At 43.1% G+C, this 115,446-nt stretch overlaps 1 protein-coding gene across 2 annotated transcripts; it reads right to left on the bottom strand.

Moving 5' to 3' along the window:
- Positions 1–29,082: 29,082 nt before the first annotated feature.
- Positions 29,083–77,853, bottom strand: LOC147437304 (3-dehydrosphinganine reductase TSC10A-like). 2 transcript variants are annotated; one of them, XR_015184842.1, is made up of 5 exons: positions 77,243–77,853; positions 30,845–30,992; positions 30,228–30,519; positions 29,761–29,858; positions 29,083–29,253 (listed from the first exon to the last, which is right to left on the bottom strand). XR_015184842.1 is itself a non-coding variant. In XM_086486862.1 (4 exons), exons 1-4 carry the CDS (start codon positions 77,786–77,788, stop codon positions 29,849–29,851), a joined length of 996 nt encoding a protein of 331 aa, XP_086342988.1. In that variant the 5' UTR covers positions 77,789–77,853; the 3' UTR covers positions 29,501–29,848. The 2 variants fall into 2 exon arrangements, 1 of the variants encoding a protein (XP_086342988.1); XM_086486862.1 differs by lacking the exon at positions 29,083–29,253 and having other exon boundaries at positions 29,501–29,858.
- Between the last annotated feature and the right edge of the window lie 37,593 nt (positions 77,854–115,446).

The following is a 115,446-nucleotide window of genomic DNA, read 5'->3' as shown; positions in this document are numbered from 1 at the left end:
TGAGATTCTCCTTAACCTTCTTCAAAAGCTTCTTGCACTTTTGCAGTCCATGAATACTTAACGTTCTTTTTTTTAAAGTCATGTAATGGGCTTGCTATTAGCGAGAATCTTTTTAATGAAGCATCTATAGTATACACATGTACCTATGAAGCTTCGTGCCTCCGGTAGATTCCTTGGATTAGGCCATCCTTTTATTATCTCTAACTTTGTTGGATCCATACGTGTGCCGTCTTTAGAGATAATGTGACATAAATATTGAATCTCTTGTACGAAAAATTCACTTTTCTTTTGATTAATGAAAAGCTTACTCTCTCTCACAACTTGAAAGATTACCTAGAGGTGTCGCTTGTACTCTTCAAGAGAATTTGAATGGCTTGAAGATTTTTGTCCATCATGAGTTTGAATGCGTTTGGTGCATTTAGGCCAAAACTTGTAAAGTATCAAATAGATCTTCTACCCAGGGCATGGGAAATCTATTTTTGATAGTGATCTTATTTAGTGCTCTATAGTCGACACACATGTGATATGTGTCGTCTTTCTTTTGCACTAAAAGAAATGGTGAACAAAATGGAGAGGAGCTAGACCTCACCATCCCTTTTTCCACCAATTCATGCACTTGCCTCATGATCTCCTCTTGTTGATCTTGTGAAACTCGATAAGGAGGCTTGTTAGGCAGTGAGCTTTCTGGTAGGATCTCAATTTCATGGTCATCATCCCTCATTTTAGAGGTAGCTCACTAGGGATGTCATCAATGAAAACATCTTGGGATCCATTTACGAAATTAGACATGAAGCCTTAATTTTCCAATTAAGGAAGTAACTAAGATGTCTTGTCCATTGATAGATCCATCGGCATCTCCCATCTCGTGGGCTTGTATGCCTAGCTTGGCGATCAACTCCGTGGATATAAAGTTGTGAGTTGAACCAGGGTCAAACAAAATAAAGGCATCATGCTCTTGCATCTTTCCCCAAGCATAGGAAATGAAAAATCCTTGGCAATGAGCATCCTCTTTTGGAGCTTCAAACATAGAGGCTCTAGGAGTCTCATTGCGGGCAATTCTCTTGGGGCAAGGATGATAACCATGGCCTTGCTCCCCACACTTAAAACATTTGTGGTCCTTACAAAAAGCTTCTAGCTCTTTACCAGACAGTTTATATTTACCTTTGTAAAGTCCCTTCTCCTTGGACCGATTGTTGTTGTTGTTGAAATAGCCTTGGTAAGAATTTTGGGCATTGGTTTTCCTCTTGGCATCACTTTTGTATTTATTTTCCATGGGCTTGACATTCCGTCTAGCCCCTAGTTGGAAATTGATGCGAGAAGCAACCATGGTGTGGTGGATTACTTCGGTGATAGAACCAGGCCATTGAGAGTGGACATACTCGGCCATCTCTTTGGGTAATCCCACACAAAATTGTTTCTTTTGCACGGCAAAGTCTATCTTTTGAAAGATAGTAGCCTTGAGATGTAAATTCCCAAACGTGTCCACATATTTGTGGATAGACTCATGAGATAGAAGCCTCAAACTCCGCCATTTGGTGAGCACTTTGTCCTTTGCATGGCTTGCAAGGAATTGCTTCATGATGGAAACTCGTAGAGTTTTCCATGTCGTTGGGGCTTTGCCGTTGCCACCAAGGCTAACCCACCATTGACAAGCCAATTTTTGGAAGTGCATAGCTACACGGTGTAGCTTGCAGGACTCCGTAAAGCCCTCGTCTCCAAAGGCCACATTAAATTGTTGGATGAAGGCCAATACTTTGTTGGTAGCACAAAAGGTGCCATCATAAGTGAGAAAAGAGATACTCTTTCCTCCCTCTTTGAACTTCTTTAGCTTTTGTGACCTTCGCCATGCAGGATAAGATTTGCATTGTCCTCCCCTCTTGTATTATCTAGGAGAATAGCCATAGCTTTCATCGGTAGAGAAGGAAGGTGAAGAAGAAGGAGAAGAGGGTGACCTCTTTCTTGCCCTTTTCTTCCTTGGTTTCCTCTCTTCCCTTTTGGAGTGACGAGGAGAAGGACTATGGGTTAACCGTTTCCTCTTGTGACGAGTTGGCGATTGTTTAGTCTGCCTTCTTCGTGGAGCCACACCTTTGGAGGAATTTAGGGATTCATTACTTTCTTGATCTTTGGATTCCTCCTCTCGTATGGGAGAGAGTCTTCTTTTGGGGGTCTCATCAAGAGGCCTCTTAATCTCTCTCTCCTCTTGGAGAGGAAAAGAAATCTCATAAGCACGAAGTTGTTGAGTAACTTCAGCTTGCAAAGAGGGGTTGCCCATAGCTTGTTGTAACCTAGTAACAAGATAATTAAAAAAATGGGGGCATCATCATTAGCACCTTCATGTGCAAAATCAAAGTTATCAATGTTCATTTTATTATTTTGGTTATTTTTAGCCATGTTAATTAAACTTACGTGTTTACTTAGTGTATGCTTTGGCAATTCAAAACCTTAGTTGCTACTCCTCTTAGCCTTTGAAAATAGGAACTGAAGTATCTACACCCATGGCTCGAATTGGTTAATTATAGAGAGTAGTGGAGTGGGTCTAACATAGCAAAGTTGCTGAGGGATAGCTCCTTTCAGACTTCTTATGGCTCAATAATGGTAAAGCCGTAGGCAAGTCTAAATAGACTCCATTATTAAGACCAAAGCTCCCGAGGTGTGCACCATATCCCACATAGTAGGCTCAACAAAACCTATAATAGATCCCAGTCCCACTTACCCTACTATAATTAACAAAATCAACCATTAATAGGCTACTTAAGGACCTCTTTTCTTAAGCAAGAAAAGAGAAACCAAATGCTCTGATACCAATGTAGTGGAAATGGCCTATGAACTTTGAGAGTAGCAGAATTAGGAAATTAGATTAAGCACTTTTGTGAGATTACTTTGTGAGCATAGCGGGTGAACTCAATTGATGGTAGCAACATAAACATGGTACTTAGTTAACTTGGCATGAACAATACTTTTGCAAGAGAGAGAGTTTAGAGAACATGACAACATTTGAGGACCGGATTCATACGGAGCCGGTCCCCCCTCCAATAGGCATTTGTATTATAGTTTCTTCCATCAAGAGAGACTTGGTACAATACAATCTTTGTGTTCCTTGTGACCTTGGTGATGCAATGAAGATGGAAAGCTTCATGCATCACAAGCAGAACATAAACTTTGTAGAAAGCATTAACTATCCCAAGCCTTAGTGCCAAGGCCTCAAACACCTTCGAAGGTGGAGAGAGCTAGTGGGGAATGAGGGTAGGGAAGAGGAAGAAGAAACATTCTATAGGAGAAAGAAGTAGTTCCTCACTTATCATCACTCTTCTTGCTAGCATACATAATAGCATAGTAATGAAGATGGAGAAGATGACAAGCTTAAGCATTGAATCATGGCCCTTGGTTGGATTTGCATTCCATAGCCAAGAGTGTTGGTGTAGGCTCTTACTTGTCACAAGGTTGGAGAAGGATGTGGAGTTCCTCAACTTCCACCAAGTGAGAATGAATCCACAAAATGCGCGCGCGCGTGTGTGTGTGTGTGGTGTATATCCCCCCAGCACCCCCCTTGCTTGCTTAAGGTGAATTGTAGCTTTTACACATGTTTCAAGCTCATTGGACCCCTCTTCCCCCTAGCCAATTACATGCAGCATGCATTCAAGTACATGGGTAGTCTTTGGACAAGTGTCCTCCTTACCCCTTAGAGAGAGAGAGCTTGAAAATATCTAGATATTTGTTGGATGGAACTAGAAGCTCATTGGACCCCTCTTTAGCCCAACCAATAGCATTCAAGCACTCCATGTGGTTAAGCGTAGGGAGATTCTGACATGTGTCCCATGTACCCTTTGGGTGAGTGGAAGGTTAAGTCAAAGATTCCCCTAACTTTGGGACTTTTATGCATAGGAAGCTTCTCAAGCACCTTCCTCATTAAGTATGACAAGCACCTCAAGTACCTTAGTCATCAAGCACGACAAGTACCTCAAGCACCTTATTCATCAAGCACGCACCTTAGTCATCAAGCACGATAAGCACCTCATGCACCTTAGTCATCAAGCACGAACCTTAGTCATCAAGCACGACAAGCACCTCAAGCTTATGTTGGGTTCCCACCTCAAGCTCATCCCTAGCCTGCCTAAGGTCAAAAGACATTTAACACTAACTATTGGAGGTCTTTAATGAAGCTAACCCTAAGGTCTTTTAAGATCCATTAGATGCACGTTGCTCTTTGATAGGCTATCTCCTTTTCGACCCGTATTGAGATGTAACCATTGCTACAAACGGGAGCGCAGAGAGCCTGCAAATACCAAGAATAGTGCACTACAAACCATAAAATGATAAATACACATACCTTGTACATCCATGAGCACGAAATAGAAGTTGTACGCAAACATAGAGAGATGGAGGACGAGAGAGAGTAAGCGAGAGCGTGCAGGCGCACCTCCTAGAGTGGAGTGCTACGTTGGCACGACTAGAGAGAAGGGAGAAGAGGAGAGAAGAAATACACAAACACTGGGTGCAATCTCCCCCCGTGCAAGAGGGACCCTTTCCCTCTTGCACGTATTATATTTATAGATTTCTTGAATGGTCAAATTGAGTACAAACTGGCTGGCCAGTCATAAATGGCCAAAGCTCACCTGTCAGCTGCAATAAATAGTAAAATATCAATTCCATAACGTACCTCTCCATTAGAAAGCAACTGGCCATTCCCTCTTGCAGGTATTTCATTTATAGATTTCTTGAATGGTCAAATTGAGTACAAACTGGTCGGCTGGTCATAAATGGCCAAATCTCATAAAAGAGCACTTGAATAATAAAATGTACATAATATACATATCCATTCGCGTAGGCCTAGGTCGGTCAAGCCTTTTCCACCTATCAGCTGCAATAAATAGTAAAATATCAATTCCATAACAACCATCTCTCCTCTTGGTCCCCTGTTGAGATAAGTCTAGAAGCACTTATTGCACATTGCTCTTTGGTAGACCGTCTCCTTTTGAACCCCTATTGAGATGCAACCCTCTCCTTTTGGTCCCCTGTTGAGATAGTTCTAGAAGCACATATCTCTATTCTAACTCTTGTTCCCGTTTATCCTTCCACATTAAATGATCATTTTAATATTAGAAAATCATTTGGGTAAGCTAGATATTTAATTTTATGACATTTTTCATCGATGATATCCCTATGGACTTATCTCCAAAACGAGGGGATGATGACCATCGAATTGAGATCTTACCAGAAAGCTCACCGCCTAATAAACCTCATTATCGAGTTTCCCAAGCTCAACAAGAGGAGATCATGAGGCAAGTACAATAATTGGTAGACAAAGGGATGGTGAGGCCTAGCTCCTCTCCCCTTTGTTCTTCAGCCCTTTTAGTGCAAAAGAAAGATGGTACATACCGCATGTGTGTGGACTATCGAGCACTAAACCGTATCACTATCGAAAAAAAAATTCATGTGCCTTGGGTAGAAGATCTATTTGATAAGTTACAAGGCTCTAATTACTTCAATAGGATTGACCTTAAAAGTGGCTATCATAAAATAAGGATAATGGATAAAGATATCCTAAAGACCGCGTTTCGTACAATGTTTGGCCTTTATAAATACCTAGTCATGCCTTTTGGCTTTACTAATGCATCAGAGCCACGTTCAATCGTCTAATGGAGAAAATCTTTAGATCCTACTGTAAATTCACTGGAGTGTTCTTTGAAAATATCATCATCTACTCCAAGTCATTGGAGGAACACAAGCAACATCTCCAGGTGATTCTTCAAGCATTAAGGGAGAACAAGCTTTTTATCAATCAAAAGAAAAGCGATTTTTTCCTTCAAGAGATTCAATACTTAGGTCATATTGTCTCTCAAGATGGTATCCGTATGGATCCATCAAAGTTGGAGGTAATAAAAGCATGGCCTAATCCAAGGAATCTTCATGAGCTAAGAAGCTTTATTGGTATGTGTGTGTACTATAGATGCTTCATAGGAAAATTCTCTCAAAAAGCAGGACCATTACATGACTTAACAAAGAAGAACGTTAAGTACTCATGGAATGCTAAGGATCAAAATGTTTTTGACAAGCTCAAAGAGAAGCTAACCTCCCAACCAGTCCTTATGCTTCCGGATCTCTCAAAGCCATTTGAGGTCCAATGTGATGCTTGTGGTGATTGCCTTGGAGCAGTCTTGCTTCAAGAAGGGCATGACATAGCATATGAGAGCCGAAGGCTCAATACATATGAATGGGTCTTGAGAATTTATGAGAAAGAGCTTTTAGCTGTTCTATATGTCCTAGACACATGGATGCACTATCTACGGGGGACTCCATTTATTTTACGAACAAACCAGCAAAGTCTCAAGTACTTCATGACGCAAACCAAGCTTTTCAACAAACAAATGAGGTGGGTAAATTTTCTTTCGCAATTTTATTTTCATATTGCTCACATTACTGGTAAGCACAATCAAGTGGCCGATGCACTTTTATGATGACCAAAAGTTAATGCGGTGTTTATAGCTACTCACAATGTTCTATCTTCTATGATAGATGAGTATGCCACTGACCCTGGCTTTAAAGACGTAATGTCAGCCATTGCTTTGTGGAAGAAAGAGGAACCATTCACCTTGCAGGATGGTTATCTTCTCCATGCAAATAAGCCATGTGTTACCCACTCCCTTCGTGAGAAAGTTATGTATGAATTCCATGCTCCTCCATATACGGGGCATACAGGCATTCAACCTACTCTTCGAGGAGTAGAGACGTACTTTTATTGTCCTACCATGAAAGTAGACATACAAGAGTATGTTTCAAAATGTGTGGTATGCCAAAAGACCAAGTATGATAGAGGGAAGCAATTTCGATTACTCCAGACATTGCCTATCCCAAGTTCACCATGGGAGAGTATATCCATGGATTTTATCTTTGGATTACCCAAGTCTATCCATGGGAATATGAAAATATGGACAATAGTCGACAGTTTTAGCAAGCAAGAACACTTTATTCCTGTCAAAAATATTATTAAGGCATACCAAATGGCTCTCTTCATATCACAGATTTTCAAACACCATGGATTGCCAACATCCATCGTGTCAGCTAGAGATCCTAGAATAACCAGTAATTTTTGGAAAGGTCTCTTTGAAAATTTAGGTACAAGATTGAATTTCTCTTCAGCCTATCACCCACAAACAAATGGCCAAAGTGAGATAGCCAATCTTACGATACTCGATCTACTAAAGACTTATATTACAGAAGAAGATCAACGCTCACAATGGAAAAAGTACTTACCTCTTGTAGAGTATGCATACAATAATATTGTACATACTTCGATGAGAAAAGCATCTTTGGAAATCATTGAGGGAAGACGTAAAAGTCCCTTGCCACTTAAAGTACATGGGAAGATCTTCATTGCCAATGAGTATAGCTGTGACCTACAAGGACCTTTTCAAAAGATTAAGGAGGCTATATCCATCTCTCAACAAAGGCAAAAAGCCGTTGCTGACAAGCACAGAAGAACCTTAACGTTCAAAGAAAATGATTGGGTCTTCCTTAAGTTTCCCAAGGCTCGATTGAGGCAAACGACGGGAAAAAATCCTACGAGCCATCAAAAGTATTATGCTAACCTAGCAAAAAGATACTATGGTCCTTTTCAAATCTTGAAGCCAATCAATGAGATGGCTTATCAACTCAAGTGGCCCAACCATTGGCTCATATACAATGCTTTTCATGTGAGCCTACTTAAAACCTACAAAGGAGAGCCACCAAGTGAACCAATTATTGAAGACCCTCCCAAAATCGAAGACCAAGAAGAGGTGCTACAACCCGAAGCTATTCTTTGGCATGAAGACAAGGTACTATGACATGGTAAGATTATCTGATGGTATCTTATTAAGTTCAAAAATTATCCTTTTGAAGATGCTAGATGGATGTAAGGAATACAGCTTAAGGATAGTATGAACCTTGTCAATGCTTACCATGCTACATTAGAGTAACCAAATGTACATGTTTCTTTTAAATGATCAATGTTTTTGTTTTATATGACTAATTCTCTTATTATTGTGCACAAATTAAGTAGTATGCATGCTTAGGATCATGTTTGTGGTGAAGACATCTCCCAAACACCAAGAAGAACTTGTCACTCTACTTTGAAAGTCTGATATGGACTAAGGAGCAGACATGCTTGCGGCAGACGGTGTCTCTCAAGCACCAAATGGACTACTCATTCATTCTAGAATGAAGTCGTAGGGTGAAAGGGGATACTCTACCCGCTCGGAAATCATGGACTAATGACTATGCTTTACCTCCCTTAGCTCATACTCGAGGACGACTATGATTTCAAGAGAGAGGTAATGTCATAAAATCTAATATCTAACTTTACCAAATGATTTTCTCATGTTAAACTGGTCATCTAATATGGGGAGATAAAAGGGGAACAAGAGCTAGAATATAGATGTGTGCTTTTAGACCTATCTCAACTAAGGACCTAATGGGAGATGATGGCCTCTCTATTATGGGGCCAAAAGGGAGATAGTCTATCAAAGAGCTAGGTACAGTAAGTGCTTTAGGCTTATCTCATCATGGGACCAAAGGGAGAGATGAGTACATCTCATTGAAGGGTCCATAAAGGAGATAGATTATTAAAGAGCAAGGTGCACTTGATGAAGCATTAAGACCTTAGGGTTAACTTCATTAAAACCTCCAAGGGTTAGTGTTATAAGCCTTAAGGTCTAGGACATTAAGTTCAAATTGTCATTATTTAAGGTGGGAACCTATGCCTTTGACTAAGGTGCTTGAGGTGCTTCAAGTCAACAAGGGATGCTACAAAGGAGGGGGTGAGCCCAAGAAGTAGGGAAAGAGAGAGAAGGTCCACACCTCTCACAAAGACTTCTCCCCTAAAGGCACTATGAGGACACATGTCAGGCACCTAGCCTAGTTGCCTCCTAAATGTGCTTAAATCCTATTGGCTAGCCACCTTAAAGGTCTAATAAGCATTTAGATAATTAAATTGAGCATATCTTTTATTAGGAAAGGCATTTTAAATTCCAGTTAATTCCTAGGAACTCCTAAATTACTATTGGACAGTCCAATGAGAATTAAGTAGCCCATGGGCTATCTTAATTCCTATTGGCCAATTGACCAAGAGGCACAATGAAAATTTAGCTCTTTTATTTGAATGTTTGTGTCATAATAACTAAAATCTAATTCTCCAAAATGATTTTCTCATGTTAAATCTATTAGATGGCCATAGAGGTGGACCAATGAGAATTAGGCTAGAGTACATTTAGCTTAATTTTAAAAACACTTGATAAAAGAACCAATAGAGATTAAGCTCTCTAGGAGACTCTTGGACAATCTCCCAAGGGGTCCAATGAGCATTCAGCAACCCAATCGCTTGCCTAATTCCTATTGGCCACAAGACTAAGAGGTCCAATGAGAGATTAGTTGAATTATTTAAATACCTAAAGCTCTCACAAAAGGGGAAAGGGGGACACATGTCACAAGGCTAGCAATTATGCTTCCAATTTCCTATTGGCTAAGCCAAGCATGAGCCAATGAGGGGCCAGCAAGAGGAATTAGCAAGAGGGGTCGACCAAGAGAGAGAGAGAGAGAGAGGGGACTGATTTTTGCAAGGCATTATCACACACACTCTCACACAAGCTCATGTGTGAAGTAAAGAAGAGTATCTCCTTTTCAAGCTTTAATGGAAAGCTCATCATCTACTCCAAGCTTGTGAGAAGGGAGGCGTACACCAACAACTCTTGGCTTTGTGATGCAAATCCAACCAAGAGCCAAGCTCCAATGCATGCTCATCTCCTCTACCATGCAAATTACTAAGCTATGCTAAGATATTAAGAGTGATTATGTGAGGAGAAATACTTCTTTCTCGTAAGAATACTCCTTCTTCCTCTCGATCTACTCTCATACCACCCCGCTAGCTCTCACCATCTTCGAAGGTGTGTGAGGTCTTGGGTCTGAGACCGTGAGGGAATTGATGTTGTGTTTTCAAGTGTAAGCTTGGTGCTTGAAGCTTCCATCTTCATTGCACCAGCAAGTTATTGAAGGAACACAAAGTATTGTATTGTAAAATGTCTCCCTTGATGGGAGAAACCTATAATACAAAGCCTTTTGGAGGGGGGACTGGCTCCATGTAAATCCGGTCCTCAACTGTTGTCAATAACCCGTGTTATTTGTTCAAAAGAAAGATGGCACATATCATATGTGTGTCGACTATAGAGCACTAAATAGGATCACTATCAAAAATAAGTTTCCCATTCCACAGGTAGAAGACCTATTTGATAAGCTACAAGGGTCGACCTACTTCAGTAGGATTGACCTAAAAAGTGGCTACCATTAAATAAGGATAGTTGATCAAGACATTGTAAAGATCGTATTTCGCACTACATTTGGTCTTTATGAATACATTGTCATGCCATTTGGTTTGACCAATGCACCAGCCACATTTAACCGCTTGATGGAGAAGCTATCCAGGCCTCATCGAACCTTTACTGAAGTGTTCTTTGATCATCCATTCTAATTCACTAGACGAACACAACATCTCCTGGTAATATTTCAAGTCTTACGAGAGAATAAACTTTATATTAATCAAAGGAAAAGTGAGTTTTTCTTACAAGAGATTTAGTATTTAGGTCACATTATCTCTCAAGACAGTATCCAAATGGATCCATCAAAGCTAGACGTACTAAAAGGATGGTCTAATCCAAGGAATCTACATGAACTAAGAAGCATTATAGGTATGTGTGCATACTATAGACGCTTCATAGAAAAATTCTTACAAATCGTGGGACCATTACATGACCTAACAAAGAAAAACGTTAGGTATACATGGTCTGCCAAGGAGAACAATGCTTTTGAAAAGCTTAAAGGAAAGCTTATCTCTCAACCTGTGCTTACACTGTCGGATCTCTCAAAGCCATTTGAGGTCCAATGTGACGCTTGTGGTGATTGCCTTGGAGCTGTTTTGCTCAAAGAAGGGCATGCCGTAGCGTATGAAAGTCGAAGGCTCGACCCTGGTGAGCAAGCTATAGGCATATATGAAAAGGTACTCCTCGCAGTTCTACATGCCTTGGACTCATGGAAGCACTATTTATTGGGGACTCCTTTCATTCTGCGGACGGATCACCAAAGCCTTAAGTACTTCATGACGCAGACCAAACTCTCCGATAAACAAATGAGGTGGGCAAATTTCCTTTCACAATTTCATTTTCATATTGCTCCATTGCTGGCAAGCATAATCGAGTAGCCGATGCACTCTCAAGACGAGCGAGAGTAAATGCAGTTTCCATAGCAACTCACAATGGTCTATCTTCTATGATAGATGAGTATGCTATTGATCCCGATTTTAGAGATGTGATTTTAGCCCTTGCACTAGAAAAGAAAGAAGAACCATTTACCGAAGAGAATGGTTATCTTCTCTATGGCAACAGACTATGCGTTACTAACTCACTACGTGAGAAAGTAATGTATGAATCTCATGCTCCTCCTTATGCAGCGCATAGAGGGATTAAGTCTACCCTAAAAGGGATAGAAACATATTTCTATTGGCCTGCCATGAAAGCAAACATACATGAGTATGTTTCTAAATGTGTGGTATGCCAAAAGACGAAGTTTGATAGAGGGAAGCAACCTGGATTGCTTCAACCTTTGCCAATCCCTAATTCACCATGGGAGAGCATATCCATGGATTGCCCAAGTCTATCCATGGGAATACGGGAATATGGACGATAGTAGATAGGTTTAGCAAACAAGCTCATTTTATACCTATTAAAAAGACTATCAAAGCCCATCAAATGGCAACCCTCTTCATATCACAAATCTTCAAGTACCATGGCTTGCCAATGTCCATAGTGTTAGATAGAGATCCTAGAATGACCAGTAATTTCTGGAAGGGTCTCTTTGAGAATTTAGGCACAAGGCTAAACTTCTCTTCGGCCTATCATCCGCAAACGGATGGCCAAAGTGAAATAGCTAATCTAACGATCCTTGATTTACTAAAAGCCTATGTAACGGAAGTAGATCAAAGGTCCCAATGGGAGAAGTACTTATCTATCAGGACAAGGGTCCTACGGGGCTAGGCCCAACCTAGGGGGTCAGTGACCTAGGCCAAGGGCCTGGACTGGACCAATGTGAACTGGGGATCCGCTTAGGGCAAGAGCTAGGAGCTAGGCCTATATAAAGGGCGGTAGGGAGGAGGATCCTATGTCTCAGTTCCCTAGGTCTCCATGACTAATCAAAACCTTCTATGCAGTCTTTGATACATGTTTCGGAGTTAGCATGAGCCAAGGTACTCTAACTCTCAATTAGAAATTGGGCAAGACGCCCTCTAAATTAGTTTTCATCATTTCGTTGATGCAACACGAAGTGCCATAAGGGCTACGTGCCATACATACTAGCTAACAGTATGACCCAACGGTTGGCATTCCTTGGGGAATTGTTCTTAAGAACGAACAAATCTACCCACTGGACTACACAACGACGTCAATGGACAAGCAAGAGTCTTGTCATTCCGGATGTGTACTGTGTCATTTTCCACTACATGTGTTCAGGACAACGCTCAAGTTGAGTTTTTTGATACTCTTACACTTACATCAGCTGATCTATACCATGAAGTCTACACGCAGCAAACAATTGAGACAGCGTGGCTGTTGACACGAGCTAGGCATCTTACTTGTGTGGATTTCTTGCTCTCTCTATAGCACTACGAGTGTCTATGGGATCCCTGTTTTGGGTTAAGACCCAACGGTTGATGGCTACATCTCCCCATAGGCATTAAGGATCACAGTTTGATCTGCATTGAGATCACAGTTGATCTCTCCCAGCTATACTTTCAAGGAAATAATTCCGCAATCTACCACACTCGGTAGCGGACAGAGACACTTTTCAAGTTGATTCCAATCATTCTGTACACGGTTGACTATGTTGGTTACCGTTATCTGCTAGTTGAGCAGTTTCTACAAAGAGTCTTACCAATGGGTTTGACTACGTAGATTCTAATCCAAGGGCTTGGATTTCAAAGGCAACACCCAGGGTTTCCAGTGCAATGTTGTTTGTTTTTTTAGGTAGGGGACGTGCTCCTCTCCATTTGAATACAGGTAAGTGTACATTACGTTCAAATCTCCAGGTACGCATCTATTGATTTGGTGTTATTCCATTTTTAGTATGCTTTGCTTGTTTTTTCAAGACGTCTAAGTATGCTTGAATGTTACATAGCCATGCCAAGGGCATGTCGGCACAAAGTATTTTGGGCCAAGTGTCCAATCTATCTTTCTGTCTTATGCTGTTACGAACCTACTTGTAGGGTTCAATTTGGCACATGTTGTCACATGGGATACAACATGGTCTAGGAACTCAAAGAGTTCGGTTTAGCTAGTGTGGAGCAAGGTAATGAGGGTCCCTCTCACTCTTGTCGCGGAGTGTTTTGCAGTTCCTCCACACACAAGTACATCTTGTACTTGATAGATGTCGCTATTCTTAATGATGTGTCGCGACGAAGTCCCTACGTGCTGGTCGCATCCTTTTATTAGACCATTTGGAGCACACCGTATCAGGAACAATTTCAGTGGCCAGAAATTATCGGGTACTCAGTACAAATTTGTTACGATGACAAGTGCTGTGAAACCACCTTAACGGAGGGTCATTTCTACATATAGCCAAGTATGCTAAGTTAGTGAGAATGTCTCATGGTTGGTTCCTAGGTGTGACTGATCTTTCACATTCTGTTATGGTCCAACTCTTGTTGAAAGGCTTTCACTTACGTACCGTGGAAAGTCTCGTCATGGAATTGCGGTTTGGGTAAATTTGTGTTAAATGCATGCACACTAGGTGTTATGGGCCCTAGTCTTTAACACTGATTTATTTGGAGCGGCATGCCAATTCATGGACTTTTCTTCTCTATGCACCTTTTTGCACTGCATGTGCAATCTCTCCTGCAGATTTATTATGAGTTTACACCCTGCCATACAAGGCACTGGCTCAGGATGGGTTTCTATGGTTGGATGGTCTAAACTCTAGGAGCTTACTCCAGTCCACCCGCTTTCAACCTAGTTGGTTGTCTTCACTCCATATAAAATATATGGCTGGATACTCAATGATTGAGTCCTAGTTTATCGACAGTCAGGGAAGACTGTCTGTAAGTGGTTGGGGAACAACACCTCACACTTATTTCCGCTATTCATCTCGTGTTGGATGGGCAACTTACAAATATTTCTTTTGCTAAAGGATCTGCTAAGAGCATACATTAGCACAACGCATTTCTAAATAGATGATTTTCTCCCTGTTCTAGAATTTGCTTAAGTACGGTTTTCAACTTTGAACACCTGTTGTGGTGGGGTTGGAGATTGTTTCAATAGTTTCATACGTCAAGGACTTACCACGTGTGCTCACAAAGTATGTTGGCAAGTAACCTTCATTAGGGATGAACATGTAGTTCTTTGTGTTCCAAACTATTCAGAATTCTGACAAGAGGACACTCCCTATCTATGAACTTTTCAAGATACTCACGCGAGTAGGAATTCTAGCTCACAACTGCATGGAAAGTTACACCAAGGTTTCCTTGAATTATTCAAGTACCTTCAGAAGATTTGAAAATTGGTTATGCCTTTGGACAACTCTTAGTTGTGGTTACTCCTTTACAGTACTCAAGTGAGTTATAAATGGAGTTACCATTTACACCCAAGTGGTTGCAAAGGGACAACAATGTTGAAAATCAAGATATTTCTCTTGGTTTCATTGAACCTCCTCACTGCACCAATTATCGGTCATACAGACAACTGGCTCACGTATGGGACGTCAATAAAGAAAACATCAGTATCCTTAAGAAGATATTACTACTTCTGTTTTCGAGGACGAAAACTCTTCATTAAGGGGGGAGTAATGTCAGGACAAGGGTCCTACAGGGCAAGGCCCAACCTAGGGGGTCAGGGACTTAGGCCAAGGGCCTGGACTGGACCAGTGTGGACTGGGGATCCGCTTAGGGCATGAGCTAAGAGCTAGGCCTATATAAAGGGTGGTAGGGAGGAGGATCCTATGTCTCAGTTCCCTAGGTCTTACATTACCCTCAGTGGAGTATGCTTACAGTAATAATGTACATACACACGAAAAGCACCTTTTGAGGTGATAGAGGGAAGATCCAAAAGTCCCCTACTACTTAAGGTACACGAGAAGATCTTCACTACAGATGAGTATAGCCGAGACCTACAAGAATCTTTCCAAAAGATTAAGGGTGCTATCTCTATCTCACAACAAAGACAAAAGGCTGCTGCTAATAAACACAAAACAGGATACGGACTAATGTGAAGACATGCTTGCAGCAACTAATGCTCTCAAGCACCAGATGGACTAGTCATCCATTCTGGGACGATGTTGTAGAGTGAAATAGGGATCCTCTACCCGCTAGCAAACGCACTAATGACTAGGCTTTATCGTCCCTACCTCATAATCGAGGACGACTATGATTTCAAGAGAGAGGTAATGTCATAATAACTAATATCTAATTCTCCTAAATGATTTTCTCATGTTAAACTGATCATGTAATATGGGGAAGTACCAGGGGAGAAAAAGCTAGAATATTGGTTAAGCTGGCAGACCGGTCACAGTAGGGATCCAAAGGAGGAAAAATAGGGATCCAAAGGGGGGCCATCTGCAAAAGAGCAATGTGCATGAATGGTGCTTCAAAGACCTTAGGGTTTAGCCCATTAAGACTTCCAAAATGCTAAGGTTCCAAAAATAAATGAAATCTCCAATGGTCAAACCTTAGGGAAAATTGGATGCTTGTGGGAAGACTCAAAATTCTTTGCACATCCCTATCAAGGAGGAGGCGAGCCATTTTTGTAGGGGATGAGAGAGAAACACACCCAAATCAAATTTTCCCTCTCTCTCACTTGAATCCCACGTGCCATTTCCAGTCTCATTGTGTCTTGGGAAGCACACAAGTCTTCTCTCTCTCAAGCATTGTGAAGAGAAGAGCCTATAACTACAACTCTTGGCTATGGATGCAAATCCAACCAAGAGCCAAGCTCAAAAGCATGCTAGCATCTTCTCCATCTCTATTATGTAAGCTAAGCTATGCTACTATGAGTGATGATGCGGCAAGGGGATTAATGCTTTCTTGTAGAAATACTTCTCCTTCTCTACTCTTCCTCGATCCCTGTCAGCTCTCCTCACCTTCGAAGGTGTTTGAGGTCTTGGGATAATAGCTTGGGATATTTCAAGTTCATTTCAAGTTTGCTAATTGTTATTAGCGCAAAATCTTCATGTGTGAAGCTTCCATCTTCATAGCACCAAATAAGGTCTCAAGGAACACAATATTTGTATTGTACCAAGTCTCTTGATGGGAGAATCTATAATACAAAATCCTTTTGGAGGGGGGATCGGCTCCAAGTAAATCGAGTCCTCAAATGTTGTCAATGTCTCTAATTCTCTCTCTTTTTCAAGTTATTGCTCATACCATGTTAGCTAGGAAATGTGTTTAATGTTTCTCTCTCCAATCAAGCACTCTCTCTACCTACAAGAAGGAATTTCCTTATTAAAATGCTCACTATGTTATTCTCTCTCCGCTACGATCTAAGTTAATAGGCCAATTCCATTACATCCCGCAACTAGCTTTAGCAAGGGAGAGGCTTGTGAGTGGTAGAGAGGGAAAAAGAAGATCCTTATAAATGATTTGGAGCCATGTGTTGGAGTTCAAGTTATCGGTGCTTGAACATATGGATTAGAGTTCAAGGCACATGCATCTAGCAAGGAACCAACGTGATCTATACAGAACACTATGGATGTGCTACAAACAATCCATCGTTGTTGGCCAGATTAAGAGCATGATTTGTTTTAAGTTCATTGTCTAAGAATGTTTGAATGTGATGTGTTCATAGTTTACGAATGGGGATTCTTGGATGTAGTGTGGTGGTAGCTTCTTCATCGATTGGGTCTTCCAACATATGCCTAGTTGCAAAGAGGGTGTTACCATCATAACATCTCAACTGAATAGCCCAATGTGATTCCGATTTTTATTTCTGCTTTTAGGTATTTATTTTACTTATTTTTCAAAGTCTTGGGTAGGCCAATTTACTAAGGGTATACTTCAAACCCCCCTTGCCCCCATTGTATAATCCCTATTTCATTACCTAGTTGGTTGGTTCAACAATCTCTCTCTCTCTCTCTCTCTCTCTCTCTCTCTCTCTCTCTCTCTCTCTCTCTCTCTCTCTCTCTCTCGTGCGTGTATTTTCCGCCAGCACTCTATGCTTTTGCATCATTGACTTTCACGGCTATGCGTATCAAAGGCAATGATAGTGTTTTAAACATGTGCGATGACAAGATACCTTGGGAAAACCAGGAAAGTTTTCCAAAGATCACTATTGATTCAAAAGATATAGAATCCAAATTTAATAGAATGCATGAATATTTGGTGCAAGCCTATGTCCAAGATGTTTTGGTCGATGATGCTTTTGCCAATTTTCTCATTGTTGAGGGCCCTTATTTCTTTGAAAGGAGTTGGTATGTGTTGAGGGTCTACATGGACATTTGATCCAAGTGGATGGACACTTATGATTTATGGGTGTATTGATTTTCACAATGAATGCTCTGACATGTAAGAGGAATGCTTACAAGCCCTTCTTATGCAAAAAAGATAAACAATATTGGCATGTGTTAAAGGATTCAGAGGGTCAAAGGGGATGGATTTCATATTGTGGTATCTACATAATGTAAAAGGGAAAATTTCACCTCACTTTTTATGCTTTTTGATATGTGGGAGCAAATGCTACAATGTACATAGTACCACATGTGTGAAAGCGCAGATAACGCGGTTGTTGTCTAGTACATACCTCATTGGGGATTCATGGCCATGGACATGGCATTGATAGGTCTTTTATCACTTTAGACCATGATTATTTTGATGGCACACTCGACTCGCCTAGAAAATTGGATGCAGGCAATCGTTGCCCAAAAATAGCAATTAGCATGCGCAACCATTAATGATGTGTTTAGAGGTCATGAAAAGTATTTAAACGATGTTCAATGTGAAAATTAAGATCAAGTGAAATTTTTCACAATTTTAGAGAATTTTTCCACTTGATTGGGCTTTTTATGCTACATAAGGGTCATTTTTGGGCTAAAAATAGCCATAAAAGGCAATTAAGTGGCTAAAACTCATTTTGGCTAAACAATAGCTCAAAAATACCATGGATGTCACTGTTCCATGACAGCCAAGATGAGGGGGTGCTTGTTGAGTTCAACAAATTAGTACTTTCTCTCTTTTGAGAGGGAATACATAGGGTTCTTCAATACTAGAGTCCCGCTCTGTGCTCTTCAAATAAGTGTGTGGGATGTCTATGGAAGTGCCCAAGATTCCATGAAATTTTCTCAACCAAGAATTGAGAGAGCCAGATAAAGTTTACCATAAGGGAGACTTGTGTTGTATTTGTGCAATTGGGCTACACAATATCATCGGGTTTGATTTTCTTGCGAGCTTCCTTTGGCGAGCTTTTTCGAGAAATAAACCTTTTTTGCGAGCTTCTCCACAATTGAGATTTTTTATATAAGTAGCATACCACTATAAAGACTTCTATAAATCATGAAGGCAAAACTATAAGTGATGGTTTACACAAACCCATCAAAATTATGTTCTAATTTTTTCCTTGTATCCTTGTATGTGCTAGCTCCTCTGAGCTTAAAAGAACCTACACACAAAGAGATTCCTACTACAAAAGCATTCAACACACTATTTTCAAACAAAAATTTGATTGAAAGAAATGCTCACCCTTGACATCAAGATTCCCCAATGTGCAATCCGTGCTTCCCACCAACACATCCATGTATCCAACAATGATATGTTTCCCTCTTCTATATGTCCCTTGGGCCACCATTCATGGATTTCTTAACTTTTTAATGACGTTTCCTCTTTATTTGTTGCTAATCGCCATTTTTCACATAATTTAATATGATGTTGTTGTTTTTCTTTCTTCACACATTGTTTAGTATGTTTAAATAAACTCTGTTTCCAATGAAATAGGCATGTGCACTCCCTATCCTCCATGATGTTTGTTGAGCACCCCATCTGGCATACATATCGATCAAAGCACGACATCTTTTTTGAAGAGTCCCTAGGGCCATAAGCTTTTGAGGTGCAAGCATAGGTTGGAGAAAGGCCTCCTCTTTGCACACATCATAATATCTTAGAGCTTCCTTGCAATAGCCACAATGGGCATATTTAATAATCATCACATCCAAGTGATGACATTTTAGAGAAACAACCCATGAAGAAATTTTTATCCTTTCATGACCACACCAAATTTGGCATACATATCAACCAAAGCACTTTCAAACACATCTTTCTCCAATAGTCCATGATGAGCAATGCTATCTTGAATTTTCTCAACCATGTCAATATGTTGCGTAAGATCACAAGCCTTCAAGATGCAGATTGGCCTTCGACTTTGCAAGTTGCAGTCATGTTCATTGAGCCTGAGCCTCGTCCTCACCCTCACTATGCAACCAATTTTCTAATGGATGCAGACATTTGTAACTCCAGTTCCCTTTGTAGCAGCACATGTCATGCTTTACCTCCTACTCATTTGATCGATGGGCACCCTGGTTTTTTAATTGGTGAGAAAAGGAAGCATTTGTAGCCCACCTAGCTATTCAAAACCGCAATCTCCTTGCTCTAGATGGCAAGCCGTGCCTTCTCAGCTAACCCTGATTTTGTGCACGTTTTTTCATAGATCACCTTTGCCTGATACACACCAATAACTACGTGATTGTCCAGTCCGCACATAACAGTCAACACACTCCAAGAGACCACTTTCTATGCAAGAAGCTAATCCAAAGTCCCGACGTCTTTGGTTGTGGTTGAGAGAACACGACCACCATGCACCTAACTCACCAACCTGACAACGGTGCCCACAACTCTTTGTAGCTGGCCCAACCACCTCAATCTCCACCTCCACTGCATGGCAGCCGTGTTCTCTCAACCAGTGCAATCCAAAGATGTTGAGACTTTGCACCCACCTTTATTTTATTTTTTTGCCAGTATTATGCAATAACTTATTTGCAGCATGCACCGCAAAAATCACCCACACTTGAATTTCTATAGCCGTCGACTCTCTCTATACATAGTAGCTATCCAAAGCTCTCTCTCTCTCTCTCTCTCTCTCTCTCTCTCTCTCTCTCTCTCTCTCTCTCTCTCTCTCTCTCTCTCTCTCTCTCTCTCTCTCTCTAAGGTCTCTTGGGATAGTTTCCTATGCCCCTGCCGCCATGCAGTAGCCTCAAACCTCAATAGCCCCCTGACAGTGCCCACATAGGAGTATGAAGCGTAAGGAGCTTCATGCAATAATATTTGGTCTTACCCTCAATTTCAGCAAGACAGTTTACTGCAGCCTATTATCTCTCCTTCATTGTTATGCGAGAAAGTGGTCCAGTGTTCTTGACTGTGGAACACTATAGAGAATCTCAACCTAGCTACCTTGGAAAGGTTGAATGCTTTAGGGAATGCTCAGAAGACACTCTTTTGTAAGAAAAATTCATAGTTGAATGACATTTCTGCCACCAAGAAGCTCTTTGAGATGGTGCTTATAAAGATGCATGTTATAGTGCTAGCACTCTTACCATTTGTATATGCAGCTATAATGTCAAAGGCAATCCTTTTTTTTTAAATGCAGCACCAGTGATTGTTCAATTTGAGGCGACACCTATTGTTTCATCGGAGGCCATGTTGGGTATCTCGAGTGGCTACTGGCATCAAGAAGTAGATCCTTGCCAGGTTTGGGCTAGCATTACTTGTAAAAATGATCACGTGTATGCCATAACCTTATCCAGACTAAGAAAGACATCATCAGGAACCTTCCTTTGCATTGGATCCTTTTCAGAATTTGTCCAGACTATCTATTTTCAATTCTTCAGGATTTGCTTTACCTGGAATGATTCCAGGCTAGTTTTCTCTCTCTCCTCCCTATAGTAGTCGTATTTCTTCTCCTCTTCAATAAAGTCCTCTCTTCCCACGTGAGTGCTAGATTTGGTATACATACAAACCAAAGCACCTCCAAGCACAAGATGTTTCACCAAGAGCCCTTGATTAGCAACCTCATTATGAATAGACTTTCCCAAGGTGATGTCTTGCACTGCATAGGTGATTGTATTTGGAGAAGTGCCCTTCGATTCACATATGACAAAAATAGATACAAAATGCCACATGCCTATAAGGTGTATGCATAGGTGATTCCATTTGCATAGGGGCCCTTTTCGCTTTGCATTTGGTGAAAAAAGTCAAGAGCTTCCTTGCCACAAACATGTTGGGCATATCCTACAATCAACATACCCCAACAAACAACAACCCGGGTAGGGAGCTCATCTAAAACTTTTGAGCTTTTGTGAGGGCACCACACTTAGCATACATATTGACAAAAGCATTTCCAAGCATAATATGTTTCTCCACTAGCCTTTGACTGGCAACCTTATCATGAATACTATCGCCCACGACAATGTCTTGTATAATGCCATAGGCATTCAAGGTTCATGCATAAGTATTGCATCAAGAGGGACCCTTATCGTCTCACATCTTGTGTGAAAACAATCTAGAACTTCTTTGTCACGGGCATGTTGGACATATAATGCAATCAATGCACTGCAAGAAGATGAACCAAAACTATTCATGGGGGTGCCATATTTGGCATGCATATCAACCAAAGCACCTCAGAGTACAACATGTTTCTCCAATAGCCCATGTTGCACAATGACTCTAACAATATATACGCTCTCTCGACAAAGAGTGCTTCATGAAGTACACCACGTTTGGCATACATGTCAACCAAGGCAGTGCCAAGTACATCGTTTTTTTTTTCAACAACTCCTGGCTAGCAATATCATCATGAATTATTTTGCTCGTATCGGCATCTTGCATAATGCCACCTGCCTTCAAGATACAAGCATACATGATTGCATTTGGAGAGCTGCCCTCTCTTTGCATGTGCTGAAAATAGCTCATAGCTTCCTGGCCCTGCCTCTGTTGGGTATATCTTGCGATCAGCATCTTGCATAATGCCACATGCCGTCAAGATACAAGCGTATGTGGCTGCATTTGGAGAGTTTCCTTCACTTTGCATGTGCTGAAAACAGCCTAGAGCTTCCTCGCCCTGCCTCTATTGGTATTGTGCTTTATAAAGTACACCACGTTTGGTATACATGTCGACCAAGGCAGTGCCAACGATGTTCTTTCAACCACCCTTGACTAACAATATCATCGCGAACTCTTTTTCCCATACCGATATTTGCATGATGCCAGATGCCTTCTAGATGCACGCGTAGGTGATTGAATTTTGAGAGATGCCCTCTCTTTGCATCTGCCAAAAGCAGCCCATAGCTTCCTGCGCTGCACCAGTTGGGCATATCCCGCAATCAATGCACTTCAAGGGACAACATTCCAAACAGGAAGCTCTCCCACTACCAGCTCCATCAATGCCACTGCTAAATTGGGGTGCTGTAATTGTTTGTTGCCTTGCCGTAGCTGATGCCAATCTCTCTCACCGTCCCATGGTCCTTTTCCATAGTGTAAGGAGGTGTGGGGATCATAGGTGCAAGGGTCTTGAGCTGGTTGGCACTGTACGCGTGGTGAAGAAGCCATGTTGCACCTTCGTTGCTGTCAGTGGGCCAGCTTGTTTTAGTGATTAATTTTCCAAAAGCGAAGCTTGGCAATTATCGCAGCCCAGACATAGTTTAGCTGCAAATGTAGCACCCTAGGTTGTGTTGGGTGGGGGGCAAGGGGTCATCCGCGTTAACTTAGAGGACCCCCCCCCTTGCCAGCTGATTGCCTTGGAGTGTTGAACGCTACATTTAATAAGCCGGGCCAAGTTTGGGGTAGGGGTCATCCGCGTTAACGAAGAGGACCCCCCTTTGTCAACTTAGAGCCTTAGAGAGTGCACAACGCAATGTAATTTCATTGAACCCGGGGCGAGATTATTGAGCCAAAGGGTCATCCGTGTTAACGCAGAGCACCCCCTTGTCAGCTTAGTGCTTTAGAGTGCAAAATGCTACCAAAAATGTGTATAATTTCATTAAACCTGGCTAAGAGCGGGTGAGATTATTTGGGTAAGGGGTCATCCGCGTTAACGCAGAGGACCTCCCATTGCCAGCTTAGTGCCTTAGCGCGTACACAATGCTGCAAAAAATTGGTGTAATTTCATTATGCTCGGCCGGGATTGGGTGAGATAATTTGGGCAAGCGGTCCTCTACGTTAACGTGGAGGACCCCCTATTGTGAGCTAGATATTCCTTTGGCGGCCTTTAAAATTGAACTTCCCCTTTGCTAGCCAACCGTTGTTATACTTAACGTGCTGCCTTGCCCCAATCACTTGAACAAAGCTCATTGAGAAGGGAACTTCATTAGCTCATATTTCTCCACTTGAGCGTTCGACAAAATTGTTTTGATCTATGGATTATTGTATAAAATAATATTCCCTCTCTTTCCTCTATCACTCAGTGGTTGTGCTGATGCTATTGCCTTCCAATCAGGTAAAAAATCACTAGATCCTATTGTTTTACTTGAATCATCAAAATACATTCCATGAATTCTATTCTCGTGAGTTGAAACTTGAAAATCAAAATTTTCTAACTTTGTGCCTTGATTTTCTCTTTCTATTGCGCTCGCAATTGAGCCAATGAAGTAAGCCATAAGAAAAGGACCACCTATTTCTCTGCTCATTTTGGGCCATGTCATTCCATTCAACCAAATTAAGATCAACACAACAATGACTCAAGTACTCATAGAAGAGAATGATTTTGTTAATAGAGATCAAAAAACTTAATTGAGTTTTCAATTTGTTGGGTATCAAGTGGCCAGCCTCGTCATCTCTAGCCACCATTCATTAACCTTGCAATCTTGAACTCCAGCGTCCTCTATGTCTGGGGCATATCCTGTGCATAATCGTGCCCAACATCCTCTCAACACCATTGGCAAGAAACCTATGCTTGTGACCCTTATTTTGGGAAATGTTTTGAGACAACTTTCAGAAATGGATTCTCAAGCCCTCAAGCCTCACAAAAGCGACCATCTTACTTTAAATCTCCCAACTAAGTAAGGATTTCAACTCCTATATCATGCTTGACACACTACTCTTACTTAGTCTTTATCACCCTCAATCAACGAAGAGTGGCCCTTCAAGAAATTGCCACATCACCACTATACAAATTATATATAAAAAATTGCATCTCGCTTCCTGCCTTCTACCATGCACCAAGAGTCCCTCCTTTAGCTCTACAAGAACCTTGCCACCCACTAGCCTACTCTCATCACAAGCCCTATTTTGAAGTCCCTCATTTTTCCACTAGCTCGTAAAAACTAGACATGTGTCTTTGAGTATTCTATGGAGGTTTTCTTTTAGGGCATATCTTGTTAACACTTAATAGCAAGACTAACCTATCTAAAGAAGCCCTTCAAGTTTTCTCAAATTCTTTGAGCTCTTGGTACAACAAAGCTGGTTTCCTAGCTAGCCTTATTAGCTTCTTTTCTTGCCTTTTTACAGATCTAACATTTTGTTATCTGAAAAGAATTCTCATTAAAACTTATCTTAACCTACCCTTTGTAGATTTCCTAGAACTCCATTGGCTTATCTATTGCAAGTTTTCTCGCTTGCTAGAGCTCCAATGTCTTACCAAATACAATTTTTATAAATCTTGCTTCACCTTGCTTGGTTTAGGTTTTCTCATTTGTAACTTTACTTGTCTCCCTCTTTTAGAACACTCCTTGGTGCCCTTTGCAACATCTACTTCATTGCAATTTGAATCTTTATGGTACACCCCTTAAACACTCCACATAGAGCCCTCTAAGGTCCCCAAATTTAATTTTCAAGTCGCCCATCTAGGGTGAAATTCATTTAATGAAACCTAAACCCTTTTTCCTCATATCTCTATCATGTGTGCTATTGGTTTCCTTGCCCTATAAATTAGGGCATCTACCTAGGCCTCCTATAATTGGATATTTCCCAATATCAACACCACCCTTGCAGTTAATTTGTGGTTTATTGAGAAACCTCTCCTTGCTCCCAAGAAAATAAACCAATCCCATAGCCAACCTCAAAAATCTACCCTTACCCATAGACATGACCACAATCACAAGCTCCCTCCCTTATTTTTATTCAATGTTTCTTTGTTATTATAGTGCTTTGTTTAAACCCTTGCCTTTTGCTGCATGGATTCCCCCATCACTTTGTCTTGTACTAAAACTTCATCCAAACTTATTGTATTTGATCCGAGCTTGGCTCTTACCCATTTGACTTTTTCTCTAATTTGTTTGGAGTAATCTTACGCTTGGCCTAGAAACTTTTTCACAAAGCACTCAAGTTTAATAATATAAATTATCTCATTCTTGACAAGCTTTTTGGTTTTGCAAGCTTTGTAAACAAGGTATGGCTCTAAGAAATGAGGACAAAAGGTAGTGAATGGAAATAAAGGTTGGTTTTAAGCAAGTTTTTTATTTTATATATTGAACTTCAATATATATATTGACCAAAACAATGGATTTGGACATGTCTTGTAGTAAAAAAAGATTACTCACTCAAATCTAGACATGTGTATCAAATTTTGCATGAGAAAGCACAGTTTAGGTATAAATACATCTTCCCATGATGTGGGCGATGATCAAGATGAGGATTCAGGACTCAGGAGCGACAAACTACTACCATGCTATCACCCATTGCCCCAACTATTATCTCCACTACACAAAACGTTAGCCAATCACAATTTGAGAGCCATGATACCATAATCATGTGGGGTTGTGCATGGACACTTCTTGGACAATCAGTTGATTTGGGATTGTTTGATGAAGTCTTTTAAAAATTCTTTGTGAAATGCAATTGCTCTCCCCCATTGATCCCTTTGTGTAGATTAATTCCTATTGAAGCAATCCGCATAGTCTCTAGCCAAGCTAAGGTATTTCATGATTCCTTTGATAGCCAAGATGCATCTGCCCTTTTCTTGGTGTCCCTCACTCGCCCTAGAAGCTCTATCTACTTTAATGTGACACAACTAAATTCTTAGGAGTGGGGGCCGAATTATATTCTCCAACATGAGATATTTGAGACGAAAATCGCAGAAACAATATGGGAGGATCTCAAATTGTAAAAAAATTCTAGTTTGGGATGGTAATCATCATGTGAAAGCATGGGTGTCATGCATGCACGAAGGTAAAATGCTTTTTAAAACACTTGAGATGTTTTGTTGTATTATAGAGAGAGAAATGTGCTAACATTTTTTGTATTCATTTATTGCTAGCTTGGTCACACATCCCCTCGTGCCATGTGCATGTAAGGCGTCAATTTTTGGTGATTGACAAGAAGCAAGAAGGAGAGTTTCTATTGGCTATGCAATCTTAGAATGAGTAAGTACAATTAATTTCAGTTTTAATCAATATAAGTGCTAATCTTCATTGAAAAGATATGTGGTAGTTTATATATTGGTGCGCACAAGCGTAACTCCTACAGTGTCACATGAAACTTTTATGTTTTGAGTATTTGGATTGGCTGGCAAAACTTCAATATTAGAGTATCTGGATGAGTATCTAAGGAAGTGGATGAAATGGAATTTAGCTTAGAGAAACACATAAGAGAGCAATGGTACAATGCTCTTGTTAGTGTGATAGGCCAACTTGTATGGAAGGTAATACATAACATTTTGATACGATTTGGATTTGGAAGAAGTAGATGTTAGCATTTGTAGGAGCAACACCAAGAGACTTGTTACTTGAGGCAAATGGGACAACAAATCTACCACAGTTTGGTAATAAAACTGTTATTCCGTTTTCTTCTTCTTCTTCTTCTTCTTCTTCTCTCTCTCTCTCTCTCTCTCTCTCTCTCTCTCTCTCTCTCATAAATTTTCCCCATTACTCTACACTTCCACATCATCGACTTTGACAATTGTGAGGATTGTTTGCTTCATTATAGTCTATTATAGCTTTTATACCTCACCAAGGATAGCCCATTCTTGAATCTTCATCTTTCCCTTAGTATCAATTGCAGAAATGGGCTACCTTTTTCTCCACACTAATGTAATATAGGTGTAACTCTTTGACAAGTGTCTTCTATTGCATAAGCTTGAAATTCAAGAGGTTTTGTTTGGAAGTCAAATGTAGCTATTACAAGGTAACCTTGAGCTAGAAGCATATGGCATGGGATCCATCTTGTTTGAGTGTTGTATGGACATGAGAAAGATCCTTTAACGTAGACCTTGCCTTTCTTAGACTCTAATAGGTCACTTGAAAGGCTAGCGTCATGATTGCTTTAGTGAGTCATTTGATTATAGTGGCTACACTCAACCTACTATATCCACTAAGCTAACTAATTAAACCTCAAGAGCTTGATGAGAGGTCACAACCATGTTATGGTGTTTTATAATATGTATACCACCAAGAACGAAATTGATTGCATGTGTAAATTGGATCTAGCAATCTTAAATCCCTTTAGACATAGTTTTCTACTTTTTAAAACTTTAAAATTTCTAGAAAGAAAACCTCTAAGAGAACATTTTGATATACGACTTGGATTTGGAAGAAGTAGATGTTAGCATTTGTAGGAGCAACACCAAGAGACTTGTTGCTTGAGGCAAATGGGACAACAAATCTACCACAATTTGGTAATAGAAATGTTATTCCGTTTTTTTCTTCTTCTTCTTCTTCTCTCTCTCTCTCTCTCTCTCTCTCTCTCGTATTCTCCCCGTTACTCTACACTTCCGCATCATCGACTTTGACAATTGTGAGGATTGTTTGCTTCATTATAGTCTATTATAGCTTTTATACCTCATCAAGGATAGCCCATTCTTGAACCTTCATCTTTCCGTCAATATCAATTAGATAAATGGGCTACCCTTTTCTCCACACTAATGTAATATATGGTTAACTCTTTGACAAGTGTCTTCTATTGCATAAGCTTGGAATTCAAGAGGTTTTATTTGGAAGTCAAATGTAGCTATTACAAGGTAACCTTGAGCTAGAAGCATGTGTCATGGCATCCATCTTGTTTGAGTGTTGTGTGGACATGAGAAAGATCCTTTAGCTTGAAAGGCTCACATCATGACTACTGTAGTGAGTCAATTGATTATAGTGGCTACACTCAACCTACTATGTAAGCTAACTAATTAAAACTCAAGAGCTTTATGAGAGGTCACAACCATGTTTTGGTTTTATATAATGTGTATACCAACAAGAACCAAATTGATTGCATGTGTAAATTGGATCTAGCTATCTTAAATCCTTTGAGAAAATTGAGAGATATAGTTTTCTACTTTTTAAAACTTTAAAATTTCTAGAAAGAAAACCTCTAAGAGAACATTTTGATATACGATTTGGATTTGGAAGATTGGAAGAAGTAGACGTTAGCATTTGTAGGAGCAACACCAAGAGACTTGTTACTTGAGGCAAATGGGACAATAAATCTACCACAATTTGGTAATAAAAACGTTCATTCCATTTTCTTCTTCTTCTTCTTCTTCTCTCTCTCTCTCTCTCTCTCTCTCTCTCTCTCTCTCTCTCTCTCTCTCTCTCTCTCTCTCTCTCTCTCTAGCGCGCGCACACACACAACCAATCATGAGAGGATAACTTTTCACGTCGCAAATCACCAAGTGGTGTCTCTCAACCAGCCACGAGTGGCAACTCATAAAACAATCAAAGTGGGCAAGATGCTTAAAGTAAATAAGCAAAACATGGATGGGTTAAATTTGAAAATAAAAATTCCTCTCGGTCATGGGGGCACAAGGACGATGATGCACCAATTAACGAATTTAGAACTAACACCATGGATTGCTCATATGTATGCACCTTCTCACCAATTTGCACTTGCTCAAGAGCTTAAGCTTTTATCCAGGGTATTTGTTACAGAAGGCTAACTTTTAGCTTCCCAGCAGTGTTCACAAAAAAAACAAGATTTAGAGTATTTCCAATCTCCCAACTAGAGTGTGAGCTTGCTTTGAAGAAAACCGACAAACCTTTACATATTCTAAGGCGTCCTTTAAGTTCTTACACAAAACTGGGAGAAATTTGAGTGTCCTTAATCTAACTAGTTTTTAAAAAAAAATTGTTAGCTCTTTTGCAATAAAGCAACTCTAAAATATGGAAATTTCTTGTGATAGCAGCTTGAATGCAAATAAACTGTATTATTATCAACAATATGATAAAGCGAATGACGGTATTTTCTTCACCAGATATAGTACTATTTCATTGGGCAATTGCCTGGAACATTCTCCGATAAGACCAATGCTTACAATATTAACTGTTACAAATTACCAGATGGGGCTGAATAGCTAGCTGCACAAATTAAAAGACATTTCCACAGCCTCTAGTTAATTTCCACCAATTCAAAAAGAACCAGGCCAGATTTTAACCTTGAACAAGTGGAATAAACAAAGGCAAGGTACAAAACAAAAACTAAAGGTGGTTGTCCGTTCGACGAACTACTTCATTTCCCTAAACTCATTAGATTGAAGCTTTGATTTTTTTGAAAATTGGGAAAAACTTCCTATGTGCATTTAACAAATAGATTTCTAGCCATGCAGACCCCAAAACCTTACCTCTGGTCTTAGCCAATTCGAGCCCTCTTACATTTTGGCAACATTTCAACAGAATTCTTCTTACAAAATGATTTGAAAAGTATGAAGTTACTCATAGAAGTAGCAAATAAGAGTTCTCAACCTGACAAATGCATGCATGAACACCAACCATCTTTTTTATGGGAGCCCATGATCAGGGGCATGCTTCTAAAAGTTAGTGAGAAAAGCTATTATAATGGAGTAAAAGTCGAGCAAAGTTTCTTACCCAGATCCAAGAATGTAAGGCATACGACAATTGATCTAGAAGTCTAGAGTTCTTTTCGCATCGAAATGAGTAGTCATCATCTTTGCAGCTATTTGTCCCTGAAAAACACATTGAAGGATAAGTGAGAGGAAAAAGGATAAGTAAGAGGAAAAATGTTAAGTGTACCGCGTGCGTTCAAAAGTCGGGGTATCTTAATTTGTAAAAGTTAGTTTATTTAAGATTAATTTACTTATAGAAGGGTTTTCTAATTGAAAATAAATTGAAAACCCATAAGTTTAACAAGAAAAAGGGGTTATTTGATTGCCTCACAATTCGTTAAGTATAAGGGTTTTTCTATTACCATTTTATAGTCTGTGTATATAAACGCATTTACTGGTCATCAATGAATATCTCTAAAGCAATAAATGGTCTATCATTTTAAACCTTCAACAGGGAAAAATGCATTTGGAAGGATACCATAGACCTACTTGTCCTGCCGTTTAGTCCACTTGATCAGAGTTTGGTACCAAGTCCAGATAAAACAAAGCCCAAGTAGCCTTAAAATTCCTGAGAGAAAAATCTCAGCAAATGCAAGAACTGCCGATGGCTGAGGAGACATGCCAGCCGTGGCAATGCACAACATCCAGCCATCGAAATTACAACAGATTGAGAACTTCCCCTCTTTAATACCATTTATTGCCTGTCTTGCCACATCAACAGCATTCATTGCAGAGGAGGATCCTGATATCAACTTTGTAATCTCAGGTTTCGTTTCATTTTCTGCCAAATACGACAAAATATCAGAAACTCAACATTCACATAATTGAAGATCAAACACAACATTTACATTAAGGGTTTCACAAGTTCTATCTGTGCCATTATGTGAAATTGAGCATGCAAGCATGTACAACAGCAAACATTGGACTGGCAAGCCTTCTCGTATTTCTGTTGATATGTTGAGAACATGCAGAGATGCACAAACACAATCCTGTGTGCCCACAATCATGTTTGGCTGCATAGCATGATTCTATCAAACCGTGAGGCAATAGGTTTTGTATGGGCTCAAAGGAAGTAACTTTTATCTGAAAAACAACATAAGCCTCACCTTTCTCAAATCCTGGTGTAAATGTATCTGGTGGATAAATTATAGATACTCGAATATTATAGTGATGGATCTCCTGTTGCAAGGCCTCAGCCATTCCTTTTAGGCCAAACTTGCTTGCTGAGTAGGCTGTAAAACCATATACACCAACCTATAGAGGACAGCAGATGCATTTTCAGACCATTGTAAACACAAGAGTATGTGTGCATGCGTGCAGGTGTGTGTGTGTGTGTGTGCGCGCGCGCGCGCCCATGCGTGCAGGTGTTTTCTCTCTTATTTTTGGAAAAAAAAAGTACCCTTAGCATTACATCAAATTCAGCCATATGCTGTCAGGTGCAGCAGAATTGAAATGTTCCTTGCTTGAATGTGTGATATTTAGCACAAATGTTGGTTCCTTTTATTTCCTTTTTGAGAGAAAGAGAGAGAGGTAGGGATGTATAGAGAGAGCGAAAGAAAGAACGCAACCCGATGGAGTCCCCTACCAACCCTCTCAAGGGCATTGCCGATGTGGTATTTGCTTTTGATTGCGTAAATGGAATATACACAATGCAATACCTCAAATGCAGACTATACTGACTCGAAGGGGGAATGTCGCCGCGGTGATTCTTCAAAATGAAGCACCACCAGGGCTGATTCAATGCACCTTTGGATCCTTCTTGATGTGGGATTGCAAATGGCCACCAAGGGTCAGATCTGAGGCTGAATTGCGCACCTAATCTGGAGGAATGAAGAAATGATGGCTGGCTGCAAAAATGCAGCAGATCCGACGCGCTTATCAGGGTTGAAAACGCGGCTGATGATGGAGCAGATAATGGACAACGATGTGAGCACTCGATGCGGCGAGGAAATGGTCGGGGGAGAGGTTCGATGGGCTGCCAAATTGTCCGGGCTGCAGCAAGGAGTTAGCGTTAGCAGATGAGAAGCTTTTCCGGTGAGGAACTAGGGCCAAACACCAAACGCTGGCAGATCTAGGCTGATTGGCGCTTGCAAATACCAAAACGTTGGGCTGCTGGGAGTGCCTGCGATGTGGAGCAAACACACCAGGGAAATTGCAGGATGCAAAAAACGCCGGCTGGTCTGCACTTGCACTAGAAAGGACTAATGTGAAAACGCTGGCCTTGGGCTTCTTTTATACTCACTTTTTGGTGACAAGTCGGTAAAATGTGCAAATGTGATACACCGACGTTTAAGGCTCGCTGCTGCTGTGCGTTCCCCCCTCTCCATCACTGTCCCTCCCCCTCCTCGCAAAGCTGCGCCCCTGCCCTGCAGCGCGCACCTAGCACCTGCCCCCTCCCCCTCCATCCCGCTGCCTCGGTCTGCCCTCGCGCGCCAGCCCGCTTCCCCCCCCCCCCCCCCCCCAAATCCCGCTGCCCCAGCCAGCTTTCGCACGCCAGCCCCCCCCCCCCCCCCCCCCCCCCCCCCCCCCCCATCCCGCTGCCCTCGCTGTTCAAGCCCATTCCCGCCAGCCTGCTCCCCCCCCATTCCGCTGCCGCAGCCCTCCTTCTCCACACAACCCCCCCCCCCCCCCCTTCCCCCCCTCCCGAAGGCCTCACTTGTTCAGCCCTGCAGTAGAGTTGTCGTTGGGACTTTACTCGCCGAGTTCTCAGGTGCTTGTCTTCACGCCCCCCCTCTCCTACACAGCAGCAGACACAAATGGAGGCTCATGCTCCGCCCCAAAGGGACTCCTCAGAAGCCCCCTCGCTCGACCTTGCAGAGCCCACCATCAGACTTGCTCTTTCACCGATAGAGCAAGCGAGCCTCGCAGCAGAGGTGGAGCGCCTCCAGGCGACCTCCGTCATCTGCAAGATTCTCGGCACCAGACCCAGCAGAGGAGAGCTACGTGACCTTCTCCACGCCCGCCTTCTCGCAAAGGTGGGCAAGATCTTGGACGTTCAGATCCTCGGACGAGGCTACTATCAGATTGAGTTTTGAGACCTCCGAGATGGCATCCAAGGTCATCGCCATGAGCCCCTTGACCATCCGAGCAGTTCGAGCCCACTTTGAACAGTGGAGACACGGTTTTGACCATGCTTCACATGTTCTGGTAGAGGAGGCAAACATTCCCTTCTCTGTCTGCTTTCCTGGTTTGCGGAGGGAGTACCTACCACTTTTGTCCAGGATAAGCTCAGCGATTGGGACTGCCCTGCCTCGCACGGCAGCCTTAGTAGCTGCCAAGGCGGCCGACATCCCCTCAGTTCGCGTTCTGGTTAGGGACACTCACACTCTCTCGAAGGTCATCCTACTTCCTCGGGTGAGTGGGGGTTGGTTTAGACAAAGCGTGGAGTATTCGGGCCTCCCGAATCAGTGCTTCATTTGTCGACAGATGGGCCATGTTGCGAAGGCCTGTCCACGGAAGAGGCCCCGACCTACACCACAGGCCCAGCCCCAGCCTGCAAGGGCTGGCCAGCAACCACAGGTAGAGACACAGAGCACACAGGCAGAGCCACCCTCCGAGCCTGGGGCTCCAGCAGAGGAGGGATGGCAGGGGCCACAGCGACAGCTTGGCACTCAGAGTGGTCCTCGGGCGCCTGCCCAACAGCAGTGGGTTCCCACGGGAAACCGATTCGGTCCTCTTGAGCAGGATGATGTCCCTGCTCCAGCCCCCACCTCAGCTTCACCCACGACAGCCCCCCCGAGTTCCCCCCCTCCTCATCATCCCTCCCCTCCCTCCCTCCTGCTCCCGCCGCCTCTCCTCCTCGCCCCTCTTCTCCCCCGCCTCCCCCTGCTCCTACAACCCCCCCCCTCCCACTCCAATTCCACTGTCGACCCAAGGGGCAGGGCCATCCCCGACTGCTAGAAGATCTCTTGGCAGCGCTTTGCCACGAGTCGTTTGGCGAGCGAGGGACAGCCTTTCTTACGACCCCCCCTAAAGGTACAGACATTTCCCTTTGCAACAGTCCCTCGTGGTCTGACGAGCTTCGACATTCGGCGCCGATGGGACTTCTTTGCCTACGACTTTACACGCTTTCTCGGCGACTCCTCATCAGACCTTGAGCCAGCCTGCTTTAGGGTTCATGTTCTGTTCCTTGCAACTAGGGGGACAGAGGCCTTGGACTCAGCGGTAGGCTTTTCTTTCCCCCTTTGCGGCAGGGACCAGACTGAGTGGACTCTCGACTCAGTGTTGGAGTGGCTCCAGACATAGGCCCTAGAGTTCTCTCACCACATAGGAGACCTAGGAGTTACAGACATGCTTCAGACTCTGTGGCCATTGGCCAAGTTTGCTGTGACCAACCTCTAGATGCAGCAGGATGTAGACACATTGTGGTTCACTTCTTTGCTGATACGCAGTGCCCGCCATGCTATGTACACATTCATGAGGACTCCTGGACAGAGGAGGTTGCTTTACGCACGGCTCGGTCTACCTGGGCTTGGGCCAGGCACTCTTTGCAGTCACGCCTATCTAAAGGACGCTCGGATGCGGATTACTCCCCATCCAAGCCAACCTCGAAGATAGCACGTTTAGCTGCTGCGGCAACATCTCTTCTCTCTCGCTCCCCATGAGGATCGTCTCATGGAACGTGCAGGGATTAGGTGGGCCCCAGTTTCAACGTCAGAGGGGCCAACTGCGTCAGGAGCTTCAGCATTGCCTTGTGGGAGGAGAGATTGATCTCCTTATGCTACAGGAGCATCATCTGTGTGAGAGCCGCATTAGACGATGTGGTCAGCTCTTGCGTGGATGATATGATACTTTTTGGTCAACTGCTTTTGGACCTGGAGGCATCCAGGGTGGGGTATGTATGACTATTGCGGATTCTTTGCAGCAGGCCATTGTGGACAGACGGATTATTGTGCCAAGCAAGGCTCAGTGGATCACTATGCAGCTTCAGGGTTGCCTTGTGGGCTTCCTGAACATATATGCGCCCAATGTGGCGAGTGCACGAGCAGAGTTTTGGTCACAGATTGTTGAGTCTCTGTCGCAGGCAGAGCAGTGGTGCATAGGGGGTGACTTCAACATGTTGGAGGACCCTTCTGATAGGATTGGTGGTAGCCATGCTACTGTGCATGGACTTGAGCTGGCAGCTTGGGAGAGGTTTTGTATGACTCTGAGGGTTTCGAATGTGTGGCAACACTCTAGCTTTGTGAGGCCCCCAGACAGCCTGGCCTTCTCTTGTTCGGACCGCAGAGTGGGAGGAGTGAATCTATCGCGGATAGATCACTTCTACACTGGTGACCACTTCTGTGACTTGGGTGGGACAGTTGGCATTCTGGCAGGGACTTCCTTCTCGAACCATGCACCAGTGATCCTCACGGTGGCAGATAGGCAGAGGAGGGGGAGCACGATGCTTCGCATCCCTGAGAGGGTCTTGCTGGACTCTGCGCGAGCGAGTGGAGGCTCTTTGGACAGAGAGCTTGGACATGCAGGATTCTCCTGCTGACAGAGTGGCCTCAGGACTAGCTCAGCTTAGTCGTTTCTTTCTCCAGGAGTCTTTGGCTCGCCTAGCTGCAGCGAGAGAGGAGGAGCAGCGTCTCAGACGGGGCATTGCTTCCTTGCACAGGATGCAGGAGCAGTATCCAGACAGTCCTTGATTGGAGAAGCAATTACAGCAGGCTCGCCAGGAGCTTGTTAGCACAGAGGAGCGGCACCGTGAATTTGCTTTCCATCGACAGACATCTCAGTGGACGCAGGTGGATGACAGAGTGACTGGTGCTTTCTTCGAGGCAGTGGGACCTCGGCATACGCATGCCAAGGTCAGTCAGTTGAGAAGGCCCGACGGGTCAATTGCTTTTGAGCCAAAGGACATGCGTGCAGTTGCTACTGACTTTTACCGTGAGTTACTGTCTGCAAAGCCTCATTCGGAGCGTCAGGATGCATGCAGGGAGCAAGTGTGGGCACAGATGCCTTGCCTTGTGACTGAGGAGATGCGTCAGAGGCTTGAGCTACCACTTCAGCTTGAGGAGTTGCACACGGCTCTTAGTGCACTCCCCCCAGGTGAGGATGGCTTGACTCCCAATTTTTTCTTGGAGTACTGGGACTTGCTTGGCCCAGATCTTTGTAGTGCTTTTCAATACATCTTGCACACAGGAGAGATGCCTGACAGCATGAGTGAGGGTCTGATCTACCTCATTCCCAAGGAGGGTGGCTCCTTGGATGAGATTCAACACTGGCGCCCCATCACCATCCTCAACTCAGCCTACAAAATTCTTGCCAAGGCTCTGAGTTTGAGGATCCAGCCACTTCTAGAGAGCCTTATACATGGGACTCAGACAGGTTTTGTCAAGGAGCACAGTATCCTTGACAACATCTTTACTTTTTGAGAGGCTTCTGTCCTAGCACGGCTCCGTGGTGAGGATCTAGTGATTCTTCTTCTCGATTTTGAGAAGGCATACGACAGAGTTGATTGGGACTTTCTGGTGGGCACTCTACGCAGGATGGGCTTCTCAGATGCTTGAATCAGAGGAGTGTCAGCTTTGTACAGACGGGCTCACAGTCAAGTACTTTTGTCAGGAGGTAGAGGTGATCGTTTCATGCTCACACGTTCAGTCAGACAGGGCTGCCCTCTTGCCCCCTTCCTCTTTTTGTTCTATGCTGAGGCAATGAGCAGGTTTTTGGTGTCGCAGCAGGTTGGTTTACGGGGCTTAGCACTCCCTATTCGCGGAGATGAGCTACTGGACGTTGAGTTTGCTGACGACTCAGCCTTATACTTGGATGGCCAGGAGGCCAACCTTCACAGGTGTGAGCAGGCTCTAGAGACCTTCTGTTGTGCATCTGGCGCACTGATCAACTGTTTGTGCATAGGTGCTTGGTATGCCAGAAGGTCAAGTTTGACGGGCATAAAGCACAGGGATTGTTACAATCTTTGCCCATACCCACCCGACCCAAGGAAAGTATTGCAATGGATTTCATTTTTGATCTCCCGAGAACACGGAATGGTCACGATGGTATCTGGACTGTTATTGACAGGTTTAGCAAGCAAGCTCGTTTCATTCCAGTGAAGAAAACAGTCAAGGCGGATCATTTAGCGAGACTGTTTGTGGCCCACATCTTCAGATTACATGGCATGCTCGAGACAATTGTCTCCGACAGGGACCCCAGATTTACGAGTTTGTTTTAATAGGCAATTTGGGAGAACATTGGCACGCGATTGCAATTCTCGTCATCTTTCCACCCGCAGACTGATGAGAACATTGGCACGCGATTGCAATTCTCGTCATCTTTCCACCCGCAGACTGATGGGCAATCCGAGAATGCCAATTCGATGGTTCTAGATTTATTGAAGTCTTACATCTCATATTAGAAGACTCAATGGGAAAAGTATTTACCTTTGGTGGAATTTGCCTACAATAACACGAAACACTCTTCGACGGGGAAGGCACCATTTGAGATTATTGAAGGTGCTATGAAGGTTCCACCCTTCCTAAGCATGAAAGATAAGGTTTTTGAAGCTGATGAGTACACGCGCGACTTGGACTCGGCTTTTGCCAAGGTCTGCGAGGCTTTGCAAAAATCTCAAGAAAGCCCGAAAAGGGCAGCAGATAGCCATCGTCGTGATCTGAAATTGAAGGAGAACGATTGGGTGCTCTTACGTTTTGAGAAGGCACGCCTGAGAAAGAAAAAGGGAAAGAAGAGGCTTTTTCCAAAGCTTAGTATGTGATACTACGGACCTTTCCAGATGTCTACTTTCAACTGAAGCTGCCCAAAACTTGGAGGATTCACAATGCTTTTGATGTGAGTCTCCTAAGGCCTTTTAGAGGTGATGTGCCCGAAGACGGGGAGCCTGATCAACAACCCGAAGTGGAAGAAAACGAGGAGATCCTTGTTCCAGAACAGATATTGGCACGTAAAGACAAAAAGATTAAGGGTAAAGTGATAAGGCGGTTTTTGGTTAAATTCAAGAACTATCCTGCATTGGATGCGAAGTGGATGGAGGAGGACCTAGCAGATACTCCTCAGATTGTGAAACTTTATCTTGAAGCTTTTGGTTTAGCATAGTCTATTCCAATTGGAACCCCGAATTCAGCTTGGTCGGAAATCTGGTGCAGTGGGTATGCACAAGAGGGGAGTTACTCCGCTCCTTTGTCAACAGATGGCACGAATTTTTGATACTAGAGTCACTGATGTCTCTATGAGCTTCAAGGATACTGAGAGTTGACTGTATTCTGCTGTAATGACTTTATGAAATGGAATTCCTAAATATGAAACTGATTTGTTCTTGACTTGTTTTTAAGTGCAGAAACTAATAGACTAAATGACTGCAGCATTTTGGTCTAAATGATCTCGATAGACATGGTTGCAATAGGGATTAGTCAATCGGGCATCTATGAGGTCCTGAGTGGATCTTGATGCGATTGCTAATTGCATTGCCGATACATCATGGTATGAGATCCGAATGAATATTGAATGTGATTTGTCATGTGATGTCCTGTGATGTCAAGTGATGTCCTGTGATGTGACTCTCGATTGGTACATGTGCTAGATGTGTGTTCCTAAAACCGGCCCGTAGGGCGGTAGGCGTTGGCTTTCACCCGAAATTCTTTACTTTAGACACACACACAGAGCACTTTGCAAAGGAGACATGTAACGGGAATTAACACTTAATCACACACACGGCTCGGAAGCTAGAATGCTCCGAGCAGACGCCGACAACCTGTAGGCCCCAAGATTGGCGCCCCTTTCGGTATTTCTTTATCCTTTAGGAGGGTAAAGTACAAAGAAGAGTCCTGGGAATCCTTCGACTGTATCCCACTAGATACCACCTATTTTGGCCAAATTTCGACAGCATAACAACCCCTAAACTTGCGCAAAACCAATTCCCCTGCTGAAACTCGCTTCTACTGGCGTATACCCTCTGATTCCTGCCCAAAAACAGTAAATTCAGCACGCTGTATTTACTGGTTTTTTCCCTATTTTCAGTCCCAAACAGTCCCCTTACTGTCCTCTACCAGTGAGGCACGATTCCCAAAGGTTCTGGCGTCCGTATGGCTGAAAAACAGTAAAATTACAGCGCATACACAGCGCTGATTTTGCACCTGTATGGTGAGGTTATGACCCTCACCAGTGCCTGCTTTGGAGTAGCAACTAGCTACCCCTATTCCTGCTCAAGGAGGCTCTTGCCTCACCACTAAAGCATGAACCCACACAGCTGTACATCAGTCAAATGAGGAGCCCTCTTGTGGGGCATCACATAACTGCACGTAGGGGAGAGAGAGAGCAGTGTGTAGTGTGCAGGGCATCACTCCTAGCACCACACTGTACATGAGAGGGAAAGGAAGCACTCCATAGCTCTTAACTTGTGACAAAAATGCATAATGGAGCTCCTCCCAGCTTAAATTTCAGCGCCCATTTTTCTGGAAGAGGCAAGTGCATGAAAATTTGCCACTTGGCGCATTTACAAGTATTTTCCCGTTTCGGGTTCGCCGCTTAAAAATATCATGACCGGTTGCCCAGTTGACTTCGCGGCAGAGTTGTAAAATGTTCCCCTAGTCATACCCGAGGCAATGACACGAACACATTTCACGGCCCAAAATAGCAATTCCCTAAATTTTAGGAGATGCTTCCGTTGGGCTCCCATTGGTCTTCTGACCATCTATCCTCATTGGGACCGCATCCAAAAGTGCAATGTGGCCCAAATGTCGGATATTTTTTATTGGTAGTCCCACCTTGACTTTACACCTTAATTGAGTTCACTTCCTAGTATCCACCAACTTGCTAAGTGCGACGGGGGGACCTATATGATCTTGCTCTGAGCCTAGACATCCTCTTACCATACGAATTCCAGTGCCGACCACTTCCTGTCTACGGGTGAATCTACCGTTCACATTGGCCATACAATGTCCGACCGTTTGCTACTTCAAAAAGAGGGTCTCAAAACAAATAAAATAAACCCCATTGGAAAGAAACCAACAACCAAGGTTAGCAGTTGCCACATCTCTGTGACATGGTTAATAACTGCCACGTCCTCGTGACATACCCCCCTCTTGAAATCACAAACGTCCTCGATTGCATACCATAAATACACGCCACTGATGATCTTGTTCTATTAACACTCTTTTATCATCGCATGTATCCGCAAGAAAGGTCGTAACATACATAGATACAAATGGCTTAATGAGGCCTTCATACTTTTGCCATTTCCATCTATGGCACTGAATTCATATGTACATTTGATGTACTAGCTCTATCATTACCCCTCCTTTGCACACATTGGATTGGGGCATAAGTAGGCTGTAACCCAAAGGCTTCAAGGTAAAGTTGCACTACATTTGGTGACTCTGACAGTTCATGCTCTTCCATCCACTTTGCATCCATAGGCGGATAGTTCTTGAACTTCACCAAATAGCGTCTTGCAACTTGTCCTTTAACTTTTCTGTCCTTATGTGCCAAAACTTGCTCAGGTACCAGGATCTCATCAAGTTCCTCAACTTCTGGCTGATCCTCAACTGGCATATCTTCTGGCACATCACCCACGAAGGGTCTTAGAAGACTCACGTGAAACGCATTATGAATCTTCCATGCATCAGGCAATTTCAGCCTGTAAGCCACATCGCTGATCTTGTCAAGCACTTGAAAAGGCCCATAGTAACGCATGCTGAGCTTAGGAAACAGCCGTTCCTTGCCCTTCATCTTCTTTAACCTTGCCTTTTCGAACCTTAACAGAACCCAATCACCAGGTGATAACAGCAATTCACGACGGTGACGATCAACAGCCTTTTTGTGCTTTGCCTGAGTCTTCTCCAAGGCAACTTTAATCTTCTTATACATCTCATCCATGTTCTCAACATATCGATCTGCCTCAAAGATCTTGTCCTTTCTATGCAAAATGGGAGGAACCTCTTTGCCGCCTTCAACAATCTCAAAAGGTGCTTTGCCAATAGACGAATGCACCGTATTATTGTACGCATACTCAAGCATAGGCAAATACTGTTCCGACTTGCCCTTATTATCTGACACATAGCATTTCAGCAGATCTAAGACAGTAGAATTAGCCTCTTCTGACTGTCCATCACTTTGTGGATGAAACGAAGACGAGAATTTGAGCGTAGTGCCCATGTTCTCAAACAATCCTCTCTAGAACAAACTGATCATGCGAGGATCACGATCACTGATAATCGATTGTGGCATACCATGGTACTTAAACACATTGTACATGAACAAGCGTGCCATCTGATCAGATTTTATCTTCTTCCTGACAGGGATAAAATGGGCCTGCTTGCTGAACCTGCAGATAATGGTCCATATATCATCATTCCCTGTTGGCGTCCTTGGAAGATCAAAGATAAAGTCCATAGCAATGCTTTCCCATGGCTTATCCGGAATCGGCAGTGGTTGTAACAACGCTGGTGCCTTTTGCCTATCAAACTTGACCTTTTGGCAAACTATGCATGCTCGCACAAAGGCATCCACATCTCTCCTCAAGGTAGGCCAATAGAAGAACGCCTCTACCGCTTTAACTGTTGCATCAATGCCACGATGCCGTGCATACGGTGGGACATGACTCTCTTCCATGACCTTATGTCGGAGTGGCCTAGTGACACAAAGTCTGCCATGCATCATCATAAAACCATCTTTGAGGAGGTAGTGCTCGTGATGTTTCCCCTGTTGTAACTGTTCAAAGATCCTTGCAAAATCTTCATCAGCAATATACTGTTCCTTCATGTCATCTAACTCATGATGATAAGGAATTGACACAGCTGAAATTTGTGGCTTTCTTGATAACGCATCAGCCACAACATTCTTCTTGCCTTCCACATGCATAATCTGGAAGTGGAACATGGAAAGAGTGTTCGCCCATCGCATATGCTTTTCGGATAACTTTGACTGTGTAAAGAAGTATCGCAAGGTCTGATGATCTGTTTGGACAACAAAATCAGCACCTAAGAGGTAGTGCTTCCAGCTAGAAAGCGCATGAATCACGGCCAAGAGCTCTTTCTCATAGACTTGCATAGTCCTCTCTCGCCCTTGCAAAATTCGGCTTTCATAAGCTACTACCCGTCCATCTTGCATTAGCACTGCTCCGATGCTACTGCCACACGCGTCACACTGGACCACAAATGACTTCCTGAGATTTGGCAAAACAATAACTGGATCTGAAGTCAACTTTTCCTTTAAGAGACTAAAAGCTGAAATCTCTTTTTGGGTCCATCTGAAAGTGACCTCTTTCTTTTGCAAAGCGTGCAGAGGCGATGCTACTCTGCAAAATTTTTGATAAACCTTCTATAGTAGGAACACAATCCCAAGAAGCTTCTGACATCGTGCACAGTCTTCAAGTCTGGCCATGTCTTGATAGCTTCGACCTTTGCGGGATCCATTCTAACACCATCCTTTGAGACTATGTGGCCCAGAAAGTGGATCTCTTCGAGGAAGAATTCACTTTTCTTAGGATTGACAAGTAACCTGTGACTACGCAGCTCTTCGAACACAATGGTCAAGTGGCGCCTATGCTCCTCTTCATTCTTCGAATACACTATCATGTCATCGAAGAACGTTCCAACAAATTGTTGATGCGAGCGGAAAATCCGGTCCATCATTCTGTTGAACGTGGCAAGAGCATTTGTTAGCCCAAACGGCATCACTAGAAACTCATAAAGACCAAATGTCGTTCTAAACGCAGTCTTGTGCACATCCTCTGGCCTTATACGAATCTGATGGTACCCACTCTTACGGTCTATCCTGTTGAAAATTGCAACACCCTCTAAACGATCGAGAATATCATCAATGCGAGGAATAGGAAACCTATTCTTGATGGTATTCTTATTCAACGCACGGTAATCAATACACATGCGCCGTGAGCCATCCTTCTTCTGCACTAGGAGCACTGGGGAGCAAAAGGGTGAAGAACTAGGCTGAATCAGCCCCTTCTGTAATAACTCCTCAACCTGGCCCATAATCTCTTTCTGTTGCGCCGCACTAACCCTGTAGGGAGGTCTATTTGGTGGGCTACACCCTGGCACCAAATCTATCCGACGGTCCTCAGATCTCTCTGGCGGCAATTGCGACGGTAATGAATCAGAAAAAGAGTCACTAAACTTTTGCAAAAATGCTGACCTTTCTTTATCTGACACAGATAAATTTGACTGATCACTATCTGAGACATCACGTGCAAAAATCAAGTACACAGAAAGATGATTCTTTATTACAGAAGTGATAGCAGAAGCAGATACAATAGGGACTGACTCTCCTTTAATCTTAACATCCAAGATGTGAGTTTTGCCCCTATGCTGCACAGTGATCTTTTTGTTGTAGGCATCCAAGACTTCATGCACTCGGAACATCCACGAGATCCCTAACAAGGCGTCACAACCTTCCAGCGGCATGATGTAAAACTCTTCAGTGTCCACATACGACTGAATATGCAGACGCAGTTTTCCAATGATGGGAGTAACACACTCTGAGTGGCCAGGACATGCCAACCCTGCCTCTATTGTGTACCCCATCTCTTCAGCTCTGATGCCCAGCTTCATAGCTAACTCTGGTGAGATAAAGTTGGCTTTGGCACCCGGATCAAAGAAGATGAGTGCCGTTTGATCCCTAACTTTACCCCATGCCCTGCATAACTCATTGGCATCTGTGCTGGGCCTTCACCCACCATGTCTGGCACTAAACCTGCCGTGGGTTTTGGCTTCTTGCCTTTCTGATCTTCTTTATCCTCTGAGTCAGTTGGCCTTTTCCTTTGTGGACAATTGATAGAAAAGTGACCAGGCTGCTCGCATATAAAGCATTTGTTCTCAACCATTAGGATCTTCTTTGCCTCGAGCGACTTGCGCACAAAAGGCTTCCTTTTCTGTTTCTTTGCCTACGCTCCAGAAGTCCCGGCTGAATCCTTGTCTTTGGTGGCCTTTTCTGACCCCTGTGACGCATCAGGAGCCGTTTTCACAAAGGGCTTCTTCGCTGAATTTTTGTTTTGCTGCCCTCCTTTGTCACTGCTCGGAAATCCATTGTCCTCTCCTTTCAACAAGGCAAGACCAGTGTTCGCAACTTCCATAAGCTGAGTAAGGGTAGCCACTCTGTTCTTTGTACAGTAATCGCGAAGCCCTTTAGGCAGCCCACAACAGTACTTTTCTATCTGCTCTGTCAATGGCACAAATCTGTAGGAGGTCACTGAGAGTAATGCTTTACAAAACCTCCTATTGTACTCCAGCAAGCTCTTGCACGAAGCTGAAGTAAGTTGGTGCCAATCTGTCATGACGTCGGCTTCAAATTCATTTGACAGCCAAGCAGATGCAAACATTTGCTTGAAGTAAACCCAAGTGGCGGGTGCCTGTCCTTGCATTAACAATGTCGTCCACCATGTAAGCGCATTGTCCTTTAAGAAAGTGGTAGCTTTCCTGACCTTCGAGGCCTCTGTAAAATTCCCTCCCGCATAAGTTGTATCAAACTGCTGGAGGAAAGTGAGTGCCTTTGTCTTGTCCTCGAAACCACTGAAGGTACTGAACTTTACCGCTGCACCACATTCTTTGTAAGCCTTCGGCTTCTCTAGTGCCCCCAAGTTGTCATACGGAAAGGTCTGCAACATGGGCACTGTAGTAGGCATGATCGGCACGTGTTGGCCATTCACATTTTGCGTCAGAGGTGCGATATCTGGCTGCTGTCCAGAAAAACTAGCCATGCCAAAATGACCCTGTGGCACCCCAAACTGGCCCTGTTGCAGTGGAAACCTTGCTGCATGCCGATACTACCATACATGGGGTTTGGCATGATGCCTTGCAAACCCCCGAACACTGTTCCTGGCATGTACGGCTGATTTCCAAGCACATAACCAGCCATACTTAGGAACACTGATCCACCCCCGAAATACCCAGGATGTACCGTGGGTGGTGGAAAAACTGAGTGCATAGCCTGGTATCCAGCTCCCTGTCCATTCAAGACAGCAAGTCAAGACAGCTTGCTGGCTCTGAAAGGTGGCGGGCTGAACTGGCATAACCTGTGGAATAGGCGTTCTAGCCACCTGTTCAAGCACGGGAGGAACCTGCTTTGGAGCCCCCGACTCCGCAACTTGCGAGTGTTCCCTTTCCTTCTGTGCCACATGAAGTACCTGGGCTTGAGCATCAACAAGCTCCGTACGCGGCGTAGGTTGCCTATTTTGTTGTTGCACTAGTGGCGCTTGCAAGAATTCCATAAACCTCGGATTCTGCACCAGCTGCGAAAAAACATTCACCACGGCAACTAACTGAGTCTTGAACGCGTCATCCTCAAGTTGCCCAATCATAAAGCCCTGTACTACTGGAGGGATATTCACGTTGACAGGAGGTACAGACTGACGTGGCCGTGAGCTCTCGCCAATCTCAAAAACCATAGGAATCTCCTGCCTGTCCTTTGACGAGGAACCCTCTTCCATAATTCCCTTCCCCTTGTCGGCCATAGTGTAATCCCCGCGTTCCTGCACTCCGTGTCTTTACCCAAAACAATCCAGGCTCACTCTTTAAGGAAAAAGTGATTGATGTCCCGGCAACGGAACCATGAAACCGGCCAGTAGGGTGGTAGGCGTTGGCTTTCACCCCAAATTCTTTACTTTAGACACACACACAGAGCACTTTGCAAAGGAGACCTGTAACAGGAATTAACACTTAATCACACACACGGCTCGGAAGCTAGAATGCTCCGAGCAGACGCCGACAACCTGTAGGCCCCAAAATTGGCGCCCCTTTCGGTATTTCTTTATTCTTTAGGAGGGTAAAGTACAAAGAAGAGTCCTGGGAATCCTTTGACTGTATCCCACTAGATACCGCCTGTTTTGGCCAAATTTCGGCAACATAACAGCCCCTAAACTTGCGCGAAACCAATTCCCTTGCTGGAACTCGCTTCTACTGGCGTATACCCTCTGATTCTTGCCCAAAAACAGTAAATTCAGCACGCTGTATTTACTGGTTTTTGCCCTGTTTTCAGTCCCAAACAGTCCCCTAACTGTCCTCTGCCAGTGGGGCACGATTCCCAAAGGTTCTGGCGTCCGTATGGCTGAAAAACAACAAAATTACAGCGCATACACAGCGCTGATTTTGCACCTGTATGGTGAGGTTATGACCCTCAACAGTGCCTGCTTTGGAGTAGCAGCTAGCTACCCCTGTTCCTGCTCAAGGAGGCTCTTGCCTCAGCACGAAAGCATGAACCCACACAGTTGTACATCAGTCAAATGAGGAGCCCTCTTGTGGGGCATCACATAACTGCACGTAGGGGGGAGAGAGAGAGCAGTGTGTAGTGTGCAGTGCATCACTCCTAGCACCACATTGTACATGAGAGGGAAAGGAAGCACTCCATAGCTCTTAACCTGTGACAAAAAGGCATAATGGCGCTCCTCCCAGCTTAAATTTCAGCGCCCATTTTTTTGGAAGAGGCAAGTGCATGAAAATTTGCCACTTGGCGCATTTACAAGCATTTTCCCGTTTCGGGTTCGCCGCTTAAAAATATCCTGACCGGTTGCCCAGTTGACTTCGCGGCAGAGTTGTAAAACGTTCCTCTAGTCATACCGGAGGTAATGACGCGAACACATTTCACGGCCCAAAATAGCAATTCCCTAAATTTTAGGAGATGCTTCCGTTGGGCTCCCATTGGTCTTCTGACCATCTATCCTCATTGGGACCGCATCCAAAAGTGCAATGTGGCCCAAATGTCGGATACTTTTTATTGGTAGTCCCACCTTGACTTTACGCCTTAATTGAGTTCACTTCCTAGTATCCACCAACTTGCTAAGTGCGACGAGGGGACCTATATGATCTTGCTCTGAGCCTAGACATCCTCTTACCATACGAATTCCAGTGCCGACCACTACCCATCTGCGGGTGAAACTACCGTTCACATTGGCCATGCAATGTCCGACCGTTTGCTACTTCAAGAAGAGGGTCTCAAAAACAAAACAAAACCCATTGGAAAGAAACCAACAACTAAGGGTTAGCAGTTGCCACATCCTTGTGACATAGTTAATAACTGCCACGTCCCCGTGACAGTTCCTAGTGCGTCGGTACTAACAGTCACTGTCTACTAAGACAGTTTATGGCTTCTGTCTGTTTTGCAGGCGTAATCGAGGGCGATTACAATGCTTTCAAGAGGGGGGTATGTCACAAACTGGCGACGTGGGTGCCGAGTGCACACCCATATGCACCCGCCCTTGGCCACAAATGATGAGGTGGTAGATTTACAGAAATGCTGACGTGGCTGGCTACCGACAGGACTGACATGTGGCAGGCTGTACGGACGCCCGGAAATCGCAGTAGGATTTGCGGCAACAGGAAAAAGCAGGGAAATTGCGGCAGCTCTGCTTTTGCTTTTTGCTACGCAATTGGGGAGAGAGAGAGAGAGAGAGAGAGAGAGAGAGAGAGAGAGAGAGAGAGAGAGAGAGAGAGAGAGGGCTTTTGCTTTATTTTACAGAGCTTTTCATTTTCATCTTTTGGGGCTCTGCTTTTAGCATCCCTTGTAAACTCTTTAAATTAGTAGTTAGGCTCTCACTTCTCAGAGCATCTGGACGCAGAGTAGAGGCCCGGCTAATCGCTTGTACTTTGAGTTGCAGATTAATATAAAAAGAAATACCGAAAGGGGCGCCAGTCTTTGGGGCCAATATCTCTAGGCACGGAACTCCGTCGGGCCAGTGTCGAATCAATTGTGAACTGTGAACTGTTTTGAAGTGATTATTTGTGGTGTCGCGGTAGATTCTCGACTTGGAGTGTCCAAGTTTGTTACATGCTAGATGTGTTTTCCTAGTGCGTCGGTACTAACAATCATTGTCTGCTAAGACAGTTTATGGCCTCTGTCTGCTTTGCAGGCATAAATCGAGGGCGATTATAATGCTTTTAAGAGGGGGGTATGTCACAAATTGGTGACGTGTCATGGTGGCAGCATACACACCCAACAGGCAGGCCCAGAAATTACGCAATAGTGCTGCCGTGGCAGTTTACGGAAACCCGCGATTTGCGACGGGAATTGCGGCAGCCTGGCTGAGCGTACGGAATTCCGCTTTTTGCGCTGAAGGGTACGGAAAAGCAGCCAGCTGAATTCTACGCAAATTGCTTAGAAGCCTTTTGGATCAAATTGCTTTATTTTTAAAAGGCAGCTTTTGGGGCTCTGCTTTTGGCATCCCTTGTAATCAATAAATAGGTGGGTTGGGCTCCCACACTGCAGAGCATCTGGACGCAGAGTCTGAGAGTGAGACCCCTCCCCCTCCCTTGTACTTTGAACACAGATTAATACAAAAAGAAATACCGAAAGCGGCGCCAGTCTTTGGAGCCAATATCTCTAGGCACGGAACTCCGTCGGGCCGTGTCGAATCAATTGTGAGCTGTGAACTGTTTTGAAGTGAATCTCTGTTGTGTCGCGGTAGAATTTTGACTTGGAGTGTCCAAGTTTGTTACAGTCTCCATTAAAGCTATGATCACCTGCACCCACTACTCACACACACACTGTCGTCACAATAAATTCCAAAAATCAACCCCTCTTCTCAATTTGGGTGCACTCTCTTGGGATGAGTCTGGCAAATTCGCATGGAGCCGCCATGTGTCCAATGTGCCTCTTTTGAGTTAATTCCCTAGTACCCACGAACTTATAAGTGTCGTGCAGGGCCTAAATGACTTTCAACTGAGCCTAGACATCCTTTTACTGCTCAGATTTCAGTGTCGACTCACCCAACCAACTCGTGGAGACTTGGCCTTTACTACTGTGGGTGAAACTCTCAGGCCATCACCGTTTCACACTGATCAAACACTGTGAGGCCATTTGTGACTTCAAAAAGAGGGTCCCGAAAATCAAGGGAAAGAAACCAACAACAAAGATCAGTGGTTGTCATAGTCCCTCTTGAAAGTGCAAACGTCCTCGATTGCATGTCAGATATACATGCAACAAATAATTTAGTGTGGTTAGCACCCTTTTATCATGGTATGCAGAAAGGTCATGACACATAGATACAAATGACTTAATGAGACCTTCATACTTTTGTCATTTCCATCTATCATAGAAGTGAACATTGTACCACTAACACTTGAAGAGCGGTGTACACGTCTATTGCACTGAATCCATATGTACATTTGATGTACTAGCTCCTTCATTTCCCCTCTTGTGAACACGTTGAGTTGGGGCATACGCAGATTGTAACCCAAAGGCCTCAAGGTAAAGCTGCAATACATTCGGTGACTAGCAATTTACACTCTTCCATCCACTTTGCATCTATAGGTGCATAGTTCTTGAACTTCACCAAATAGCGTCTTGCAATCTGTCTCTTAACTTTTCTTTCTGTTGGTATGTCCTTCAGAAGACTCGGTTGAGTCCTTAGCCTTCTCTGTATTTCCTGACCCCTGGGAAGCTTCAGGAGTCGCTTTTGCAAAGGACCCTATGCGCATTGCCTTTCAAGAAAGTGGCAGCTTTCATGAACTTGGAGGCTTTTATAAAATCCCCCCACCTGCATAAGTACTATCAAACTGCTTGAGGAAAGTAAGAGCCTTTGTCTTGTCCTCAAATCTACTGAAAGTATAAAACTTCACAGTTGCACCACCTTCTTTGTATGGTTTTGCTTTTTCCAGTGCTCCCAAATTATCATAGGGAATATACCTAGATGAATGGTCTGTAACATGGGCACTCTAATAGGGATCATCGGTGCCCCTTGGCCATTGAGATTCTGAGTCACTAGTGCCATATGTGCCTGCTAGTCGGAAAAACCAGCCATGTCAAAATTGCCATGTGGCACCCAAACTGGCCCTGATTGCATTGAAACCCTTGTTGCATGCCAATATTACCATACAAGAGGTTTGGCATCATGCCTTACATACCCCCAAAGACTGTTCTTGGCATATATTGTTGGTTTCCAAGCGCATTACCAGCCATGCTTGAAACACAAATTCACCCACGAAATAACAAGGTTGTACCGTAGGTGGCGGAAAAACCTGTTGCATAGCTTGGAAACTCGTTCCCTGCTCATTTAATGCAACATTTGGTATCTGAAAGTTGGCTAGCTGAACTTGTAAAGCCTGTGGAATTGATGTCCTAACCACCTGTTCGTGGACAAAAGGAATTTGTCCTGGAGCCCCAATTGACTCCGCAACATGCGAACGTTCCCTGCCCTGCAAGGACGCATAAGGTATATGGGCTTGAGCCTCAACGGCTCTCCTGCATGAGAAAGTTGCCTTGCCTGCTGTGACATTGGTGGCGCTTGTAGAAATCCCATAAACCTAGGATTTTGCACCAACCAAGAAAACACATTCACAACAGCAACCAACTGTGTCTTGAACACATCCTCGTCTAGTTGCCCAATCATAAACCCTTGACCTTGTGGAGCATTCAAATCAACAAAAGATGCAGACAAGGGTGGCCGTGAACTCTTGCCACCTCAAACACTGGAGGAATAGCCTATTTGTATTGAGAAGAGGAACCCTCTTTCTTGGTGTCATTCGTCCTGTCAACCAGAGTGTAATTCCGAGTTCCTCTGCTCTGTCTCTTCGTTGCAAACCAACCAAGGCTCACTCTTTAAGGAAAAAGTTATCCTATCCCGGCGACGTAACCAGCGGTAGACTTTAGTTTTCACCCGATTCTTTACTTGAACTTTACAACACAGAGAAACTTCACGAATAAGGTTGTGACTAGAAATTACACTTCAAACAAAACACCGCCTAGGAGCTAAGAGTGCTTCCAAGCAGATAGTGACACCCTGTAGGCCCCAAAGACTAGCGCCCCTTTCGATATTTCTTTATTCTTATTGCAAATAGACGATCCAAACGCTTTCACCTAACTCTCACAAAGCTATCTAAACATGTCCATGTAGTAATTGCAGGGTTTTGACCCAATTTTGCCAGCATAACGGCTCAAAAGTATGCGTCAAAGACACTTTCCCTTGCAATTTGGAAGCTTTTTAGTGAGCTGCAGGTCAATTTCAGCATACTGTAATTCCCTGTTTTGTCAAGGTCAAGTGCCCAAAGCCCTGTTTAAGCATCCCAAGGAGATTCCCCTTGTCACAAAGTGATGACGTGGCGGACAGCAGAAACCCTAATTTCTGCCAGAAACCCTAAAATTCCTGCAAACCCTAATTTTTGCCAAAAACCCTAAATTCCGGAAATCGCACAGGCGGATTATTGAAAAAAAAAATTTATTTTTTTTTTGGAAAATGATGAGCGACGCGAATTTTGCTTTTGCTTTTTTTTTATAAAAAAAAAAGAGAAAAGACTCTCTAAGAGAGAGAGAGAACTGATGCTTTTGATTTTAAAAGCTTTTGGGGCTCTGCTTTTGGGCATCCCTTGTAACCTTTAAATTAGTGGTGAGGGCCTCACTTCTCAGAGCATCTGGACGCAGAGTCTGAGAGTGAAACCCTAACCGCTCTCTTGTACTTTGATGATTGATTAATACAAAAAGAAATACCGAAAGGGGCGCCAGTCTTTGGGGCCAATATCTCTAGGCACGGAACTCCGCCGGGCCAATGCAAATCTATTGTGATCTGTGAATTGTTTTGAAGTGGTTATTTGGTGCTGTCGCGGTTGATTCTTGACTTGGAGTGTCCAAGTTTGTTACAGTGGTATCAGAGCACGGCCGATTTCTCTTCTACGGGAAATCCGATCCCCGAAATTTTTTTCCGCGGCACCTATGGCTTCAGGCAATGATCAGTCGACTCCCTCTGCATCTGGAGATGCGGGCTGGGATCACAACGAAGATTCAGACAGAGAGTATGGCCCGCCTCGGCCTACTCAGGCGGAGCAAACAGAGATGGAGCGTCGTCAATTGATTGGCGATGCATCAAAGATGATGCTCAATTTTGCCAAGGACCCGAAGATGGTAAAATATATGAACCAGACCTCTTTGAAAGAGGTACAGATGGAGTGGCAGAGAACCACAACACCACTCCCGAAACCCGCTCTCAAGAAACCTTCTACCTCCAAGAAATATACGGAGAAGGAACTGGAGAACGTGGTTGATGCACGGATTGCTCAGCTTTTCGACGTGCAAAAGAAAGGCAAAAAGCACGGCAAAAAGCACGGCAAAAAGCAGAACAAAGGTACTGACTTCCCGGGATATTTGGGTCGTCAGTCGACATTCGACAAAGCAAAGAAACGGAAGAAGCGTGTTCGATTTGAAGGAGTACCCAGTTCTTCTTCTTCTTCTTCTTCTTCTTCTGACAGTTCTTCTAGCTCCTCGGATTAGAGCGAAGAAGACAGAAAAAAGCAAAAAGCGAAGCAAGACACAAAGCTTCGGAACGGGCAAGAAAAAGGCAAAGAAGGCTACATCTCGCCCAGAGACTGACAGTTCTACTGAGGACTCGTCTACAAACAGCTCAGATTCCGATGACGGAAAGTTTTATGCGAACAAGAAGAATTTTTACAAAGCCAACCAGTATGACTTTCTCGAAGATAACAGCAAGAAAGTCCGAGAGTTTAAGGAAGGTGGCCACTCGATCAAGTTTGATACTTTTCAGGATACTCAGATGCTTCGAAGGCTTTGTCTCTTATACAGCAGTTTGACATCGCTTTCGCGGGAGGACGCTATTCAGAGCACTCCAAGATTCGGAGAGCTGCCTCTTACTCTGAGGGGAATGCTCGTACTTGGTGGTCCACGCTTCTATTAAGCAAGACTGTGCCAGTTACATGGCTGAAATTCAAGAGGCTTTTTATTTCTTCTTGGTTGACTCAAGAGTTTGAGCGAGATATACGAGCTGCTTGGAACCATCTCCGGATGACCAAGAGCGATACAGTGAATTCTTATTGTGAAAGATTCTGGAGCTCTTTTCTACCCGCCTCTTTATTCAAGAAGATCTCGTTCAGAGAACAGATTGAGCGGTTTACCTTGGGTCTACCTACAAAGATCCGAAATCACTGCGTGGAACAGAAGTCGGCTTCTATTCAGGAGTTGATGAGTCATGCGAAGCGGGGCTTTGCCATTCACTTTGGCAGTCTGACCTACCGCACAGATGAGGCCATGACACAACGAGCCGAACAGACTTCTGGGAATGAAAGTAGAAAGAAAAAGAGCAACCCAGAGAAAAAAAAAAGGGATGCACGACCCAAGCTTACTCCTAAGGAGAGAGCTCGCTTCATCAGAGAGGGGAAGTGCTTTGGATGCGGGAAACATGGACATATTTCCGCAAAGTGCCCTGATAAGGCACAGAAAGAACAGAATGATAAAGACGACGACAGGTCTGAGAGGTCGAGAGCAGCTGAGGAATGTGGCAGAAAAGGCAGATAGAAAAGCAGAACTGGTACCACATGGCGTGGGACTTGCACCGAATCAAATGAATGAAAGTACAAACTTTGCCGTTTTTTTGGGGCAAAGTGAAGGATCAAGAAGCTCTTTTGAAGGAGCCAAGGCCAACTTCTTTTCACTTGGAATTGGCGGCTCGATTTGGAACTGCGCCCGACAGACTGACGCCACTGGCGGAGGTAGTTCGACTGGCACCCGGATGGGATGTTGCCATTACACCGAGCATTGGCAAACTTCGTTTGCAATGACAGGGGTGTTCAGGGCACGTGAGTGACGTTCTACTCGGGATCCCTTGGTACCACAAGAACTACGCCGTGGTTGACTACCGGGCCGAGAAAGCGACTTTGATAAATGAAGGGCTTAGAGATTGTACTTGATGAACTTCAGTTTTCTTACTCATTCTTTTGGGAGAACTAAACCATGGATAAAAGTTGAATATGTTTTGACCTGAAGAAAAGAACGCCAAGATTTTTTTCTCCACGCTCATGCCGATTGCTTTTGAGAGGGCCTGAAGATCATACCATTGATCTGATATCTGGAAGCACACCACCGAATCGGCCACCTTATTGTGTGAGCTGAGTACAGAATGAAAAGATTATGAACTCAGTGAAAGACCTCTTGGAAAAGGGTCTTGTCCAGCTTAGTACTTCACCGTATTGCTCTCCAGTGTTGTTGATTTTGAAGAAAGACAGATCTTGGAGAATGTGCATCGATTATAGCACTCTCAACGAAATCACCATCAAGAACAGATTTCCGATTCCTAGGATCGATGATATACTCGACAGGTTACAGGGATCCTCGTGCTTTAGCAGGATTGACTTGAAGAGTGGATATCATCAGATCAGGATAGCGCCAGGAGATGTCTACAAGACAGCTTTTCGGACGACTTTTGGGTTATTTGAGTTTTTGGTGATGCCTTTTGGCTTAACCAATGCTCCTGCGACATTTAACCGGATGATGGATAGGATTTTTCGAGAGTACAGGCTATTTGTTGGCACTTTCTTTGACGACATCATTGTTTTCTCCAAGAATGAGGCAGAACACAGAGATCATCTGCTTCAAGTCTTTCAGGCATTACGAGATCACAAGTTAGTGATCAATGCAAAGAAAAGTGAATTTTTCCTACCAGAGATACACTTTTTGGGGCACATTGTGTCAGCAGCAGGAGTGCAAATGGATCCGGCCAAGATAGAGACTATCCGTGATTGGCCCGACTTGAAGAATGTCCATGAAGTTAGAAGCTTCTTGGGACTATGTTCGTACTACAGGCGGTTCATACGAAAGTTTGCAGAGGTTGCTTCCCCTTTGCATATCTTGACACAGAAAGGAGTACCTTTTTCGTGGGGACCCACAGAGGTGACTGCCTTTCAGACATTGAAAGAGAAATTGACTACGGGACCTATTTTGACTTTGCCGGACTTGCAGAAGTCATTCGAAGTATATTGTGATGCTTGTGGTCGTAGTCTGGGTGCGGTCTTGATGCAAGAAGGCCATGTCATAGCTTACGAGAGCCGTTTGTTCTCTAGGCCGGAGATGACAGCACAGATTTATGAGAAAGAGCTTTTGGCGGTTATCCATGCTCTTACTCAGTGGCGGCATTACCTACTCGGAGCGGATTTTATTGTCTTTACAGACCATCAGAGTTTGCGCTACTTCTTGTCACAGAAGCAGCTTTCGGAAAAGCAGATGCGGTGGGCGAACATCTTGTCACAATTTCACTTCCAGATTGTCCATGTGCAGGGACAGAAGAATGTGGTGGCAGATGCTTTGTCTCGGAAACCGTTGGTTCTGGCTATTTCCGCGATACATCATAGGAGCTTCGAGGATATGGTCGATCAGTGTGCCACAGATACAGATTTTGCAGATATTTTCACACGGATACGGGATGGGGAGACAGTAGCTGGATACTCCCTTCGAGAAGGCTACTTGATGGAAAAGACTATGTTGTGCGTTACACAGCCGTTGAGGGAAAAGGTTATGACTGATTGCCACTGTCCACCTTTTACGGGTCACCGCAGCATTGCTACCACCATGAAAGGGGTAGAGAGAGATTTCTTTTGGCGGAGACTGAAGAAGGATGTGGAAGAGTTTGTGCGCAGTTGCTTGGTATGCTAGAAGGTCAAGTTTGACAGGCATAAGGCACAGGGATTGTTACAGCCTTTACCCATACCCACCCACTCGCCCCTGGGAAAATATTGAAATGGATTTCATTTTTTTTTTTGATCTCCCGAGAATACAGAATGATCACGATGATTTTCCGATTACATGGCACGCATGAGACGATTGTCTCCGACAGAGACCCCAGATTTATGAGTTTGTTTTGGAAGACAATTTGGGAGAACATTGGGACGCGGTTGCAGTTCTCGTCATCGTTCCACTTGCAGACTGACGGGCAATTTGAGATTGCCAATTCAGTGATTTTAGATTTATTGAAGTCTTGTATCTCGCATCAGAAGACTCAATGGGAAAAGAACTTACCTTTGGTGGAATTTGCCTACAATAACACGATACACTCTTCGACGGGGAAGACGCCATGAGAGATTGTTGAAACTGCTGCGAAGGTTCCATCCTTCCTGAGCACGAAAGATTAGAAATTTGAAGCGGATGAATATTCGCGAGATTTGGATACGGCTTTTGCCAAGGTTCACGAGACTTTACAGAAGTCTCAAGAACGACAGAAAAAGGCAGCGGATCGCCATCGTCGCGATTGGAAACTGAAGGAGGATGATTGGGTGCTCTTACTTTTGAGAAGGCACGCCTACGAAAAAAAAAAGGGAAAGGAGAGGCTTTTTTCAAAGCTTAGTATGTGATACTACGGACCTTTCCAGATTACTGACAAGATAAATGATGTCTCCTTCCGATTGGACCTGCCAGATACTTGGAGGATTCATAATGCATTGCATGTGAGTCTCTTGAACCCTGTTAAGGGTGATGTGCCTGATGATGGGGAGCCTGATGAGCAACCCGAAGTGGAAGAAAACGAGGAGATCCTTGTTCCTGAACAGATTTTGGCACATAATGATACGAAGAAAGGTAAAGTCCGAAGGCGGTTCTTGGTTAAGTTCAAGAACTTTCCTGCATTTGATGCGAAGTGGATGGAGGAGGAGGACCTAGCAGATACTCCTCGGATTGTGAAACTTTACCTCGATGTTTTGGTTTAGCATAGTCTACTCCAAACGGAACCCAGAAACTCAGCTTGGCCGAAGATCTGGTGCAGTGGGATGCACAAGAGGGGAGTCGCTCCACTCCTTTGTCAACAGATGCCTCGATTTTGATACTAAAGTCACTGATGTCTCTTTGAGCTTCAGGGATACTGAGAGCTGACAGTATTCTGCTGGATGACTTTATGAAATGGAATTCCTGATTATGATACTGATTTGTTCTTGACTTCTTGTGAGTGCAGGAACTGATAGCCGAAATGACTGCAGCATTTTGGTCTGATTGATCTCGAATAGACATGGTTGCAATAGGGGTTAGTCAATCGGACATCGATGAGGTCCCGATTGGACCTAGATGTGATTGCTAGCTACATTGCCGATAAATCATGGTCTAAGATCCGAATGAATGTTGAATGTCATGTGATGTCCTGTGATGTCGTGTGATGTGACTGTTGATTTTGTACATGTGCTAGATGTGTGTTCCTAGTACGTAGGTACTAACAGTCAGTGTCTGCTAAGACGGTTTATGGCTTTTGTCGGTTTTGCAGGCGTAATCGCGGTCGATTACAATGCTTTCAAGAGGGGGGTATGTCACAAAGTGATGACGTGGCGGACAGCAAAAACCCTAATTTCTGCCAGAAACCCTAAAATTCCTGCAAACCCTAATTTTTGCCAAAAACCCTAAATTCCGGAAATCGCACAGGCGGATTATTGAAAAAAAAAAATTTATTTTTTTTTTGGAAAATGATGAGCGACGCGAATTTTGCTTTTGCTTTTTTTTTATAAAAAAAAAAGAGAAAAGACTCTCTAAGAGAGAGAGAGAACTGATGCTTTTGATTTTAAAAGCTTTTGGGGCTCTGCTTTTGGGCATCCCTTGTAACCTTTAAATTAGTGGTGAGGGCCTCACTTCTCAGAGCATCTGGACGCAGAGTCTGAGAGTGAAACCCTAACCGCTCTCTTGTACTTTGATGATTGATTAATACAAAAAGAAATACCGAAAGGGGCGCCAGTCTTTGGGGCCAATATCTCTAGGCACGGAACTCCGCCGGGCCAGTGCAAATCTATTGTGATCTGTGAATTGTTTTGAAGTGGTTATTTGGTGCTGTCGCGGTTGATTCTTGACTTGGAGTGTCCAAGTTTGTTACACCCCTGGCAATGTCCTGTAGTTTAGGTGTGAAACCCTAAACCTGCAGAAAAACATAGCAGGCTGTAATTTTCTGATTTGGATCGTTTTGGACGGAGCGAACACGTCTATGCGTGCATGTCACAAGTGCTCCCACACGCAATGGGACAGTTCTCCTTTGAGTCTGGCTAGTTTTCACACGAGAAAACTCTCCAATTTCGAAATCCTTTTCCATGGATCTGTGTGTACCTATGGGGGATTAGCAATTAGCTAATCCAGTGACTGTACAAAAGGCTCTTACCTTGGCAAACGCACATAAAACCCCCAGAACTGTACATGGTCATCTGAGAAGCCCAACTAGTGGGGCATTACCATACGTGCAAAGGGGAGAGAGAGATGCACAAGAGCAAATCATCACGCTACATGAGACAAGGGAGAAGGCAAACTTTCCATTCAAGTTGTGATCACCTGCACCCACTACTCTCACACACACACACACACTTACACACACTGTAGTCAATAAATTCCAAAAATCAGCCCCTTCTCAATTTGGGCGCCCCCTCTTGGGATGAGTCTGGCAAATTCGCCCGGAGCCGCCATGTGTCCAATTTGCCTCCTTTAAGGAGAAGCTAACTCCTTGATCAAAACACCGAAAGGAGAAGCTAACTCCTTCAAGGTGGAATCCGTACGTATGTACCTTACGATTCCGTACGGTACAACCGTACGGTACGGTACAGTACGGTTTTTTTTTTTTGGTTGGGTGTTTTTTTTTTTGTTTTTGTTTTTTGTTTTTTTTTGGGGCCATTTTCTCCACGGACCACTCGCGCTAGAGGCGCTTTCAGATTGGGATAATAGGGTGAAAGGGAGAGAGCCTTAGGCTTTTTTAATCGACCATGATTACAATCTCTCTTTTGAAAGGTCTGTGAACTTAAATTTAGTGTAATTTTCTTTTTTTACAAATGGTACGTACCTATCACGTACCTAAAGGTTGGTTCAGTACGGAAGTACGTTCCGTACGTACCTAAACCGTACCGTACACTACGTACCTTTCCACCTTGAACTCCTTGATCAAAACAGTCGAAAGGAGAAGGTAACTCCTTGATCAGAAGAGCACAAAGGAGAAGCTAACTCCTTAATAAAAAGAGCAAACTGATTGTCCCTCGGAATGACCTTCGGAAATTTTTGAGCTAACTTGAGTTGTTTTGCACAGATCGGAACTCTTTATATTCCAGCGTAGTAAAATTAGTCATCACACCCAGACCATACTGATCTTCCACCGGTGTCTTGATGCACTAAAATTACATACCCAAGCAATCTCATCCAATTAGGAATATTCAATAGTTGGCACATCACAATGTAACACAAATGCTCACATATGCATATTACAAGACTTAGAAACATAAAGCCGCCGATGAACACTCCTCCCGCATAACCTAACAAGGTCCGGGCCAAGAGATATTCAACGACTCCCTCATCACTCCTCCCGCATAACCTAAAAAGGTCCGGGCCGGGAGATATAGAGGCCTTTAACAACCAAACGCCCCCCAGACCGCAGCCTGCGTCATTTGGAGGTGCTAAGAGTAACCACTGCCCAAACTTCTTAATACTCCTCCCACATAACCATCCAGGTCCGGGCCGAGAGTCACAACAATAATTATTTTACAAGAATACAACCAAACACTCCCCAAGCATCGGCCTGCGTCGTTCGGAGGTTCAAGCATACAACCAAACGCTCCCCAGGCATCGGCCTACGTCGGTCCAAGGTTTTCAAACATACAACGAAACGCTCCCCAGGCATCGGCCTGCGTCGTTCCGAGGTTCAAACAATACCAAAACGGTATTTCTCGCTTCTCCACCGGGAGTAAAATCACCAATCATTGAAACCAGTATCAAACCAGAGTCAAACAATTCGGCACCAAAACGGGTTCAAAACAGATACCATCCATTTCAAACAAATTCCAAACAGGATCACTAAACAAGATCAAACAGAACTCAAACTTAAAAAGCAATCTCGACATCACTCGAGCTCTAAAAGTCGATCGACTTTCCATCTCGAAACCTGCACCAAAAATTAGGGTTAGGTTCCTTCCATGAGGTCGTAGCCGAGCACAGCATGGTGCATCAGCTGTCACCAGCGTGTGACTACTATCTATCCTTTTTGTTGATTTCTTTCTTATTCTATTTACTTTCACTTTTTGGAAACACCCCTCGGGAAATCTAACTGCCCTGCATTGCATAGCTAGTGTGGAACTGTCCAGAGGGAGTCCGGGCCTGAGGGCAAGAGAGCACTAAGGTTGGACAAGGACTATGGTTAGCCAAGTGGGGTCATTGACTAGCCAAAGTGGAATCCTTTGCTACAGAGGCTACATTTCAGTTCTGGATGTGGCCGCAGTGTACAAAGAGGGTCGGATGACCTAGAAAGATACAATGGCAGCATCTCCTAAAATTTAGGGAACTGCTATTTTGGGACCTGAAAATGTCTTCGCGTCATTACGTGCAGTTTGACATGGGGATCATTTTGTTACTCTGTGGCCAAGTCAACAGAGGCTGCAGGTGAGATATTTTTAGACCCGAGGGTCTAAAGCGGGAAAATGCACAAATGAGTGACACTTGGCACTTTGAGGCCAGTTTACTACTTATAGAGAAGGCAAAAACGTGATTTATAGTTGGGAGGCTCATTTTGCAAGTCTCTGTCACAGGTTAAGAGCTATGGAGTGCTTGCTTTCCCTCTTATGCACAGTGCGGTGCCAGGAGTGATGCCCTGCACGCTACGCACTGCCCTCTCTCTCCCCTTTGGCAGTATGTTATGCCCCTCTAGTGGGCTCTTCATTTGACCAATGTACAGTTGTGTGGGTTCATGCGCGATTGCCGAGGCAAGAGCCTCTTGCACAGGTACTGGATTAGCTAGCGGCTAATCCCCCCGCAGGTACAGGTGAATTCGGAGAGGTTTCACGCCAGAAATCTCGTCCAATTCAAAGGGCAAGTAGCCCTACAGGTGCGGGAGCTCGAGGACTTGCTAGGGATGCGACCGGCACGCGAAACGGAGCCCGAAACAGTGAATTACAGCCTGCTGTGTATTTTTGCAGGTTTAGGGTTTTGGCCCTAAACGGACCCTAATACCCCCAGGAGGTTCGGGGACGCAAGGGGACCGCTGTACAGGTGATCTGGCGCATTTTCAGGGCTGAAAACAGAGAATTCAGCGTGCTGCAGATTCTCGCCAGGTTTTGTAAAGTGCCCGTATGCGTCGGGAAAGTCGGCCAATGCGTGGGAATACTGACTGTGAAGGGTTCTAGTACAGTTATGCTGCCGAAAACAGGCTGGAACAGTGGAAATTCAGCCGAGTTTGTGCGGGGCAGCTTGTAGGGAACCACAGCGTTTATTCCCTCTTTTGAACAATAAAGAAATACCGAAAGGGGCGCCTAAGTTAGGGGCCAATCTGGTGTCCGTCTACTCATACAGGTGCAATCTAGCAGCCTGTATCCCTCTCCCCTTTGTTGTGTCTTGAAAGTACAGGTAAAATAGACGACTAATAATGGGTGAAAGCTAAATCAAGGTTTAAAGTAAAGTCTACCGCCCTTTTTGGATTGAACAGGCCGGTTTCATGGTTCCATCGACGGGATTAAATCACTTTTTCCCATAGAAGTGAGCCTTGGTCAGTTTTGGGCTTGAAGACACAGGGATCATAGACCAGACACAGGGAATTGTAATTATGGCTGACAGACCAGATGATGTGACTGAAGAGGTTTCCTCTTCACAGGGTCAACAGACACATGAAGTGGGTGAGTCCTCAAGACCACCACAGACTGATGATGATATATTCAGGACCCAGTTGGCTACTGCTGTGGCTATGTTCACACAAGTAATGCAGAACCCAAGGTTTTTAGCCTTTCTGCAACCTCCTGTTCCGTCTCAGCAAGTTGGGTCACTGGATCATATTCAAAAGCCTGTTAAGGCTCGAGCACAGGTGATTCATACCGCACAGTCAATGGAAACACCTGTACACTTGACGGAGAACATGCAGTCTCCACAACGTATGCCTAAGGTGCAAGAACAGGTGGCTGAGATGCCAGTTTTTCAAGCTGTACCAATTCAGCCCGCCACCTTTCAGCAGCCTATAGCTGGTTCTAATGGGCAGGGAAGCAACTTACAGGCTATGCAACAGGTCTTCCCACCACCTTCAGTACACCCTGGCTATTTTGGAGGTGGATCGGTATTTCAGAGGATGGCTGGTCATGCACCTGGAAATCAGTTTTATACGCCAGGAACAGTGTTTGGGGGTGCTCAAACGATGATGCCTAACCCCATGTACAGTGTCATGGGTATGCAACCAGGGTTTCAAAGCACTCAGGGACAATTTGGGATGCCACAAGCAAATTTTGGTATGGCTGGAATTACAAATCAGCAGCCAAATATGGCATTTCCAGGTCAAGTTAATAGCGGCCAAGGAACACAGATGAACCCTATTAGTGTTCCCATGTTTCAGTCACTTCCATATGACAATTTAACGCCGCTGGAGAGGCCAACTCCGTACAAAGAAGGTGGCAAAGGAGTGTCATTCACGACCTTTACAGGGTTTGATGACAGGAAGAAGGCTCTTTCATTCCTCCAGCAGTTTGACAAGGCCTATGCAGGGGGAAACTTTACAGAGGCTTCAAAGGTCCGCAAGGCAGCCACTTTCTTGACAGGGAATGCGGGACAATGGTGGACAACTTTATTGCTTCAAGGGCAAGCTCCGTCCACATGGATTTACTTCAAGCAGATTTTTGCAGCAGCATGGTTATCTGATGATTTCGAAGCAGATGTCATGACAGAATGGCACCAGCTAAATGCTGCCACTTGCAGAAATCTGGATGATTACAATCGGAAGTTTTGGAAAGCTCTACTTCCAGTAACTTCCTATAGGTTTGTGCCATTGACAGAACAGATAGAAAAATACTGTTGTGGCCTACCCAAAGGATTGAGAAAATACTGCACAAAGACCAAAGTCACTACTTTGACGCAGCTCATCGAGGTAGCAAACACTGGCAATGGTTTGCTCAAGGGAGAAGATTGTGAATTTAACACTGGCGTCAAGGCAGGATCAGGCAAGAAAAATTCAGCCAAGAAGCACGTTCCCAATGAGGCTCCTAAAGGGACTCAGGAGTCGGCCAACACAGGGAAAGACAAAGCTACGGCTGAATCAGAAAAAGGACCAGCAAAGAAATGGAAAAGACGTTTTCCTCGCAAGTCAGAAGAGCAAAAGAAGGTCCTGAGGACAGAGAACAAATGCTTTATATGTGAGCAGCCTGGCCACATTGCTTACAACTGTCCTACAAAGAAAAGGCCAGCTGATTCTGAAGACAAGGAAGACAAGAAAGGAAAGAAGCCCATGGCTGGTCTAGTGCCAGATATGGTGGGCGACAAGCCAAATTCAGATGCAAGTGAGCTTTGCAGAGCATGGGGAAAGGTTAGGGATCAAACAGTGCTTATCTTCTTTGATCCAGGTGCCAAAGCCAACTTCATTTCCCCAGAATTGGCTTCAAAGTTGGGAATCAGACCTGAAGAGATGGGGTATACAGCAGAGGCAGGTTTGGCATGTCCTGGCCATACAGAGGCTGTGACACCCATCATCGGAAAGTTGCGTCTACATATCCAGTCCTACGTAGATGCTGAAGAATTTTACATCATGCCACTGGACGGATGTGATGTGTTGTTAGGTATTCCTTGGTTATTTCGTGTACAGGGAATCATGGATGCCTACAACAAAAAGATCACTGTACAGAGCAGGGGAAAGACTCACATTCTGGATGTAAAGCTTAAAGGGGAGTCTATTCCTACTGTATCAGCTTCTGTTATTACTTCTGTAATGAAAAAGCATCTTTCTGCGTACTTGGTTTTTGCACGTGAAGTGTCAGATTGTGATGAATCAAATTTATCTGTGCTAGATAAAGAAAGGTCAATGTTTTTACAACAGTATAGTGACTGCTTTTCCGATTCATTACCGTCTCAATTACCGCCAGAGAGACCCGAGGACCATGCGATAGATTTGGTGCCAGGCAGTAGCCCACCAAATAAGCCTCCGTACAGGGTTAGTGCGGCTCAGCAGAAAGAGATAATGGGCCAAGTACAGGAGTTGTTAGAAAAGGGGCTGATTCAGCCCAGTTCATCTCCATTCTGTTCTCCAGTGTTGTTGGTGCAGAAAAAGGATGGCTCATGGCGTATGTGCATCGACTACCGTGCACTGAACAAGAATACCATCAAGAATAGGTTCCCTATACCTAGAATTGATGATATTATGGACAAATTAGAAGGAGCAGCTATGTTTAGCAGGATAGATCTAAAGAGTGGGTATCATCAGATCCGCATTAGATCAGAGGATGTGCACAAGACTGCTTTTAGAACAACGTTTGGCCTTTACGAATTTTTAGTGATGCCCTTTGGTCTCACAAATGCTCCTGCTACGTTCAATAGGATGATGGACAGAATTTTCCGTCCACACCAGCAGTTTGTTGGTACATTCTTTGATGACATGATAGTCTACTCAAAGAATGAAGAGGAGCATAGGCATCACTTGGCCATTGTGTTCAAAGAGCTACGCAGTCATAGGTTGCTCATCAATGCAAAGAAAAGTGAGTTTTTTCTGGAAGAGATTCACTTTCTGGGACACATTGTCTCAAAGGATGGTGTCAGAATGGATCCTGCAAAAGTCGAAGCGATCAAGTCATGGCCAAATTTGAAGACGGTGCATGATGTCCGAAGCTTTTTGGGACTATGCTCCTATTACAGAAGGTTTATCCGAAATTTCGCTGAGATTGCTTCACCTTTACATGCTCTTCAAAAGAAGGCAGTCACCTTTAGATGGACACAAAAAGAGATTTCAGCTTTTAATCTCTTAAAGGAAAAGATGACTTCGGATCCAGTCATTGTGTTGCCAGATCTTAGGAAGTCATTTGTGGTCCAATGTGATGCCTGCGGTAGTAGCATTGGTGCTGTGCTAATGCAAGATGGCAGGGTAGTAGCCTATGAGAGCAGAATTTTGCAAGGGCCAGAGATGACCATGCAGGTCTATGAGAAAGAATTACTGGCTGTGATTCATGCGCTCTTAAGTTGGAAACACTACCTGCTAGGTGCAGATTTCGTTGTCCAAACGGACCATCAGACCTTGCGATACTTCTTGACACAGACAAAGTTATCTGAAAAGCATATGCGATGGGCAAATATCTTGTCCATGTTCCATTTTCAGATTGTGCATGTGGAAGGCAAGAAGAACGTTGTGGCTGATGCCTTGTCAAGGAAGCCACAAATTTCAGCTGTGTCGATTCCTTATCATCATGAACTTGATGATATGAGAGAACAGTATGCAAATGATGAAGATTTTGCAAGGGTCTTCGAGCAGCTAATGGATGGACAACGTCATGAACACTATCTTCTCAAAGATGGGTTCATGATGATGCATGGCAGATTGTGTGTCACAAAGCCATTGCGACGCAAAGTTATGGAAGAGAGTCATGTCCCACCGTATGCAGGGCATCGTGGTATTGATGCTACAGTTAAAGCGGTTGAGACATTCTTCTATTGGCCTACATTGAGAAGGGATGTGGATGCCTTTGTGCGAGAATGCCTAATATGCCAAAAGGTCAAGTTTGACAGGCAAAAGGCACCAGGGTTATTGCAACCCCTACCTATTCCAGATAAACCATGGGAAAGTATTGCTATGGATTTTATCTTTGATCTTCCAAGAACGCAGACAGGAAATGATGGTATTTGGACCATTATTTGCAGATTCAGCAAACAGGCTCATTTTATTCCTGTCAGGAAGAAGATAAAGCCAGATCAGATGGCACGCTTGTTTATGAGCAATATTTTCAAGTATCATGGCATGCCACAGTCGATTATTAGCGACCGTGATCCACGCATGACTAGTTTGTTCTGGAGAGGCTTGTTTGAGAATATGGGTACCACGCTCAAATTCTCTTCGTCATTTCATCCTCAAACAGATGGGCAGTCAGAAGAGGCAAATTCTACTGTCCTAGATCTGCTGAAGTCCTATGTGTCAGAGCATAAAGGAAAGTGGGAGCAGTATTTGCCATTGGTGGAGTATGCATACAATAATACAGTGCATTCATCAACTGGCAAGGCACCTTTTGAAATAGTTGAAGGTGGCAAGAAAGTTCCTCCCATACTGCATACAAAGGACAAGATATTTGAAGCAGATAAGTATGTTCAAGACATGGATGAAATGTACAAGAAGGTCAAAGTGGCCTTAGAAAGGACTCAGGCAAAGCAAAAGAAAGCAGCTGATCGTCACCGTCGTGAAGTGGTATATTCACTTGGTGATTGGGTGCTTTTACGCTTTGAAAAGGCAAGGTTAAAGAAGATGAAGGGCAAGGAAAGAGTGTTTCCAAAGCTCAGCATGCGTTACTATGGGCCTTTTCAAGTGTGCGACATAATCAGTGATGTTGCATATAGGCTGAAATTGCCTGACAGTTGGAAGATTCACAATGCGTTTCATGTGAGTCTTCTCAGACCCTATGTGGGTGATGTGCCAGAAGATATACCAGCTGAAGATCAGCCGGAAGTCGAGGAACTTGACGAAATCTTGGTCCCTGAACAGATTTTGGCACACAAAGAAAGGAAAGTGAAAGGCAAGGTTGCTAGGCGTTACTTGGTAAAGTTCAGAAACTATCCACCAATGGATGCTAAGTGGATGGAAGAAGGTGAACTTGCAGAGTCACCAACTGTGTTATCACTTTACCTGGAAGCCTTCGATTTGCAACCTACCTTGACCCCTTGAGTTTCAAAGCTAAATGGATTGTCAGTGTGACAATGGCTTTTGAAACAAATGATGTACATGGTATTTAAAGTGAGCTCAAATCAAATACCTGTTACATGAATGTTAGAGCTGTACAGATTGTCAGTTTGGCAATTGCTCTTATGGAATGTCCAAAAGTTTGGTTAGTGCTATAGAAGTGAGTATTTCTTGTCAGTCTGTCAAGGATACAGTGATTGCTTCTATTAAAGAGTACATGTGTAACTGCATTCTTAAACTGTCGGTTTGGGTATGCTCGCAAGTGTTACGGGATCCAACGTGTACTATAAGACAGTGGCAAAATGTGCAGCTACCATTTTGTCATTGGAAAGTTCGTGACTCAAAGCAATGGCAGAGTGCGAAGCTACCACTATGTCATTGGGACAGGGTTCACACGCAGGCAATACATGAGTCGACGAGGTGTTGAATACACCAGGGTTGACAATGAGCATGTATGTGTCGTATATGTGTCGACAGGTGTTGAATACATCAGTGTTGACAGTAAGCATGGACGACATAGATGCAAACGAGGACGTTTGAGATTTCAAGAGGGGGGTATGTCACCAGCGTGTGACTACTATCTATCCTTTTTGTTGATTTCTTTCTTATTATCTATTTACTTTCACTTTTTGGAAACACCCCTCGGGAAATCTAACTGCCCTGCATTGCATAGCTAGTGTGGAACTGTCCAGAGGGAGTCCGGGCCTGAGGGCAAGAGAGCACTAAGGTTGGACAAGGACTATGGTTAGCCAAGTGGGGTCATTGACTAGCCAAAGTGGAATCCTTTGCTACAGAGGCTACATTTCAGTTCTGGATGTGGCCGCAGTGTACAAAGAGGGTCGGATGACCTAGAAAGATACAATGGCAGCATCTCCTAAAATTTAGGGAACTGCTATTTTGGGACCTGAAAATGTCTTCGCGTCATTACGTGCAGTTTGACATGGGGATCATTTTGTTACTCTGTGGCCAAGTCAACAGAGGCTGCAGGTGAGATATTTTTAGACCCGAGGGTCTAAAGCGGGAAAATGCACAAATGAGTGACACTTGGCACTTTGAGGCCAGTTTACTACTTATAGAGAAGGCAAAAACGTGATTTATAGTTGGGAGGCTCATTTTGCAAGTCTCTGTCACAGGTTAAGAGCTATGGAGTGCTTGCTTTCCCTCTTATGCACAGTGCGGTGCCAGGAGTGATGCCCTGCACGCTACGCACTGCCCTCTCTCTCCCCTTTGGCAGTATGTTATGCCCCTCTAGTGGGCTCTTCATTTGACCAATGTACAGTTGTGTGGGTTCATGCGCGATTGCCGAGGCAAGAGCCTCTTGCACAGGTACTGGATTAGCTAGCGGCTAATCCCCCCGCAGGTACAGGTGAATTCGGAGAGGTTTCACGCCAGAAATCTCGTCCAATTCAAAGGGCAAGTAGCCCTACAGGTGCGGGAGCTCGAGGACTTGCTAGGGATGCGACCGGCACGCGAAACGGAGCCCGAAACAGTGAATTACAGCCTGCTGTGTATTTTTGCAGGTTTAGGGTTTTGGCCCTAAACGGACCCTAATACCCCCAGGAGGTTCGGGGACGCAAGGGGACCGCTGTACAGGTGATCTGGCGCATTTTCAGGGCTGAAAACAGAGAATTCAGCGTGCTGCAGATTCTCGCCAGGTTTTGTAAAGTGCCCGTATGCGTCGGGAAAGTCGGCCAATGCGTGGGAATACTGACTGTGAAGGGTTCTAGTACAGTTATGCTGCCGAAAACAGGCTGGAACAGTGGAAATTCAGCCGAGTTTGTGCGGGGCAGCTTGTAGGGAACCACAGCGTTTATTCCCTCTTTTGAACAATAAAGAAATACCGAAAGGGGCGCCTAAGTTAGGGGCCAATCTGGTGTCCGTCTACTCATACAGGTGCAATCTAGCAGCCTGTATCCCTCTCCCCTTTGTTGTGTCTTGAAAGTACAGGTAAAATAGACGACTAATAATGGGTGAAAGCTAAATCAAGGTTTAAAGTAAAGTCTACCGCCCTTTTTGGATTGAACAGGCCGGTTTCATCAGCTCTTGGACAGACAGTTTTTCTTTGGCGGCGATGGTAGTCCCAAGAGATAGCAATCACACCGAACCTCCAAGGTCATTTGCTCGTGAAGAGACATCTACTGAGAGATGTCGAGAAATTTCAGGTTATAATCTGCTAGGGTTTCCATGGCAAGCATTTCAAGATACCCCACTCTGCCAGAAGTTGCACTCCGAAGGAAGATATCAGAAACCATATAACATCGGGCAAAAAAAAAATTCTTGAAAGCTTGCCAAGTACTTAGAGTATGTTGCTTGGTGGCTGTAGACATCAACATCTGCATGGCACTGCTTCTGAGAAAAACAGTGACTTGAAACAAATTTGGATCCTCCTCTTGCAAGTGATCCTAATTGGCTTATGCCCTGTAAGACATGAGCGGTGAAGACGGGAGCACGCCCGATGCGCGATGAAGTAAGGGTGGGAGTGGCTAATAAGTCCGAGTTGGAGGACGAAGATATTCCGAATAAAAGTCCAATACCTCTGTCTGCTCTTTGATAGGACCGGTATGCTTTCAGAAAAGCACACACCTGATGCTCTGATACCACTGTCACAAGGCGGGCACCACGTGCCAATAGAAAAGAACAGACTAACCAGATTTTTAACACTTCAATAACAACTGAACTGAGAGAGAGAGAGCGACGACACGCGACACGGAGTGGCGGAATTCCACCCCAGAGAGTATTGGCCCCAAACCTTGGCGCCCCTTTCGGTATTTCTTTATATTGCATCATCAAAGTACAAGCCGGTACTCAAGACTCTGCACCTTCTCCAGGAAGCATGCCAGAGAATGAGCCCTAACCTCATATTTAAAGGCCCTTGGCCTACAAAGCAGTTTACAGTAAAAAGCCTTCAAACTTAAAAGCTTCTGGTCCAAAAGCAAAGCCAAAAAGCTGCCAACGTAAATCACGGAAATCCGTACAGCCTGCCACGTCATCAGCCAGCGCAATTTTCAGAAATCTGCCACGCTGCCATTAGGGTTAGGGTTAGGGTTTTTGCAAATTTAGGGTTAGGGTTTCCAAAATTAGGGTTTCAACAGTTAGGGTTTTTGGCAGAAACTAGGGTTTCCATTCTTTAGGCTTTGACACGTCCGCAGTTTGTTACACCAACTTATGGGGCATCCGTCCGATGGGGCCTGAGTGACCTGAAGACATTAAAACGAAGTTAGACCCATATCACACACAAGAATTGTGTGATGACGTGGCAATTGTACGGAAGACCCGCAAATTACGATGGACTGTTGACAGCAACCTATACGGAATTCCCGGATTTTGCACTGACATAATGACGTCGCATCTGTACGGATTTTCGCAAAACGCGCTAGCAGCTAGTACTTTTGGGACCAGATGCTTTTGAGTTTGAAGCTTTTCATGTAACTGCTTTCCATAGTGCAAGGGCCTTTAAATATGTGCAGAGGGCTGAGTCTTTGGCACGTTTCTCGGTGAAGGTGCAGATGAAGATGCAGAGCACGAGTACCGGCATTGTACTGAGTTCAAGCAATATTAAGAAATACCGAAAGGGGCACACCAAGGTTTGGGGCCAGTGCTCTCTTGGGAAGAAACTCCGCCACTCCCCGTCTCGTGTGTCGTCTATCTCTTTCAGTGTAGTTGTTATTTGAAATGCTTAAAGTTGTTCAGTCTGTTCTTTTTTATTGGCACGTGGTGCTCGTCCCTGTTACAAAGCTTTCATGTGCTTTTCTAAAAGCATATCGGTCCCACCAAACAGCAGACAAAGCAAGTTGACGCTTCCAAAGCTTACTAGAGAAATTTTATTAAAGAATCTTCATGTCACTCCCACCCTTACTTCATCGCGCATCGGCGCGCTCCCGTCTTCATCACTCTGTCTTACGCCATAAGGAACCCGACATGTCGTCCATGGATTCGGCAGTGTAATGTGCAGCAAAAATGAATGATGATGTATGCTCAGGATGAGTGATCAGTGCGTGCTCAAGGTTCCTTTTACTGAAGGGAAGGGAGAGCCCTTCTTTCTACTTTATGAGAGATTGCGCAATGACCAAAACAAAAGAAAATGGAAAACTGAGAGAAAGTGTTGTGAGCGATAGAGAGAGAGAGTGTCACAAATTGATGACGTGGCTGACAGTACGAATTTCCGCATTTGGCGCTGACAACAGTTGACGTGGCAGTCTATACGGAAATCCCGCTTTTGGCGCTAACAAGCTGACGTGGCAGGATTGTACGGAACCTCCGCTTTTTACGCTGGCTGGCTGTGCGGATTTCCGCAGCTTAAGCTGACTGCTTTTGTGGACAGATTTTAATCAAAGAAGCTTTTGGAGCCATTGCTTTTAAGTTTAATGCTTTTGGGGCTCCGCTTTTAGCAACCCTTGTAAAACCTTTATAAGTGACCCAAGGGGCTCACTTTGCAAAGGATCTGGACACAGAGTCTAAGAGCGAGCACCCGCGGGCCGGTTGTACTTTGCTCAAAGATTTATAAAAAGAAATATCGAAAGGTGCCCTAGTCTTTGGGGCCAATATCTCTTGGCACGGACCTACGACGGGCCGTGTCTACTCTTTTGATTTTGTGAAGTATTTTGAAGTGAATCTCTGTTGTGTCGTGGAAGAATCTTGACTTGGGGTGTCCAAGTTTGTTACAGTGGTATCAGAGCACAGCCAATTTCTCTTCTACCGGGAAATCCAATCCCTTCTCTCACGACACTTATGGATTCCAAAAAGAATCAATCGACTTCTTCTGCAACCGCTGAGGCAGGAGGAGACATCGCAGAAGATCTAAACGACATAACAGAAGATGAGTGCGGGCCACCTTGGCCTACACAGTATGAACTCCAAAAGATGCAACGTCAACAACATGTTGACGAGTGCACAAAGTGCTTCAGTTTGCTAAAGATCCTCAATTTGCAAAATTTGTCTTAGCAATCTATGGCTGAAGTGCATACTCAGTGGCAGAAAGCCATCAAACCACCAATTAAACCGGCAATCAAGAAACCTCCTTCTCCGAGGATGTTTACAGAACAAGAACTTCAAGAGGTGGTTCAGACCCAGATCAGTCAGCTTTTGGACATGAAAAATAAATTGAAAAAGCAATTGAAGAAAAGCAAGAAGGGGACTAACTACCCTGGTTACCTGGGCCGTCAATCTTTTGCATCTGCAAGAAAGCCGAAGAAGCGTGTGCGTTTTGAAGGACTACCCAGTTCCTTCTTCAGACAGTTCTTCTAGCTCTTCTGACTCGAGCGAGGAGGACCAAAAGGGCAAAAAGTGAAGCAAAAAGCAAAGCTTCGGAAAGAGCAAGAAAAAGGCAAAGAAAGTTGAAACTCAGATTCCGACCAATTTCTGATAGCTCTACGGAGGAGTCATCCTCTGACAGTTCGGACTCCGATGACCACATGTTATATGCGAAGAAGAAGCACTTCTACCCAAGACGAGAGCAAGAAAACAAAGGAATTTAAAGAAGGTAAACAGTCGATTAAATTTGAATCCTTTTCTGGATTCGAGATGCTCCGAGGGCTTTGGCCTTCATCCAGCAGTTTGGCATAGCCTTCTCTGGAGGGCACTACTCAGAGCACTCCAAGATTAGGAGGGCTTTAAGGAAATGCTCGAACATGGTGGTCCACTCTTCTTCTGAGGAAAGAAGCTCCAATCAAGTGGTTGAAATTCAAACGACTCTTTCTTTCTTCTCGGCTGACCCGTGAGTACGAACGGAATGTACGAACTGCTTGGAACCATCTTTGGATGACCAAGGGAGATTCTTTGCACACATATTGCGAGAGGTTTTGGGGCTCTTTTTCTACCAACCTCTTCATTTAAGAAGGTCACCTTTAAGGAACAGATTGAGTAGTTTTGTTGCAGACTCCCTACAGAGATCCGAGATTACTACCTTGAACAAAAGTCCGATTCTATTCAAGAATTAATGGGTCATGCGAAACGGGGTTTCTCGATACATTCGGGGAATTTGACTTACCCCACTTATGAAATCTTGACTCAAAGGACCAGACAGACCTCCAACAATGGCAGTAAAAAGAAAAAGAGTCCTCGGGAAAAGAAAGATACACGACCCCGACTGACTCTTAGAGAAAGGGCTAACTACCTCAAAGAGGAGAAGTGTTTTGGTTGCAGGGAACAAGGGCACATCTCCGCAAAGTGCCCCAAAAAGGCACAGCAAGGACAGATTGAAGACAGGCAAGAGAGTTTTAGAGCAGCATAGGAACGTGGCAAAAAAGGCAAGATGAAAGTTTGACTGGTACCGGATTGCATTGGAATTGACCCAAGCCAGATAGATGAAAGTACAGAACTTTGCCGAGCTTGGGGCAAAGTGAAAGATCAGGAAGCCCTTATCTTTTTCGATGGAGGAGCCAAGGCCAACTTCATTTCACCTAAATTGGCGGCACGGCTCAAGATTACACCCGACAATATGGGACCACGAGTAGAAGCAGTTCTAGCGGCACCCGGACGGGATATAGCCATTACGCCTGTCATTGGCAAACTTTGTTTGCATTGTCAGGGGTATTTAGGGCACGAGGACTTTTACATCATGCCTTTGGAAGGGTGTGACGTCCTCCTAAGAGTCCCTTGGTACCATAAGAACAACGTCGTGGTCAACTATCGGACCAAGAAAGCAACTTTGACAAATGAAAAGTGCCAAAAAATTGTACTAGATGTAAAACTTAAGGGCGAGTACGTCCCTATTGTATGGCCATTTTCAAATTAATGAAATCCAGTATTTTTGTTTACTCGATCTATTTGACAGAGTTGAATGATGAACATAGAACGAACATGTTTGGACTTGACAAAGAATGCCAAGATTTTCTCCACACACATGCTGATTGTTTCTCTGAAGGCCTCCCAAGCGAGTTACCACCATCTCGTCCTGAGCATCATACTATTGATCTGATTCCTAGAAGCACACCACCGAACCAGCCACCTTACCGTGTTAGTCGAGCCCAGAACGAAGAGATCATGAACCAAGTGAAAGACCTTCTTGTAAAGGGTCTTATCCAGCCGAGTACTTCACCCTAATGCTCTCCAGTTTTGTTGGTATTAAAGAAAGACGGATCTTGGAGAATGTGCATTGATTGTAGAGTTCTCAATAAAATCACTATCAAGAACAGATTTTCGATTCCAAGGATCGATGATATTCTTGACCGACTTCGGGGATCCTCTTATTTCAGCAGGATTGATTTGAAAGGCGAATATCATCAGATCACAATCGCTCTGGGAGATGTCTACAAGACAGCCTTTTGGACAAGCTTTGGTTTATATGAATTTTTGGTGATGCCTTTTGGACTTACCAATGCTCTAGCGACTTTTAACCCAATGATAGATAGGATTTTTCGAGAGCATCGATCTTTTGTGGGCACTTTCTTTGATGATATTATAGTTGTCACGAGACAGTCACCACGTGTCAATTGAAAAGAACAGACTGAACAGACTTTTAGCACTTCAATAACAACTGAAGAGAGAGAGAGAGAGAGAGAGAGAGAGAGAGAGACAACACGCGACACGGAGTGGCGAAATTCCACCCCAAGAGTATTGGCCCCAAACCTTAGCGCCCCTTTCGGTATTTATATTGCATCAACACAGTACAAGCCGGTACTCCAGACTCTGCACCTTCTTCAGAAAGCATGCCAGAGAATGAGCCCATGGCCTCATATTTAAAGGCCCTAGGCTCCAAAAGCAGTTTACATGAAAAGCCTTCAAACTCAAAAGCGTTTGGTCCAAAAGCAATGCTAAAGAGCTGTTAGCGTAAATCACGGAATTCCGTACAACTTCCACGTCAGCACTGTCAACGCAATTTCTGGAGCGTCCATACAGGTCTGCCACGTCATCAGTTGGCCGTGCAAGCTGTGTGGGTCCTGCTTTATTTTAATCCTTTATGTCACTTGGGGCCCCATCGAACGGGGTCTCCATAAGTTGGTAGGACTTCTTCTTCTGTTACTTGTTCTTCTTAGGGTTTAGGCCCCTCGACTAGCATTTGCAAGTTGGCTCCATTCTTCAGGGCTTTGACACGTCAGTAGTTTGTGACATCTCCCCTTCTTGAAAGAGAGTATAATCGTCCGCCATCACAGCATATTTGCAAAACAACTCAAGTTAGCTCAAAAATTTCCGAGGGTCATTCTGAGGGACAATCAGTTTGCTTTTTTTTTTTTTAAAGAAGTTAGCTTCTCCTTTCTACTCTTTTGATAAGGAGTTGGCTTCTCCTTTCGGCTCTTTTGATCAAGGAGTTGGCTCCTCCTTTTGTCCAGATCGAAACTCTTGATATTCTAGCGTAGTAAAATTAGCCATCACACCCAAACCGCATTGATCTTCCGCAGGTGTCTTGATGCAATAAAATTACATACCCAGGCAATCTCATTTAATTAGGAATATTCAGTGGCTGGCACATCACAATGCAACACAAATGCCCACATATGCATGTTACAAAACATAGAAACATAAAGCCACCGATGAACACTCCCCCCGCAAATAACCATCCAGGTCCGGGCCATGAGCTGTTCAACGACTCCATCATCACTTCTCTCGCAAATAATCTAAAAAGGTCTGGGACATGAGATATAGAGGCCTTTTACAACCAAAGCCCCCCAGACTGCAGCCTGCGTCGTTTGGAGGTGCTGAGAGTAACCACTGCTCAAACTTCTTAATACTCCCCCTGTAAATAACCACACACGTCCGGGCCATGAGTAAACAACAACAATACCCCCCCCCCCCCCCCCCCCCCCGTAAATAACCACAAGGGTCCGGGCCATGACGAAAAAAAACACTTTTCAATCATTCAATACTCCCCCCGCAAATAACCACAAGGGGCTGGGCCATGAGTATGAATGAGCAAGCACTCTCAAACATCATTTGTCACTACTCCACCCAGGAGTAAAATCACAAATCAATGAAACCAGTATTAAAGCCAGAGTCAAACATTTCAAATCGACACCAAAACAGGTTCAAAGCAGATACCATCCATTTCAAACAAAATCAAAACAGGCTCACCAAATAAGTTCTCAAACAGATTTCAAACTTAAAAAGCAATCTCGACATCAATCAAGCTCGAAAAGTCGACTGACTTTCCATCCTGCAACCTGCACCAAAATTTAGGGTTAGGTTCATTCAAAAAGGTCGTAGCCAAGCACAACATGGTCCATTAGCTCCTGGACAGACAGTGTTTCTTTAGCGGTGATGGTAGTCCCAAGATAGCAATCGCACTGGAGCTCCAAGGTTATCAGCTTGAGAAGAGACATCTACTAAGAGATGTCAAGAAGTTTTAAGATATAATCTACTACGGTTTCCATGGCAAGCATTTGAGGATTCCCCACTCTGCAAGAAGTTGCACTCCGAAGGAAGATGTCAGAAACCATATAACTTTGGACAAAAATTTTCTTGAAAGCTTGCCAAGTCCTTGGAGTGTGCGGCTTGGTAGCTATAGACATCAACATCTGCATGGCACTTTTTTTGAGAAAAACCGTGACTCGAAACAAATCGTGGATCCTTCTCTTGCAACTGATCTTTTTTGGCTTATGCCATGTAAGACATGAGCGGTGAAGACGGGAGCACGCCCGATGCGCAATGAAGTAAGGGTTGGAGTGGCTAATAAGACCTTGGTCGAAGCACGAAGCTAAAATTTCCAATGAACTTTGAAAGTGTAATCTTGCTCTGTCTGCTCTTTGGTAGGACCAGTATGCTTTCAAAAAAGCACACGTCTCATGCTCTGATACCATTGTCACAAGACGAGCACCACGTGCCAATAGAAAAGAACAAACTGAACAAACTTTTAGCACTTCAATAACAACTCAACTGAGAGAGAGAGAGAGACAACACGCGACACACGGAGTGGCGGAATTCCACCCCTGAGAGTATTAGCCCCAAACCTTGGCGCTCCTTTCGGTATTTCTTTATATTTCATCAACACAGTACAAGCCGGTACCCCAGACTCTGCACCTTCTCCAAGAAGCATGCTAGAGAATGAGCCCATGGCCTCATATTTAAAGGCCCTAGGCCCCAAAAGCAGTTTATATGAAAAGTCTTCAAACTCAAAAGCTTCTGGTCCAAAAGCAATGTCAAAAAGCTGCCAACATAAATCACGGAATTCTGTACATCTGCCACATCAGCACTGTCAGTGCAATTTCTAGAGCGTCCGTACACGTCTGCCTCGTTATCAATTGGCTGCGCAAGCTGTGTGTAGGTCCTGCTTTATTTTAATCCTTTGTCACTTGAGTCCCCATCGGACGAGGTCCCCATAAGTTGGTAGGACTTCTTCTTCTGTTACTTGTTCTTTTTAGGGTTTAGGCTCCTCGGCCGACATCTGGTTGGCTCCATTGGCTTTGATACGTCAACAGTTTGTGACAATAGTTTTCTCCAAGGATGAAGCACAACATCGACACCATCTACTACAAGTCTTTCACACATTGCGTGATCTATATTAGTTATCAATGCCAAAAAGAGTGAATTTTTCTTGCCAGAGATACACTTTCTTGGACACATTGTCTCAGCAACAGGAGTACAGATGGACATAGCCAAGATTGAAAATATACGCGATTGGCCAGATTTGAAGAAAGTTCATGAAGTTAGAAGCTTCTTGGGCTTGTGTCCTTACTACCGACGGTTCATTCGGAAGTTTGCAGAGGTAGCTTCCCCTTTGCACATATTGACTCAAAAAGGAGTCCCTTTCTCGTGGGGACTGACAGAAGTGACTGCCTTTCAGACACTTAAGGAAAAACTGACTACTGGACCAGTGTTGGCTTTGCCAGACCTTCGAAGTATATTGTGATGCTTGTGGTCGTAGTTTGGGAGCGGTCTTAATGCAAGAAGGCCATGTGATTGCCTCAACAGGGATGTACCCTGAGCTGGATGCGAGGTGGCGCTGCATGATTCGCTTGGCAAAATGGGCAGCCAAGACCCCCGCCCAAGAAAAGAGGGTGCGCCCAAAGTGGTCGAACTGCATACCCCACCAATCATACATCGCGCACCAACCAGTAGGCTGAAGCGCTTGAGCTGGAAAAGCTGACAGTTTTACAACTTTTTAGTATAGCGGACGGGCTGTGTGTAATGCCCCACCTGCCCGTCTCTCGCATGCATTGGCAGGTGCTGCTTGATGTGTAAAGGCCCTTAGATACAAATGTAAGCAAGTCAATAACCAGGTTCTAGAACCTAAAGTTCCATTACTCTTCTCTTTCCATGGGACTCTTCAACATGATCAAACTCATAACTACAAATGATATGAGACATGTACCTGGCCAGCTTGAGAGGAGATAATGGCAATGGAGGCAAATTGATCATCTTTACGATTCTTCAAAGAGGGTAACATAGCCTTGATGACATGAAGGTTGCCTCTGAGGTTTGTATCCAGCACATGGTTGATCTCATCCAGGGAGGAGTCTTCCAAGCTCTTTGGGATAGAGATTCCATGACTACAGATGAGGATGTCGATAGAGCCAGCCTCTCTTGCAATTGCACTCACACTTTCAAAATCTTTCACATCACCGCAGTAGATTTTGACCTCTTTGCCAGTAGCATTAACTATGGCAATCTTGGCTTGTGTGAGGCGGGAGAGGTCCCGTGCCATAATGGAGACTTGGGCGCCCTCCTGAAGAGCAAGCTTTGCAAGCTCCAAACCAATGCCGCTGGATCCCCCTGTTATGAACACGTGACGATTTGCGAAGGGGATGCGCGCGGGCCGAGGAGAGCATATGACGTAGCGCAACGCGAGAAAGAGGATGGATATGAGGACGACTAGCAGCAGCAATATTTGCGACAGTGGCAGTGCACAACTGTCCATCGCTAGCTCTCGCAGGGAGCAAAGCCAACCTATGCTGCTTTCGCCTAGCCCAAATAACAGTTGTTTTGAGTTAAAAGCTACAGTGATGTACTATTAGTGAGAATCTATACAGATTCTTCAAGCCCCTTTTGCTTCGTCTGCTATGGCTAGCAAAACAACCAATGGCGAGCAAGTTTCGAACCCGACCCATTGAGGGTAACATCTTCATCGTGCTGCACTGACCAACTTAAGGGCCCACAGGCCCTCGTCCCTATATGGCATGGCTCTGGCTCAGAGGGGATCTAGGGTCCAAATTTAAGGGGGCGAGGCGGCTTTAATCTCAGTCGTCGGATCATGCAGTGAACTAGGGGTGAACTAGGAGGGGCGGGTAAACTAGGGGTGGGTGAACTGGGGGTGAACTAAGGGTGAACTAGGGTGTGAGCATGTGCCATGCCAACATGGGCAGCGGCGCGCGCTAGCGTGGTGGTAGGGCATTCGTGTGGCAACCGAGACGTCTCGGGTTCGACCCACACCCCGCGAGGCGGGTGAACTAGGAGTGAACTCGGGGTGCCATTTTTGCCCTGAGTTCACCCCTAGTTCATCGAGTCGACGGACGGTTGAGATTGCGTTGCGATTTTCGCTTCTCTTTCCCACCGTAGATCCCCCCTGGCTGGAGCCGTGCCATATAGTGACGAGGGGGGCCCACCACAACCCCTGCATTGTTGTCCCACTCCCCATCGTCAAGGAGTGTCGAATATATCTCCCTGAATTGTGCTTATCCATTCATGATTTTCAAAAACATGCAGGCGCTACATCTTCCACTATCATCGTCTTATTTTTTTAGCTCTCTCGCCATCATAATTAAAAGATTCTCTGTAACAAGGATTTTTTTGGATCATGGCCACACACTACGGTTGGTCTAAACTTAATCCTGTATGTATTCCCTAGTCGCACAAAGACATTCTGAACAACCATCTTTGGCAATAAGATCAAGAGAGGGGGGGAGGGGGGTTGGGCAAAAAAATTAGTTCTATTTTGTAAAACAGAAACTCTAAAAAGGCTTTCAAACATGCAAATTGAGAGCCAAGGAATTTTCCAAGAAACCTAAAACAAAACACCAGGCTACCCACAATGTGAGTGTCCTATTGTTCTTGCTCGATGATGAGTGCCTCAAGACAAAGTTAATGATGTAGTGTTTATAAGGTTAGGTTTAGGCATAGCAAAGACAGTGAGGGTGAAAGGGGGATATGTTGTGGTTCGGACTCAGTGATTGGAGAAGTAGGAGTTTGATATTTTTGACCCACCAGGCAAGCCCCCTCCCCTAGCCCCAAAAGGTGCAAACGTTTGCCTCATCCAAATGAACATGAAGTTTGGCCCACAATGCTCCCAATCAATCGACTTCATCTACACTACTTCTTTATTTGACTTAAAATTTTCTCAAGCAGAGAGCTAGGCCATGCGTCACCAAGCAGCGGTGACTCAAATGGCAGGCATCAAAGAGCTGGAGAAAATGTTGAACGTTAATGCCCTTCACGCGTCAACCTCGCTCTACCAGTTACCCTGCATTGTCTTTGCGATCGTGGGCGGTCCAGATGCCCCACATGGTCAAGGTTGCTCGTGCTTTGATCGATCTCAGGACATGATCATCTCCTACTGCCAATTATGGAGAGCAAGAGCCTAGTTTGATTGGATGGCTGCATCGTACATGTCATGCACCATCCTTTTGTGTGTGTGTGTGTGTGTGTGTGTGTGAGTGTGTGTGTGTGTGTGTGTGTGTGAGAGAGAGAGAGAGAGAGAGAGAGAGAGGACTGTGGATGTTATGCTTTCTTTAGGGCTCAAAAGGGTGAGCCAGAGCCATGTCAATCTTCAGCAAGCCATATCTCATGTGAAACGTTGCCTTCCTCTAAAGGCCCCATTCCACTGCCACTCGCACACATCTTTTGTGGATGAAGCCAACAACGTCTTCCTTGGAAAGACCATGTCACAAACCCCATTCACCTGGGTCGATTTACATATCACAAACTCTACACTTTAAGAATTCAGGTTTTGTTGAAGAAAACCTCTAGGCTCAAGTCAAAGTAATTCATTTGAGAAATTTCCAGATAAACACTGGGTAGATTTTGCAACCTCGTGCTAGAATGAGGAGAATAACATTGTTGTAGTTGAGGGAGTTGCAATTGCTTTGCTGCCAAGCCTATATTGCCCAAAGTGAGCAGCTACAGTATTGCCAAAGTTGTCGTTTCTTGGGAAGAGATGAAATCAAACACTTTCTGTAAGAAATAGTTTATAGAAAAAAATTTGAAAGCATCGTTCAAGAGAGAAGTCATAAGGTTGCATGACTCCTAATTGTAAATGAGAGAGAGAGAGAGAGAGAGAGACTAGAGAGCTAGGAATGAAAAGTGTGTGGGGAGAGAGACAGAGCTTGGGAGAGATGAGCCACCTTGAGGTTGTAGGAGTCGAGAGGAAGGAGTGCCATGAACATCTCGGTCTCCACCGTGAACCGGCTAGGGGGTGTAGGAGTCAATCAAACGGAAAGTAAAAGGAGGTCGCCATGAGCTTTTGGGTGATAGAGTAACTAGAGAGAGAGAGAGAGAGAGAGAGAGATTGTATTAGTATCATCGAGGACCTATAAGTTCAACTGAAGCATGTCCCATGCTATATGTTAAGCTGATCAAATGTGGATACAAGGGTGGAAAATGAGAAAGTGGCTAGAAGTGGAAGGTATGTGGGGAATGGTCTAACTGAGATTGGATGTGGTCCATAATCTAAGCACTCAAGTAGATATGATGGTTAACGGCAAACAACAAATTTACGAAAAAAAACATCATCTACGAAGAGCACAAGCAGGGTTAAAAGCCGCAATCAAGCAAGTATCGGCAATGCATGTGACTTGTAAGGCCAAGATAAAAGGTAATCGGCAAGGCCGATCATTTATTCAATTCTAAGAAGCCGACATGCATCTTTCTTTTTTAATTCACAGTTTTGGGGCATGGCTCCCAAGCAAGTTTACTGCATTTGAGGCAGTACAAACAATCATGCTCAACTCATTGTCTGGCAAGACATATCCAACGAGATTTCAAGGGTAAAGGCCAGCAGTATTGAGCAATCCAAGTATGCTTTATTTCTATCATTATTGTATATGTTTTTATGCTTTTAGATCTGATATATTGGTCGATATGGTTGACAATTGGCGAGGTTAATTTCTTTTTAACTTTGTTTATTAAGATAATTCCATAAAATGCACCTTGGTACATCAGCTTCAACTAGGGAGCAAGGCTTTGTACCGAGATTCTTAAAAACCGGCTTCTGTATTACGTTGGCTATCATATTTTTGATATCTCCTCCTTGTGCTATCTAGAGGAGGGGGAAAGCAAGGCTTCCAGGAGCACGGCTCCATGCATTAGATGTGTCACTTCAAAGACATTGTAGCTTGCCAGGGAGCAAGCAACACAAGTGCACGAAGCACATTGGAAATCACATTGACATCCACAGCTATGAGTTGAATCCAATGTTGACCACCACACATACGGGATGTTATGACTTTCAGTGCCAAGGGCAGTCGATAAGTATGTTAACTTTAAGTTTCACTTTTGGACTGAATCACTTTTTCAAGAATTTTCACATTGTTAACTTATCAAGCAAATGTTGCTTCGATCAAGCAGTGTTTGGCAATAGATGACATCTGATAGCTAAGTTGTAGATGCTATCTCTATCAATATTGAGCAATCTCATGATTCTCAATAAGCTGCACGATTTGGCAAGGCCGATTCTCTATGAAATTTTGACAAGGTTGATTTGTTTCTGCTTTGGTATATGTGTGTCAGCAGGAGCACCTGCTAGCTATGAGCACTCAGGTTGCGTTATGTCTCATATTTTTCATGAACTTATGTGAAGCAAAGTTCACTTCACGACATCTTGCATAGAATTTTTCAAAGTTTGGAATATGTTATTAGCATACACACTTCGGGGAACTTGGCACCACGTCTATCTGATTTTCTTTTGGAGGTCTGTTAGCAGCAAGCTAACTCGGATAACTCAGATAACATTTTTCGGAGCTTCTTTATTGTAAAAACACTTATTATTTTGATGGACCGGGAATGTTGTAACTCCTACTTTTCAGATAAACAGTGTAATTGATGAGCTGGGGCTACATGCTTCCAGATTGTATAAACCTTGGCTAAGGTATAAAAGCCAATCTTTGTAAGTATTTTATAAGTTTTTGGATAACAGAAACACGGCCTGAGCTAACGGCGCTCACTTCTCTCGTTCTCGCGCTTCCTACTCCCTTCTCGATTGTCACATTGCAGTGTCGTCTGTTGCATTGCAACCGCAGGTAAGAGCTCTACGCATTGACATAAGCATTTCATGGTAATCCATAGCTTTTGGCATCGTTGACCTCCGGCCTAATTTCATCATAAGTAGGAATTTAAGCTTAAAAATCATAAAATAAGTATAGGTGAGATATCGGGGCATCATTGCTAAGTATTTAGATGCATTCTAGGTCGAAAACGACTAGGTCAAAACTCACTGATGTTAATCATCACGATTTTTGCACTTGACCTAAAGTGCATAAGCATGTGTGCTTAGGTCTTATAAACATGTCCTATAAGTTACGTAACATTTGGATATTGTTTGATGATGTAACAGTTATGATTTTTTTGCCGATTAGCGACTAGCTTTTGGTATTTGAGTGTAGCTTGAGTTAGATGCGAGTTGTTTGTTGTTTTCGAAGAGATTAACAACCTCTTGTAGCCTCTATGCACTAGTGGAGTCAGCTTCATCCCATGGATTGACAATTATATTCGTGGTTCTCTATATGTCTGCAATAAGATAGAAGTGAGGTTAGACACACGTCCCACATTTGGCGTCGCTGTCGGGGATTGAAGAGACCTAAACTAGGAAGAAACACGAGTGTCTTGTGTAGTTGTCCTTCAACTTCCTTTAGGATCACGTAGAGTCAAAACTCTCTTTTTAAAACCGCATAGCTTAAGATTGTCGTCTTTTGCTGTGTGGAGGTAGCTTGGAAGTAGGTTGTACTTGCTAAGTACCTTTTAGGATTGTAGGATTAGAGGATTAAATTAGGATTTTGAGAATGATTGATGGATGAGACAAGTCTTAAGATCAAGGCTCAGAAAACCATTAAAAACAAGAAAACGAGTGTTTGTGGACACTTTCCACAACCCCATTGCAGTAGAACTTAGGAGTAGGGTAAGTAGAATCCGAGGTGGGATCTCAGAACATTGCTATATCCAAAAGAATCAATTGTGAGTTGTTTATGTGAAGTTGCAGAATTTCAGGTCTACGGCTAGAAATAGCACAAGAAGACTGTCCACCATGGAATCCAACTAGAGATTATGCTTTAAAACTTGTATGAACCAGTGGGTAAGCTTAAGGACACATTTGAGGTAAAATTTAAGGAGTTTGCAAAAACTCAGATTATTTACTTTTTCTTGACATTTTAGGCCAAATTAAGTTTTGACTTGACTCAGAGGCTTAAAATGATTCGCAAAAATACGGTTCTCTGAAAAAGTTGAAAAAAGTGCTCATTTTAGGCCAAAAGTAAATAATCGTGATTATTTACTTTCAGCTCAAAACTAACCAAGTTTGATACCAGAGACTCTATGCATGTGTACAAACATCTCTTGTAAAGGCCCATAGAATTTGGATCACCAAACTAACCAAAAACTTGATAAAAACTAAAATCTGTATTGATTGTCGAGAACTTGAGTGTGAATTGGAAAATTTTTGTTCAAACTCAGTGAAACTTGACTCATAGGCTTATATTGAAGTGTTCAACAAGTGTGCATGCTCAGTTGACAAAAAAGATGTAAAAATTTACCAAAAGTAAATAATCGTGATTATTTACTTTTGTTTCATTTCTCAACTTTTTTGACCAACCCACCATACCACTTATTTTAGCATGCTATATTAAGCCCGCAAATCAAATTTGGTAAGATTTGGATCATTAGAGTGAAAATTGTGGCCAAATTTGCAAAGTCAGTCTGCAAACACAAAATTATTGACCATTTGAACAAGGATTATCCAAACTTGATGAAACTTGGCTAGGGAGCTTAAGTTGAGCTGCTTAACCATTCTGTGTCAACATTGTGGCAAAAAATTGCATAAAAATACCATGAGTAAATAATCGCGATTATTTACATATGCTACAAAATTGGACATTTTTGCACGTTTGAGTATACCACAAGGTCAAGCATATCAAATAGACCACACAAATCAAATTTGGTGAAATTTGGATCGCAAAAGTGAGACTTGAGCAAGATTCTCAAAAACTGAGTCTACGGACACGAAATAGTCGTTAACTTGGACAAATTTTGTTCAAAGTCAGTGAAACTTGTTCAGAGACCTTAAAAAGCTCAATACTTGGCAAAACAAGCCAAAAAGTATAAAAATTTGAGAAAAGTAAATAATCGCGATTATTTACTACAAAGACATACTTTTGGACTCTTGAGCTTGAACAATGTTAGAACAACATAATACAAGGCCACCGGTCAATTTTGGTTTCAATCGGATCCAAATTAGTACATGTTCACTCAGTTTCCAAATTGCAGATTAGTCCTTGGGCTTTTTGTAAAAGTAGAATCTAAAAGTCTCAAGTGCTGACTCACTTAGCTCAATTTGAAGTGATACACATAGACCATTCACAATAGTTAGCAAAAATTGTGTATTCTTTGTGAAAGGATAGCCAACTTGATTAAAATTGATACAAAAATCAAGTTGCAAACAAGGAATTGAAAGCGTGACAGAAGCTGCAATCAAGTCAAGTGGAAGAAACTGATAACAAATTAATCTGATGGTAAGTACTCTATCCAAAGCTTCACAAGTCTATATGAACCTTAGATATGATCGTATACTAGCAAACCAGGGCATATGTGGAGAGACCACTAGTAGAGTATCCATCGAAGAGAGTGTGAATCAAAGCAATCACTTGGACACTATCTTTGAAGAAGTCTCAGACACTTTTTATGAATAAACATCTAAAATGTCTTCCGATTCGACTCATTCGGGAACCGGAACGACAATGCGATATAAACACATACTCAATTTTTATAAAACTAATGGCCATGGTGCTCAGGTTTACCTAGATCCTAATGAAGAGTATGCCATTCGCATTGATGACCATGACATAGAGTTTGAAGAGGAAATCCCGGCAAACAAACAAGAAAAAATGTATATGGATAAAAACGAAACTCAGTATTTACAAGTTGAAAACCCTGATGTGATAGACAAATGGGGGTTAGAAGTAAATACCATAATTTCAGATATGGCAGCAAAAGAAGAAGCACTGACTTTAGAATTCAAGGGATACGATCAAGTTGATTTGAAGCCTTTGAAACGGCTTAGCACAGATAATCGAGTCTATTATTGGGAGGATAGAAACGTCAAAGATCTTCTATGGACTTCTCATGCCAAATCAGGACAGTTAACACCCATGAAGATCATCTATATCTTCAGAATCAAAGATAAGAGTTCAACAGATCTACCAACGTACCTATTTAGGGATTGTTATAACAATAATTTTGTTATGATGAGTCTTGAGGAGGTGGAACAAACCAAATACCAAGGCTACTCCATAAGGATTGGATATTGGCCAGAAACTATTCCAAGAGATGAACTTCGCGAGAGATATTTTGAGAGCAATGTTAAAAAACCCGAAACTACTTCATCACGAAGAAAACCAAGTGACACTAAAGCCAATTCAGTGCTACATGAGTCACTATTTACAACAGACTAGTTTGAAGGACTAGGAACAGGACCAACTGCCAGGAGACCGGGAGTTGAACCAAATAGACGTGTAAGACCAGCTGATTTTCAAAAATGGATCAAAAAATACAGTGGATCTGGGGATCCATATGACCGCTTAGCAAGCTTTAAACAAGTGCTAAGAGCAGAACGCATATTTGATTTCTATATTCAATTCGAGGGATTTGGAATGACATTAGAAGGAACAACACTGACATGGTTCCAAAACATTCCACCGAGGTCAATCATGGACTTAAATATATAAGCTCAAGGATTTGTAATTGCATGTTCCAAAACAGGGATCAAACAGAAACAAGGTGAGTCAGTTAGAGATTGTGCAACTAGAATAAAACAATACATTGCAAGATACCCAGAACTAGAAATACATGCAAAAGAAAGATTAGTATCATTGTTTCTAGAGGGACTGCTAAACAAAGAACTTCATGCTATATTGTATAACAAGAAACATATGACCCTAGAAGAGTGTGTGTCAGATGCTATTGACTTAGGAGACAATTGCGATATTTTCAATGAAGAAGGTGTCTCTAAGGATAATCAGATTGAGAAAACATCCACCAAACCAGCACAAGTGGGAACTGCTGTAAAGTGTGAGCTTTGTCCTAAGGTGTGAGTCAAGGAGAGGAGAGTGGATTTATCCCACATACTGTGGAGCAAGGCTGTAGAACTACTTAAAGCTCATTTCTTGAATCAATAAATAACAACTCATTTTGCACTACATGCTTGTCTATGGTGAGCTTGTGCTAAGCTAAGTCAATACTCAAGATTGTGTTTATGAGTCCAAGCTAATTTATCTCGGAACCTAATTCACTTGAGTGATAAGCTTGCTTACACACACTCACACACTTGCACCATGTTTCTCTTTCATCCACCATAGCTAGCACGATCCAAATCCTAACATTTGGTATCAAAGCTATGGTGTGCTAGCTAGGATTTTCATTATGCATTAGTGTGTGTTAATCATTAGCATCTCCATTAGATGGATTAGTATTTCATTATCACGGCCCATTAACATTCTTCATGACTAGTTGCATCTCACTAATTAGGCCTTAATCTAGTTGTGTGTGGGCATGTCCTTGGCACACCCAAGAGGCCACTACCCTCCATGGCTAGATAGGCTTGATTAGGGAGAAGATTAGTATCCAATTTTTGCATGCTTTAGTCCTTTTTTGTGTCCTAGTTTTCACCTTCAATTAATCTCTCCACTTTTGCAATCACCTAACAATATTGAGCTCATCTCGAAGTGCTCGACGCAAGCTTTCCATAGAGCATGCAAGCTCAGCAATCTGAGCTCAAAAACCTCTTAAACTCCATCCCCAATTTTGCTTATATTTAGGTGTGTGTGTGAGTTTGTGTGGGAGAAGCCCTGCAGCACCAAACTTCATATATTCTCATTTTGACTAATTACTCACGTGGAGCCCGTGGGGCCCCTTGGCTTAGCTCATTAACCCTATTAAGGTGGTAGTGTGTGGAGTCGTGTGGTCAATTATCGAAATTGGAAGATGGGCTTCATGGGCGGACGCGAAAATCGTATGCAATAGGCTTTTGTAGACCTGGTGGGTCCGCTGGGGCAGGTTCCCACACATACGCGCACGCCTTCCCTTGCCCAAAGCGCTTTTCGGCGTTGCTCAGAACTCAGTCGCCTAGTCTGCCCGGCTGCCCGCGCTTACCTGGACGCACTGCCCGCTGCCCAGGACTGCCCGCGCCTGACTGGTGTGCCCCCGCTTGCCCAAAATTGCCTGGCCCTGCCCGCGCTTGCCCTTTTCTGCCCGGCTTGCCCGCTCCTACGGGCCCCCCCTTCCCACGGTGCTGCTTCAAAGGCTTCAAGCCCATTAACCTTCCAAGCGGGCAGTCCCGCCTCAAAGCCTCAAGGGCTCCCAAGGGGTACTCCCCATCCTAAGCACCGGCCTCAAAACCCCAAGGCAAGGCTTTCTTAAGCCTCTGTTCCCATGGTGCTGGCCAAGCCTGCATAAGCTCCCTTCCCCACAGCCTCCTGTCGAGCACCTCCAAGAAGTTCAAAGCTCCCAAGCTCAAGGCCTTGCTCCCACCAAACTGCAGCAAGACACCCCAAAGTTTTCAAATCTTCAAAAGGCATCTCCATCCCAAATACGCCAAGGTAAAACAAAGCTGTGAAGGGTGACTTCACCTCAAGTGAAGAGGTACTTCACATTTTATTAAGAAGACATTAAAATTGGAAATCTTGCAGCCAAGCACAACACTTTCTTGCAATGTATGTAATCATATTTTTCTACATGGATGACATTATGTGCTTTTGTGATGGGATAGAAATTGGCATTGGAGAGTCTCCAAATCGCTAAAATCTCTCCATGTGTGAAGAATTTGTGACAAATTGTATGAGAAATTCCACATGCTTGGGCTCTCGGAGTATAACCAAAATGGAAGAGAGCATTAATTTTTGCATAAACCTTTTCATAGGATATTTTAGCATATTGTTGCATGTCATTATGATGCATGGAATAAAGCCTGATTGTACCACAAAAAGGGGGACAGAAGTACTTATTCGAGGGGAGGATACGAAGTCAGACCATGAAGCAGTTAAAAGCAACAGTAGAAGCAACGAAGACAAGAGACCTGACAGAGGATCAACTCACATAGTAGAAGACAAAAAGGACGAAGACGAAGGTAGCGTTTGGGAAGACCCATTTTGAAGATGTAGACTCTCTACTTGTAGGGGAGGACTTTTTCCTGTGTGGATACCAGCTTATCATCCTGTGTGGACATCACCATCTTTTGTGGATTGTTCTTGTGTGGATTTTACCATCCTGTGTGGATATCACCATCCTTTGTGGACTTTATTTTCCTGTGTGGATATCACCATCCTGTGTGGATTTTGTTAGCCTGTGTGGATCGTGCATCTTCAGTATCTTATCTTAGTCCAAACCTCAAGGGGAGGATTGTAAAGTGTGAGCTTTGTCCTAAGGTGTGAGTCAAGGAGAGGAGAGTGGATTTATCCCACATACTGTGGAGCAAGGCTGTAGAGCTACTTAAAGCTCATTTCTTGAATCAATAAATAACAACTCATTTTGCACTACATGCTTGTCTATGGTGATCTTGTGCTAAGCTAAGTCAATACTCAAGATTGTGTTTATGAGTCCAAGTTACTCTATCTTGGAACCTAATTCACTTGAGTGATAAGCTTGCTTACACACACTCACACACTTGCACCATGTTTCTCTTTCATCCACCATAGCTAGCACGATCCAAATCCTAACAACCGCTACTGCAGCACCGCTTATAGCCATAGAAGACATGCTCAAAAGAATAAATGAAATGATGAATAACATGCAAAAAGCACCTACGAGGGGACCAGGGCAAGGGATGCCTCAACAGGGACAACCAATTAGGCCACAAAAATGGTGTGCAATTGAGGGTAAATGGACCAACCATGAGATCATTGAGTGTTATTATCGACCAAACTATGATGGAAATGTTCAATATGTGCCTATGAGGCCACAAGGACAATCGATGTACAGATATCAGCCTAATATGGCCCCAGCTCAAATACCACCGATGGGTATGAAAAGAACTCAATCCGTGTTGGGTCAACAACCTCCATATCCTGGACATAATGCAGTGCATGTAAAGTACATGCATTTAGAGGCAGTCATAGATGAACAAGCACTAGTGCATGTTACACTCTATGTTGAGCCTAGTCCATTTACAGTAATGATAGAAGGAGAGTGGTATAATTCACATTCACCACCAATGGAAGAACCTGTGACTTATACCGATGTACTATGTAGCTAATCAAGGTGTTAGACCTCCGATAAGACCCATGATTAAGCCAAGGACTGGAACCTGTCATAATTGTGGTATGAGATGAGAAAACAGAAACAAAGGGATGAAATCGAGGAGAAATCCAAGAAACTATTCCAGGAAAAAGTGAAAGAAACTAGAAGTGAAATCAAGGAAACCACAATGAAATCTGGAGGATCAATTTTGGCAGACAAAATTTTTGAGCCAATCAATGCAGCCTTGGAAGCTTACCAAGCGCGACTTCAAGCAGGCCAAAACATGCAAAACAAATGGAAAAACTATCCTCCTCCAGATATGGAAGCAGCTAAGCTTGAAGCTTATAAAAATCTGGTAAGAATTACTCAAGAGATGCTGGAAAAACAAAAACCCAAGATTGAGAGTATAGCAAAACCTGAGGAGCTTGTGGTAGGAACCAGTAAAGAGAAATTCAAAGTGATGCTAGAACCCCACCTTGAAACTAAAGAGCTAGAACTCATAGTGTCTAACAGTGAAGGTGCTTTAGATGGAATTTCATTCGTAGAAGAAGACTGGCTAGGACACTTATGGAAAAAAGTTAGAGAGATTAATGATGGGAGCCTAACTTTGAAGTCAGCTCCTATAGAGGAAGTTTGGTTAGACAATCTACCTTATGATATGGACATGAATGTACAATCCTTGTATGGGGATTGCGGATCTGAAGCTTCAGAAATGTCTAAACTGGTGACTTTGGAAACACTACCCTCTTACTTGGGAGATAACGAAGATGAATCTATAGTGTGTAAAACCACTCAGATAAAGAGAGTGAAATAGATCTTAGAGGTAGACAACATCCATTCAATCATGTCTACACCTATTCAATGTACTTTTACTTTAGGAGAGCTGTTAAAAATCAGACCATATCTATGGAATGATCTACAGAAAACTCTAAAGAAGGTGGGGATAACAGGGCTAATCGTGAAAATTTTGGAAAAATTGAAACACGACTTGGATAACAAAGAGATTAGATCCATTCCAAATAAACAAAGTTGGAGAATACCACGAAGGGGAAGAAGGAAACACAACCCTTCTAGTGAAACACAATGATATAGAAACCATGGCAATACTGGATAGTGGGGCAGGCATAGCCATAGCCACGAAAGCAGTATGGGAATCATGGGAAAAACAAGCCATTAGACAAACTCGAATGAAATTGCAACACATAGAAAGACCCTTAGGACTGCTTGAAGAAGTGACAGTTAATTCCTGTGGATTGATTATCAACACACTTTTGCAATAGTAGAATTTAAAAAGAAACTCAATTATGAAATCATCTTGGGAAGACCTTTCATGCAACAAGTACAACTTATCCAAGATTGGGGAAACAACTACCTGTACTTAAAGCAAGTGGGATCGATAAAAAGGTTTAATCTAAAAGATCACACTTATAGAGATGTCATGAAAATGCCTGTACAAGAATTTGACTCAGTCTCTTTGGTTGAAACTAAGTTTCCATCTTGGTTGAATGAAGACACACCTATTTGGATATGTGGAGCCTCAGAAAACGGGAGCTTGAAATGAGAAGAATGTATCCTAGAAAGGGATTGCACAGATGAAGCTATGTATCTGAACCCTTTTCGGAGCATTTGTTTGAGCCATTTGAGTGGACTCAAATTTTAGCAACCATGGATGTATGTGTAAATATGTCTATGCCTACTCAATTCTGCAATGAGGATGGTTATGACATAATTCCCATATAAATGATCTCAACCCTTCACATTGAAGATGAAATTCAAAAATCCAAGGACTTAATGAAAGCTCAACAAGTCTTTTCAGACCTCTACTATGATGCAACAGATGAGTTAGAAGAAAATTCAGCTACCTCAGATGATTTGGGGTCGAAAAAAGAACATGTGAGAGCTAAACTACTCATAAAAGGAGGGAAGGAAAAGCTTTTTGACTTTCCAAACCGAAAACCGACAAGATAGAATTGGTATTAAAAAAAAAAAGACATGAGAAACTTGAAATCTAGACCTATGCCATCAGTTTCCAAAAGAACACAGTTTCTGATGCAAATAGATGCACATGATTGTGTCAAGACAAAATCACTAGTAGATATCCTTTAAACGAAAAGCAAGAAATATCAAAAACATTGAGAAAAACGAGAAAGGAAACTCAAGCAAAACCTAAATACCATTACAAGGATTCAACCATGACACAAATTGAACAAAGAAAGAAGTATCAAGAGTTGAAGAAAGCTCTAAAGGAGATATATACAACTGAAATGGAAACCACTGAGGAGGAAGGTAAGGATGTAATGAGTGTTCCATCTCATTACTAGATATATACTCTCTAAGACCGAAAGATCATAGTCGAACATGTTAGGGAACTAAGAAAATAGGGCGAGCCCTACGAAGGACCTGAAGATGCAAAAAGATAGATCTGGCCGAACCAAGAGAAGAGCCTAGACCTGCTTACATTGCAAACGATCCGACTGAAGAAGAAGAAGAGATTTTGTTAAGCTTACTAAAAGAATACCGAGATATCTTTGCTTGGTCTTATAAGGATCTCAAGGGTGTTGATCCAAAAATCTGTCAACATACCATACCTATGAGAGATGATGCGAAACCAAGCAGACAAAGGCCATACACTTAATGAGACATTTGCCAGAAAGATCAAAGAAGAGACACAAAAGCTAAAAGAAGCCGAATTAATTTATGAAATTGAACACACAGATTGGGTGTCTCCAATTGTGGTAGTACCCAAGAAAAATGGAAAATTAAGAGTATGTGTCAATCTCAAGAAAGTGAATGCAGCTACCATTAGAGACAACTTTCCTCTTCCAATCACTAAGCATATTTTAGAACGAGTTGCAGAAAAAGAAGCTTACAGCTTTTTAGATGGCTTTTCAAGATACAATCAACTTTTGGTTGATCCCAAAGATCAGCATAAAACTGCCTTTGCAACTGAATGGGGTATTTTTGCCTATCAGGTTATGCCTTTTGGGTTAACTAATGCTCCTGCCACCTTTCAAGGATTGATGAGCCATGCTTTTAAGGAATATCTTCGGAATTTCTTGGAAGTGTATATGGATGATCTATGTGTACATTCGTCAATTCAAGCTGGTCATTTTGTACACCTCAAAAAGGTCTTCGAAAAATGTAGACTTTGTAGGATTTGCTTAAATCCTGAAAAGTGCACATTTATGGGTAGACAAGGAAAAGTTCTTGGACATATAGTGTCTAAAAATGGCATAGCTACTGATATGGGTAAAATTCATGTTATTGCTGAATTTCCTAGACCGACAACAGTCAAAGGGGTTCAAGCTTTCATGGGACATTGTGGATATTACAGACAATTCATTTACATGTATGCTATAATTGCAAAACCCATGTACATCTTGATTACACTCTTTGAATGGACTGATGAGTGTGAAGAATCCTTCATGAAGCTTAAGCAAGCTCTCACTTTAGCTCCAATTTTGAAAGTACCATATTGGAATAAAATATTCCACATACATGTAGATGCTTCCAACTTTGCCGTTGGGTGTATACTAGCTCAACCAATAGACGAGAAAATTGATTTTTTGATTTCTTATGCTAGTAGATAGTTAAATATGGCAGAGAAAAACTATACAACCACTAAAAGGTCAGGATTAAGAATGATGTATGCCGTGAAAAAGTATAGACATTACCTATTAGCTAACAAATTTGCGTTCTTTGTGGACCACCAATCCTTATTGTACTTGGTCACAAGCCATCCAACATAGGAAGAATAGTGAGATGGTTCATCATTCTTTTGGAATTTGATTTCACTATAGTTGTGAAAAAGGGCACCACTCACCAGGGCAAATCATTTATCAAGAATTATTTGAGGAGAACCACCTAAGGGAGTAAACGATGATCTACCAGACGCATATTTGTTCTCCGTGGAAATGATACCTTGATGGTCAGAAAATATGGTATCACCGATGATCATAACTCAAGTGGATTTGCAAATACCACTTCCTAGTACAATCGGATTAATTGAGCAATTGTCTATGTATCAATTACTAGTTGGAAGGCTATACAAAAGAAATCGAGATAGAATATTGCTTTTGTGTATTAATCCTGAAGAGAAAACCCAATACCTAAGTCAAGCACATATTACCATAGTGGGATTTCACTTTGCGGAAGACCAAACTATGAAACGGATCTTGAGACTTGGAGTATTTTGGCCAACTATGAGAAGTGATGTTCACTCATTTGTAAAAAAATTGTAAAAATATATCCTCAATGCCAGAAACAAGTACCCATACCTCATGTGACATTGTTCCAAATATCACTCGTTCCTAAGTGGAGTAACTATCTAGTTACTTACTTATCAAGCCGAACATTTCCTGAGGATATGAGTAAACACCGCCAAAGAGCAATTGAAACCGAAGCAAGAGACTATGCTCTTATTTGAAACCAATTGTATCGGAGAGAAAAGGATCAACATCTGCGTCTTTGTGCAAATGAAGACGAATATATTCCCATAATAGAACAAGCACATGCTGGATTAGCTAGAGGTCACTTTTCTAGTGAAACCACCACAAGAGCAATCTTAATGGCAGGCGTATGGTGGCCAATACTTTATACAAATGCAAAATAATATCTTCAAAGATGTGATGCATGTCAACGAGCAAAAATGCCAACCCGTGTAGATAGCATGCCTTTAAGACCAATGATGCGAGCCATAGCTTTTGCAAAATGGGGTATAAACTTTGTTGGGCCAATACAACCACCTGCTTATAGAACCCAAGCTCAATACATCATTGTGGCTACGGACTATTTGACCAAGTGGGCAGAGGCTAAGGCAACCCAGAAAAATGATGCCAGAACCACTGCTTACTGAATTTATGATCATCCATAACAAATTGGCTCCCTATCACCCACAAGCAAATGGACAAGCTAAGCATACGAATAAAATTCTTAGCTCGGTATTGACTAAGGTGGTTAGTTCAGGACGAACAGATTGGGAAATGAATCTCCATGCCGCTCTATGGGCTTATAGAGTTTCGTTCAAGACAGCTTTAAATGCTATACCCTTTAACCTTGTTTATGGTCTTGATGCCATCCTGCCTATAGAATTTCTATTGCCGACACTAAGGGTAGCAAAGGATCTTGAAAGGATAGGACATGAATTGTCAGAGAGGCTTGAAGATTTAGAAAATCTTGATGAGCAAAGGCTAATAGTTGTAGCTCACATCTATGCACAAAAGCGAAAACAAAAACAATTTTTTGATTCCCATCTAGTCACAAAAATCTTCAAAAAAAGGGACTTAGTTTTAGTCTATTCCCTTAAGCAACACATTGCCAAGTTTAAGAAAAAGAAAAACGGACCGTTTATCATTGAAGATGTATCTCCAAGTGGAGCAGTTAAGTTGTCCACCCTCGATGGTGAATCAATGGCTAATTGGATTAGTGGATGCCGTTTAAAGAAGTACAATTTACCACTAACCAATGAATTGCTAAAAAAAATGCATGCAACAAAGCAAAGAAAGATAAAACGACAGCGGGTCATTGATGAAGCCCAAGAAGAAGCTCGGCTTCGAGTACTCAAAAGGAAAGCTGCTCTCAAAATTCAACAAATACCTATTCCCATCAACACTCTAAAACTAAATGAATGACTATGGGAATTACAGAAGGATGCAGTGTCAACAGATGATGGACCTTCTCATCAAAGTACAACTGAACAATCATACCACAAATGCATTGGCCGATACAGGAGCTCGAGCAAATGCAGTCAGTTGTTCCACGTACAAGAAAGCAAACGAATCAGTCTTTGACAACAAGAATATCGACTATTTAAAGGATGCAACAAAAACCCAACACCGACACTGGGAGTAGTTAACTTAAATGTGATAGTACATGGATGTTCATGCCCTCATCAATTTGTATGTGAAAGGGCGGTGGTAATGTGTGTGCTAGTCTCCACCCAGCCGTGCTATCTTATAGCCTCCCCCTAGCGTACACACTGTCCAGCCGTCCCGATGGCCTTGCCCATAGGACCCATGTCCTTACATTACCCCCCCCCCCCCCCCCCCTTGGAGAATCATTTTCATCCTCGAAAGAGACCGTAGGAAAACGTTTCTTAAGTGCGGAGACATTCTCTCATGTAGAACCTTCTTAAGGTCTATCTAGCCATTTTACCAACACCTGTCGTCTGACACGATGTCTGGTGCGAAGCTCATGAGAATCCAAAATCTTTTCGGGCTCATGAGGAATGCTTAGCGGGTTGATAAGGTCAACCATCACACCTGTGTCAATGACATTATCATTCTGTCCTAGCTGTTTTCGTAAATGGCTAACATGGAAAACAGGATGAACTCGTGAGTGCTCTGGAAGAGCTAACTTATAGGCCACTTGACCTATACGTTTGAGAATGGTAAACGGTCCACAATAGCGTGGTGAAAGTTTAGCAACTTTTCCCGTCTTCAGACTTTTTAAATGCTTCGGAACTTTGAGGAAAACCTTGTCTCCTTCTTCGAAAGTAGCAAGATGTCGATGCTCATCTACGTACTTCTTATATCGATCTTGAGCTTGCTTAACATTCTGTCGAGCAACTCGAAGCATGTCAAAATGGTATTGGAGAAAATCTTGCGCTTGTTGTATCTTCTCCTTAGCCAACCCCACTGTAACGGGTGATCTAGGTTGAAATCCATACAAAGGCATAAATGGACTAAACCCTGTAGTCACATGCTTTGAACTATTATAAGAAAATTCCAATATAGGTAAGTAGTCTTCCCGATTGGTTTGCTTCTTGCTAACGTATGCTCGTAGCATATCCTCTAGCACTTGATTAACTCTTTCTGTTTGACCATCCGTTTCTGGATGATCAGTCGTACTTAGATTAAGTTTAGTTTCCAACTTTTGGAACACAACTCTCCAAAAGTGATTATCGAACTTTCGATCTCTGTCATTAATGATACTAGCTGGAAGACCATAGAGTCTATATATATGCTCTACAAATAGCCGTGCTAATTCCGGTGTCTTAACCGTAGTCTTAGTGGGAATGAATCGACCCATCTTTGTGAGACGGTCTACAATTACCCAAATGGGATCATGGCCACGCTTTGTAGTAGGTAGTCCTACTACAAAATCCATAGAGATACTCTCCCACTTACCTTGTGGAATCTCTAAGGACGTAAAAGGCCACCTACCTTGAGGTGATCTGTCTTATTAACTTGGCACTGCTGGCAGTTTAGTACATACTCTTGAACATCATGATGTAAGCCCGGCCAATAAAATTGCCGTCGAACTAAGGCATACGTCTTACGGATACCTGGATGACCAGCACTTGGACTATCGTGACACTTAAATAAGATTTGGCGCCTAGTGTCTGAGTCCTTTGGCACACATACTCTACCTTTGTGGAGTAAGTAGCCATCATCAATGGAAAAATTCTTCCATCGCTTAAGCTCTTCCTAAGTAGGGGTGGAGCTCTGTGTGTTGGAGTTTCTATCTGCGCGTGCAGAGACATGTTGATCTAGCTGTTCAGAGACATGTGAGTGTGAGGGATCCCTTTTTAAAACTGCACTCCACACTTTAGCATATGAGTGATCTTGTGCACACTTGCCACGTAATGACTCCAAAAATCCACTCTTTAGTTCCGTGAAAGCAAGTGAATTAATATCAGGCATCCGACTTAGTGCATCCGCTACTACATTATATCGCCCCTTGTGATATCATAGCTTACAATCATAATCTTGAAGGATTTCTGCCCATCTAGCTTTACAACCCTTCAAGTCTGTTTGAGTAGTAAACCATTTGATACTCTCATGGTCAAAAACTACTTCAAACTCTGCACCATATAAATAGTGTCGCCACTTCCGTAAAGCATGAATTATGGCATAGAGCTCTCTCTCATAGACATAATAATTCTGTTGAGCTCTATCTAACTTTTACTTTCAAAGACTATAGGACTTCCCTCCTGGAGAAGTGCCGCACCAATGGATTTATCACTAGCATCAGTCTCTACCACAAACGGCTTAAGTGGGTCGACGATTGCTAGGATGGGAGCAGTGGCCATAGCTACCTTGAGATGTTCAAAACTGCATTTTTGGGCTTCTTCCCAAGAAAAGGTCTTACCTTTTGCTTTAAGTTGATCCATCATAGGAACAGTGATTTTGGCATAGTCATGGATATACTGTCGATAAAATCCAGCCATGCCTAAAAATATTTGAAGCTCCTCAACCGTGTTGGGATGTGGCCATCGAAGAATGGCAGCGACCTTGTCAGTGTCCATCTTGATGCCAGAATAAGAGATCACATGACCGAGGTAATGTATCTCTATTTTAAAGAAATCGCACTTGCTTTGCTTAGCATACAACGCGTGAGCTCGTAGCTGTTCAAACACTAATCGTAAGTGTTCTATGTGGTCATCTTCAGTTTTACTGTAAATGAGAATATCATCAAGGAAAACCACAACAAATTTTCCAAGATAGGGACGTAAGACACTATCCATGAGTGTCATAAATGTAGCTTAAGCATTGGTTAGACCAAAAGGCATAACCAAAAATTCAAAATGCCCGAACCGTGTTCTAAAGGCAGTTTTGTTGATATCTTGCAGTAGGATACGTACCTGGTGGTATCCTGAACGAAAATCTATCTTTGTATAGTATCTTGCCCCGTGGAGTTGATCAAATAACTCATTCACTTGAGGCAGAGGATACTTGTTCATGATGGTTATCGCATTTAATCCGCGATAATCTACGCACATGCGCATAGTACCATCTTTATTTTTTACCAATAGAATTGGTGATGCCCAAGGCAAAGTGCTAGGTCTAATGAAACCACGAGTGAGGTAGTCAGCCAACTGACTCTCAACATCCTTGGCTTCTTTAGCACTCATACGATAAGGTGGTTTACTCACCGGTTTAATGCCTGGCAAGACATCTATCCCATGTTGCACATCACGTGTAGGGGGTAAACCTGGTGGTAAATCACTTGAGAACACATCACTATACTCCGTGAGTAAGTGAGTCAGCTTTTGCCATGCAAAAGGAGAAAGTAAACTAGAGTTATGCTGGGATGGAGAATCTTGTAATTCCTGTAATGTTTGTTTTACAATAGTTGCACGTTGCTCTATAGAATTAAAATTGAAAGCACTTTGCTCGTTAGATTTGTTAACACTTTGTTTATCAGTAGAATTCATTGCACTTTGCATACCATTACTAGAATTCATTGCACTTTGCATACCATTACTAGAATTCACCGCACTTTGCTCTTGAGAATTCACAAGACTTGGAAACAAGCAGTAACACAAAAAGACTTCATCTATTAAATTTGCTTTCTGCAAAATAGAAAGCTCGGTTGTACATATAAGAGGTGCAGATGGTATATTTTTCTCACCAAGCAAAAGCACATGTTTACCATTGGCCATAAAGGATAAGGAGTTGTGTTCATAACTAGTGTGCAATGTGTTTCCTAAACCATGCAGCCACTCCCGTCCTAAAACTACATCAGCACGGTCCATGTTCATAACTTGGAAGTCAAGGGTCATCGTATGATCTTGAACAATAAGGTCAACCCCTTGAACTACCATGTCCCGTACTTCTTTATCATTCCCAGACATCTACTCCACCACATACTTGTGAGAGCAGGGAGTCTGTGTAAGCTTCAATTTCTTGACTAGCTTATAGTTTAAGAAGTTATGAGTTGCACCATCATCTACTAAAATATTAACACGTTGTCCGTTAATAGTGCCATGCATGCAAATCAAATCATGGGGGCCAAAGGTGGGCTGCCACATTGAAGCATGCACACAACACTTGTGCATTTCTTCCATATGAAGAACCTCTTCAACACAACATTTAGGAGATGAATCTAATGTGAGGCGTTGCACCTTGTGCATGGCCTTTTCTTTGTCTTGCAAAAGAGGACAATCTTTCTTGTTATGTTGGTCCGAAAGACATCGAGAACACAAATTATGTTTCTTCGCACGCTCAAAATCAGCAGTGCTGAGAGACCCACGCGAAGTATCTCGTGATTGCTTAGGCTTCTTAGCCTCTTGTGGGCGTGGAGAGGTAGATTGTCTCTTATTCCTCTTGGAACGTGTGGGAGATCTACCTCGCCATTGGCTCTTAGCCACATTGCTCTTAGAAAAAGTATTCTTAGAGTAGGGAACATTTCCTTTCCTCTCTTGGTCATCATCATATCTTTGTGCATGACTAATGGCTTCTTCCAAAGTTTTTGGATGTTGGGTCTTAACATGAAGATGATAGTCTTTGTCAAGACCCCTATTAAAACCTTGTATCTTTTGGAATTCATCTAGACCTTCTAGTTTTAATATGATTTCTCGATACTTTGAAAGGTATGTTAAGTATGGAGCCTGATTTACCCTTGTAATTTTCTGTGGTAAAAGCGCACATTTGTAAGGCCCCCATTATGAGGAGAAGCCATCGTGCGTGAAGGAAAATCACTCATCGAAAACCAAAATTTTCACGGACAAGAATCAAGGGCAACTTTAGAGGCCTCGAGACTTTTTTTCGCCGGAATATTCCTTTTCCTCGGAATATTATGGCAGGACGGCGGCCAAAAAGTGATCGGAAAACAACCGGTCGGTTGGCCGATGGTCGGAAGTCAATGGCCGGTGGCCGGTGGCCGAATTCAAAAGCGGACTTGTCTTCTCAAGGGCGGCTACACATGGGCGGATTGGAGGGCCCGATTTGGACTTATTCGCACAAGGGCGGCTACACATGGCTGTCTCTCATAAGAGAGGGCAGCCCTTTTGGCCTATAAAAGGAGGCCATTTCTACACACATTTCATAGTGTGAAGTTGATGCAACAAGGTGAGTGTGAGGTGGTGAGAGTGAAGCAAGGCGGGAGCTCTATCAAGGGTTTAATCCCTTTGTAAACTACTTCTTCTTTTGAAGTGCTAAAGCCATTGAGTGGCTGCTTTTCCGTGGACGTAGCCCACATTGGGTGAACCATGTATATCGTGTGTACTCTCTCTCTCTCTCTCTCTCTCTCTACTCTATAATCTCTTGTGTGTGAAATCTATCTCTCTCCATTAAGTAATCTACTCAAAAATCTATTTAGCTACGTCTTATCTTCTAACAACTGGTATCAGAGCGAGGTTTGTTCATAGCTAAGTTATCTCAAGGAAAGGATTCCTTGAATTGAGTGGGAGTTATGGCGGAGGAAGGGAAGCTCAAGATTGAGAAGTTCAACGGCAAAAACTACCAACATTGGAAGATGCAGATTGAAGACTATCTCTACCAGAAGGACCTCTATTTGCCACTAGGCGGTCTTGCGAAGAAGCCTGCAACAATGGCATATGAAGCATGGATTGTCCTTGATCGAAAGGCACTGGGAACAATCTGGTTAAGCTTGGCATCAACGGTGGCCTTCAATGTTTCAGAGATGAAGACCACGGAGGACTTGATGAAGTCACTTGATGACTTCTACGAGAAACCATCAACATCCAATAAGGTATTTCTTATGAAGCGCTTGTTCAATCTAAAGATGGCAGAGAATGGTTCAGTTGCAGAACACCTAAATGACTTTAACACAAACATAAGTCAACTTCGATCGGTAAAAATCAATTTCGATGACGAAGTGCGAGCTCTCCTTATACTATCATCTCTACCGGATAGTTGGGATAGCATTGTGATGGCTGTAAGTAATTCTATCTCTGGTACAAATACTCTTAAGTTTGATGATGTTGTGGGTGTTCTCCTAAGCGAGGAAATACGAAGGAGAAGCACAGGAGAATCATCAAGTGCTGCATTGTCAGTGGAAACAAGAAGAAGGCCTAAGGAGAGGTTCAAAAGCCAAAAGGGTCGTGATCGCTCAAGACGGAGCAAGTCACGCACAAAGTCAGTTTTTGAATGTTGGAATTGCGGCAAGAAGGGCCACGTCAAGAAGGATTGCTGGTCCAAGAAGAAGAAGGAGACAGAGTCTCAAGACAACAAGCCAACATCGGAGGCCAATGTGGCAGGTAAAGTAGAGCAAGATGCTCTAATTCTCTCATTAGACAATGTGTCTAATTCCTGGATAGTAGATTCCGGGGCTTCATTCCATGCGACACCACACAAGCAACATTTCCAAGACTACACCAAAGGTAATTTTGGGTATGTATACTTGGGAGATGATGAAGCTTGTGAGATTGTCGGCAAAGGTACAGTTTCTGTCAAAACTGCTAACGGAAATGAATGGAAGCTTAAAGGTGTTAGGCATGTTCCTTCTCTTCGCAAAAATTTGATCTCTACAGGACAATTGGACGATGAAGGTCACAACATTGCATTTGGAAACAAACGGTGGAAGATCTCAAAGGGATCTTTGGTGGTTGCCAAGGGAGAAAAGGTCGGTACACTTTACTTGTGTATTGTTAGCACACAATCTTCAGCTTGTGCAGCAACTACAGAAGTTGATAGTGCAGTGTGGCACTATCGACTTGGGCATATGAGTGCCAAAGGAATGCAAATCCTTCAAACAAAGAAGCTTCTACCAGGTTTGAAAGAAGTGGACTTAGAGTTCTGTGAAGATTGTGTTTACGGTAAACAAAAGAGGGTAAAATTTCAAAAATCAGGAAATGAAAGAAAAAATAAAAAACTTGAGTTGGTTCATTCTGATGTTTGGGGTCCTGCAAGTACACCATCACTTGGTGGCTCATTGTACTATGTAACATTCATAGACGATGCGACTAGAAAAACATGGGTTTATGTCATGAAGAATAAATCCGATGTATTTTCCATATTTCAAAGGTGGAAAGCCTTTGTGGAGAATGAAACAGGTACCAAGGTTAAATGCCTCAGATCCGACAATGGAGGCGAATATTGTAGCCAAGCTTTTGAAAGCTTTTGTGCTAGCAATGGCATTCGGAGGCAAAGAACAACCCCAAGGACACCTCAACAAAATGGGATTTCGGAAAGGATGAACATGACAATCGTGGAACGAGCACGAAGCATGCGGCTACATGCAGGCCTATCGCTTGAGCTTTGGGCGGAAGCTGTAAGTACGTCTGTGTACTTAATCAATCGGTCACCCTCAACGGCATTGGATGGGGGAGTTCCAGAAGAGGCATGGACAGGTAAACCGGTGAATTATGCATTTCTCAAAGTGTTTGGGTGTGAGGCTTTCATGCACATAGATAGAAGCCTAAGATCAAAGCTAGATGCAAAGTCCAAAAAGTGTTTCTTCATTGGCTATGGAGAAGGAGACTTTGGGTATCGCCTATGGAATCCTGAAGATGGTAAAATCTTAAGGAGTAGGGATGTAATTTTTAACGAACAAAATATGTACAAAGATTACTTGGAAAGAAAACAAACAAAAGAAACAGGTGATGAGTACATGGAGCTTGAGGACGGTGAAGACTCAAGGACTACAAACGGTGACAATGTGCAACAACGTCAACCAAATGAGGAGCCTCAACCTATTCCCCGAAGATCTACAAGAGCAAGTAGACCTCCAGAAAGGTTTGTTCCTTCCTTCAACCATCTCTTAATCTCAGATTCTGGAGAGCCGGAATCATATGAAGAAGCTATGCAACATGAATCCAAAGAAGAATGCACGAAGAGCATGCAAGTGGAGATGGACTCACTACATCGCAACCAAACATGGGAATTGGTTGAGTTGCCTAAAGGTAAGCGGGCACTTCAAAACAAATGGGTGTACAAGCTGAAGGAAGAAGAAGGTGGGAAGAAAAGGTACAAGTCTAGGCTTGTGGTAAAAGGTTTTTCTCAAAAGAAAGCATTCCCTCACGGTGACTTAGAGGAGGAAATCTACATGCTTCAACCAAAGGGGTATGAAGTAAAAGGTAAGGAGAAAATGGTTTGCAGATTAAAGAAGAGCTTGTATGGTTTAAAGCAAGCATCAAGACAATGGTACTTGAAGTTTGATCGATGGATGTTGGATCATGGATTCACAAGATGCAACTCGGATCACTGCGTCTACACGAAGAATTTGGGAGATGGGAAGTTCATCATCCTAATGTTGTATGTTGATGACATGTTGATTGCAAGTGCTAACATGCAGGACATCAAAGACCTAAAAGAGGAGCTGTCCAAATCTTTTGCAATGAAAGATTTAGGTGCTGCAAAGAGGATACTTGGTATGAAAATATCAAGGGACAGGACGAAGAAGACAATAAAGCTATCTCAAGAAGATTACATCAAGAATGTACTAGAAAGGTTTGTAATGCAAAATGCAAAACCAGTTTCTACACCTTTGGCTGGTCATTTTAAACTAACGAAGGATATGTGTCCAAAGACACAAGAGGAGATAGCCTATATGTCTAAAGTTCCATATGCTGCAGCGGTAGGTTCTCTAATGTATGCTATGGTTTGGACAAGGCCAGACATTGCACATGCAGTGGGAGTTGTGAGTAGGTTCATGGACAACCCAGGTAAAGAGCATTGGCAAGCTGTGAAGTGGATACTTAGGTATCTAAAAGGGACAACAACAAATGCTTTGTATTTTGGAGGAACTGATATTTTTCTAGAAGGGTATGCTGATGTAGATATGGCAGGTGACAAAGATACTCGAAGGAGCACTACTGGCTATGTGTTCACGGTTGGAGGCACAGCAGTAAGCTGGGCTTCAAAGCTATAGAAAGTGGTTTCACTTTCTACCACGGAAGCAGAGTATGTAGCAATGACGGAGGCAAGCAAAGAAATTCTGTGGCTTCACAGATTCTTAGAAGAGCTTGGATTCAAACAAGACAATTGTGTCTTGTACAGTGATAGCCAAAGCGCTATCCATCTTGCGAAGAACTCAGCCTTTCATTCAAGGACAAAGCACATTGAGGTGAGATATCACTTCATACGCACTCTTTTGGAAGAGGGACAGCTAAAGCTAGGAAAGGTGCATACAAGTGAAAATCCTGCAGACATGTTTACAAAGGTGGTCAACAAGGAGAAGTTGAGCTTTTGCTCATCTTCAATCGGCATTCAAGGATAAGAAGCCAGAATGGAAATCAGTCACAGGTTTGGTTTGGAGATCAGTCTCCAAGTGGGAGATTGTTAAGTATGGAGCCTGATTTACCCTTGTAATTTTTTGTGCTAAAAGTGCACATTTGTAAAGCCCCCATTATGAGGAGAATCCATCGTGCGTGAAGGAAAATCACTCACCGAAAACCAAAATTTTCACGGACAAGAATCAAGGGCAACTTTAGAGGCCTTGAGACTTTTTTTTTCCGCCGGAATATTCCTTTTCGCCGGAATATTATGGCCGGACGGCGGCCCAAAAGTGGTCGGAAAACAACCGGTCGGTTGGCCGGTGGCCGGTAGTCAATGGCCGATGGCCGGTGGTCGGAAGTCAATGGCCGGTGGCCGGTGGTCGGAAGTCAATGGCCGGTGGCCGTTGGCCGAATTCATTGGCCGGTGGCCGAATTCAAAAGCGGACTTGTCTTCTCAAGGGCGGCCACACATGGGCGGATTGGAGGGCCCGATTTGGACTTATTCGCACAAGGGCGGCTACACATGGATGTCTCTCATAAGAGAGGGCAGCCCTTTTGGCCTATAAAAGGAGGCCATTTCTACACACATTTCATAGTGTGAAGTTGATGCAACAAGGTGAGTGTGAGGTGGTGAGAGTGAAGCAAGGTGTGAGCTCTATCAAGGGTTTAATCCCTTTTAAAACTACTTCTTCTTTTGAAGTGCTAAAGCCATTGAGTGGCTGCTTTCCCGTGGACGTAGCCCACATTGGGTGAACCACGTATATCGTGTGTACTCTCTCTCTCTCTCTCTCTCTCTCTCTCTCTCTCTCTCTACTCTATAATCTCTTGTGTGTGAAATCTATCTCTCTCCATTAAGTAATCTACTCAAAAATCTATTTAGCTACGTCTTATTTTCTAACAAGGTACTGTGTGAGAGAGAGGCTAGATATGCGGCATGCATCCCATGCTAACCAAATTCTTATCTTTTCATTGAAGTCCAAAAACTCTTTGGAGAAAGAAGCTTGAAACGCAGCCCAAGACGGAGGACGAGCATCTATTGGAAATGTCATCCACCACTTATAGGCCTTTCCTTTAAGAGATAGACTTGTTTCCATAGCCGTCTTTATATTCAGAGTGTGTCTCAATCTATGAATATCACTCCATTTGTGTAAGAACGTATTGACCGCATCCTTGTTGCGATCACGCTCTTCCCTGTGAAACTCAGGAATGGTGATATTCTTAAGTAATGCATTGCTACCTTCCGCATCTTCTGCAACACTGGTCTCTTGGACTCCTTGAGTCATGCGAGCTTGGTTCCCTTGAACCGTGCCACTTGTGGCTCCTTGAGTTGTCTGTGAATTCATAAATTTCACAAGTAACTCTGTAAGATTGGTAACATTTGCATTGAGTGCAGAGAGGTTTCTTTCAAGTACGCTTTGGCTTTGATACCAGTGAAATGTCGGTGGTAATGCGTGTGCTAGTCTCCACCCAACCGTGCTATCTTATAGCCTCCCCCTAGCGTACACACTGTCCGGCCATGCCGATGGCCTTGCCCATAAGACCCATGTCCTTACATATGCTTACCAGATGAACACATGAATCAAATAATGATTCTTGGAATCTCATGGATGCGGACGTAAAAGGCAGTACCAGATTGGGATACCAATCAACTCAAGCTATCACCTAAAGGTGGACAACTCATTGTTCCAATTGCACCAAGCAAAGAGGAATGGAAAAGAGGTTACCAGCAGAACAACCCACGAGGCAATCAATCTTCTCCATCCTATAGACAAGCAAATGCTACAAGTAGCATGCAAGGAGTCAGGAATATTTGGGTACCAAAAGCACAACTTAAGGACAAGCCGATTCAAATTTGGGTGTCCAAAACATCATCTATTGTACCAAAGATGGCTCCAAGGTTCATAACACAAAGAACACAAAGAAGAGCATCTTCGAGCAGGGAACCTAAAACACAATTGATTTGGAAGAAAAAGGAGGACTTATCTTCTCCACAAACTGTAAAACTGATGAAGCAATGTAGAGTTAAGTCTCAAAACACTCAATCCCAACATTTCATTAAAGAGAAACCAAGATTCCAATGGCGAGTAAAAGCTCAACAATCATCATTATTGACACCGACAGCTCAAGAAGAAGTCAGCGTGTCAAAGCATCCCGACGGTACAATAAAGCAAAGAGCACACAAGCTACAAAATTTGCTCTTTGGAAAATAGCAAAAGAAAACCTCGACCTCAGAAACCCTTGAGTTAATTACTCAAGACCCGACTCTTGCACAACATAATGGTTTGAATGGTAGAGCCAACCAAGGCTATGCATAGACACGATTGTTCAACCAATGCACACAATTGTGCCAGAGTACACCATCTAGGAGGGGTGGAAGGGAACTAAGTAATTAAGGGCAATGTTTGAAGAGGGAGGAAAAAGTTGGATGTTAACGTGTGATTTTTGCAAAATTACCTAAAAATGCCCTTAACAAGTCATCAACAGGGGAAATTTAACTGATAACATCTCCTTGATGAGTGTAAATAGTGTATATACTATCATAAAATCATCAAAAAATGGTCTTTTTTTGTTATTTTCATCATTGTTCTTGATATTGGAACTTAAGAATGGAAAAATCCACCAAAAAAAAACAAAGCAGTGTTTCTCAATGGATTTTCTTAATTGTTGATTTATTACTTTGCTTTTTTAGCGCATCTTATTATTTCCTTCGATTTTTTCAATAAATAGGTCAAGAATTAATAATAAATAGCAAATGAGCTCAGATGGAGAAATTGAAGATACGTTGATGATCAGAAGGACAAGGCGGACAAGCACAAAAAATTTCAAACGAATCGACAGCTGGAAGCCTAAATTAGGTTGCCACCTGGCTGCAAAGGCCTACTTTCATAAATTCTTGCAGAATGAGCTAACGGAATCCAATTGAAGAAATTTTTGAGACTAGCATAGATTTCATGGCCTAGTAGGACTAACAGGGGAATTTGAGGAAAAATAGTTTGGGAAGTCCGAGTATAGATATCCAAAGTAGCCCAAAATCACCTGATTTTCACTAGTCACTCTTGGAGGAGAGAGCTCTCTGCTTTCTTCGCGCACGATTTTCGGAGTCTACAGTCGTCCATTTACAGCGCCGTCTCACACGAGGCACGAGAGGTAAGTTCTAAGCTTATCAATGAACAATTCTATACGGCCGGGTAGCAAGTCTAGGGTGAGGAAAAAACCCTAGAAACCCAACAATGCACGAAGTCCTACGACACAAAATTGACCATAGCAGCTTGTCGGCTCAACCAAATTGGACGAGACTTGAAGTGTAGCATACCCCTATTTAATAGAACACTTCTATATCACCAGATGACCATTTGTCAGGGGTCGGGGGGGGGGGGGGAGGGGTCCCAAGTAAATAATCTAGGTTTTTGCCATATGCCAGAATTGGATTCTGACTCCACTGTGACAGCTTATAGACTGGGTCTATACACAATCTACCTAAATGGTTTCATAAAAAAAGTCAAGTCAAGCTCTCAAACAGTAGAAAATAGCTCGAAGGCTACAAAGTGTCAAATATATGAAGTCAAACTGACTCCAAATGGGCCAAAACTGGATGGGTAGCATCAGCACTATGTAACGGACAAGTCCATAGCTTCCAAAGTGACTAACCAACTCCACATGCCATCTAGTCACAAAAATCGGTGATTTCAGAGTCGAGAAGAGCACAAAGTGATACCAATACGACAAAACTTTACCAAATTCATTTTAGGACTTGTTTTAGGTGTATTAAATATGTTTAGGTCATCAAATTATCAAGTCTTGCAAAAAAAATGACTGCAATAAATAATCACGATTATTTACTTTTGTGCTTGTTTGGCTTGAAAATGACCTCTTCACTTCACCTATCACTTGTACACATCTATTACATGCCACATTTCAAGTATGAGCCAAAACGATCAAGAAAAACTTTGAAATTGTCAAAATACGCGCCAAAGTTTTTCCAATCCAATTTTTGAGTTATATGTCACATTTTTTATCCAAATCACCCCATATCTCATACACAGAGTCTATGTCATGCTTAGAACCAAGTTGCAACAAAAAATGCACATTTTGATGAAAAAGTTAATCATTGCGATTATTTACTTTTTTGTCAAAATGGGTGCAAATTGCAATTTTGACCTTATGGAACCAAAGAACATAATGTCCCAAGTCTATTGATCAAGTTTGAGCAAATTTTGATCTCAAAAACTCAAAATCTCTTTATATCTACTGTTTTGGAGTCTAAAAGCCTAAATGTGGCACCATTTCCACCCAGTGCACTCAAATGAGCCCACACTTCACTTAGAGCACCTAAATGCCATATGTTTCAAGCCTATGATGTCAAAAATGCAAAAATTTGGAAAAAATCCCCAGCTGTAAATAATTACGATTATTTGCTTTTATTGCAATTTTCACCTGAATTGTGTGATTTTGATCTCTACATGTTTTTATGCATCTATGCATGCTCCAAAATTGATTTGAAGCAAAATGGACATCATTTGTCAGACTCACAAAATTTGCAAAATTCTCTAACTTTTGACACTCTATTCCCTTAATAGGAGCAATGCAAGCGACTCAGAAGGCAAAGAAAAGGGTGTCCTAGAAAGAAAAGCTGCAAGAGTTGCCACCATACCAATTAGATCCAAGCTCAGTGAAGACAACAAAGGCAACTTACTTGTCTAAGGAATAGTTTGAAGAAAACAACACAACTGTTTTCATTGGCAGATTCAAGAGCGAAGGACACCAAGTAGAGCTACAAATGTTACCAAAGGAGATATATGATGTAGCTACAAAGCCAGATTCCAAAGAAGCCAACAAAGGCTAGGCCTAAGAAACTTCTACGACCAGGAACCATGAAGTGTGGATTTTCAGAAGACATATGAATTACTGCCCACGATCAAAGAAGATGGGTCGATCCAAATCACTAATCAACAAGGGAAAAAGGTAGAAGTGGTAATCACTAAAGAGATAGTGGCCGAGGCACTTAAGCTGCCAACAAAAGGTATGATGATGCGGGCCAGAGATAGAAAGACAACAGGTACTTTTACCAAAGATACTGTTGCTGCCACGTCTCTGATCTCATCCAAAGGCAAGTGCAAGAACTAGCTCGCCTCTACCATCAGCATTTTCACTTCTCATCAAAGAGACCGCCATGGTACACAACTCCAACCCATGCGGTTGCGACTAACTTCACTCAAGTATTGAAGTCGACAACCAGGAAAGCAATTGATCATGCACAATATGCACTTACAACAGTGAAAGGCACAAAGAAAGAAGGCAAGATCACATATCTTGGCGCTCTAGAAGTGCTGACAAGAATAGCATATCATGCTATTGGAATGGCCGACAATTTTCCGCCAGCACCAAATCAGAACACCTGGATTGTGTTCGCTCAACCTTCTCCAAGAACCACTCGATCAACAAAGAGAGTGTACAAGTCAGACGAAGAGTCTGCAGAAAGTTCCCATGAAGGTCATAGCAGTGAAAGCTCGAACAACAAAGAAAGACGGCAAGAATTGAAGAAATAAAAAAGAAAGCAGTAGCAACTCACCAAGAGGAACCACAACAAAAGAAGATGAGATTTGAAAGAGAAAAGCAGACATATGAAAGGAGCCACCAAGCTGCACGTGAGGACCCTGAAAGATGGAGTCCAAGAGATATAAGGGTACCAAGAACCAAGAACCCTGCAAGGAAAGGAACAGAGGATCCCAAACATTTCCTTGAGTGAATCTATGCGGAAGCAGAAGCCTTAAAGTTGAAAGAAGCTCAAGGAGCTCAAAGGAAAGCAAAGGAAGAAGCGGCTGAGCAACAGAGACAAGCGAAAGCTGCTGAACAAAGTGAGTCCCATCATGACCACAAAGATATGTCTCCAAGACCCACTTCACCCACTATGGAGCAAGAGGACCATCCCATGCCAAGTCCAAGCCCTTCACCAACTGCTAAATCCAGTCAAGGCGAGGATGCAAAGGGAAAAGAGAAGCAACAGGATGAGGCTAGTTTTGAACAGCCAAAGGGAATAGACAAGATTGAAGTTGGACCTTCTACAATAACACAACTAGAATCAGTTGATGCATCCACGAAGCCTCAAGAAGCAGAAGCAGTCAAGGCATCCACAAAGCCTCAAGGAGGAGAAGTAGAACCCCCTCCACGGCCACAAGCAGAAGCCATAGCACAAACCAAACAGCCACAAACTGAAATGGCCCAAACCTCTAAACAACCTCAGGTAGAGCCTGAAGATTAGGAAAACAATTGACAAAGTCATCATGCAAGTGAATGAATACGCCAAGCAGATGCAGCTTATGACAGTAAACATTTGAACAGCAGCACTTAGCCACAGTGCTAAGGCTAAGGAGCTTGAACTCGTCATTGATGCTCTACAAGGAGAGCTAGATGACAGAATGAACATCATTGCAAATCTTCAAAGACAGATCAAAGAGCTGAGAAATGAAGCAGAACAACACGAGATTGCAAAGGAGAAACAACAAAAAGAGATGGAAGAGCTAGGAGAGCTTCTGACTAAATATCCGATGCCTGCAAAAGCAAAGATCAACAACTGACAGAAGTAACCAATGAACTTCTAACCACTACTTTGTCAGTACAAAAGATCCAAGTGCAACTTGATGTAGCTAATGCTTCTTTGCGGTACTCTGAGCAACGGATCAATGGTCAAGCAACATTTTTAAGACAAATAAGAGAAAACCTTGTTGTCGCCTCAATCAAGGGAACAGATGAAGTCTACAAGACTTTAGAAAAGAGGAACAAGGATCTTGAGCTAGAGCTAAAGCTGGAGCAAACGTAAAGACGAGACCTTGTATTGATGTGGGTCCAAAGAGAAGAGCAATTGCTCAAAGAAATAGAGGAATTAAAGAGAGTCAATCAGCTGCTAAGAGAGGGACAACCAAAAACTCAGGATGAAGCAAGAACCTCTGAACAACCAACCATTGACATACCCTTAGTCTCTTTTGCTAAGATGGAAACACAGTCGTCAGAAGGACTAGCTGGAGAGTTGGATTTTCAAGTACCACTCACTGAAGCGGAGCAAGTGCCCATGGTCCCCAGCTTTCTAAAGCTGAGGAAGATGCATTAAAAGAGCAGATTGTTCGAGAAGCAGATGTTGAATGGAAAGCATTGATGGATTGGGAGTTGAGAGTTCTTCACTCAGTAAATGTAACTCAGCTCACTCCCAACCAAATCAATGCTCAATGGTAGCAACAATCACTACACTACCCTACCCATTGATCGAAGTGGAGCTTAAGGACAAACTATACAAGGATATGCAAGCAGAAGGCTCAAAGGATATCCACCCCAAGTGGAGAAAGAACTGGTTGAACAAGAATTCTAGATACCTAATTATGTTCACAAGAGCACCTGCAATCCTACAGAAAGACCCTACATTCTGTCCTGTACCAAGAGTAAGGACATGGCAGGCATACGAAGCACTAAAAAAGAAGAGGCCGACATGGTTGAATTACCCACGACTACCAGCTCCAGAGCAGGGACCAACAACATAAGAATACATGGTGAAAACCCTAACGGGCACCATTACCTTCTTCAAGAGCCTCCCTGACCTCTCGTGTGCAATGCTGTGTAACATTTGCAGAATGTTGCTCACCTGCATTCAAACTTTTCACGAGCATGAGCAAGCAAGAGCACCATGGATGTCTTTTCTCGAAGGCAATATAGGGCTCTGTTATGACTTAAGTGGACAGTCTTCAGAAGAAGTCCTTTACGGCTTCTACGCCAAATGCATGTTTCTGCCCTCTAGCAATATGTTGGCATTTGAAGAGGCATTCTATACATGTTTCTTCACATGGAGAACAAAGATATTTGGGCCAGTGATTAGTAACCTTACATCAAGATTTTTTGGCTATTCAGTCATTGAACTTAAAAACAGAGTCTACCATGCAATTTTTGCAAGTCCCAGACAAAGAACGAAGAATCAGATATGAAAAAGCCCTACATGTGCTTAAAGACCGCCTCGCCAGCTGTCAACCTGAAGACTACTCCAGTCCATGAAGCTGTATCAAGGGACGACACAGTCGAGGAGGGGAGGAATGTTAGCAGCAAGCTAACTTGGATAACTCGAATAACATTTTTCGGAGCTTCTTTATTGTAAAAACACTTATTATTTTGATGAATTGGGAATGTTGTAACTCCTACTTTCCAGATAAACAGTGTAATTGATGAGCCAAGGCTACAAGCTTCCAGATTGTATCAACCTATCCTTAGTTAGAGCTCTTAGATTATTAGTTTTGATCACAAAAACCTTGGCTAAGGTATAAAAGCCAATTTTTGTAAGTATTTTATAAGTTTTTGGATAATAGAAACACAGTGTGAGCTAATGATGACGGTGCTCACTTCTCTCCTTCTTGCGCTTCCTACTCCCTTCCTGGTTGTCACATTGCAGTGTCGTCTGTTGTGTTGCAACCGCAGGTAAGAGCTCTACGCATTGACGTAAGCATTTCATGGTAATCCATAGCTTTTGGTATCACCGATCTGCGGCCTAATTTCACATAAGTAGGAATTTAAGCTTTAAAATCATAAAATAAGTATATGCGGGGTATTGGGGCATCATTGCTAAGCATTTAGATGCATTCTAGGGCAAAAACGACTAGGTCAAAAACTCGCTGCTATTACTAATCGCGATTTTTGCACTTGACCTAAAGTGAGATTTGAGACCATAAGCATGTGTGCTTAGGTCTTATAAACATGTCCTAGAAGATGTCGTTTGATGCTGTAACGGTTATGATTTGTTTGTCGACTAGCAACTAGCTTTTGGTAATTTTTGTCATTTGAGTGTAGCTTGAGTTAGATGCCAGTTGTTTGTTGTTTTCCAAGAGATTGACAACCTCTTGTAGCCTCTATGCACTCGTCGAGTCAGCTTCATCCCATGGATTGACAATTATATTCGTGGTTCTCGCTATGTCTGCAATAAGATAGGAGTGAGGCTAGACACCCGTCCCACAAGGTCGGTATGACCCAAGCCACGATGGCATGTAGGGTGCATCCAATAACTCTAAATTTCTCAGCATACAGGGCTATGAGCCAGATTCAAGTGATGGCCACTCATCTCAGAGAGGTGACAAGGGTTAGTAAATTTCAAGTTATGCTTTTTTCTTTTGCAATTTAACCTTCCAGTTCAAATAGATTTCTCTATTGTGCACTGCAAAGTGCTTTGTCAGACTTCATGCAAAGCAAGGCTTCTCTTACATGTCGAGGAACTATTACTTGACCTTAGATCAAGGATAATGGCACACATATTTGGCATTAAGTGGAGATAAGCTCACAATTTGAATCTGGCAACGATGCAGTGTGATGTATCCATGGCAGTGTCATCGTGCAAGGCACGTTTAATAGTAGCTCACAAGGTTGAAATTGTTATTGAAGCCAAGCGCTTACTAATCCATTTCTTTATATCATACATGGCATACGAATACGATGGCAGTACAATCACCCCATCATTGTGTACGCTTTCGCAATACCATCAGCTACTCTATCTACAAAGATTTGAGATTGTTAGATGGGCTTATAATTGTTGTGCATGTAATAAATTGGTGAGAAATTTACATTATTGACTCTATGCACAAGGTGCAATGTAACAAACATGGAAATCCTAAGTTTAGACTCAATTGCGACACAACAGAGATTCACTTCAAAACAATTCACAATTCGAGAGTCAACATGGCCCGTCGTAGTTCCGTGCCAAGAGAGATTGGCCCCAAATACTAGCACCCCTTTTGGTATTTATTTTATATTAATCTTTGAGCAAAGTACAACTCCGACGAGTGCTCACTCTTAAACTTTGCGTCTAGATGCTCTGAGAAGTGAGCCCCCTTGGGTCACTGATAAACATTACAAGGGGTGCTAAAAGCAAATCCCCAAAAGCATGTAATCTCAAAAGCAATAGGCCCAAAAAGCAGCCAAGGCTTTTGGCAAAATTTCGTACAGCCCTGTTAGTGCTTTTTGCATCGTAAATTGTGGAAATTTTGTACGGACCCGAGAGCAGCACAAATCGCGGTGTCCGTAGAATTGACATGTCAGCAAGCTTCTATGCGAGTTTTGTTTAATGGGGCCCCTCGTCCCTTGGCCATACTTTGTTGTAGGGTCATGCCACTTAAGAAGTTTGTGACGTACCCCCTCTTGAAAGAATTGTAATCATCCTCGATTACACCTGCAAAACAGACAGAGGCCATAAACCATTTCAGTAGACATATACTCTAAGTACCAACGCACTAGACATGACCACATGTAGCACTTGTACATAGACGACAGTCACATCACTGCACATGACATCACAAGACGTCGGATGAAAAATCAATCACAAAAAAATTCATTCCAAATCTCAGACCATGATTGCCAGCAATGTATTTAATACCATATCTCACTGATGCCGGATTAACTAATCCTTATTATGTCAATAGAGATTTATGAGACCGAAATGCTATAGTCATTTCGTCTTTCAGTCCTGCACTCAAACAAGTCAGATGAGAGAGTACAAATCAATCATGTTCAATTGTGGGAATTCCATTTCATAAATTCATACCGCAGAATACTATCAGCACAGCAGTATCCCTAAAACCCAAAGGGGGCATCATGACTCTATTAAGGAGTGGAGTGACTCCCCTCTTGTGCAATCCCTCTGCACCAGTTTTAACCTTGATGGTCTGCATGATCTATCAGAGTAGATGAAGCTAAATCGAATGCTTCAAGGTAAAGTTCCAAAATCTGAGGAGTATCTGCTAGGTCCTCCTCCTCCATCCACTTCGCATATAATGCCGATAGTTCGTGAATTTAACCAAGAACTGCCAAATCACTTTACCTTTCATCTTTCTTTCCTCGTGTGCCAAAATTTGTTCAAGAACGAGTATCTCCTCGCTCTCTTCCACTTTGGGTTGCTCATCAAGCTACCCATCAACTGGCACCTAACCTTTAAAAGGCTTCAAGAGACTCACATGGAATGCATTGTGAATCTTCCAAGTATGGGGCAGCTTGAGTCGAAAGGCAACATCATTTATCTTTTCTTTAATCTGAAAAGGGCCATAATACCTCATGTTGAACTTTGGAAAAACCTGCTCCTTCCCCTTTCGTTTCCTTAGGCGTGCTTTCTCAAAATGTAAGAGCACTCAATCATCTTCCTTCAGTTTCAAATCTCGTTGATGTCGATCTGCTGCCTTCTTATGTCCTTCTTGAGACTTCTCTAAAGCCTCATGGACCTTGGCAAAAAAAGT

Source organism: Adiantum capillus-veneris, chromosome 17 (assembly GCF_014529385.1).
Source record: "Adiantum capillus-veneris isolate H3 chromosome 17, ASM1452938v2, whole genome shotgun sequence".
Lineage (NCBI taxonomy): Eukaryota > Viridiplantae > Streptophyta > Polypodiopsida > Polypodiales > Pteridaceae > Adiantum > Adiantum capillus-veneris.
Note: the sequence above shows the minus strand (reverse complement) of the source record. Positions and strands in the feature narration are given on the sequence as shown.

Bases quoted from the DNA above. Each gene is read 5' to 3' on its own strand.
- LOC147437304 (XM_086486862.1), bottom strand. From the start codon at position 77,788: ATGGACAGTTGTGCACTGCCACTGTCGCAAATATTGCTGCTGCTAGTC. The intron at 30,993-77,242 runs GTACATGTCTCA...TGTCCTCTATAG, and splicing joins TCTCCTCTCAAGCTGGCCAG to GTTGGTGTATATGGTTTTAC. The intron at 30,520-30,844 runs GTGAGGCTTATG...CGTATTTGGCAG, and splicing joins TACACCAGGATTTGAGAAAG to AAAATGAAACGAAACCTGAG.